Raw genomic sequence first — 144,179 nt, forward strand, 5'->3', positions numbered from 1 at the left:
AATAAAAGATGGTGGATTATGCTAATGTGTTTTTAGGTAATAGATGTACATCTTTACATATTGTGTCTTCCCTGTAAAACATTTTAAAAATCGGAAATGTTGACTGGATTCACAAGATCTGTGTCTTTCATTAGCTGTATTGGACTTTAATGTGTGAAAGTTAAATATTTTAAAAAAATATTTTTTTTGAATTTCGCGGCACTGGTTTTTCAGTGGGGGGGGGGGGGGGTGTGCCGCTAGCGCCACGCTGATCCTAGACAGGTTAAAATAGTGTCTGTGAGTATAACATAACTGATTTGGCAGGCGAAAACCTGAGAAAAATCCATTCAGGAAGTTTTTTTGGGGGGGGTTTTGTAGTTTTATATTCAATGCCATTACAGTATCCATTGACTTAGGACTCAAATTGCAGTTTCTATGTCTTCCACTAGATGTCAACAGTCTTTAGAAACTGTTTCAGGCTTGTATTCTGAAAAATTTGTAAGTAAGAGTAGTCTGAATGGACGGACCCTAAAGTGTCACAGAGCTTTTTCATGAGCGAGACTGAGAGAGTGCCTTTCTTGTAAACCTTTTAAATTGATGACATTATTGTCCGGTTGAAATATTATCGATTATTTAGGCTAAAAACAACCTGAGGATTGAATATAAACATCGGTTGGCATGTTTCTATGAACTTTACAGATACAATTTGGATTTTTTTGTCTGCCTGTTTTGTCTGCGTTTGAGCCTGTGGATTACTGAAGAAAACGCGCAAACAAAACTGAGGTTTTTGGATATAAAGAGACTTTATCGAACAAAAGGAACATTTATTGAGTAAATGAATGTCTGCTGAGTGCAAACATACGAAGATCATCAAAGGTAAGGGATTCATTTGATCTCTATTTCTGACTTGTGTAGCTGTTCTACTTGGCTGGTTACTGTTTGTAATGATTTGTCTAGTGGGCTATGTTCTCAAATAATCGTAAAGTATGCTTTCGCCGTAAATCGTAAGGTATGCTTTCGCCGCATTTTTTAAATCTGACACCGTGGTTGGATTCACAAGAAGTTAATCTTTAAACCTATGTAAAATATGTTTTGTTTTCTGAATTTTTATGAGTATTTCTGTATTTGAATTTGGCGCCCTGCAATTTCATTGGCTGTTGGCGAGGGGTTCCGCTAGCGGAGGAGGACATTGAGGACTCTCTGACATCACGGTGAAGAATCGCTACCCTCTACTACTCCTCTCCTCAGCTTTCGAACCTCTCCAGGAGGCAACCAACTATTCCAAGTTGGACCTTCGGAATGCCTACCACCTAGTTCGGCTATGTGAAGGAGACGAGTGGAAGACAGCCTTCATCACAGCTAGCGGACACTTTGAGTACCTGGTCATGCCGTTTGGACTCATCATCGCTCCCGCAGTGTTCCAGGCCCTGGTCAACGATGTGCTCCGTGACATGTTGAATAGATTTGTGTTTGTCTACTTTGACGACATCCTTGTTTTCTCCCGTTCTGCTCAAGAACAGTTGGCTGGCCCTCGCTACATGTTCGTCGTCAGACCCACTGGCTCCAGGTAATCTACAAGGCTATGCTAGGTAAAGCGCAGCCTTATCTCAGTTCACTGGTCACGATGGCAACACCCACCCGTAACACGCGCTCCAGCAGGTGTATCTCACTGATCATCCCTAAAGCCAAAACCTCATTTGGCCGCCTTTCCTTCCAGTTCTTTGCTGCCTGCGACTGGAACGAATTGCAAAAATCTCTGAGGTTGGAGACTTTTATCTCCCTCAACAACTTTAAACATCTGCTATCTGAGCAGCTAACCGATCGCTGCAGCTGTACATAGTCCATCGGTATATAGCCCACCCAATTTACCTACCTCATCCCCATACTGTTTTTATTTATTTACTTTTCTGCTCTTTTGCACAGCAGTATCTCTACTTGCACATGATCATCTGATGATTTATCACCCCAGTGTTAATCTGCTAAATTGTAATTATTATTATTAATAATTATTATTATTTATTGCCTACCTCCTCATGCCTTTTGCACACATTGTATATAGATTCTCTTTTTTTTCTTTTTCCCCCTACTATGTTATTGACTTGTTTATTGTTTACTCCATGTGTAACTCTGTGTTGTTGTCTGTTCACACTGCTATGCTTTATCTTGGCCAGGTCGCAGTTGCAAATGAGAACTTGTTCTCAACTAGCCTACCTGGTTAAATAAAGGTGAAATAAAAATAAAATAAAATAAAAAACACGTTCTCCATGTCCGACAAGTCCTTCAGTGCCTCCTAGAAAACCAATTGTTCGTGAAAGCTGAGAAGTGCGAATTCCACAGCTCCACTATCTCCTTTCTGGGATACGTCATCGCTGAAGGGAGTGTTCAGATGGATCCTGAAAAGGTGAGAGCGGTGGTGGATTGGCCCCAACCCACATCCAGAATGCAGCTAAACTGTTTCATGGGATTTGCTCATTTCTACCACGGCTTCATTCGGGGATACAGCACCCTGGCGGCTCCCCTCTCTGCACTCATTTCTCCCAAGGTGTTTTTGGACCTCAAGCGTCGGTTTACTACAGACCTCATCCTTATCATCAGGATCCGTCCCGTCAGTTCTTGGTAGAGGTCGACGCGTCTGACTTTGGAGTGGGGGATTTTCATCTGTGTTTTTCATAGCTGTCTATTTACCACCACAAACCGATGCTGGCACTAAGACCGCACTCAACGAGCTGTATAGGGCCGTAAGCAAATAAGAAAATGCTCATCCAGAGTCAGGGCTCTTGCTGGCCGTGGATTTGAGTGCAGGAAAATTTTCTGCAATCCATTTTCTTCTTTTTTTACCAGCATGTCACCGGTGCAACTAGAGAAATAAATATTCTAGAGTACCTTTACTCCACACACAGGCAAATCTGACCATAACTCTATTCTCCTGATTCCTGCATACAATATAAAACTCAAACAGGAAGTACCAGTGACACGCTCAATATGGAAGTGGTCCGATGAAGCGGAGGCTAAGCTACAGGACTGTTTTTCTAGCACAGACTGGAATACGTTCCAGGATTCATCTGATGGTATGAGAAGTTTACGTTGTCAGTGCATTGACAAAGTTGTCTCCATAGTGACCGTATGCACATATCCCGAACAGAAGCCATGGATTACAGGCAACATCCACACTGAGCTAAAGGCTAGAGCTGCCACTTTCAAGGCGTGGGACACTAATCCAGACGCTTATAAGAAATCCCGCTAAGCCCTCCAACGATCCATCAAACACGCAGAGCGTCAATACAGGACTAAGATGGAATCTTACTACACCGGCTCTGACGCTCGTCGGATGTGGCAGGGCTTGCAAACTATCACGGATTACAAAGGGAAGACGAGAGCTGCCCAGTGAGGCCAGCCTACCAGACAAGCTAAATGCCTTGTAAGCTCGCTTTGAGGCAAGCAACACTGAACCATGCGTGAGAGCACCAACTGTTCAGGACAACTGTACAATCACGCTCTCCATAGCCGATGTGAGTAAGACCTTTAAACAGGTTAACATTCACAAGGTTGCAGGGTCAGATGGATTACCAGGATGCGTACTCAAAGCAGGGTCAGACGGATTACCAGGATGCATCCTCCTCAGAGCATGTACTGACCAGCTGGCAAGTGTCTTCACTGACATTTTCAACCTCTCCCTGAACCATGTTGCAAGCAAACCACCATAGTCCCTGTGCCCAAGGACGCAAATGTAAATTGTCTGAATAACTACCGAACCATAGCACTCACATCTGTAGCCATGAACTGCTTAGAAAAGCTGGTCACGGATCACATCAACACCATCAGCCCAGAAACCCTGGTCCCAATCTAATTTGCAAATCGCTACAACAGATCCACAGATGACTTAATCTTTACTGCACTCCACGCTGCCCTTTTTCACCAGGATAATTGACTACAGCTCAGTGTTCAACACCATGGTGCCTGTAATGGAACACCTCCCTCTGCAACTGAATCCTAGACTTCCTGATGAGCTGCCCCCATTATAACATTTAAGGTCAGGGTGAGAACACGTGGTTTTCTTTTCACATGTGAAAGGTGGCTTTAAAACTTCTTATGGCTGCAGTCCCGTTAACGGGATCGATATGACAACAGCCAGTCGAAGTGCAGGGCGCCAAATTCAAAAAACAGAAATCTCATACTTAAAATTCCTCGGACATTCATGTGTCTTATATAATTTTAAAGGTAATCTTGTTGTTAATCCCACCAAAGTGTCCGATTTCAAATAGGCTTTTCAGCGAAAGCACTACAAACGATTATGTTAGGTCACCACAAAACCACAATAACCACAGCCATTTTTTCCAGCTAAAGATAGCTTTCACAAAAACCAGAATGGAGATAAAATTAATCACTAACCTTTGATTATTTTCATCAGATGACACTCATAGGACTTCATGTTACACAATACATGCATATTTTGTTTGATTAAGTTCATATTTATATCAAATAATCTGAGTTTACATTGAGGCGTTAGATTCACTAGTTGCAAAAACATCAAGTGACTTTGCATAGCCACATCGTTTCAACAGAAATACTCAACATAAATATAAATGATAATATAAGTAATACACATAGAATTATAGATATACCTCTCCTTAATGCAACCGCTGTGTCAGATTTCAAAAAAACTTTACGGAAATATAAACCATGCAATAATCTGAGATGGAGCTCAGATGATTAGCCAAATTAGCCACCATGTTGGACTCAACAGAAACCAGAAAATACATGATAAATGTTTCCTTACCTTTGATGAATTCATCAGATTGCAGTCCTAGGAATCCCAGGTCCACAATAAATGCTTGATTTGTTCGTTCATGTCCGTTATTTATGTCAAATTAGCTACTTTCGAATTGTTTACCAAATACCCTAACCAAAGTCTCAAAGCGCGACCACTATAAAGTGACGAAATGTCCAAACATTCCGTTACAGTCAGTAGAAACATGGCAAACGATGTACTGAATCAATCTTTAGAATGTTGTTAAAATACATCTTGAATAACGTTCCAACTGGAGAATTAAATCGACTTCAATTGAGAGATGGAACAGAGCTGCCCCTCACGTGAACGCGCGTGTTGAATGCATGGTCACCTCATGGCAATGATTACTAAATTCTGTCTCCTTCGACCCCCCTTTACATTAGAGTCATCAGACTTAGTTCTATTGACTGTTGACATCTAGTGGAAGCCGTAGGAAGTGAAAACTCATCCATATCTCTCTGTATTTTCAATAAGAGCTTGGTTGAAAATATGGCACCCCCAGAAAAAATCCAAACAGGAAGTGGAACTTCGTAAAAAGAGGAGGAAGGGAAGCGCTACTAAGGTACACTATAGTATATTTTGGTAGATAGAAGGTGCTCTTTGGTAAAAGGTGTAAATTGGTCATCAAAAAGAAAGGAGGACCAAGGCACTCTTCATAAATTAATTAAAATGCCTTTATTAGTATGGCATGTTCAATAGAAACAAAGTTGTTAAAAAACCGACGCGTTTCGGCTGCATGGCCTTCGTCAGGGAGGCCTCCCTGACGAAGGCCATGCAGCCGAAACGCGTCGGTTTTTTAACAACTTTGTTTCTATTGAACATGCCATACTAATAAAGGCATTTTAATTAATTTATGAAGAGTGCCTTGGTCCTCCTTTCTTTTTGAGGAAGTGGAACTTCTCAGGTTTTTGTCTGCCATATGAGTTCTATTAATCTCACAGACTTCAAACAGTTTTAGAAACTTTAGAGTGTTTTCTATCCAATACTAATAATAATATGCATATATTAGCAACTAAGACTGAGGAGCTGGCCGTTTACAATGGGCACCTTTCAACCAAGCTACTCGATAATGCCCCTTCGGCCATAAGAAGTTAACATGTGAACTCAAATTTTAATATATGTGAAAATATGGTTTCACATGTGAAATTTAAGCTCAACATGTGAAAACAGCTATTTCACAAGTTAAAAAATGTGATTTCTCATTTGAAAATGTTACCTGTTTTTTTTGCAAGGTCCTTTTCCCCAGCCACTACTATCATCAATCATGATATTGTGTCAACTGTCAATCATCTCTGAACGTTTAAAGCCTCTCATTTGTCATGTGTGACTTTGATTGTCCAGCTACGACTATTCGCAATTAGCCAAGCTTATTCACTCTGGTCTTTTCTCTCTCTCTCTATATCAGCTGAATGGGGAACACAGTGGTGGACATGGCTTCTGTAGAGCAGTGTCTACTGCTGCACAATGGAGCAGTAATTGGGTGATTATTCTGTCTGGTCACCATGCATCACTGCCCATATGACCTCACAGAAAACCATCATCAGCCAAGGGAAATGGGCTTCTCCTGCAATCAGCCAGGGCGGCAAACTGACTTCCCCAGCAACTCCCTAACAGCAGTATTAACTCATGACATGGTTTGCAGAGGAGGGAAGCTGCCATTAGCGATAGAGGGTAGTTGTGGATACTAGACTGTATTCCTGCTACACACAGACACGTGTGCATACAGAGGCCCGCCGTAAATACATCTCTTTCTCTTTATTCTATTCTATTTTTCCATCGCAAGTCCACTTCGCTATGCCTGCCCACACACAACATTCAATGGGGCATCATTTACCATTACGGCTTATAATCAATCAAGCATGTTTAGCAGGTTGCCTAGAGGGTACACGTGGATGGAGAAATAAGAAACAGTGAACAACAATATGACCAGGGAACAAATGGAAAAGGGTTTGTGTTCCATCAAGTGAAACCATCACAGCGTCACTAATTGGCTCTCACCCCTTATTGAGGTGAGAGCCAATAAGCACAATTAACAGACCACCTGCAGAGGCAGAACACTACTCAGCGTATCGTATCCAACCCTCCTATATACTGGAGCCAATCTACAACAGTTACCTTCACATTACTGAGACACACATCACTATAACCACACATAGCAGCTTTAGCTCTGTGGATACCTAGCAGTACAATACGATGGTTTCAATGATGTAACATTTCAAAAGAATCTACAAAACATAATTTTATCACTACATTTCTTGTCACAAACAAGCCATATATATTCTGATATGTAGCCCATAGGCCTGGCTCTTGTATGTTTTATATTAATACAAACACATAGCATTGAATGTATTGACTAGAGCACAGCTCAATGTGCGCTGCGACAAGTACAGTAAATGCATATACAGTATCATGAAATCAATGCATCACGGTCAATTCCAGAGACAGGTACGTATGCTATATGTTCTCCATCTGAGTGCTTTCAGACCTAAAAGCCATCTCTCTACCTGTTCATCCATGTTGATGACCTGAGGAGTTATGACCTCATCACCACATACTGTATGATTTCACACGTCTCAAGGAACCCTGCTTGATCGGCTCTCCATGAAGGCATGAAGGACACTAAAGGAGGGTGACTGTATTGTTGTAATGGCTCTGGTAAAACTATCCCATCAAAGGGAGAGGAACACTGCCGCTACCTCAGCCAATCTCAAATCTACTTCAAAATTGTACCTCCCTCACTCCCATTATTGTCTTTGGGGGACACAGTGGCAGAAGGTGAAGTGACACATGTTCCCCTCGCCAAGGACGAAGGGTCATCTGTGCTGGCCAGCACCAGTGGGACGGTGCCAGGGATGACAGCTCGTCGTCACATGTCCCGCATCACGCCGTGACAGTCTGAGACGACAGTCCCAATGAACTCAGGCCTGGGCGGCTAGCCGCCTAACAGCATTTCATGTCCGATTAGGTTAGGAGGTGCTGGCACTCATCCCCAGGGACGGCTCTGTCATAGGCAGCTCTGCCAGAGGAGAAGAAGGTTACCTGGGATGGAGCTCCTGTGGAGAGGGTGTTGGGGGGACGTGGAGTGGGCTCCAAAAGGGTTAAGTCATTCTGGCTATTCTAGTCTGCCACTTTTCAAAAAACCTCACTAGGCCCAAAATACTGCCATGTGTGGAATAGTGAAATTGAAAAATGTTTTTTGATGTTGAAACAAAATAGCTGAGACAATCGGGTGGGTTCACCATCTCTCACCTCTAAATACAGAACTGCATTTCAAATCTGCCTGGGAGTAGTCTAGTCAGTAGGGGTGATGGCTCCGAAAATGCTTTGATAAAAACGGAGAGAGTTGACCAGTGAGGCGTGTGATGCAAATTAAATTCCTCTAACAGAGAATCTGATTGAAGTCAGAGAGGAACTGGCCAAGCTGAACACAGTCAGATCCCACAAGCTCATCATCTCTGCCTCGGGCTCCTTGGCTTGCAACAAGATCACCCCCCCCCCCCCCCCCCCCCCCCCCCCGTTCTACCCGCATCGCAGACCCACAGATGTGGCAGCAGCCTCATTTAAATGCCTCGCTCGAACGTGGGCCGTGTCTCTCCAGCCACCAACTGTAATGGCGCGTGGCAGGCAACTTTCAGTCCTCCGAGACAGACTATTGTCTCCTGTTCCTGTTTCACTTGGGCTTTAGAGTGATACACAAACATGTCTGAACCTCCATGTTGCCGGCTTGGCCTTTCTCATTAGAGACATGCTGAGGGAAGGGAGCGCCTCTCTCTCTCTCTGAGACAGGGGAGTCTGGGGCATTTTTAGAAGCAGATGAGGCCCACAGAGTAGTGTCATGGCTGCCATGTCTGTCCACGGCTCTGCTAAATCACAGTAGTCATAGGCTCAGGATCAGCAGTGCTAATATTAGCTTCTGCTGCCAGACAGATGGAGGAAGGGAGGGAGGGACGGAGAGGGAGGCCCTGCACCCAATGTGACAGATAATGCCCGTCCGCAGCCCCTGAGGTACGTTAGCGATGCTTATTTAAACAGCCTGGCTGAATGTTGCTCTTTAAATGGAATGAAATAGTCCCATCAAGGGCCCCCACACTCCACTCCCCCAGTTATGGCTTTCCCATGGCTCAAAAGGCCTCCCGTTGCCGTGCTAGCCGAGTTGATTAACTGTAAGTGGAGCTGACTTGGCGGAGAAGACAGCGGCGGATAATATGATAGTGTTGGAGGTTGGGTGGAAGGATTGTGGGAGAAAACAAAATATGGGGGATCTACATAACCTTTCATTTCAACTCTTTTAACCAAAATGTGCCTTTGGAAAGGCAATACTCCGACTAGCCTGCTTAATATTCCCCTCACACCTTGATCCACATTGAACTATATATACTTCCTTGGAGAGGAACAGGTTATAATGGCCCTGCAGTAAGGAACAGGTTATAATGGCCCTGCAGTAAGGACCAGGTTATAATGGCCCTGCAGTAAGGACCAGGTTATAATGGCCCTGCAGTAAGGAGCAGGTTATAATGGCCCTGCAGTAAGGAACATGTTATAATGGCCCTGCAGTAAGGACCAGGTTATAATGGCCCTGCAGTAAGGACCAGGTTATAATGGCCCTGCAGTAAGGACCAGGTTATAATGGCCCTGCAGTAAGGACCAGGTTATAATGGCCCTGCTGTAAGGACCAGGTTATAATGGCCCTGCAGTAAGGAATATGTTATAATGGCCCTGCAGTAAGGCACAGGTTATAATGGCCCTGCAGTAAGAACCAGGTTATAATGGCCCTGCAGTAAGGAACAGGTTATGATGGCCCTGCAGTAAGGAACATGTAATAATGGCCCTGCAGTAAGGACCAGGTTATAATGGCCCTGCAGTAAGGACCAGGTTATAATGGCCCTGCAGTAAGGAACATGTTATAATGGCCCTGCAGTAAGGACCAGGTTATAATGGCCCTGCAGTAAGGACCAGGTTATAATGGCCCTGCAGTAAGGACCAGGTTATAATGGCCCTGCTGTAAGGACCAGGTTATAATGGCCCTGCAGTAAGGAACATTTTATAATGGCCCTGCAGTAAGGAACATGTTATAATGGCCCTGCAGTAAGGACCAGGTTATAATGGCCCTGCTGTAAGGACCAGGTTATAATGGCCCCGCAGTAAGGAACATGTTATAATGGCCCTGCAGTAAGGAACATGTTATAATGGCCCTGCAGTAAGGACCAGGTTATAATGGCCCTGCAGTAAGGACCAGGTTATAATGGCCCTGTGGTAAGGAATATGTTATAATGGCCCTGCAGTAAGGACCAGGTTATAATGGTCCTGCGGTAAGGAATATGTTATAGTGGCCCTGCAGTAAGGCACAGGTTATAATGGCCCTGCAGTAAGGAATAGGTTATAATGTCCCTGCAGTAAGGAACAGGTTATAATGGCCCTGCAGTAAGGACCAGGTTATAATGGCCCTGTAGTAAGGACCAGGTTATAATGGCCCTGCAGTAAGGACCAGGTTATAATGGCCCTGCAGTAAGGTGCATGTTATAATGGCCCTGCAGTAAGGAACAGGTTATAATGGCCCTGCAGTAAGGAATAGGTTATAATGTCCCTGCAGTAAGGAACAGGTTATAATGACCCTGCAGTAAGGACCAGGTTATAATGGCCCTGCAGTAAGGACCAGGTTATAATGGCCCTGCAGTAAGGTGCATGTTATAATGGCCCTGCAGTAAGGACCAGGTTATAATGGTCCTGCGGTAAGGCACAGGTTATAATGGTCCTGCAGTTAGGCACAGGTTATAATGGCCCTGCAGTAAGGACCAGGTTATAATGGCCCTGTAGTAAGGTGCATGTTATAATGGCCCTGCAGTAAGGACCAGGTTATAATGGCCCTGCAGTAAGGAACAGGTTATAATGGCCCTGCAGTAAGGACCAGGTTATAATGGCCCTGTAGTAAGGTGCATGTTATAATGGCCCTGCAGTAAGGAACAGGTTATAATGGTCCTGTAGTAAGGAACAGGTTATAATGGCCCTGCAGTAAGGACCAGGTTATAATGGCCCTGTAGTAAGGTGCATGTTGTAATGGCCCTGCAGTAAGGACCAGGTTATAATGGCCCTGCAGTAAGGAACAGGTTATAATGGTCCTGCAGTAAGGAACAGGTTATAATGGCCCTGAAGTAAGGACCAGGTTATAATGGCCCCGTAGTAAGGTGCATGTTATAATGGCCCTGCAGTAAGGACCAGGTTATAATGGCCCTGCAGTAAGGAACAGGTTATAATGGCCCTGCAGTAAGGAACAGGTTATAATGGTCCTGCAGTAAGGCACAGGTTATAATGGCCCTGCAGTAAGGACCAGGTTATAATGGCCCTGTAGTAAGGTGCATGTTATAATGGCCCTGCAGTAAGGACCAGGTTATAATGGCCCTGCAGTAAGGAACAGGTTATAATGGTCCTGCAGTAAGGAACAGGTTATAATGGCCCTGCAGTAAGTAATATGTTATAATGGCCCTGCAGTAAGGAACAGGTTATAATGACCCTGCAGTAAGGACCAGGTTATAATGGCCCTGCAGTAAGGACCAGGTTATAATGGCCCTGCAGTAAGGAATATGTTATAATGGCCCTGCAGTAAGGACCAGGTTATAATGGCCCTGCAGTAAGGACCAGGTTATAATGGCCCTGCAGTAAGGACCAGGTTATAATGGCCCTGCAGTAAGGAATATGTTATAATGGCCCTGCAGTAAGGACCAGGTTATAATGGCCCTGCAGTAAGGACCAGGTTATAATGGCCCTGCGGTAAGGACCAGGTTATAATGGCCCTGCGGTAAGGACCAGGTTATAATGGCCCTGTGGTAAGGAATATGTTATAATGGCCCTGCAGTAAGGAACAGGTTATAATGGCCCTGCGGTAAGGACCAGGTTATAATGGCCCTGTGATAAGGAATATGTTATAATGGCCCTGCAGTAAGGAACAGGTTATAATGGCCCTGCTGTAAGGACCAGGTTATAATGGCCCTGCTGTAAGGACCAGGTTATAATGGCCCTGCTGTAAGGACCAGGTTATAATTGCCCTGCAGTAAGGACCAGGTTATAATGGCCCTGCAGTAAGGACCAGGTTATAATGGCCCCGCAGTAAGGAATATGTTATAATGGCCCTGCAGTAAGGACCAGGTTATAATGGCCCTGCGGTAAGGACCAGGTTATAATGGCCCTGCAGTAAGGACCAGGTTATAATGGCCCTGCAGTAAGGACCAGGTTATAATGGCCCCGCAGTAAGGAATATGTTATAATGGCCCTGCGGTAAGGACCAGGTTATAATGGCCCTGCGGTAAGGACCAGGTTATAATGGCCCTGCAGTAAGGCACAGGTTATAATGGCCCTGCGGTAAGGACCAGGTTATAATGGCCCTGCAGTAAGGACCAGGTTATAATGGCCCTGCAGTAAGGAATATGTTATAATGGCCCTGCAGTAAGGACCAGGTTATAATGGCCCTGCGGTAAGGACCAGGTTACAATGGCCCCGCAGTAAGGAATATGTTATAATGGCCCTGCAGTAAGGAACAGGTTATAATGGCCCTGCAGTAAGGACCAGGTTATAATGGCCCTGCAGTAAGGACCAGGTTATAATGACCCTGCAGTAAGGACCAGGTTATAATGGCCCTGCAGTAAGGACCAGGTTATAATGGCCCTGAAGTAAGGACCAGGTTATAATGGCCCTGTGGTAAGGAATATGTTATAATGGCCCTGCATTAAGGACCAGGTTATACTGGCCCTGTGGTATGGAATATGTTATAATGGCCCTGCAGTAAGGTGCATGTTATAATGGCCCTGCAGTAAGGACCAGGTTATAATGACCCTGCCGTAAGGAACAGGTTATAATGGATCAGCAGTAAGGACCAGGTTATAATGACCCTGCAGTAAGGAACAGGTTATAATGGATCAGCAGTATACTGAAGATATCTGGGGCTCTCACTTTAGTCTTTGTTTTATAGTTTAAATTCGCAATGCAATATCTCTAAATTGGTATTGTGTCTCAAAAGACATTCATTGTATTAATGAAATTTGGCCAATGAATGTGTGTGTGAGAGAGAGTGTGTGTGTGTGTGTGTGTGTGTGTGTGTGTGTGTGTGTGTGTGTGTGTGTGTGTGTGTGTGTGTGTGTGTGTGTGTGTGTGTGTGTGTGTGTGTGTGTGTATTAACGTCAACCTCTGCCCACTCTCTCTCTCTCGTGAGAGTAATACCCCGTTAACACACGCATGTTACATATTTAAACCTTGTGCCTTTTGCCCAGTCTGTGTGTGTCCCCAAATCATGGGATATCTCAGAGTGACATGACTCTTTGCCAATAAAAGAGAGAGAGAAAGATAGAGAGAGAAGAAAGATAGAAAACAAAAGAGAGAGGAAGGGAAGACAGAGAAACACAGGGATAGAGAGAGTCGGATTGCACAGGGAGCAGCACAGCTCTGATTGGGTTATTAATGAAACACACCAATCTGCTTGCCCTCTTTACTCTCAGAACAACACAACACAGAGAGGAGGAAAACAGACAAGGTGATTATTCGTGTTCTGCCAGCTCCATGTGGTTTTCTTTCCCAGCTCACAGGGAGACAGCAGGAAGTACATTCTAATTTTCTCTCCCCCATTTGAGCAGCGAGATGGATATATCCATCCACTGACTGACAAGCAAGTGGATGTGTCAGTGAAAAACGAGCTCTCTACATTCAAATCTAAAACATGACTATTACTCCAATAGCGATCTGATTATGCACATCTCTTGTGCACATCTCTCATCTTTTCTGACATCTCAGACAAGACCTTACCAAGCGTCCAAATACAGCTGACTTGAAACAAACACATTACCCCTTTCTTGAAGTTCATTATCATGCTCCTCGATAGATTGATTGGTGCAATGTCCTATCTCTATAACGTAATGCTATAGGAATGCAGAGTTTTCTAAGCATGTTCTGCTCCTGTGGTTTACATTTAAATCTATCTCTGAGAGAGCGGGTGTGTCTGGGGATTTGGCAGTCCAGAACTGTCTCCAGACGGAGCAGGCTGATTGGTTACCCTGGCTGCAGCCAGCCCGGTGGAAGGCTTTGAGGAGGTAGACTAGAGCTGCCTTTGTGTACAGCCCCGTGGGCCTCACAGCCTGAGTGCCCTGGCCAAGTATAGAGACCACAATTCAGTGTGTGTGTCCACTGCCTGACCAAGGGAACAAACCACTGCAGGAACTCTGGGGCTCAGTGAAACTATTCCAAATGAAATCCTTGCATACTGAGAAGTATCAGTGCCTCTGGAAATATGTAACCTTGGTTCAGGTTAGACACAGTAACTGCTCCCAATGCTGTGTTCTGTCTACACCATGTCCATTTCACCAAAGTAGTTCCAAAAGCCTTCTAACTCCTTCATCACTAACCACATATTCAAGCTAATCAACTGCTGATCATGAAGGAAAATCAATCAAATATGTACATGTGATGTACAGTGGTGTATCCAAAACCCCAACCTGTGTGTTCAGTGTCATTAGGATGTAACTACAGTAGTATGTCCTTTGGCTAATCCTGCAGTAGCTGTATGCATGACTTCTCTGAGTGCCTCAATACAGCAGAAATTATTTTTCTCTATACTCCTCAGATACCGTAAATACGTTTTCTATCAAATGCATAACAAGCCGCAAAACCAATTCCCCTGGCTTTTCCAATTGTGCTAGCTTTGAAAAATCCACTTATCCTACAATAAATAACGCCACATATAATTCAACCATAAAACGGACATTTCAATTCACTCCCCGAAACCCAATTATTTTAAAAGTGTATTAATTATAACATTTATTTGATGGATTTTTAAATCTAACCAACAATCCACTCTGTTCTGACACCTTCTGTTGTTTGCTCCAAACTGTACAAACAAGGGGCATGTGTTGTTTTTGGGATCACTTCAATGTGATCTATGCTGTCTTTAATAATGCATAGTCTTGCAGTTTAAAAACACCTCACTCTACAAGGTAAAAGAGGCTATTTTCACCTATAAATCTTTTATATAGCCAAGCAGGTCAAAATGTTGCCTTTGTAAGGCTCAGCATGCCATAAACAAGATGTTTGTTTATTTTGGCACATGAGAAAAGGCTCACCTCTCTTCATGGCCCGGGGCCAATAGAAGAGCCATCTCTGATCAACATTGGGACATCAAGGTGGGAGTAGGGCAGCTGCCCAGTATACTTCAATAAACAGTAGACACACACGTAGAAGTTTGCCCTTGTTCCAACACAATGCACGTCTATTCAACCTCAGGGCACAACAAGAGATGCTTGTGTAGTTCTCACTGTCCTTTGTGATTGTGTAGCCTGACTCTGTGTGGTGTATGTTACGTTGGTTCTCTGTGTCTGCGACCGTCTGCAAGTCTGGCCCTTTGTGTGTGTGTAACGATCGTTGTTGGAAGGATGGTCGGGATCAAGATGCAGCGTGGGGTAGGTTAATCATTTTTATTTATGATAACCGGCACAAAACAAGAAAGAGTAACAAACAAAACGTACAGCTTTGTAGGGCTAAAAATCAACAATACAAAATCAAGATCCCACACACAAGAGGTGGAAAAGGCTGCCCAAATATGATCCCCAATCAGAGACAACAATAGACAGCTGCCTCTGATTGGGAACCGTACCAGGCCAACATAGAAAATAAAAAACTAGACTACCCCCCTAGTCACACCCTGACCTAACCAAAATAGAGAAATAAAAGGTTCTCTAAGGTCAGGGCGTGACTGTGTGTGTGTGTGTGTGTGTGTGTGTGTGTGTGTGTGTGTGTGTGTGTGTGTGTGTGTGTGTGTGTGTGTGTGTGTGTGTGTGTGTGTGTGTGTGTGTGTGTGGGTGGGTGTGTTTTTGTGGGTGTGTGTTGCACTGTGCCTGGTGACTTAATTCCAGGGCAGTGGCAATGCGAAGGGCGCAGGGCTGTCCTGACCTGTCACTTCTGATCAGGCCTGTGCCATTGAGATGGACAAGACGAGGGCAGTGTGTGAGCAGTGAGGAGACAGTCTAGCAGCCCTGGCATTGACGGACAGACATTCCCTGTCTGCCCCCTATTAGAGCCCTGTTGACATCATGGGGAGCCAAGCCTACCAGTGCTGCATAGCCTAGCCCACCAGTGCTGTGTCTGCCGTCACAGACACACAGGAACACAGCCACTGCTGCTGCCTGCCATCAATTGATACTGCTGTGGCCTTGATGCATTTACAAGTCATCATAGGCAGCCTTCAGCTACCATGTATAATGGAAAGCTGTACTCTCATTCTCTCCTCCTACTCACTCTCTATATTTTTCATCTTTCACACACACACACACACACACACACACACACACACACACACACACACACACACACACACACACACACACACACACACACACACACACACACACACACACACACACACACACACACACACACACACACACACACACACACACACCTACAGACCATTACAGTTACAAACAGCCATACTTGAAATGGATGCCCAGGAGTAAAAAAATAAAAGTACCATAAACTGAACATGAACTGAGAATAGCTCCAACCTTGATAAATGCAAAGCACATACATTATAAAGCCAGTGTTATATAATACATGGGCCCTCCCCGGGATTATTAGACATAAGGAAAACTGATTTTACACTGGGTGTCAGCAAGATTCCTTCTAGCCAAATCTCTCACTGCAGAAAAACCCTGAGCATCATCACTAGCAGTAATACACAGAGGACACAGTGCGGGAGAGGAGAGGAGGGGAGAAGGGTGGAGAGGAGATGTAGAGGAGAGGAGATGTAGATGTAGAGGAGATGTAGAGGAGAGAAGAAGGGTGGAGAGGAGATGTAGAGGAGAGGAGATGTAGAGGAGAGGAGATGTAGATGTAGATGAGATGTAGAGGAGATGTAGAAGAGAGGAGAAGGGTGGAGAGGAGATGTAGAGGAGAGGAGAGGAAATGTGGAGGATAAGTAGAGTAGAGGATATGTAGAAAAGAGGAGAGGAGATGGAGAGGAGAGGAGATGTAGAGGTGAGAATATGTAGAGAAGAGGAGAGGAGATGTAGAGGAGAGGACATGTAGAGGAGAGGAGATGTAGAGGAGAGGATATGTAGAGGAGAGGAGATGTAGAGGAGAGGAGATGTAGAGGAGAGGATATGTAGAGGAGAGGAGATTTAGAGGAGAGAATATGTAGAGGAGATAATATGTAGAGGAGATAATATGTAGAGGAGAGGAGATGTAGAGGAGAGGAGATGTAGAGGAGAGGATATGTAGAGGAGAGGAGATGTAGAGGAGAGGAGATGTAGAGGAGAAGATGTGTAGAGGAGAGGAGATGTAGAGGAGAGGACATGTAGAGGAGAGGAGATGTAGAGGAGAGGAGATGTAGAGGAGAGAATATGTAGAGAAGAGAATATGTAGAGGAGAGGACATGTAGAGGAGATGTAGAGGAGAGGACATGTAGAGGAGATGACATGTAGAGGAGATGTAGAGGAGATAAAATGTGGAGGAGAGAAGATGTAGAGGACATGTAGAGGAGAGGAGATGTAGATGTAGGGGAGATGTAGAGGAGAGGATATGTAGAGGAGAGGATATGTAGATGTAGAGGAGAGGACATGTAGAGGAGAGGAGAGGACATGTAGAGGAGAGGAGATGTAGAGGAGAGAATATGTAGAGGAGGGGACATGTAGAGGAGAGGACATGTAGAGGAGATGACATGTAGAGGAGATGTAGAGGAGATAAAATGTGGAGGAGAGAAGATGCAGAGGACATGTAGAGGAGAGGAGATGTAGATGTAGGGGAGATGTAGAGGAGAGGATATGTAGAGGAGAGGATATGTAGATGTAGAGGAGAGGACATGTAGAGGAGAGGAGAGGACATGTAGAGAAGAGGAGATGTAGGTATAGAGGAGAGGAGATGTAGAGGAGAGAAGATGTAGAGGAGAGAATTTGTAGAGGAGAGGACATGTAGAGGAGAGGACATGTAGAGGAGAGGAGATGTAGATGTAGAGGAGAGGACATGTAGAGGAGAGGAGATGTAGGTATAGAGGAGAGGAGATGTAGAGGAGAGGATATGTAGAGGAGAGGAGATTTAGAGTAGAGAATATGTAGAGGAGAGAATATGTAGAGGAGATAATATGTAGATGTAACGGATGTGAAATGGCTAGCTAGTTAGCGGGTACGCGCTAGTAGCATTTCAATCAGTTACGTCACTTGCTCTGAGACTTTAAGTAGGGTTGCCCCTTGCTTTGCAAGGGCCGCGGCTTTTGTGGAGCGATGGGTAACAACGCTTTGTGGGTGTCAGTTGTTGATGTGTGCAGAGGGTCCCTGGTTCGCGCCCGTGTCGGGGCGAGGGGACGGTTTAAAGTTATACTGTTACATTGATGCTGTTGACCCGGATCACTGGTTGCTGCGGGAAAAGGAGGAGGTTGAAAGGGGGGTGAGTGTAACGGATGTGAAATGGCTAGCTAGTTAGCGGGTACGCGCTAGTAGCATTTCAATCAGTTACGTCACTTGCTCTGAGACTTTAAGTAGGGTTGCCCCTTGCTTTGCAAGGGCCGCGGCTTTTGTGGAGCGATGGGTAACAACGCTTCGTGGGTGTCAGTTGTTGATGTGTGCAGAGGGTCCCTGGTTCGCGCCCGTGTCGGGGCGAGGGGACGGTTTAAAGTTATACTGTTACATAGAGGAGAGGAGATGTAGAGGAGAGGAGATGTAGAGGAGAGGATATGTAGAGGAGAGGAGATATAGAGGAGAGGAGATGTAGAGGAGAGGAGATGTAGAGGAGAGGAGATGTAGAGGAGAGGAGATGTAGAGGAGAGAATATGTAGAGGAGAGACTATGTAGAGGAGAGGAAATGGAGAGGAGATGTAGAGGAGAGGAGACGTAGAGGAGAGAAGCTGTAGAGGAGAGAATATGTAGAGGAGAGAATATGTAGAGGAGAGAATATGTAGAGGAGAGAATATGTAGAGGAGAGGAGAGGAGAGGAGACGTAGAGGAGAGGAGACGTAGAGGAGAGAAGATGTAGAGGAGAGGAGAGGAGAGGAGACGTAGAGGAGAGGAGACGTAGAGGAGAGGAGATGTAGATGTAGAGGAGAGAAGATTTATAGGAGAGGACATGTAGAGGAGATGACATGTAGATGAGATGTAGAGGAGATAAAATGTGGAGGAGAGAAGATGTAGAGGACATGTAGAGGAGAGGAGATGTAGATGTAGGGGAGATGTAGAGGAGAGGATATGTAGAGGAGAGGATATGTAGATGTAGAGGAGAGGACATGTAGAGGAGAGGAGAGGACATGTAGAGGAGAGGAGATGTAGGTATAGAGGAGAGGAGATGTAGAGGAGAGAAGATGTAGAGGAGAGAATTTGTAGAGGAGAGGACATGTAGAGGAGAGGACATGTAGAGGAGAGGAGATGATGTAGAAGAGTGGAGAGAAGATGTAGAGGAGAAGAGATACAGAGGAGAGGATATGTAGAGGAGAGGAGATGTAGCTGTAGTGGAGAGGAGATGTAGAGGAGAGGAGATGTAGGGGAGAGGAGATGTTGAGGAGAGGATATGTGTAGAAGAGGAGAGGAGAGGACATGTAGAGGAGAGGACATGCAGAGGAGAGGACATGCAGAGGAGAGGAGATGAAGAGGAGAGGAGATGAAGAGGAGAGATGTGGAGTAGAAGACATGTAGAGGAGATGTAGAGGAGAGGAGATGTAGAGGGATTCCACTGTTAGTTTAGGAAACTGGCAACAATCAAATATGTACCAAATGTAGAGGTTTTCCTATAAACTGCATGATCTAGTTGTGGACAGACCAGTAATGTTATGCTGCACTTAAATTATTTCCAAATGGTGAGCATCTCTGTGCTGTGTGGGAGAATGCAATTGGTTTCCAGTCACAATGAGAGGGATTCACAAAATGAAAAAAGGGTCACAACATAGACATTCCCATTCTCTCCTTCTCACTTCTGTAATCCAGCACGAGGGGAGCCAGGGGTGTGAAAGGTTCACCAACAACCCCCAGCCTGCTTAATTTACATAACAATGAAAGGAAATGACTAAATGAATACATCCATAGTAACAATGATGATGCCTTTTGAAGGAAAAGGTGAAACATTTACGCCGTGTGGCTAGTGTGTGTTTGTGTATGTGTGTGTGTTGTTATTTTAGCCTCTGTGAAGAAAGAAAATAAGACGGACAATTGTCTATAAGGAGCAGGTACAGTGGCCATCTCTAAAGAGGATACGTGGGAGAGAAAAGGACAAGGTAAGGGACAACGGTTAGTTGAGGTGGTGGGGTACTCTGTCTTATCAGTCAGACTTTAGAGCTAACTCCACCCACCCACCCTTCCCCCTTCAAACCTTCCTAACCATCAGAGGTAAACAGACTATCCCCAGAATCACCAGAAATGGCATTCACCAGGGACACTAGTAACAAACGGCCCCAATCTTCTCCACCATATCAGAGGCATTTTTATATTTTACAGTTTGAATCCCAAAGCCTCTGTGCAGCAGAACACTAACATGCTGACCAGACCGGACACGTCGCGTGCGCGAGCGTCGCAAAATACATTTAGAAATCCATGTTATTCAATTATTGCACCCACACTGCTCGCGCGCGCCAACGAGCATCTGCGATGCCAAGGGCTAAAATAGAAGTCATTCCTATTTCTGACACAGATCGCGCTGAAAGTCCTGCCTCTCCCATCTCCTCATTGGTTTATAGAAGCAGGTACCCACGTGCCATCTAAACTTTCATAGTATTACCACGACAACCGGCAACAAAGTTCGTCTTTCAATCACCCACGTGGGTATCACGTGCCATCTCCTCATTAGTTATACCCACGTGGGTGATTGAAAGACGAACTTTGCTGCCGGTTGTCGTGGTAATACCATAAAAGTTTAGATGCGATCACCATATAAGTTCAAAGATGAAAAAGCCTGGAAGGAGGAGAGATGACTGAAAAGACTCGGTTGGCCGTTTTATGTGTGGATTAATTGTCGGAGTAGAGGTCCTTGTGCATTTCAGGTAAAATAACAACTCAATGTTTATATCCCGGGACAAATTAGCTAGCAACAGCAAGCTAGCTAAATAGGACAAATTAGCTAGCAAGTGCATGCTAACTAGCTAAATTGCCATACATGTTTAATGCTTTTCGACCTGTCCCCAAATTAATGTCATTGGTTCAGAGTTTGTTTTTATATTTTAACCTGCGTGTCGTGATCGTGTTTGGTGTAGGGGGACAAAATAAATGTATGCACGATGGCGCACGATGGCGCACGCGCGCAGCCGGTCTGTGTTCCGTGTAAGGTTGATAATCTGTTGAAAAAAAACGAACAGATTCTGATATATTGTGTGTGTTCATGTGTGTGTGTGCATGTGGTTAGTGCTTGTTTGTTTTTGTTTAGGGACCCCAGTAACATCCTGTCAGTGCACGGGTCAGGATGACAAATCTATCCTCTCTATCTACAGCCATGCATCTCTCTGCTGTTCAGTCAGGGCCATGTTTTCAGTGCTGCTCTGACACCTGAGCAGCAAGAGCCTGTTAAACTGCCCTGGCCTCAAATGGAGTTCTCATTTTCAAGGGGAACGGCTCCATGGCATAATGTACTTTGTCTTGGGAATGACTTTTTCTGGGACGTGCTTGGCTCTCTCCGGGATGGACATGGCTGGCTGGCTCCAGGGGAGACAGACGGAGGCCAATGGCGAGGCTGACACATGTTCAGAGGCTGTGATGAGTCAATGACTGAGGCAGGCTCTGCGCAGCTCGGTCTGGAAGGCAGACGTTTTACACGTCCCCAACCTATTGTGTTTGTTTGTTTGTTTATAACTTATTTTTTAAATTTTTTGTACATAATGTTGCCGCTACCATCTCTTATGACCAAAAATAACTTCTAGACATCAGGACTGCAATTACTCACGCGGACTGGCAGAATCATTTTTCCTTTAACGAGTCTGACGAGCCCGACGCGAATGATGTAGTGCTTCCTCGGGAACAGGTCCTGATCCTCACGATTTGCATAAAGAGGAGGAAGAGAAAGAGCGGCCGAATTGCGGGCTGCCTTCTGAAAATTCGTAGGCGATTGAATAAACCCCCACTTCCCTCTTCTGCTAGCAAACGTGCAATCTTTGGAGAATAAAATCGACCAGCTATGTGGAAGATTAAACTACCAACGGGACATTAAAAACTTTAACATCTTATGCTTCACGGAGTCGTGGCTGAACGACGACACTATCAACATACAGCTGGCTGGTTATACGCTGCACCGGCACGATAGAACAGCAGTGTCTGGTAAGACAAGGGGCGGCACACTATGTATTTTTGTAAATAACAGCTGGTGCACGATATCTAAGGAAGTCTCGAGCTATTGTTCGCCTGAGGTAGAGTATCTCATGATAAACTGTAGACCACACTAGTTACCTAGAGAGTTTTCATCTGTATTTTTCGTAGCTGTTTACATACCACCACCGCTAGAGGCTGGCACTAAGACAGCATTGAATGAGCTGTATTCCGCCATAAGCAAACAAGAAAACGCTCACCCAGAGGCAGTGATCCTAGTATCCGGGGACTTTAATGCAGGGAAACAAATCCGTTTTACCAAATTTCTATCAGCATGTTAAATGTGCAACCAGAGAAAAAAAACTCTGGACCACCAAAACTCCACACACAGAGATGCATACAAATCTCTCCCTCGCCCTCCATTTGGCAAATCTGATCATAATTCTATCCTCCTGATTCCTGCTTAAAAGCAAAAATTAAAGTAGGAAGCACCAGTGACTAAATCAATAAAAGAAGTGGTCAGATTAAGCAGATTGTCACGATCGTTATAAGGAGTGGACCAAGATGCAGCGTGGTATGTTTCCATCCTTTATTTTGGAGGAGAAACTTAAAGAACAAAAACAATAAAGTGAATAAACGAAACGTGAAGCTACATGCAGTGCAGAAAGCAACTACACACAAACATAGTCATGATCCCACAAATCACAATGGGGAAAATGGCTACCTAAATATGATCCCCAATCAGAGACAACGATAAACAGCTGCCTCTGATTGGGAACCATAATCAGGCCAACATAGGTATATAATTCCCCTAGATAACCCACCCTTAATCACACCCCAACCTCACCAACATAGAGAATAAACAGCTCTCTATGGTCAGAGCGTGACACAGATGCTAAGCTACAGGACTATTTTGCTAGCATTGCCTGGAATATGTTCCGGGATTCCTCCGATGGCATTAAGGAGTACACCACATCAGCCATTGGCTTCATCAATATGTGCATCGATGACGTCGTCCCCAAAGTGACAGTACGTACATACCCCAACCAGAAGCCATGGATTACAGGCAGCATCCAAACTGAGCTAAAGGCTAGAGCTGCCACTTTCAAGTAGCAGTACTCTAACTCGAAAGCTTATAAGAAATCCCGCTATGCCCTCCATCAAACAGGCAAAGCGTCAATACAGGACTAAGATAAAATCGTAAAACACCAGCCGATGTGAGTAATACCTTTGAACAGGTCAACATTCACAAGGCCGCAGGGCCAGACGGATTACCAGGACGTGTACCGCAAGCATGTGCTGACCAACTGGCAAGTGTCTTCACTGATATTTTCAACCTCTCCCTGTCCGAGTCTGTAATACCAACATGTTTCAAGCAGACCACCATAGTGCCTGTGCCCAAGAACACTAAGGTAACCTGCCGAAATGACCACCGATCCGTAGAACTCACGTCTGGAGCCATGAAGTGTTTTGAAAGGCTGGTCATCAACACCATTATCCCAGGAACCCGTGACCCACTCCAATTTGCATACCGCACCAACAGATCCACAGATTATGTAATCTCTATTACACTCCACACTGCCCTTTCCCACCTAAACAAAAGGAACACCTATGCGAGATTGCTAATCATTGAATACAGCTCAGCATTCAACACCATTGTGCCCTCAAAGCTCACCAATAAGCTAAGGACCCTGGGAATAAACACCTCCCTCTGCAACTGGATCATGGACTTCCTGACGGGCCGCCCCAGGGGTAAAGGGTAGGTAACAACACATCTGCCACGCTGATCCTCAACACAGGGGCCTCACAGGGGTGCGTGCTCAGTTTCCTCCTGTACTCCCTGTTCACTCATGACTGCATGGCCAGGCACGACTCCAACACCATTACATTTGCCGATGACACAACAGTGGTAGGCCTGATCACCGACAACGATGAGACAGCCTATAGGGAGGAGGTCAGAAGAGGGCACGACAAAACCTTTTCCCCCTCAGGAGACTGAAAAGATTTGGCGTGGGTCCTCAGATCCTCAAAAGGTTCTACAGCTGCACCATCGAGAGCATCCTGACGGATTGCGTCACTGCCTGGTATGGCTACTGCTCGGCCTCCGACTGCAAGGCACTACAGAGAGTAATGCGAATGGCCCAGTACATCACTGGGGCCAAGCTTCTTGCCATCCAGGACCTCTATACCAGGCGGTGTCAGAGGAAGGCCCTAAAAATTGTCAAATACTCTAGCCACCCTAGTCATAGACCGTTCTCTCTGCTACCACACGGCAAGCGGTCCTGGAGTGCCAAGTCTAGGTCCATGAGGCTTCTAAACAGCTTCTACCCCAAAGCCATAAGACTCCTGAACAGCTAATCAAATGGCTACCCAGACTATTTGCCTCCCCCTCTTTACACCGCTGCTACTCTCTGTTGTTGTCATGTATGCATAGTCACTTCAATAACTCTTCCTACATATACATGTTACCTCAACTAACCAGTACCCCCCTGTATATAGTCTTGCTATTGTTGTTTTAATGCTGCTCTTTAATTACTTGTTACTTTTATGTATTATTCTTGCATTGTTTGTAATTTCTTGCATTTTTTTAAACTGCATTGTTGGTTGGGGGCTTGTAAGTAAGCATTTCATTGTAAGGTATGTATTCGGTGCATGTTACTAATAAAATGTGATTTGATTTTTTTATTTTATTTGATGGTTGGAGGGGACAGGACAGGGTGGGGTGGCTCCCCTGCATAGGTCCTGCTCTGCCCCGAAACCACCAAGCAGAGGTTACCCATACACCTTGCACCCCCTAGACTAGAGAGCTGTAATCATGAGAGCTGCAATCATGAGAGCTGTAATCATGAGAGCTGTAATCATGAGAGCTGTAATCATGAGAGCTGTAATCATGAGAGCTGTAATCATGAGAGCTGTAATCATGAGAGTTGTTATCATGAGAGCTGTAATCAAGCCCCACTACCAATCCCCTGCATCTCAGCACATTACGACTTTAAAAGAGCCGAAGGGATAATGTCAGGACCTCGGCACAACGCAGACTCAACCCTAGAGGGCAGGACACCTCACGCCCCAGTGTCTCACTTCTAAACCCTGGCCTGAGCACTATTGTGACTAGACCCGGCTTTTCTTTTTTCTCTCTCTTTTTTGGGGGTGGGGAGGAAGGTTTGGGAGGTAGATCAGCTTTAATAGATAGATTGTGGCTTCTATCAATGTAATTATCTGCATCATTTCCAATCCCCCATATATCTTTTTGGGGTAAATATATACAGTATATATTTTTTTTATGTATTTCCTTTCCTTCTTTATTATTTTTTCCTAAACCTACCGCCCCTCCCCTAATTGGAGTAAACTAATGGACAACAACATTTAGGCTTCTACTTCCAGCTTCTACTTCCACCTATAATTCCAGCTATATATATTTTATGGACACAGTCTTTTTTACATTAGTTATCTTGTGTTTTAGTTATTTTTAGTCCCACCCTTCAGCTCCCATCAATCCTTTCCCGGCTTAATAATTTAGCCTATGGATCAAGGCTCCAGTTCGTATGTATATTCATCTTTTGACTGGGAACATTTCTCCACACCTCTGCTGTAAATCTCTCCCTTCGCTGTCTCAACACACCTTCCACTTCAAACCCAGTGCCTATCTGAGTAAAGTAATGACTCCTCTTGAGGAATTAAAAAGGCATCATTAGCCAGCACCTGAAGGCCACATCTGATGTGCTGCTAGAAGAATGTGCTAGCTAACGCTGAGAGGGGGGAGAAAATCCAGCCACATTAGTTTTAACTGTGGCAACAGTATTTGTTGAATTGAACTTTGGTACCCCCATCTGTCACTTAAATAGCAATCCATCACCCATTCAATCCATGCATGTTACAGAGAAACAGGTGTAACAAGTGTTGAATTTCATGTTGTATAATTGAACAGTTCAAACGCCTGATATTAGTGTGCATTCCTTTTGTTGTTTTAAGTGCCCTTTTTAATGTCGCACACTTCCTTCTCCTTCCGCATTCTCCCTCATAAACATCCCCTGCCCCCCTTACCTCATCCCTTTCCACTGTACCCATGTGGAAGAGGTAGGTTAATGAAATATTGTCCCATGAAATCATAATGTTAAAACACTTAGAATAAGTTTATATGGTCACTGGCAGTGTTTAATAATGGTCTCCCACCAATATATTGTATTTCAGTCATTTATGAACTTTTATCTGTTGATTTGTGAATACTGTACATGCTGTCTACGTACTGTACTTTCTGATGTAGGCTACATGTTGTCATTGGGCTAGCATGGCTATTCATGTCCCCTTTCTTTGTTCATTCGTACTTTGCAGAGGAGTTAGGCATGTTAAGGCAGCACAGTATTTGTTCATGGAGGTGTTTCCTGTAGCCTACTGCACAACGCCAACAATACGATGCTACACAACATGTATAGATACTGGTGGTGTTATTCAAAGAAGAGACAGATACTGGACATACAGTAAATGTTGGGGCAAAATGCAAATAATAGCTATTTTAATGGACTGACAGCCTCAGATGAATTTCATTTACCTCAGCGTCATGAGGTACAGCGTCCCTCTCATGAGGGACATTTACATTAGAGCAGTACTGCAGTACCAGTCTTTCAATTCTTTCTATTAGAGGACCTGATCTGGAAAACCATCAAGTGAACGGTGGGAAACACGCCACTCATCTGTAAGTGAAGAAGACATAACGTTTTACCTTGACAGAAGACGAGTGAAGTCTGCCATCAACAAATAGGCTAAAGAGTAGGCCTATGTATAAAGATGAATAGAATATGTGTCTAATGGTTTTTCATTGAAATGCTAAAAAACATAGAGATATGTGTGGAGATAAAGTGCAGCTACAGGTGATCGAATTTACATCTTCCTATAACATTGAATCTCACCTAAATCTCACCTGGCTGTCACTATTCCCTGGGCTCAACAAAGTCCCCCAAGTAACCAACAACAACACAGCTGTAGTTTAAAGCAGGACTTTCATTCATACATGTTATTCATCAGAGACACAAGGAAAGCAGAGTATAACAGCCAAGAGTATAATGCCAGCTAGCCCAGGAGAAAGGAATAGGTGTGTCTGAGAGAGAGAGTGAGAAAGAGAGAGAGGAGAGCGATATAACGGCAGGGCAGATGAACCATGTTGGCACGCCTCCCTCTCTATGAATGCACAATGAGGCCGCTGGGCTTGTTAGCACTCGTCTGGGAAGCCAGGAGCAGGGGTGAGAGGCTATCTTGGCTAACCCCTCTGCAATTCTATTACACTTGTTTATAGCTCTTGGCAAATGCACGGTGCACCAAAGATACTGAGAGAAGGGTGGGATTAAAGGGGGACTGCTACGTAGCATCTCACAAGGAGACAGAGAGGGCACACAGGGAAAAGAGTAGAAAAGGAAAGACAGGGAGAAAAAGAAAACATGACCATTATATTGAGTGACCAAGAAGCTTGACACGGCATGACACCGATGTAATAAGCATAAGAGGGGAACGGCCAGCGATCGCAAGAGTTTCTTAGAACCTGTTAAACTGCACACTCATATACAAATCACACACAAGTACACCGGGTGGAGAGGACGACCCTTATGTTCGGCCTTCTTACTACAGTGATCTCGGGAGAGAGAGATGTGCAAAACACATGGTTGTGGTTCCATTTGTACCTGGCCTTAAAATAAACAAGGCTAGTCGGCGAGGAATGTAACCCATGGTGCAGAGTTAGCAGTGATCCATCAGACTGTGTCCTGTGTGTGTGACCTGCCCTGCTCGCTGCTTTCCCACACACACGCACACACACACACACACACACACACACACACACACACACACACACACACACACACACACACACACACACACACACACACACACACACACACACACACACACACACACACACACACACACACACACACACACACACACACACACACACACACACACACACACAGCATCAACCAAAAGCTAATTGACAAACAGAATAGGCTACAGTGTGATTGCAGGAAAGGCGTTTGGGTTTGTGTCCCTCTGTGGGTGTGTGGTGTGGGAGGTCTGGAGTAAAGAACAGGGTAGGCAGAGCACAGTAAACAGGTCATGACTGAGTGTGGCCAAGCGTATTGCAGCAGCCAGATGTGCCATCCCATCCTATCCCCCGGCAGGCGCCTGACAGAGAGCTGTCCCTGAGGTACAGAAACAAACAGACCAAACTGGGCCGGGAATCAAACCTCAGAATAATTTAAACTCCCATACATAAAAACAGACAGACCCAACATGACAGAGACTCAACACAACACATTAATACATGGGTCTGGGAAGAGGCTGTAGACACTGTGCAGCACAGCGTCTTCACAAACTGGTATGATATTACAGGAGATGATTGGTGCCTCCACAATAGAGTATAGACCCTTTACTCACATGCCTCTAATGTAGACATGCAGGTGAGTGATTGATTACCTTGATGTTTCTTATCTTTTTCATTGATCATCAACCAGTCATTTCATTGGGTCATCATGGAAATTAGACATTTGAAACCATAGAATGAATTCCTTTGTTTTTTAGTATATTACTTTAAAAAAAGTACACAATACAATACATGTACATTGAATGATTCAAAAGGAGTATTATATTCACAACCCTTTTTCATCAATAAATAACATGGGTTTGGAGACTGTGGTGCTACACATACTGTGTCCCACTGCTTCTCCAAAATAGCACATTATTTTATCAATGACTTCCAAGAGATTTGTGAATTAATGTATCCTGTTATACTAAATGATGAATCTTTGTACAAGCGTATCATAAGCCTATTATTGTTGCCTATGACTATATCCGCTGTTTTGTATTGATATTTTAACAACATTCTCAAATGTCCTTTTTTTTGTGAACTTCTGATGCTTCTCTCAAGCCACCATTTTGCTATTGACTGACAAAGAGAAGAAAAAGCAACCCACATCACAACTACACCACAGTGCCACACAGTGGAGAAGAGAGGAACAACAAATCCCTCTGTAAATAAAATCAATTAATGACTGTTAGATTATGCCACAGAGTGATTTTTATGGGCATGTCCTTTTCCTGTTAAAGTTTGATCACTCTCCAAAGGGAGTCATGATTAGTTCAATCTAAGTGGTACTTTATACTTTAGAACACTCACAAATCATTCTGCTCAGCCGTCCAAGTAACTGTCCAGTGTTTCCAGATTTATGAAATATGACCTACAATTAATTTCCAATATGAGTGAAATTGTTTTTCATCCAAAAAAAGCTTATTAAGCATTTTAAAAAGCAACTTTTCTGTGTTGGAATGGTGTGGGCGTATCCCAACAACAGAATGGTGTTGGTATACACCGGTTATGCGAGTAGACCGCTGATTGGCCAGCTCATCCTCTCTGAGGAAGTAGCAAGCATTTTCCAAACAGTCTGTTTGACGAGATACACGTTTGAGGTTTTTGATGTGTTTTTACTCCAATTTATGCTTTTGCCACAAATACGAGCATAGAATGAGTCAACAACATTATTTGGGTGTGAGTTAACAGAATGTTAACTTTTAAAAGTGAGATATTTACTGGACAGATACTTTAACATGGAGAAGGAGGATAGACTACCTTCATTGATCCTCTGTGTTCACATCTCTCAGGTTTATTAGGAAGAATAAATCCTGTGCACGCGTCCTGAGCAGAGCCAGCCAGGGGGCTGTGGGGTAGACAGCAGCCAAGGAAGGAACTGTAATAAAAAGATCCTTGAAGTATCATATTAGTAGACTATGAGTGAGGTAAACAGAGGCAGTCAAGACACCCCACCCAGACCCAGATCCGTTATAGGTCTACAGTACATTACCAGGCTGATTTCCCCTGGACCAACGGCCGCTCAGCACGTCTTTGTGTGTGCCCCTCAAGAAAAATATTGTGTTCTATAAAACTTCTCCATAAACGGCCAGGCACAATAAATCCACGGTAGAAATATTAAGTGGAAGCAATATTTCTCTGGACTCGCTCCAGATTCATAGTAAAACTCAATAGTCGGGATGACCTTAACGTTAAAATATATATTATAGTAGGAAATAATGGCATTTCTTTCCAATGAAGGCATCCCTGAGAGGGAACAGTTTTCAACCCACTTGAATTCCACTGGTGACAAATCCATTAAAATAGACTATGAATACACTTGCAATAGATATGGTCACTGTTCATAACAAATGCAATTATGTAAAAAAAATTATACACTGCTCAAAAAAATAAAAGGAACACTTAAACAACACAATGTAACTCCTAGTCAATCACACTTCTGTGAAATCAAACTGTCCACTTAGGAAGCAACACTGATTGACAATAAATTTCACATGCTGTTGTGCAAATGGAATAGACAAAAGGTAGAAATTATAGGCAATTAGCAAGACACCCCCAATAAAGGAGTGGTTCTGCAGGTGGTGACCACAGACCACTTCTCAGTTCCTATGCTTCCTGGCTGATGTTTTGGTCACTTTTGAATGCTGGCGGTGCTTTCACTCTAGTGGTAGCATGAGACGGAGTCTACAACCCACACAAGTGGCTCAGGTAGTGCAGCTCATCCAGGATGGCACATCAATGCGAGCTGTGGCAAGAAGGTTTGCTGTGTCTGTCAGCGTAGTGTCCAGAGCATGGAGGTGCTACCAGGAGACAGGCCAGTACATCAGGAGATGTGGAGGAGGCCGTTAATGACACCCTTGATAAGGAAGAGCAATAATGACTGTATAAAATACATATAGTACAAATACTGAGTTATAGTGAGCTCCAAAAGTATGTGTCCCAAAACTTTTGGAGCTCACTGTTGCTCGGAATTTGATGTCAATTAAATGTCTATTCCACTTTGGCTTAACGTAATTTCATTGAAATGACATGGAAACAACGTTGATTCAACCAGTGTGTGCCGAGAGGGGAGCTTGGCTCTTGGCAGCAAGTGGATCTTCCAGTAAGATAATAACCACAAGCAAACATCAACATGGTTAATAGGCCCACAAAAATCGACATTTTGCAATGGTCATCTCAGTCTCCGGGTTTGAAACCCATTGAAACCTGTGGTTTGAATTGAAGCGGGCAGCCCATAAGCACAGACCGTAGGATATAAAGGATCTGGAAAGATTCTGTATGGAGGAATGGTCTAAGATCCCTCCCGATGTGTTTTCCAATTTCATAAAACATTTTAGAAAAAGGCTCAGTGCTGTTACCCTTACGCAAGGTGAGGTATTCAAAACAATTTTGACCCCTACCTGTTTAAGAAAATAAAAAAAATTGCTTTCCCTTAATCAAGGATGTCAATAATTTAAATGCTTACATTTTAGTAATTTAGCAGACGCTCTTATGCAGGGCGATTTACAGTTAGTGCATTCATCTACAGATAGCTAAGTGGGACTACCACATCATTCATCTACAGATATCTAGGTGGGACTACCACATCATTCATCTACAGATATCTAGGTGGGACTACCACAACATTCATCTACAGATAGCTAGGTGGGACTACCACATCATTCATCTACAGATATCTAGGTGGGACTACCACATCATTCATCTACAGATATCTAGGTGGGACTACCACATCATTCATCTACAGATAGCTAGGTGGGACTACCACATCATTCATCTACAGATAGCTAGGTGGGACTACCACATCATTCATCTACAGATAGCTAGGTGGGACTACCACATCATTCATCTACAGATATCTAGGTGGGACTACCACATCATTCATCTACAGATAGCTAGGTGGGACTACCACATCATTCATCTACAGATAGCTAGGTGGGACTACCACATCATTCATCTACAGATATCTAGGTGGGACTACCACATCATTCATCTACAGATATCTAGGTGGGACTACCACATCATTCATCTACAGATACCTAGGTGGGACTAACACATCATTCATCTACAGATAGCTAGGTGGGACTACCACATCATTCACCTACAGATATCTAGGTGGGACTACCACATCATTCATCTACAGATACCTAGGTGGGACTACCACATCATTCATCTACAGATACCTAGGTGGGACTACCACATCATTCATCTACAGATACGTAGGTGGGACAATTACATATCACAGGCATAGAAAGTACACTTTTCCTCAACAAAGTAACTATCAGTAGAGTCAGAGCTAGAAAGGGGGAGGGGGGGGGCGGAGGGGGGGTCAAGTGCAAGTGCTGGTTCAGGTTTTTTTTGTGTGTGAGGGGGGGGGGGGCTGTCAAGGTGAGGAGGAGAATTATTTAAGATACTGTTTGAAGAGGTAGGGTTTCAGATGTTTTCGGAAGATGTCCTAGCTTCAGGGGGAAGCTGGTTCCAGGGTGGGGTGTAGGTTTTGAGCATAGCCTGCAGGTACGGAGAAGTGCCTGGATTAGGACCTGCGCCGCTTCCTGTGTGAGGTAGGGTCGTACTCTACGGATGCTGTAGAGCATGAACCAGCAGGAGTGAGTCAATGCTTTGATAGCCATATGTAAATTAAGAATAGATCTAAGAGATATAGCGTTATAGGAACACAGAGATGTATTTCAATATGGTATAGTATTTATCACGGATGTTTTCAAAATGAGAAAAGAACATGTAAACCTGATGTTTTATTAATCAAAGCAAATGTACAAAGGGAATACATGTTCTACTGTAGAATCCTCCCAATTAGCACTTCAAATAAGTGGTACACTGTCTGTGATCCTGGCAGTCCAAACCACACTGGTCCTCACTGCAGACTCATCTGGACCTCGATTTCCAGCACATCTCCCTTAACAATTATGCAAAAGAATGCCAAGGCCTCTTAGCACACTTACCCACAAAACCCCACAGGAAACCTACATTCACTACCTGCTGACAACTGCCGCTAAAACATGCCATTGTTGCTTTGCTAAAAGACACACAACGTGCTTTTGTTACAGATTTCACATTAAGATAATTGCCTCTGGAGGGGTTAGATAGATGCTATGATCAAAACATCCTAATGAGGAGAGTAGGGAGAGGGAAGGTAATGCAGTCCCTCCCTGATGAGGTCATAACAATCCCAACCTGCTTTATGTGTTAATGATGCAACAGCCAGCAATTTCTGGACACTCGTTCCCTAGTGAAGGGTCGGCTGTCTGTGAGCGGAGGAAGAGTCCATCCTGAGAAAAGAGAGTTAGAGCGATACATAGAGGGGAAAGAGAGAGGGGAGAGAGGATCCAGGCAGAGGAGACTGTAGCTACCTAGCTAGTGCTGTGCCTTTAAAAAGCCAGGCCCCTCCTCCCTCCACACAGTCAGAGCGTAGAAGCAAAGCAAGTTGTGCTGGCAGGAGCCTGAGCCTCGCGATAAACCCTGGCATCAGCCTGCCTTCATCCGGCAGTCAGCGAGGACACTTAAGGGCGCAGGGGCAGAGAGACAGGACGGAGAGAGAGTGAGACAGACAGAGAGAGAGAGAGAGACAGAGTGGTGTCAGGAGCAGCCTCCAGAGGGCTCTGACTGGGCTCCAGAGGGCTCTCCACAGCTCTGTATGCAGTAGCTCTTTCTGCTGTTTCCCGACGCCGGCAGGGTTCATGAGGATGGCGGGTGGCTTCTTCTTTCTCACAGCATCGTCACTAGAGCAACGGTAGCATCAGCATCTACAGCAGCAACAGCTTCAGCCTCAGCATCATCAGTAGCAGCAGCAGCCGGATCTAGACTCTGCTGCTGGTCCCTATTCTTCAGCCGCCTCCTCTCTCTGGTGTCTAAGAGTGCTGCTGTTAAGGCCGTTCCGCCCACCTCCACTCCTGCCTCCTCCTCCATCCTGCCTCCTCCTCCATCCCGCCTCCTCCTCCACATCTCCATCCTCAACATGCTCTCCTTTATTCCTTCCATTGAGCCACGGCACTGAATTAATTCTTCACCCTCTGACTGGAGCTGCTTTCTCTAGGATGACAGTAAGTGATGTAGGGAGAGAGGGAGGTACAAAGAGAACAAGTCGGGGAGTATAATATGGGTGTGTGCGAGCATGTGAGTGTGTGGCTGAAAGAGAGAGAGAGGAGGGTGTCAGTGTGTGTTTTGACAGAGAGATTGAGACTGCAAGAGAACTAGCAGGATGTGTGTGGCTTGGATGATCCTCCAGTGCATTTAATCAGTCAATATCACAGAGGAGCATAGACTGTAAGCCCTGGACACAGCTACAGCTGCTGATGTACAGAGAAGGTAAATGTGTGTGTGTCTGTGTGTTGGTGTTAATGAGAGGAAGGTGGGAGAGTCCTGCTGAGACTAGATATGCATTTTCACAGCAGTTAAAAAAATTCCAGCACCGCAGTTAATTCCTGTCTATCTCCCTGCCTCCCTCTCCCTCTCTCTCCCTCTATTCCTTGCTCTATTGCTGTTGTATTCTATTTGCAGTGCTGCTGAGCCTTGGAGAGGAGAAAAGAGAGAGAGGAAGAAAAAAACAACTGCTTTCCTTCCCGTCTCTCCAGGTGTCATGTGTGATTGGCCAGCTTGCCCTCTGGCAGTAGCATCAGCCTGGATTCAGTGTGTGTCTCGCCCCCCTGCCTGTGCCTGGGCTCCGGCTGTCCCCGGGGATGCGCTACTGGGATTTACCTCTTACTGCTGGATGGAGATGGCGCAGGGCTTTCTGCCTTTTTGAAAACTGTTCACCAAAGGAGAAATACACAGATAAAAAGAAGGAGGAGATATAATGAATCAATCAGCAGCACAACCAGGCAGACTGCTGGTCTCCCTTAGCAACAACTCAGGGAGCGAAAGAGAGAAGTGAATCGTCTCTTCCTATCTTCTCTGGTGTCTGGTTTCTGGGCGCACCCCTGCAGACCAGAGAGGACCAACAGTCAGATCTGAAAGGGCAAGATAAGGGACACTGCATGGGCACGAAGGACACGCAAGTCACCCTAACGCCAGGGGAAGGACCCTCCTCTTCCTCCTTCTCTGGTTCATCACCATGTTGGTTTGTCATTCTTCCCCTGCACGTTCTATTCATTAGTCACATTTTACTCGCTAAGATGTCCGTTTATCCTCATTCCTGCCACCTGGACTAAGCCCTGCCACTGAAGAACAGATTGGACATTCTTCACACACACACACACACACACACACACACACACACACACACACACACACACACACACACACACACACACACACACACACACACACACACACACACACACACACACACACACACACACACACACACACACACACACACACACACACACACACACACACACACACACACACAGAGAGACACTCACCCCTCCTCCTACCTTCCTTCCTCCTCTCTTTGATGAGAAATGAACAACACATGTCGGTCATCATCTGAACATAAAATGGATGGGTGCAGAAGTTGCTTTTGATGTGGGCTATTTCTTTATTCCATCAAGATTAGTTTGTTCTCCCGTCACTTCTAAGAGAAAGGGAACACTGCATGGCGGAGGACACAGGAGGAATATCTCTTGTTTTCAAAAGGATTTCTTCTCCTCTCTCCCTCAAAAAGACAGATGCCAAACTGAGGGAGTATATTTAGAAGGTAAAGCTTGTCCCTACTTCCTACCAATAATGTAGACCAATATCATTAAAAAAAATGAGCAACTGCTGGGAGTTCTACTTTTCTATGCTTGGATATTCTGATCTACAGGGGAGGCTGAACATGAACCCCTTGTTCAGCTTGACAACCTGGGATGCACTCTTTTACAGTAACCTGGCTGACACCAAGTCACTGCATCGTACCCGCTAAATAAGATTGTAAAGGAAGGTGAGTGGGAGGGGAAAATAGCAACTTCCTCTTACAGACGATCTAAATAAATATCCTCCTCAGAGACCGATGCAAAAGTATACACTGACACATGAGATGAGTAGGCTCTCTGGCTCAACACTATTATATAAGGTGTTTTCACACACACCATCTTAGCTCCTGTTATTTTCTTCTTCCTCCTGTTCCGTGGATCTAACTTGAGTTTTTTCATGTTTCTTTTGGCTTCATTTTTGGTACTATCCATCCTGGAGCCATGGATGGCGGAGGGTAACGCCAGGGGGTTGAGCGCTCAGGCCAGACAAGGTCTTTTGGCTGTCCAGGGGCTTTTAAGATGTTGAGGTCTCCCTGCGTGGCCGGGGCCCCTGTTCGGATCAGTAGCAATGAGGCTCCTCGCAGCCATAGACATGGACCCCGACTCGGCTCCCCCCCGCCCCTGCCATCAGCCCGCCGGCCCCTGGCCCCAAGTCGCCCTGTGAAGGATGTCCCTCAGCAGAGCTCCGGCCCGGGACACCTCTGAGACCCCCAGCCAGACCCCCAGAGAACGCATCCGCAGCCACATGAAGATGGTGATCAACCAGCTGGACGGCATTCTCAAAGAGCTCAAGGATGTGGCCAAGGAACTCCGGGAGGTGAGGCACTATAGCGGGCAGCATGCGCCACTGTCTCACCTTACTGGGGGGCTGCAGGGGGGGGGGTTGGTAGATGGGGGAGATGATTGCATTGAGTGAAGTGTATAGAATGCATTTCACGGAATAGAGATGCTTTTAATTAGGATTTGAAGATGACATCACTTTGGTGCAGGTGCAGGTGGCAGGAGAACATCAGTTTCTGCTTCTGTAATTAGAAATACCATCTTCCTTTTGGCATTCAAGGGCTAATTCCGATATCATCGAGTACACAACAATAAGTGTCGTTCAGATGTATTCAGCGTCCTGTGAAACCTTCTTTAAATAGTGGCTGTAGAAGAAGCAGGGCAGAGCCAGGAATCTGGGCTGAAACAGAAACACAGGGGAAAGAAGAGGTGTGCTTAGGTAAGACACAGGACTTGGCACTGCACTAGTTACATAACCATTTTGTTATCAGCTGGATTTCTACTGTATTTTCACAACTGCCATGGTAACGCGATGAAAAGATCAGAGTGTGTGTCTGCATCAAAAAGGGATGAACAAACAGGAAGAATATGTGTGTGGATCATATAGTGTGTGACAGTGTGTGGGTCTTTATGGAATGTCTACTGTACTTTTGAAAAATGCATTGATATTAGAATGCAGGATAGATGTGTGTGTATTTTTGTGGGTGTCCATGTGTATGTACCTGTAAATGCAAAGCTATACTGCCCATCACTGGTACAGTAGGTTCAATAGGTTCTTGTAAATCTCGTTAAAAAGGAAAAAGAGCGAAGGGTTCTTCTTTAAACCCTCGTCCAGAGGATGTCCTCCCCCCTCTCCCTCTCTCCCTCCTTTCACTCTGTCTCTCCCTCTCCCTCCCCATATCTCTCTTTCTCTCTCAGAGTAAATAGTGGCTCTCTGACACATCCCCACTCCAACCCCACCCTATCTGTTATTACCTGCCTCCCAACCTCCATCTGATCAGGGGGCCAGGAGTGTGGGGCTGGGGGCACGCCCAGTGCTCTGGAGACCCAGGGGAGGACAGAGTCCGACCAGACCAGGGGGAGGGTGGGAGGGCGAGGGGTCATAACTCACTCCATCACCACCACCTTCCCCTGACTCCCCCAGTCTTTTGCCCACTCCCTCCTTTATGTACTCACATGGGGAGAGGTGCAAGGGCACGGCTCACATCGCTCCACACCGCTCACTCACAGCTCACGCATCCCTCTGAGTCCAAAAAAACCCACCGGTGGATCTAGTGATTGATGATTATGGGACGCCTGCAAGTGGAATAATGCTGGCTGGAGCTATTTATAAACAAAAACACTAGCTACCTCTGTCTAGCTCTGCCAGCACCAACATATACAGTATTACGGTTCTTATTTCAGAGCCCCAAAAAGGATTCGATACAGCAACCGATGTATCATCCGTTCTGAAGGGAACACAAATAGAAATATTGAAATTGGTAGCGAGAGATTGTGTTAGCCACAACAGCAGTAGTGGCAGTAGTATCAATATTTTGCAATTTGCTAATTTATTCCATTGTGGACTGTATTAAAAGCAAAACGTTAAAAAAGTGAAAAAATGCATTAGTACTCAATGTACCGGCAGATGCATGGCTGCCTAATGTTCCGGAAAATCTCTCATTCTTGGCCACATGAAATGAATAACATAATAGATAACATCTGTCACATAAATAAATTATGAATTACTGGCTCTGTTAATAAAAACAGATAAATAACTCAATAACGGGAGTGAGTGAATGTGGTGAGTGAATGTGGTGAGTGAATGTGGTGAGTGATTGTGGTGAGTGAATGTGGTGAGTGAACGTGGTGAGTGAACGTGGTGAGTGAATGTGGTGAGTGAATGTGGTGAGGGAAAGTGGTGAGTGAACGTGGTGAGTGATGGTGGTGAGTGAACGTGGTGACTGAATGTGGTGAGTGAATGTGGTGAGTGAACGTGGTGAGTGAACGTGGTGAGTGAATGTGGTGAGTGAACATGGTGAGTGAACGTGGTGAGTGAACGTGGTGAGTGAACGTGGTGAGTGAACGTGGTGAGTGAACGTGGTGAGTGAACGTGGTGAGTGAATGTGGTGAGTGAATGTAGTGATTGAACGTGGTGAGTGAACGTGGTGAGTGAACGTGGTGAGTGAACGTGGTGAGTGAATGTGGTGAGTGAGTATGTGAGTGAATGTGGTGAGTGAACGTGGTGAGTGAACGTGGTGAGTGAACGTGGTGAGTGAACGTGGTGAGTGAATGTGGTGAGTGAGTATGTGAGTGAATGTGGTGAGTGAACGTGGTGAGTGAACGTGGTGAGTGAATGTGGTGAGTGAATGTGGTGAGTGAATGTGGTGAGTGAATGTGGTGAGTGAACGTGGTGAGTGAATGTGGTGAGTGAACGTGGTGAGTGAATGTGGTGAGTGAATGTGGTGAGTGAATATGTGAACTGAACTGGACTGACTGGGTGGTGGATCACCACTCCATGTTGGAGGACAGTGTTTGGAGAAGCCTGATGGCGTATGGCGATCCGGAGGCAGCAGAGATAAATATAGGATTATCTCTAGAGGTCCGTAGGGAGCTGGCCTGATTTCAGAGCTCTCAGGGTTAAAGACAAGCAGAGCTCACGTCAGTCCACATACTGTACCAACAGCTCATAAATGACTGTCTCCACAGCCAGGCCTGAACCCTGGTTATACAGGACCAGGACAGTACATGGCCCTGGGCCCAGCCCTGCATTCAGTATGTGGGTTATCTCAGACATGCTCCATGGCCACAGCAGAGTTTAGGAGAAGGGGGTTAAAAGATAGTCACCATGGCAGAGCCAACAGAGTGTTTTTTTGGAAGTGGATCTAAAACTGGCAATTATAATATAGCTAGACCCACAGCCTTGCCTCATCTCATTTCAGCTATTGGTCTGTGCTGGAGGTGTGAAGACAGGAGAGGAGATGGAGGCATGATATAACAACGTTACATACTATACATAAAACGAAACCAAGCCGTAGAGAAGAAGTCAGCATAACAACTGTCAGTTTAGAAGGCAGCGCAATCACATAGAGAGATGCCATTGATCTTATTTACATCCCAAAGAGAAATGTATTACAGCAGCTATATACTCGCCGCGCTTCAAGATATGATGTTTCCAGCATTACCATTCAATTGTGTCACATTTGTGAATCCCATTATGCAATTTCACAGAAAGAATTAAACAGAATCTAAATGAAGACTCCAAAATGAAATACACTGATAAAATAATCTCCACACATAAACAGCAATAGCAGCTGTAGAGGAATGTTTTAATTCGTGTATCATGTCAACATTACCCTTACAATTTCTGACAGCCAAAAATGGAACCAAATGAAAATCACAGCATCCTCTGCAGCATGAAATATATTTTTTGTTAAAACTGAATCCAAATGAATAAAAAGCTATTTAAAATAGCTGAGGAATAGCAAATGTAAGAAAACATCCATATTGGGTATTAGAGAGATATAAGACTGGTAAATTGAAAGCATTAAATGAGGCGGTAAGGACAGAACAATTGGAGAGTGGAGGGGAAGAGCAGGCACGCTGCAATACAGAGAGAGACGAGTGGTAGGGACGTCTTTAGATGGAACCAAAAGGGAATAGGGAACTGTTATTATGTGGAACTAGTCATTATGTAGAATCATACGAAGAGCAGAGGATGGAAGATTTCCATGCTCAGTGAGAGGAAAATGCAAATAGGGTGGCCATGAAAACCAGTAGCAAGAATTAAGGTAGCTAATGAGAGGAGGGAAGAAAGAAAGACGTAGAGCAATTATCATTATCAACTCAGAGTCTGGCTGCCCAATCACTGATCTGGGAGAGCAGGACAGCCGTCTCTATCAGTGATAAGCAGAGGGTCCATGGTAGGGTAGCTAGCTCGCCTCACAGCAGATCCACTTCATAAGTGTGGCTGTGGAGATTGGCTGTTACTGTGCAGTTCCAGTTTGTTCTAGAGACAGGGCATGATTGCATCAGCAGCATCACTATCCATCTTCTCCCCCAAGCTGTGTCTGTTTCTCTAACAAATGGACAGTTAAGCTTGCAATAATGGACCATGCAAGGGTCTGAATATTAATACTGCATTATACAGGCTTGTGAAAGAAGCTACCAATTCTCACTGTGGCTCAATGACCTGCAAGCAACTAGGGCCCCCTCTGTTTTTTTATCTAACTAGGCAAATCAGTTAAGAACAAATTCTTATTTACAATGACAGCCTAGGAACAGTGGGTTAACTGCCTTGTTCAGGGGCAGAATGACAGATTTTTACCTTGTCAGCTCGGGATTCAATCTAGCAACAATCAAGGGATCATTGCAAAAATGAAAATGGACAAAGGCAATGCCATGTAAATGACCTGATTAGAAAGCAGAAAGCAGCACTTTATGTTTTGTGGCGTACTATAAACGGTGCATTGTTTGTGCCCAGTGTGATGTGGTGGGAGGAATATAAAATATAAACAGCTGGCTGAAGATCAGTCAGAGAGGCACTGGGCCTCCGTCCTGATCCAGTTTGGACCGGGCACCAGCACCACGGTGGGGGACGGCAAGGGAGTCGGCACACTCAGCTAACCGCCACAGAGCTCAGCACCGCTCAAATCTGGTCAGAACACAGAGGTAGCCACAGGAAGCCCTAAATCCAAATCAAAGGCTGCTGTTTCTGCAGTGGACGTTTATCCTCTCCTCTGTTTGCTCTCTGTTCCCCCGCCGACAGTGCCCCGTGGCAGGCCAGCCAGGGACGAGGCCACCTGACAGCTGTAGTGTTAAAGGGTGGACACTAGGTGTGCAGTCACAGTGACACTCATTGCCTAGCAGCACAATTATGACAATTGCAACCCAACCTCTTAGGTCTGAAAAAAAGATGATCAGTGTGAGAACAGGTGCCTTAATTGGAAAGGTCTTTGTTGAATCAAAAAAAAAATCTACAGAGTATGTGTTAAAAAGATGCCCCTGTGGCCACAAACTAATCATGTGTTAGCGCTGCAGGTGGTGATGCTGGTTTCCTTTAGTTTACCTGAGCCCACTTATCACAAATTACAATCAGTCTCTGTGCCCTGGTGGACCGTTTCCCAGAAAGCAACTGTTTCCATTTCCCTGCCAGTTTCCTAGGTTGACTGCCCAGTCTACTGTGGCCTCTCCAGTGAGGGTGCCCCAGCCCAGCATGCTGGGGTAGCGACTAGCAAGGCAATTTACTGAAGATTAAGGGCAGGATTTGGCCAAGCTGAGGGGCTGGAGAAACGCTCACCAGCTGCCCTGCAAGCACATGGAGTTTACTGGGCTATGCTGAAGGCTTACCGTCACCTCTGAGAGGGGATAGGATCACTAAACCTGCCACAACTGGGCCAAAGGGTTTCCTATAGCATCACGTCCAACCAGAGATAGAACAGAAGTGAAGCAATACTATGTCAATTTGTTCCACCTTGTCTGACCTCCTTTGTGTGCTGAAATTAAATTTTCCAATTAAACTTGGTGATATTATGCCTCCAGCAACGTTCCTTAAATTCTACACATGAACAATACGACAGGGCCACAGTATCATCTGTACTGACTTCAGTCAGCAACCCCCCCCCCCATCTCCATACCTGTGTTCCTCAGTCAGTGTCATGTGACCCGAACGTGATCTTTGGATGACCTCATTGACCAGTATCCAGGCTAGTTCCTCCTCAGAATTACCCATAACGCTCCTATAATAAAACAGAGAGACACCTTAGCAGTGGGACAGAAAGAGTTAAAGCTTTAGTGGCTTCTAACCTTGAGAGGGAGCTGTGGAGAGGAGAGAGAAAAGAAAACTGCACCAGGCTGGCATACCGTTCCCCTGAGCCTCTTTTACCATACACCGCTGTGGAGCTACAGCTACTTTAAGATGCAGGGCCAGTGTGTTGACCAGCCCAGCATGCCTGTACAACCCAGTGGATTAGAGGACCCTTTGAGCTCTCCTTTTCTGTGGACCCTGCACTCAGCATAGATGATAATGAAAGTTCCTGGTTAGAGCTCAGGCGAGGTACAAAATTGGCCCTCATATCAAAGCAGTCATCATATCAAATCAACCTGGTAAGCCACATATCTTTTCTACAACGCCAGCTATCTGTGACTAGACACCATTACATTAGGTAGAGGATTGAGGGGGCTTGCTATGCATCTTTGTACATAATGTGAAGCTGCAACCCTTCCCCTTCCTCCAGGGGAGGATAAAGGAGAGAGAGAGGGGAGGGAGAGCGCGAGAGAGAGAATGATGGGGGGATGGTTCCTCCTGCTGTACAGGCTGGCGACAGACCGGTTGAAACAGCTTATATCAATTTTAGCAATTGTGCGTGTGGGCGTTTTTAGGATTGTTTTTGGCCTATCTTTGAGCTGTGAATAAAACCAGTGGGCTGTAGTTAATGGTGTGAAAAAATGGCATCCATTGACGTGCACAAGCAGGCCCCCGGAATAGAATAGCTACATTACTTGATTGTCTCTGAGCATACTGTACTCACACTGACAAAATCATTTTCATTGGACTTCCAGTGAAATGTCTGTAAGGTTGAATGTCACTGCACTGAAAGGGCACAAATACCAAAGAAGAAATTGGAGACATGTAGGTTATGAATGTGTCTAAAAGTTTGAATAGCAACCAAAATTAATACAGTAGGTGACCTACTTGTCAAAAGACCAATTTTTTCTCTCCATCGGCTGTACGAGGGAAACGCTCAGGGCAGCTAGATCACTATTACATTATGGTTCGTTGTGACAGACTGAGGAACCTACAGTATTCACGTGGTTTTGGCCAAAATATTTATAACCGCTCTGCAATGATTGGGTAACATGAATCGACCCAGTTTAGAATGAGCCTATAATGTGATTGTTCTGAGAAGCCCAACGTACGTATCAAAAGCTTTAACAGCAGGCAACCAACCATCTGCAGCCTCAAACCTTTAAAAACCTTTCAATCAGGCATTTGATTCATTTGATCAATTCTGGCAATTCTGCAGTTTGCCTATCTGACCGGGCATGCATTGTATGGTTATTTTCCGGTTTTATGAATGTTTTTGATGATTCACACTGGAGTGCCCTTTAAGTGAGACATTCCACTCCATTCATATCCTCTGATTTGGCGCCGAACTCAGATTGCAAATGTGCAAGTGTTTTCAAGCATAGTCCTTTTACTAAAACCTTTGTAGACTAATATGCATTGCAGTTGTTAGAGGTTGTAAAATATGTTTTAGAAGTTAACTTACATTGTGTCGCCAACCTATTACCCTAATCCTAACCCTAAACTAACCTAACCTAAAATAACCTAACCCTTACCTTAACCCTTACCTTAACCATTTAAAATTTTAACTTCAATAGAGTGACATCAGAGTTTGATGTTCCAAGTACTCCGGATAGAACTAATACCAGAAGGTGTTATCAAGCAGCAATTACCCTGCAGGTGTGCACAGTCACAATCACACCCACATACTGTATACAGCAGGTTTTAATTGATAAAATACCTGTTTAGGCCTTTTAACATGTTCAGGTGCTCATTTTCAACCGCCTAGATTTGATGTAAAAAATTTGAGGTCGGAAATCGAATTTGCATAATACAAAAATTCCTATCAAAATCCATCAGTTTAAGATAGAGATATCTTTTTCACATGGGCTGCGTCTCAATCCACCATATCCGCCAATGTCGGCCTTCTGCTTCTGTGGTGGAAGATGGCAGAGCTACAGTGGTGTTTGTCAGACCATGAGACATCAAGAAAATCGGTCTTCTCATAAAATCATTTGCAGAGTCCGAACAGTTTGGGCTTGAAAGTTAAGACTCTCACAAACGTGATGATATTCTCCGTTTTGCTATATGACCCCCACGAGCTTCACGGGACTCATCTGAAGTTGGTACTGCCGATGTGCCAACTTCTGTCTGTAGAGTCCGGCTACAAATTAATGTGACCCCACCATCGGAAGTTGAGCCCATTACAAACATGCACTCACTCGAAAAATTGGATGAATTGGATAGGGCATTTCCACATCAAAGGTGAATGGGTCATTCCACGATTAAAACAATATACACAAATCTGGAGCTTTTTTATGTCTCTCAGATATAGAACAGACACTTTAAATCATACTCACATTTTTGTTTGCTTTGTTATTTTTTTGTTGGGGGTGTTACAGGTACACTATTCATGTCAATTTACACACTGTATATCATTGGTACCCATAGGCTGACACTTTAAAAAATAGAAAAGTAAGAAATACAAACAGAAAAATGATATTATTGATCACACTGGAGTTTGTACTAATACAATTTTATGTGAAGAAGAATAAACAAAAAGAGGTGGGCTTACACCCCCAACTCCCCATCCCATCCCCCCCAGTCCAACCCCCCCCCCCCCCGACTAAATATCATGTATGAATGTGATGTTTGAAGCTTTTCTATGGTCTAATAGTAGTAAGGCCATACTCAATGTTTCGTCAAGGCTTAGAATTTTTTCTGCCTCATCTACAGGTGGTCAACCTAATTTGAAGGCACAATGCCTTAGCTTCAGTGAAAGGGCAGTTTTGTTTATCTGTTTGTTATTAAGTCTACGTCTATGTTAGTGTCTTGTACTGTACATATTTTTGGACCCAGCTTTATTCACCTTCACCTGTAAATATACAGTCAGGTTCATAATTATTTTCACCCTTGTTAAAGATGAGCAAATAAGACTGTGTAAAATAAATAATACAAATACTGAGCTGTGTTGTACGCTCCAAAACATTTGTGAATGCTATTATTTTATGTTAATACAATTGCTCAGATAAAATTATTTATTTCAGAAGCAATAAAAAAAAATATTGCCTCCCCTTTCTTCAATAGTCTAGCAGCCTCCCCCTTGCGAGGACAAGGACACTGAGCCTTTTTCTAAAATGTTTTATGAGATTGGATAATTCATTGGGAGGGATCTTAGACCATTACTCCATACAGAATCTTTCCAGATATTTGATATCCTTCATCTGTTCTTATGGGCTGCTCTCTTCAAATCAAACAACTGATTTTCTATTGAAAATCAGTGGTTTGAATTGAAGAGAGCAAAATGTTGATTTTGTGGTCAATTAACCATTTCTTTGTAATTTTGATTAATGCTTAGGGTTATTGTCTTGCTGGAAGATCCACTTGGGGCCAAGTGTCGGTTTTTGGCTAAAATGTCCTGGTAAAGTTCATGATGCCGTTGACCTTAACTCCATTGGTCCCTTTTTGAATAAAACAAAAAATGTTTGAGCATGTACATGTATTTTTTTGCTCATCTTTATCAATAATAATTATGGACCTGACTGTATACCACCATTTTGCACCTGAATCTTAACGCTTCACACCCTCCTGACAACACCATATGGTCCACTATTCTACAATGTTTCAGTAACATTTTAGTAGGCCAACAATACTGTTGTACCTTCTTATAATGTCTATGAACAAGATAATGCAGCGTTCACAACATCTCGTAATTTTGTAAATACCAGCATACGATTGGGAAAAATCCACTTGAATGCCCCTCCAACTGGTGATTATTAGTAACCTCTGACGTCATTTGTCAGTAAGACAGCAAGCATGGCAGCATCTTCAGCAGTTTTTGTTGATAGTAAGAACAAACTACAAATTGTTCATGCAAAATTGATTCCGTTCATCTTCCTATTGATTTAGAAAGTGAAAGCAGCTTTTTATGGGCAAAAAATATCAAACAATCACAAGCCTTTCAATGACCTCCGTGTTTGACGGCATGTGAATACACCCAACTTGTAAATACGACTTCACAACTGTTATTTATCAGTTGGTTATGAAGGCAGTATTATTCCCAGAATCCCAGACTAAAATGTCATTCATTACCTGTTCCTGAGTAGCCTGTGTGCATATGTCATCTAAATAGGGTCTTAGAAGGCAGGGGTGAGTTTCCCAAGACCTCTGAAGCACTAACATCATCTGAAATCCATTGGTAGGCAATGGATGAACAATGATCTTAGTGCACACACATTTTGAGAAACCCACCTCAGATCAGTTGATAGAGATTGGGTGTACAATTGGTGACTGATTGCAGGAGCATGGGCCTGGAACTTCAGCCAGACATTTCCTTCCACCCAGAGAGAGGGATCCAAGCCCCCTCTCTCTCGGACTATTTATGTGCTGCTGTAACCTTGTGGTAGCAGTCACACTCCACCTGCCACCTGGCGCCGCATGGATGACTGCCACCACTGTCATTGTCAATAGTGTTCAGATGCAGGCGTCAGCTGCAGGCGGGCAGGCAGGCGACCAGGCGGGTGGTGGGGAGGGAGATGAAAGATGCACAGATAGACGAGGGGACAGATTAATTATTCAGGAACACAGGTAAGAGCAGACAGCGGGGAAAGGATGTGTCAACAAACTGTTTTGATGATTCATATTTTTGTCATTTGACAGTGGTGGTGAGGGTATGAAAGGGCATTAGGGTTTTGTGTGTACTCAGTCACCCTCTAACAGTCACCTGCTAACCTCCACCTTCATTGAACCTAGACTCACCCCAACCCACAACAGGGCCACGAGCACAGCCTTCATACCAAGTCCCTCTCTGCCTATACTCTTACATCTGCAGGCTGGAAGTGAATATTTAGTTATATTGTCTCTGTGTTGTTAATAGTCTAGGGTGAGTTGAGCTTACTTCCAGGTGACATGGCAGAATTTATGCAGGATCTCTAGGGGGTGCACACACACCCCCTTCTAAAGTGACATCCCTATTTGTATGTAAAGTTACAGAGGTTGACAAGAGACTGACAAAAAAAGCAGCTCCACTATGCTCATTTCAACTATGACTCACGTCTCCCTTGCCTTGCTCCTAATTCTGGTGCAGAGATTATTCAGTGGAAATTATATAGATAGCTGATGGAGAAATTGCAAGAACGACTTAATGTGTTCTGATTTTGGGAACAAATAATAATTTGCTCACTTTGCAGCTGTGTCAGCAAGTAAAGCGGATGTACAGTAATATTTTTAGCGCGCCAACCGTTTCCCATTCTTCCTGTACTATCACTGATCATGTTCTTACATTTAAAATATCCATCCGTGGCATTAGGTTTCCTGAGTGTTTAATCAATACAGTGGGAGTAGAGAGGGATATGGATGGATGTAGAAGCACACCGTGGCGAGGGTGAGGGATGATGGAGTTTAGGGGTATCATGACTACAATGACCCTCACAGAGCTAAAGCTACTCCCCCGTCACATAAATCTAAGCCCCTGACCCAGAGCTTTCACTTGATTATTCATTCTGTGTGCTCTTGCCACTTGCCAAAAGGCAAACTACATGACTCATTGGCAGAGCATTTAAAGTCTAGCTGTCCTTGTTTGGCTGAGAGCTGCTGCAGTTGACGTGGGATGAAATAAAGGAACGAGGGATGGGGGTTGGGGCGGGCCACAGCGGTGCAATGGAGATCTCCACTGTGCTAATTAAGGTCATGGGTTGAATTATAACCTACGGAATCAGCTGTTACTGTTGGCAGAGCAGAAAGTCCAGGGTGATGAAGTGCTTTGCCCAACGTCAAGATTTTTTGTGTTGACCTGTTGTTGTTCGGGGGTCGGTTTGTATCGGCATTAAAAACAAAGAGCAGGCTACAGGGGACAATGGCACAGCATCAGATCTCCTGCAACCTACAGTAGCTGCTGGACGAATCTGCAAGTGTGCAGACAGTATACATGTGTATGTTGCAGAAAACTGTGAAATACAGAGAAAGGACAAGATAATGTGTGTGTGTGTGTGTGTGTGTGTGTGTGTGTGTGTGTGTGTGTGTGTGTGTGTGTGTGTGTGTGTGTGTGTGTGTGTGTGTGTGTGTGTGTGTGTGTGTGTGTGTGTGTGTGTGTGTGTGTGTGTGTGTGTGTGTGTGTGAAAGAGAGAGGAGCTTATCTCTGGCTACAGGCAGCAGTTACTCCCAGAACCATGCCTGGGACCAGGAGGGAGGGTCAGCATGTTTCAGTCTACAGTTCTATGGATGTGAGTCAGTGGCAGATGCATGACAATAAAAACTGGACCTGACTATTAAGCACCAGTCATTCCTGCATCCACACTGGGTATTCACAGCAGTCGCTGCCTTCCTGATACAGGATTTAGTAGACAAAAATAATCTCACTGTTGATGTGGACAAAACTAAGGTCTTTATGAATGTATGAATGTACTCACATATTTGAAACTGCAAAAGCATGATTGTTTTTCATGTTAAGTAGAGCTATTCAAGTATTGAGTGCAGATATACTTTTGTATGCCTTTACAGGCATACTTTACATTCAATTTTACAGAGCACCAAATCCATATCCACCCATCCATTTAGTCTCAACCTCACTTGTGTGTGGCATGGTTGACTATACAAAAATAGCATAACACTGTCCTTTCCCATCTGCTATGGACCATAGGGAAAGCAGGTTCATTTGTGTGTGAGGAGACAATGGAGTGGGGACATAAATGTGAGTTACCCGATCAACAATCAAAAACAATCTCCATCTGCGTTCGTAGTCGTGCTAATCAGGTAAATCCAGACGTGGTCATGAAGTGCAGGTTAGTTTGGGTTGTTGACTTGTCCTGCATGCTCAACTCATGGAGCATTATGCATTCAGTGCCCACATCCTCCAATTAATTAAAGCGTTCCTTAACAAGCCTTGATGTAAGCAGCAATGCTATCTTTTCTCAATTGCTATGTAAATTACAGCCTCATCTTTCTACTTATCATACCATGTTGGTAAGATCAAGGAGAGATTTCTTGGGAGCTCAGTCCCGCAGAGTGATGAACGAACAGCAAAGCTGCCATTTTGGCCTTGCATTTTGGTCTTGCATTCATCCAAAAAAGGCAAAAGGATGCCATCTGTAAAGTGCATCAACTATTTTCAATGCTCTTTCTTTGAATTGAATCAAGTTATTAGGTAAGGAAGAGTTGTAGAGGGAGTTAAAATGACATATCCTTTTTAAGAATTGTGGTGCAGTGCAGAGCAGTATTTGGGGTATTTTTATTTAGGCGTTGGTCTTTGGTTAGGGCTTAGAAGAAAATGGTGTGTGAAGAACAATAGACAGTGGTGCTGATGTAGGGCTGATGTAAATCTGCACAATGGGAAAAACACAACGTGAGAGACAGTCAGGAGTGTTGTCTGTTATAAAAGCTTGTTTGACAGTGCTTTACCTTGACACCAACAGGAGACACTGTGCCCTTTGCACGTACGCTAGCTGTAAATGTCTCTGTAAATGTCTCACACACTCCTTTCCAGCAACACTAATTGATGCCTGTGGCAAAAGGAATCTGCAGCATTGTAGGCTATGACACCTTTGCAGATAGTTTTCACTGGCACGCAAAGACGCATGCATCTGTGGGAAATTCACACACCGTCAAAAACTTACCCCCACTGCCTGGACCAGTGGCAGACAACTGGACCAGGGTGACACCATTACTTACTCTGACTGCTAATTGTTGGGACATAACTTTGCCTCCTTTCAAACATGTCCTGAGCCCGAAATGTGCAGAAAAGATGGCAGAGAGACTATGGCAGGAAGTGTCTTAAGACTCTCTAAAGCTCAGCCCAGCTCAACGCAAACTGTTCTGACCCCAAATTCTGCAGAACAAATGGCAGAGAGACTATGGCAGACATGCTCTCAGACTTGTTAAAGTGAAGGGCATATCTCTGGATGATTGACTAGATGACATACGGTCTCACTCTGGCCTCTCCTAGCTGCAGGAGGGAGGGATGAAGGGGACGTGTGGGGCCTTCCCTTCCCAGGGCTCCTGAGGTTAAGAGCTCTGGGTTCTGGTTTGAAGAGTGGAGCAGAGCTCTGGAGACATGGTGTCTAGTTAGAACGAGGCCTAGTGTGGCGACACAGAGTATCTAGTTACCCAGCTAGCACATTTGGTTTTTGGAAGTTGTGGGAATGTACGTTTTGGTTTCCTATTGGTTCTGGGAACAAAGCCATAAGTTACCTGATGGTTCAAACAGAACGTTTTTTAAACGTTCTGAGAACGGAAGTGAAAATTTGGTCTGTTCTGGGAATGTACATTTTTAGGTTGCAGGGAGGGTCTGAGAACATTTGTCTGTGGTTCCCTGAAAGACTTCCTGCAAGGATTTATTAACTTTATGAGAACAGAAATTATAGGTTATTTTACGGTAATTACATAACGTTCTGAACATGTTTCAATAAGAATTTATAAAACTGTTCATTTTAGTCTATTCAAACAGACCCTATTTCAAAGGAAACAAGCACTCATTGAGATCAGGTGTGGCCAGTTAGTTGATGTGGCCAACACACCTGAACAAACTTAACATGATAGAGGATGGAGAGAGTTTTGTTGATGCTGAGAATGGAATGTAGATGTTTTTAAATACCATTCTTACAAAGTTATTTAGGCGCGTTAACACTGCACATTAGCACAGGGCTAAGAGCCTCCTTAGCCCTGGACTAAGGGAGATTTTAGCCCAGGGATAAGCAAGTGTTCGCATTTACACATTCTAAAGTGGGATAGCACCAACCTTAGCTCAGAGCTAGCGGGCCCTGCTCCGGAGGAGGGTTAGCACCGGATTTTCGGGGTTAGCCCCAGAAACACAGTGCCAAAATAGCCAGTGGTAAACAAGGTCAAGAACAATACCTAGATAGCTCACTGTCCAATCACAAAAGCTGTACTGTCACTTATTAGACATATATTCGTGATGCCTGTAATGCGTTTTGATAAATAAATTCATACTATTTCTTCCATCTGAGGACAAAAACTAAAACTTTCATCTGTACAAAAAGATTGGTTGCTATGCCTAACAAAAATGGTTGCTATGCAGACCGGCTAATGCCTACTCACTTAGCCAACTAAAGCTACAAACTCTACAGCTGAAAGGACAGCAAAACCAAATTTTTTGTCTTTTGTCATAGCTTCTATTGACATTCAATTGGATATATCCATGATAATAATATTGTTGCATGTTTTCACCTGGATCATACATGTTAATGTCTCATTCATGCACAGCATTTTCTGTACGAGATTGAATTTTAAAAGTGAAGCATTGTTTCCCGAGGTTTATACAAACCATCACTGTTGGAAATAAAATGCTAAGCTAGAAGCAAGAAGAAACAATGTGCTAAATTGCTTATAACATTGGCCGCGTGGCAGAGATAGAATGTTTGTCGCATGTTGTGTTTGTCCGTTAGCCCAGGGCTTTGGAATACAACGGTCAATCCTTAACCCAGGGTTAACAAATACTTGTGTGAACACAGGAAAAGCTAGTCTAGCCCAGGGCTAAGAACAATGCAGTGTTATTAAAATACCTTTTGTAAAAAGACCCCTGTAAAAAGGCCCCTGTAGATATAAAAAAATGTGTATTTACAAATGATTTGATTAAACATTTAATTTGACCTTACTGCTATTTGCCCATAGAAACACATTGAATAAGGTTGCATGCAAAACAACCAAAGGACAACCAAGCTCTCACCAAGCTCTAAGAAACATATGGTTCTCAGAATGTTATGTGCTAGCTGGGTAGAATGGGGCCTAGTGTGGAGACAGAGTATCTGGTTAGAACTAGGCCTAGTGTGGAGACACAAAGTATATGGTTCGAACAATGCCTAGTCTGGAGACAGATTAGCTGGTTAGAATTAGGCCTAGTGTGGAGACAGACTATCTGGTTAGAACAAGGAGACACAGAGCATCTAGTTAGAACAAAGCCTAGTGTGGAGACAGAGTATCGTATCTGGTTAGAACAAGGCCTTACTGTAGCTACTGTTGGTCAGGCAATTAGATAGACACTGTGCAAAACACTACCTCACGCTGTTCTCAACCCATTGCTGCATGCCTGCCTGCCTCAGAACAATAAATATGTAAGACTTAAAGCTGAAATGTAGTGAGGGACTAAATAAACCATCCAAATGCCGAACTATTGTCATACCCATACCTGTTGCTGCAGAGCCACTCTTTCATGACAAAACTGGCCTAATGGCTTATAACGTACAACACGGGATGTCTGTAACTTGAGTGTCCCTGAGTCTCTATCCAAAATCCCTCTGCATGCCAATCTTTCATATTCAGCTTGACTTTTTAATGACTCAATGGCTCTCAGCAAGCTTGTTTTATTCTGATGGTGTACTAGCTCTGAACTAACCTGTGGAATAGTCATAGCTTTATGGGTGATGCATTTAGAACCAATCTAAACATAGAAAAAAAGGTTAACAAGATCAATATACCCTACTTTTCTATTCACAAAGATGTTATTTTTTTTATCTGGGAGGCTAGTTCGGGCAGAATATTCTTTATTGATCTCTGACTCCAGTACACCACAGAGTATCCTTGAGGAATAACAAACTTAGTTGGATAGCCAAAAGTTACATTCAACCCTTAACTTTGCACACTGCCTAATAGTTTAACAACCATGTTGGAAACAGTAGTGGATCTTTGAATTGCAAATCAAGACCAGACAGCATCCACCCCGCTGTGTGAAGCTGTTAAAAACAAGCAATACAACTTCACACAGACCACAGCCAGTATTTAACACTACAATAAACCCAGCTAGCACATTTGGTTCCTTGGAGGTTGTGGGAACATACGTTTTGGGTTTCCCATCGGTTCTGGGAACGAAGCTATATGTTTCTTGACCGGTAAAATGTAATGTTTTTTTTTAACGTTCTGAGAACGAAAGTGAAAATTTTGCCTGTTCTGGGAAGGTTCATTTTTAGGTTGCAGGGAGGTCTTACTCTGGGAGGTGGAAATTATAGGTTATGTTGAGTTTTTTTAATAACTTCCTTAAAACATCCACTGAATGTTTCAATAAGACATTTAATAAAACTTTTTTGAACTCCAAACTCCAAAAGCACAGAGAGGACATATGTAAATGAATGTCCTCAGGCATTAATTATGAAAAAACATTTTTTTTTTGTGTGACATGGCATCAGTGAGATTCAAAACTATAATCTTCTGTTTCTATCCACGGAAACAGTCCACTGTGCCACCAGGATGGAGTTAGCATGCCATGTTTTTTATGCATACAAAGCTGTTCAATTTTGCCTATTTAAACAGAATCCATTGCAATTTATTTATTTATTTATTTTACCGTTATTTTACCAGGTAAGTTGACTGAGAACACGTTCTCATTTGCAGCAACGACCTGGGGAATAGTTACAGGGGAGAGGAGGGGGATGAATGAGCCGATTGTAAACTGGGGATTATTAGGTGACCATGATGGTTTGAGGGCCAGATTGGGAATTTAGCCAGGAGACCGGGGTTAACGCCCCTACTCTTACGATAAGTGCCATGGGATCTTTAATGACCTCAGAGAGTCAGGACACCCGTTTAACGTCCCATCCGAAAGACGGCACCCTGCACAGGGCAGTGTCCCCAATCAAGGAAACAAGCACTCCTTAACATCAAGTGTGGTCAATTAGATAGAACACACTTTACAAAATAGAGGACAGAGAGAATTATTAAATGTGCTGCAAATGTTCCAAAGCCAAGCAACTATCCTGCACCATTCCCAGAAAGTTGTGGGAAGGTTGTATTCTTTTCATGATCAGTAAACATCAATTGATCATGTACTTTCAGATACGTGAGGAAATCATTTTTATTAAAAATAAAAAACTGAAATATCACATTTACATAAATATTCAGACCCTTTGCTATGAGACTCAAAATTGAGCTCAGGTGCATCTTGTTTCCATTGATCATCCTTGAGATGTTTCTACAACTTGATTGGAGTCCACCTGTGGGAGATTCAAATGATTGGACATGATTTGGAAAGGCACACACCTGTCTATATAAGGTCCCACAGTTGACAGTGCATGTCAGAGCAAAAACCAAGCCATTAAGTCAAAGGAATTGTCCGTAGAGCTCCGAGACAGGATTGTGTCGAGGAAGGTCGAGGAAGGTCTGGGGAAGGTCACCAAAAAAATTCTGCAGCATTGAAGGCCCCCAAGAACAGAGTGGCCTCCATCATTCTTAAATGGAAGAAGTTTGGAACCACCAAGACTCTTTCTAGATCTGGCCGCCCGGCCAAACTGAGCAATCGGGGGAGAAGAGCCTTGGTCAGGGAGGTGACCAAGAACCCGATGGTAGCTCTGACAATGCTCTAGAGTTCCTCTGTGGAGATGGGAGAACCTTCCAGAAGGGCAACAATCTCTGCAGCACTCCACCAATCAGGCCTTTATGTTAGTGTGGCCAGATGAAAGACACTCCTCAGTAAATGGCACATGACAGCCTGCTTGGAGTTTGCCAAAAAGGCATCTAAAGACTCTCAGACCATAAGAAACAAGATACTCTGGTCTGATGAAACCAAGATTCAACTCTTTGGCCTGAATGCCAAGCGTCATCTTCTGGAGAAAACCTGGCACCATCTCTACGGTGAAGCATGGTGGTAGCTGGATCATGCTGTGGGGGTGTTTTTCAGCGGAGACTAGTCAGGATTGAGGCATAGATGAATGCAGAAAAGTACAGAGAGATCCTTGATGAAAAAAGAATTTAAGCATTTTTCGAATAAGGCTGTAACCTAATAAAATTTGTCTGAATCCTTTTCGATGTGCACTGTATATCTCAATATTGGCCACCATTAATTGGATATTTGATTGATATATGAACTGTACCTGACAAGTATGAGTAGTTTAGGTTAATTTCCCATCCTTTTTGGGCTCTACCTGACAAGCAGCTGAAGGCCGCATTTGCCGATGTACTGTTAGCTGATAATGTTTTCTTTGCAAACTACCGGTAAAAACTTTGTACAGTTAGCTAAATGTAACAGATGTGAAATGGCTATCTAGTTAGCGGTGGTGCGCGCTAATAGCCTTTCAATCGGTGACGTCACTTTCTCTGAGACCTTGAAGTAGTGGTTCCCTGTGGCTTTTGTGGTGCGAATGGTAACGATGCTTCGTGGGTGACTGTTGTTGATGTGTGCAAAGGGTCCCTGGTTCGCGGCCGGGTCGGGTCGGGTCGAGGGGACGGACTAAAGTTAAACTGTTACATAAACATAGTGTTAAGTAGACCTAATGTACTTTTTCTCCAACCAATTTAGACCTACCTAGCGAAGTTAGCGAACATGATCACCTTCCCCCCAAAAATGTAAGAGTCTTTAGTCACTGTTGCTGCTGACAGACATGATAGGCTATATTGATTGATAGACCATGTCACATTGGCTAGCTAGCTAATAACAGATCACGTCAATGTCGATAGTTAACAAGCTAACTTTCAAGGGATAAACTAGAGAGCTATATCCAAATATTGTTTGATTTCTTTACCAATGGTGATGACAGTAGTCTGACTGACAACTTTACCAGGATGAGGACTAACCGATGTCAAGCTCTTTCTAAAAGTCTAATCTCTGATGAAGCAGTCTAAATGACACATGTTGTTTTCTTAGCTAGCTACTAGCTACAGTACATGCCAAATGGATAGCCTACGCTCACGTATCTGAAAATACATGATCAATTGATATTTACTAATTGTGAAAAGAATGCAATTACTTCCTGTATAATCGGAATTGTGTAGTTCTGAGTATGTTCTTCAAGATGTGATGATATTAAAAACAAATAGTTTTAACATTTATATAACAATCCCTTGAAAATGGCACGTTTTTATCCCAGCTGGGGGTTTTCTTGTCCACCAGCAGCCAAATCAAACGCTCGGCACTGTATTGTGAGGTTTTATTGATAAAGACCTATCCAAACAGCTTCAAAATTGGGATTTTGTTCTGTTTATGTCACAACGCAAATATTTCTCTTTCCTTCTTTGACTTGGTTTGAATTGACAAACAAACCAACAGCCAACAGATGTCAGAGCAGTCATGAGCCAGAGGACAGAGTGGGGACACTGCCCCAGGCAACGTCTCTGGAAGGGGCATTAAGCCATTAAGCCAGCTTTAAAAGGGCAATCTGCAATTGCTATCTATTTTTGACTTATAAATTAATTATATTTACCCATTGATTTTTGAATAATATTACTTATACAGTAAATGACACATGAGCTTAGTTCAACTGTTGTTCCCCATCAGAACCCAAAATATAATCTTGCTTTACTGAGGACAGAGCGATGATGGACGACATCTTCCGCTTCCTGGTCATGTATTACAAATCCCAGATAGACAGGCTGCCTGCTTGCCATCCTCTCCTTGCTCTCCACAGCCCTCTGACTGCTAGCAGCAAAGTTTGTTCTCCTTTCTGTTGTTGTTGTTTACTCTCTCGGAACCATTACCAAGTCGCCTCGAAGTGTATGATTAACCAAGTGTTTGTTCTAGACTGAAGGGCACGATTTGATGCACATCCCAGTAGTTTATAAGGACCATGTTGAATCAATCAAGAGGCTTCTGCACCCGATGTGAGAGTCCTTTACGTAATCTCATTGTTCCCTGGGTGTGGAGTCTATTTTACCTCACTGATTAAAGTGCTACTTATTGTCATAGTGAACTAGAGGGAGAAGTGTCCTTCACAAGGAGGATGGCCTGAGATGGGCCTGTGTCCCCACCCCAGCAGCCTAGCAGTAGGGAGACTGTTCTAGTGTTCTAGTGTCTGTGTGTGAGTGTGGGCTTCCAGCCCCCTGCCGGCAGCATTGAGGCACGTCATTAGGAGGGTCTAATCAAGGCCAGACACAGCAGCACAGAACAGTCACGGTCCTCTCTGTCTAAGTGCCAAGCTAGCTAGCTGCCCGCCAGAGGCATGAAACAAAAACATGATCCACCAGCAGGTAGGCCCACTTTAGGGTCCAGTCTGCACAGCCTCCCCCTTCTCCATCAGGGCCAGGCTGGATGGTGAGGCTGGTTCTCTGTTTCTTTTGGCTATATTTAGACTAGTCTGCTTCTCTGCAGATATAGTGCTAATCAGGCCACTGCAACACCAGAGAGAAAGAGGAGAGAGGGAGAGAGAAGAGATGGAGAGAGGAGAGAGGAGAGAGAGAGAGAGAGAGAGAGAGAGAGAGTTTTGAGTTTTTATAAAACCTTTATTTTCTACTCAATTGTTAACATCAATAATGACACACTGCCTTTTCAGAAATGAAACAATAAAAGTAATTCCTACACAAAATAAATAAAAATACAAAAGAACATATACAATCAACTTATTTCCTCAGCAAAAAATAATTTCCCCTCCTCTACAAAACAAAGCGCTCCTTCATATGTCCACTTCTCCTCAAACACAGGGAGATCTTTTACAGCTGAGAAGAACTCAAAATCCACTTTTATTCTTGCTTTCACTAATCCTTTAAAAACACATCTTATATCCTTCTCATATCCCGTGTCTATTTTATGTTTCCTACTCAAAAAAATTGACATCTTAGCTTGTCCCAAAATAAAATTTAACATTTGACATTTTCTTTTCTGTTGCTTACTATATTGAAACCCCAAAATAAAAACATTGTTATTAAAAATCTCACCTACAGCTCTAAACAATGATTCCAGTATTTCCAATAAAGGTTTTATCCTCTCACACTCCATAAAACAGTGAAAAATGGTTTCTCTTATATTACAAAAAGGACATCCATCTCTAACATCTGAATTAATTACAGATACAAAAGCATTAACTGCAATAATGCCATGTAACACCCTCCATTGCATATCACCAGTACCCTTTTGTAACGGTGGTTTGTACAGTGCTCTCCATGCTGGCTTTACCTTGTCATCAATTCCCAATTTTACCCTCCATGGAGTGTCTTTTCTATTTTTCAATTTCTCTTTGTTTAACACCTTAACACCCCCCCTATACAAATCCTTCCCATTCACCTCATCCAAACCCACCTCCTCCAATCCTCTCAAATCCAACAATATGCCCTTTCTCTCTGACTCTGTGATATTTGGTGTAATCCCTAATCTTGGAAATGAGACGTCTTCATCTTGTTCCTTCTTCTTGTGGCTATTAAGCATTCCCCACTCTTCCGCTGACAGAGCTTTCCTGCAGCTTCCCAGCATTTGTCCAACAATCCTTTCCGACCTCACCCCCAAATGTTCAGCCAACCGTCTTCCATCCATTAAGTCGGGCCCAGCCATTGCCATTAACTGTCTTAAGGTGATTATTTTTCCCTTCACCAGAATCTTGGAGAAATGTGGAACAGCTGCAGTTGTACAATCCAGTCTTGCCCCAAACACCAGAGGTTCCTCCAACAGCCAATGCACTGACTCCGCTGAAGTTCGTCTGGACACCTTCATTATGCTCCACACTCTGAGCAGACCTCTGTAAAATGGAGGTACTCCCTCCCTAGAAATCTGGCTACTATCAACCAGAAATAAAGCCTTCTTTAAACCTAATCCTCCAACCCTCTGTAACACAAGGCCTGCTACCCCCCTCCACACCACATTTTCCCGTCCATAAAGCAACCTTTGAATAAACTGAAAACGGAAAGCAGCAGCCCTACTAGCAAGATGTACCAGACCTTGTCCCCCCTCCTCTTTTGACAAATACAAAACACTTTGTGGAACCCAGTGATATTTATCCCAAAAAAAATCCACCATAATTGCCTGTATCTTAGCCAGAAGACCAGATGGTGGTTCTAAAACTGCCAACCGATGCCATAGTGCAGAGGCAATCACATTGTTAACTATAATAGTTCGCCCCCTATATGACATTCGAGATAACAACCAACGCCATCTCCTCATCCTCCCTTCCACCATTTCAACCACCCCAATCCAATTTCTTTCCATAATCCCCTCATCTCCTAAGTACACTCCAAGATACTTAAACCCTCCCTTACACCATTCCAATCCCCCCGGCAAAGCCATGATCCCTCCAGACCATTCTCCAATCTGTAAAGCACAACTCTTTTCCCAATTTATGTTTGCCGAGGATATTCCCCTAAACCGATCAACCATTAGACTCAAACTATCCACCTCCGCTTGATTTTTCACTAAAACAACTACATCATCAGCGTAGGCTGAAAGACGAATAGGAGGAATATCCTTGGAAAGGTACACCCCTTCAATGCGACTTCTAATGCTATTTAGTAGTGGCTCTATAGCAATGGCATACAGCATCCCTGATAAAGAACATCCCTGCCTAATACCTCTACACACTTTAAAAGGAGCACTCAAACCACCGTTAACTTTCAATACACTTTCAATGTCACCATATATCACCTTTATCATGTCAATAAAACCAGAGCTGAACCCAAACGCCTCAAGCGTATGCCATAAATATTGATGTTCAACTCGGTCAAATGCCTTTTCCTGATCAATTGAAATTAGACCTGCATCCAACCCAATAGCCCTAGAGATGTCCAAAAAGTCACGAATCAGAGAAATGTTATCCCCTATCTGCCTGCCAGGAACACAGTAGGACTGGTCCGTATGTATGATCTGCCCCATCACCTCCCTCAGCCTGTTGGACAAAGCCTTGGACAGGATCTTATAATCAGTGCACAATAAAGCCACCGGCCTCCAGTTTTTCACCTCCCTAGGGTCTCCCTTTTTGGGCAGTAAGGTGAGGACAGCCCTTCTGCAGCTTAATGGTAGTAACCCTCCGGTTAAACTATCATTAACCACTGCCAGCCAATCTTCTCCCAACATAGTCCAAAAAGACTTAAAAAAGTCAACGGGAAGCCCATCAAAGCTTGGTGCCCTTCCATTTTCCATGCCTTGTAATGCAGAGTATAACTCCTGCAAAGACAATGGTTGCTCAAGCTCAACCTGAGCTTCTGCATCCACCTTTGGGAGCCCATCAAGGAACTGCTGTGTCACTGTTTTATCCTCTTTGTACTCACACTTGTAGAGCTCAGCATAGAACTCTACTGCCCTCTTTCTAATTTCACTAGGGCTAGTGAGCTCTTGTCCAACAGCTGATTTGAGACAATGAATAATTTTTCTTTGTCCATTCTTTTTCTCTAAACCAAAGAAAAATTTGGATGAGGCATCCATTTCAGATATTCCCTGAAACTTACTTCTCACCAATGCCCCCTGTGCTCTGATACCCAGCAGGTCTGCCAATTCAACTTTTTTTTTCTTGAGTGCCTGCGTATGGCCTCGATCTCCTGTGGTCTCAACCAACGTCATGAGTTCCACTATTTCAAACTCTAGGGCTTTCATTGATCTGATGATATCCTTGGTGACATTCCTCGTGTATTGATTACAAAATTGTTGAATCTGGATTTTCCCTATATCCCACCACTGTTGAATGGATACAAAACTGTCCTTTTGAGACCTCCACCTCTCCCAGAAAAAACAAAAACATTTCCTGAAGTGAGCATCACTCAATAAAGTTATATTAAAATGCCAATATGCGCTTTTGGGTTTTACATCATTAATGAACACCACCTCTGTTATTAAACAATGATCAGAAAATCCCACTGGGGTTATCACACTTGATTTACAGACCTGAGATTGATGCTCAAAACAATAAAACCTATCTAACCTTGCCATAGAGATGATGTTCTCTCTCACATGCGCCCAGGTGTACTGCCTTGTGCCTCCATTTTGACTCCGCCAAATATCACACAATTCATGTGTTGCAATGAGGCGTTTTAAAAAGGTCCTTGAGGCTATATGAGGTTCTTGGTGATTTCTATCTAAATCACTGACTGTGCAGTTAAAATCCCCAGCAATAAATAAATAATCTTCATTGTTACATTTCTCAATGGTATTTGATAATGTCTCTAAAAAACATACCCTCTCAACTCCCACCACTGGGGCATAGACATTTATCAGACACATAGTGATGTTTTCATACCTTGCTCTAACTTTTAATAACCTCCCCTCAACTACCTCTTCAACCTCATAAGACAAAGGCAAAAATCCCCTTGAGAACAATATAGCCACACCCCCACTTTTAGAATTTTTATGACTACACACCACTGTCCCCCCCCACTCCTTTTTCCACATAACTTCATTTTCCAAATTACTATGTGTTTCTTGTAGAAAAATTATGTCACTTCCCTTTCCACTAATTAACTCATACACCATGGCTCTTTTTTTACCATCTCTTCCCCCATTTACGTTTAAAGAAGAAATCTTAAAACTGCTCATGGATGAAATAAAAATACAGAAGATGATACAGCCACCCCATCTCTTTACAGAGTTAAAACTGAAACTAAACTCTTTCATTTTCTTTCGAATTTACATCACTTATCACTCTCGTGACCACTTTCTTGAGTCTAGCAATTTCAGGGCTTTTCAACCCTCCTCCTGTAATTTTTGACATCAGAAACTTTGCTGATTCAATAAACAATTCACTTTCAGGGAAAAAATCATTGACATTGTAATCCTGCATATATTTCTTCCCTTTTGTCACCTTCAGAAATTGACGTATCTTCTCAATTCCATATCTCCCTTCCACCCCATTTATCTCGCTATACTGTTGTGACGCGTCAGATGACTCACCCTCGCTGTCCTCCCCAGATGAAAAATCCCCCATCTCTACCACTTGTTCATCTTCAACTGACTTATCACTCTCTACCTTTCTCTTAGAACTAGACCCTTCACCCCCCCTTACATTCTTCCTTTTACTCCTCGGTATTTTGAACACATCTGCTTCTTTATCCATAATTTCGACCTCCTCTTGCCCTCCAATTTCATTCTCCAGCACCACCTCAGCGACTGCAGTCGCAATCTCACCACCTGTTTCCCCTCCCTCTTTTTTCTGATCTACCACAATTTCCACCTTATCCACAATGCCTTCTTCTCCCACTTTTCCAACCACATCTGCCCACCTTCTCCCTTCCCCTGCACCCTTAGCATTTTCATCCCTTCGCGGTGGTGCGTTATTTGCACCAGCACTATAACTACTACCTGTCTCAGCGCGCTCATTCTCGGGACAACTGCGCACCAAATGACCCTCTCTTCCACAACCAAAACATTTCATTGATTCAGTCGAAGCGTAAAATACGTAATCAAATCCATCAATCTTAAAACTGAACGCTAAATTCAGTTCATCTACGTCCTTTTTTAATATCATGTGCACTTGCCTCCTATGAGACACGACATGTTTCAGCAACGGAGATTTGCATCCAAAAAGAACCTTCTTTATTGTAGATACAATTTGACCATGACGCTCTAACTCTCGCTGCAACACTTCATCTTTAACAAAAGGTGGCACATTAGAAAGTATCACTTTTTTCGCCGGATTCATAAGCGGAAACACCTGCGTCTGTGTCTCCCGTAACACAACACCCGTCTCAACTATTTTATTCACCTTTTCAATAGAATCTAAGAAGATCACTACGGCGCTATTCATCCTTGAGGCTGATTTTATGCTATCATACCCAATGATAGCACCGACAGCAAGACTACATTCTTCTACTGAACACCCGGTCTCGGCTAGAATCTTCACGCCATGCCTCCTACTAAGTCTTTCAAACTCTACACATCCGCGAGTGGCCATTAGAAACCAGCCCCACCCGCTGGTTGTGCCCTCGCGAAAAAACCCACAAACAACCTCAAACAATCCCACCACCCTTATACGTGCTTAATGATAGTTAACCAATATACCCTAAAAACAACTAAACTAATCACTATATATATATATACATACCAAAACCCAATAGAGTGAAAAGAATTTCCATTCGCTCTCACAAACACTCCTGCTTGAGGACTCACTCCCAGCATGCACTCCGAAGAGAGAGAGAGAGAGAGAGAGAGAGAGAGAAAAAAGAATTACTGGCCATCTCTCTCTGATATGTTATTCTGCCGTTTCTCACACGTGTATTTGAGATATAATTGATATCTAATGCAGTACTGCTCTTCATATATAATGCTATGAAGGAAAACAATATGGATGCAGTGATATCACAGACAAGGAGCATAAAGTATAGAGCATGAAACAATTATTCAATATGCATACCAATGATATCACTTAAAGCGATGGCCTCGGAACAGGATGGATCTATAACATTATCTATAATGAATAATACGAGCCTCCTCTGCAAGCATTGCCTATTATTTATTATCACACTGTCATCATTACTCTCCATTATGTATTAGAGTGAGTAAATACTTTAATAACACGTCAAATGGATAATTCATGGTATCTTGAGCAGCTTGCAGGGGGAATGTGAACTCAAACGGCAGGCAAGGTGAAATGGGTTGCATCTTCAGGGCCTGGCTCTCCTGCCTTCTGACCACCGTTGAACAGGGATAACACAGCTTCTCTCTCAGTTTACAGTGCTGGCCAACTCTCTCTCTTCTTCATTCTCTCCCCCCTCTCCCTCTCTCCCTCTCTCTCTCACCATCTCCCTATCTCTATCCCTATCTTCTTTAATCTATAACCCTCTCTCCCTCTCCCTCTCCCTCTCCCTCTCCCTCTCCCTCTCACTCTCACTCTCCCTCTCACTCTCCCTCTCTCTCAAAATGAGTCCAGATGCCAAATGAAAGCACTAGGCAAAGCAGTGCTGAATTAAGAACGAGGCTGCATTAGGGATATTCTGAGTGAATTTTTAGGGCAACTTACGCATTTTATCATGTCATTCCAGGTCATAGTTTATTATTACAGAGGAGAATGTCTCCTGGTTCCAGTGAAGAAGAAGGCTTTGTGCTGGAGTGAGAGGTGCAGTGTATTAGTGACAGGATGTGTTGTTGGCGATTGTACATCTTCCCCTGCCTGCCAGCCAGGGGGATTCAGACGTATGGTAGGCAGGTAGAAGGAGTTATTGTAAGAGAGCACAGTCCCAGCCTCTTCCACTGTCTCACAGTCCTTGAATTCCCCTGACTCCATTTAATAAACAGGCACTCTCCTCCGGAGTCAGCAGAGATGCTCCCTCCCTACATTTCAACACTACCATTACACTGGCCATGGGGAGAGGAGGGTTAGAGAAAGGATGAGAGAGGAAGCTAAAGATGGAGAGGGACAGAGGGACACAGGGAGAGAAAGAGAGCGAGAGAGAGCAAGGGGAGTGTCAGGGTGCTTCATCATCCCCAGTGACAAGCGTAGCACACGGAGAGGGAAGCGGAGCACATGTCCATGTGCAATCTGCACCCTCATACAGCAAGCAGCAGGCTGCCAGGTTGCCAGCGGTCACCTCGCTCCACTCAGACGTCTGGCCAAGACCATCTATCCTGTCCTCTATCCCACCAACAGCAACAGCTGCTGGCCCACATCCAGGGGAGGCTACGGCGCTTTTAATTGCGTTTGTGTTCTGGAGGGGCTCTTTCGATTACATTTACATTTTGATCATGAGTGAAGAGCCTCATCTCCAGAGAGAGGGGAAGCTCCAGAGTTATTGTTGATAGATAACAACCACTGTAACCTTGGTGGTAAAAAGCCCACCATTGTTAAATTATCATAATTCTAAGTGAAAGCAACAATGCAAAACATAAATGGATTGCCTTTTGGAGGTATCGTCAAAAACTAAGTAATATATATTATGTCATCCACTTTCTAATTGAATATCTTATCCTCCCCACACTCCTTCCTCTCGCTCCCAGCCCCTCGCAGGATCTTGGCGATGGTGCAAAATGTATCAACCTCTGCATAATACAACAAAAATTATTTCTTTGTTGCCTGCTGTTCCAGAGAGGATGGAAATGCTCATTGCTCTCCTCCTGAACACAGAATAATCATCTAGGATTTATGCCCCCAGCTTGTATCAAACTAATTGTGCGTAGAGAGGGGAGGGTCAAGCCAATATCTCATAGAAATGGATTTCACCTTGTCATCATAAAATCGCATTAAAATAAAAATTGTCTCACTCTGTTTTTTTCTCTCACTTCCTCTCAGCAGATAGTCCACAGTGAAATAAAATGTGAAAGAAATGCAGAAATATAGTGTGGGTGAACAGTACATTGACTTATCAACCTGAGTTCCACAGCATAGCTGTACATGGGAAATTATCACATGTTATTGATGTGGACAGTGTTCAGAACACAGTGCAGTAGATGGGTAATGATGACGTCATTGATGTGGACAGTGTTCAGAACACAGTGCAGTAGATGGGTAATGATCACGTCATTGATGTGGACAGTGTTCAGAACACAGTGCAGTAGATGGGTAATGATCACGTCATTGATGTGGACAGTGTTCAGAACACAGTGCAGTAGATGGGTAATGATCACGTCATTGATGTGGACAGTGTTCAGAACACAGTGCAGTAGATGGGTAATTGTGCAATTGTGTAAGTCGGCCATACTGTTATTTCGGAATTGATGTGCACCTGCAGCATTGACCTGATGTTTTCTGCAGGGCTCAATAATAAGAACTGAAATCCTCTACAGAAGAATGCTTTGCATTGCCTACATGTAGGTGTAATGATCTACCATATACAGAGCTATCATGTTTCCCCATGTTTTCCCTGACAAAAGATTCAGCAAATAATGTAGGAGCAATGTCAATCAAGTCAACCTGCCTATTAATGCGTTGCCTTCACCCTATTTTACATGGGAAAAACCCTGTTGCTTTTCTTTACACAGCTTTCTCAGTTGTCGAATATCTTTTTAACTTTGCGGTATTGGCTATTCCCTTTGTGGAATTGTAGGTACCTCAGTTGAAACGCACAACCTTCCCTGAGTGTCATATCAAAAAAGCTCGGCAATTACCTTTGTGTTTTCCCAAAATAGGACTTTTGCCCGATGTTCCTGCATTGTTAATCTGCTTCGGTTCTGTTGGTTTTTAAGTGCAAATGAATCCACCACAAACTGAAATTCCATGAGTGTTCCTGCTGCCTTTTTGCAGATATTTTTCCGCTGAGCTCCCCAGACAGGCAGTATGTGTGTACAGTGTGTGATGTGTACAGCGATGTAGTGTACAGTATGTGAGTGAGAGTTTCTTAGTGTGTGTTTGCGTGTGTGTGTTTGCGTGTCTATGGCTTGGGAGTCACCTCCGTGGGGACGGGGGATGGTATGTCACATAGACTACTGTACCATTAGTTTGAGGGCTGTATTGACGGTTACTGTACAGATGTCCTTGTGCTACAGAACAACAAACACACAGACATATCTGCACAATTGAACTGTAGAGAGAACCACATGCTCCACACTTGATTTCAGGTTGATGCATCTTTTCAATAGCCTACATAGTCATTTCTTTATGCGAGGCCTTGCATCTCCAGGTGGGGGCATAATTTCAACATGTTGGAGGATATACGGTAGAACGCCAATACATTCCCTTAGTTCTATTGCGGAACTGAAATATGCCACACTCTACTGTTCTGCAGTTTTACTCTAGTGAGCAGAGACATTTATCTCTAAATCAATAACTTGTTGGTTTGACATTACACAAATTAAGTCTATACTAAGTGAGCTCTCCAGCAGGTGAATATGAGTCACTGGGTGTTAAAGGAGAGCCAGCTTACACAGTTGCTAGGACTTTGAGGAGTCAGTACAGTTGAGTGGTGGATCACAGTTAGTCTCTGGAGAATCTGCCCGAGCCTGTCCAAAGCAGCTCCGTAGAACTCAGTTCAGCTCAGAGGAAGATCAGACAGTATGTTCAAGCTGTTCAATTCTGCTTTCTGTCTCTTAACACAATGCAGCATGACCATCCAACACACACCAGCAATATAGTGCCATGCAGTTGTTGCACACGCGCGCACACACACACACACAGACACACACACACACTTTAGACAGAGACATAGCCACCATGGCAGCGCCCCATAATGATAACAATGACAATGTCAACATGAGGAGGAAGTGGCGTGGAAATAAAGAGAGGAAATAGATGAGGCACGCTAGATTCATAGAGCCACGCAACGGGAAGAAGGGTTGACAGTAAAACCCTGTAAATCCTATGGGTTTTCCCGACATGGAGGGAGAATGGAACTGACAACGGCTTCAGGGGCCAGAGCTCCATGGAGTGAATACCAGAGCGGAGGAGAGAGAGAAAATAAATAAAGAATGTGTCACCTAGTGGGAGGAGGCAGGGAGCGGAGGCAGAAGCTGTCAGAACTCTGCTGCTGTCTGCAGATTAGATCTGGGGCTATTTAAAGAGGGAGAGCACGCCAAGCCCCCCTGTATGCCAAACACCGACGACCACTGTCGACACACACACACACACACACACACCGCAACCCCTTCCTACATCATGACATCATCAGCAGCCATCAGCTTTTGATTGAAAAACACGAGGCATAAATGACTGGAAGGGAAGTGAGGGGGAATAATTCCACCACGGGTATGAGTAACCTGATCACATTGCATGGCATGATGCATCAATGTCTGCTGTGTACAGTCAGTGGATAAAAGCCAAGGTCAAACATGTGGGTTTGGCTGGTGACTAAGATGAACCAGAGCAGAGCAGAGCAGAACTGCACATGTGCATTTTCAATAGGCAGGACAAAAGGGTTTTGTTGACTTATTAATAAAACCATAGGCCTTTGATGTTACAGATGGAATATACTGACACTAGAATAATCTCTAGCTACCTCACACCAGGATTAGACCAGGGGTAGCCAAGCAGCCAGGCAGGAAGGCAGTGAGGGAGGCAGGCAGGTGGGCAGACAGGAAGGGAGGCAGATAAACAAGCATACAAGCAGGCAGGCAGGCAGGCAGGCAAGCAGGCAGGCAGGCAGGCAGGCAGGCAGGCAGGCAGGCAGGCAGGCAGGCAGGCAGGCAGAGAGACAGGCTGTCTGGCCCATACTGTATATAAAAGGTATCCATGTTGTGTGTGTTCATGACAGTGCATGTGTGTGTTTATATGTGCGAGAAAAAGAGAGCAAGTTGATTGATGATTGTGATGTGTGCCTGCCAGAGTGAGAGAGTGCCTGGGTGTATGGTGTGCGTACATGCGTGCGTGTGTGTGTGCACCCTCTCCTTCCTCATCCCGCAGTAGATTGATTAGATAGAATGCTGTCAGCGAGGTCCCGCTGAGCGGTTGGCCACATCACTCTGGGTAGTGGCTGGCTTTCTCTGCTTGGGCAAAGCTGCCCATCCACACTCAACCCCTTTCCTAGACGAAACTAGGCTGGTGTAGCGTATTGAACATCCCATGGTGCCATTCCAAACTGCAGGGCTTCAATTACCCTGTGATTCCCTCTCGCTTCCCTCTCCTCCCTTCCCACTGGCTGGGACTCACTCTCTGGATACAGACAGACTGTCTCATGCCCATCCAATCAGTAATCTCTCCATCCAGCCCCAGATTGCCCTCTCCAGTAGCTGTCTTCAATCAGAGACAAGGCTACCAGGTTACAAGAGCTCCACACACTAAGAGGAGTCAAAACAACTGGCCGACTGCAGAACCATGCAGAATTGGGGAGGTGTGGCATGGACATTCCATTGGTTATCCATGCAGCCTTTTCAAATATTTCTAGAAATATTCTGCAGAGCAGTGTATGATAAGTGAGTGAGGAGGTTGCATCGGTGTTTCCTTAGAGAAAGGTAGGCATTGCTTCATCTGGACTGGTAGTGGAGCAGCACGGGTTTGGAGAGAGGCGTTTTCATTGGCAGGCTGAGGACAGGCCAGGTTCAGGGAGAAAGGAAAGATGATAAAGAGAGAACTTCATCAGAAAGAATGTGAGGAAGGCTCATCCCTAGAGTGCCTCACACATACGTCCAACACGCAGATGACATGATGAAGTCTCGTAGCTAGCTAGCTTCTACCTGCTAATTAGCTGCAGGCTCGGCTTCACACTTTTCCCCGCGCCAACGCTGACTTTTTTGAAAAGCTGAATACGCTTTTACATGGAACAATACATCTCCATTCTTCATTCCTTCCAATATGGGTCAGAAGCACGGCAACAATAGCCCCACTGTTCATGGACTGTACTGGCAATTTAAAGAGAAAGAAAGAGAAAAGACAGAGTGAGAGAGAAGAGACAGAAAATGACTCCTGTCTTTTCTCCCCCTACAGAACTGTATGTTGCTTATCTCTCTCTGTTAATTGCCCACTTTAAATACATTCCTACAGAATACACATACAGGCTAAGGGCGGAGGACTTCATGCCGTGTTTTTTCTCCTTATCTGTAATGAGGGGAGAGAAACATACAATGTAGCAGGCTTAAGACAGAGATTCTGATACATGCACACAAGGTTGCCCCATTATCAGATGATGTGTGTATGTGTTTTAGCCTGCTAGCTAGACTACTTTACTCACCATAGAGGCAGGGTTGCCTGGTCCACTCTGTCATATCAGACCAGAGTTATTGATGTGCACTGGAGAAGAAGTCAATGTGCTGGTGTCCTTCCCACACACTCTGGCAAGCAGACATCACAACCACTTCCCCCTCCCCCTTCACCCCTCTATTCTATTATAACTCCATGCCAACCGCTGCAACCTGTAATTACCAAGGGACACAGACATGTGCATGCGCACGCACACACACACACACACACACACACACACACACACACACACACACACACACACACACACACACACACACACACACTCACACTCACACTCACACTCACACTCACACTCACACTCACACTCACACTCACACTCACACTCACACTCACACTCACACTCACACTCACACTCACACTCACACTCACACTCACACTCACACACAAAACATACACATACACACTGAACAAAGCAAATCAGGAGGATTGTTGGGAGAAAAATGCCAAAAGGGAGCTTTGTAATTAAGATGTTTTCTCTGTGAATGAGCATGTATATATCCTCAAAAGATTTCAAGTCTGCAAGCGATTCATATGTATCAGGTCATAGCATCCGCATTTTTCAACACGTAATTAAAGGAGTATGACTGGATCCATACACATTGACTGAGGACTCCCGCCAGGAGAGGTCTCCAGTAAAAGACGTACAAAGCAGGGGGGAGAAAACGGCCCACACTGGAGCCCTGTGCCAGCACACCTGGGCATCACTAAACGACTCATTCTCACATTGGAAGGCTAACGTTTTACATCCAGCAAATATTTGTTGAAATAAGTGTTTTTTTCTTGTTCCAAGTGTAAAACCTTGGCTACAGAGAGAGACACAAAAAGAATGGGAAAACATTTGAATGTTACCACAAACTGAAATAGAAATCTGGTTCTGACTGGCTGTGATGATATCAGCTACTGTAGTGGTGGTACTCAAATTCACATCTGACTTTCCATCTCCTTCAATGCAGTTCATGATGTTTTGACTCCGCAACTAAAGTAATGCTGTTGTCAAGCAAGAATGCAACTCTTGGAATTCTCAGCGTAGCTCGTATTTCAAAACATATTTCAAATGTCACAGACAACATAAATGACTATATTGAGTGCATCACGCATCATGAATCTCGAGTTTAATTTTAAACCCAGACACAATAAATTCACCCTCTGTAGGTTGGCATACAATTAAATAAATGTCGCTATAATTATTTGGAGTAATACAGCCTATTTTGACCCATTTTTTTGTATTGTCAAAATGAGGCTCTTTTGTTATTTCCTTGATGGCAAAGGTTATCTAGTTCTAAAACATAATCCCTAATAACCTAGCTAAACCCCCTGGAGATGACACATTGAGTGCATATTGATATTTCTGACATCCCACTGATGGCTTACACAACTGCTTTCATTGTGACACCACACCTGCAGTGCCAACCTTTTTGATTATGCATAAAGCAAGAGCAGCCTTGTTGTTCTGATGCTGAGAGTCATCAATCTATCTCAATGTTCATTTGTCTGCAATACCTCCTTTGGGAGAGGTTCCTGAGAACACATGAGAACATTCAGAAAGGACCAGGTAGGTTGTTGATTGGCTGACAGGTCCTCTACCTCCCCAAGGAGTTGATTGAAGAAGAGTTGTCTAAAGCTGGTAATGGCGTACAGTGCTGTATTGGAAATCGTCTGTTTGCGTGTTTCACCTGACATGTTAAAATTGATCGTCATGAAGTTTCAGTGTTCAAATGAGATTCTACCTACGTACAGTATGTGGCTATAGGATTTCATTTACTCCAGGCGCAGTGTGTGGTATGAGTGGGGAGTGACAGGCTCCCTGTATAGTAGAAATCAGTTATTGTGTGGAGGTGAGACAGGTATGTGGTGGCCAGATGGTGCCTCGCGGGGGACGGCAGGATGTCTCCTACTGATTTTGTTTGCAAATAGCCCTCTGTAAAATTTACCGCTTCTCCCCTCCAGCGTAACCCTGTATTATAGGAAGGGAGAGTTTAAGGAACTGCCATGTCTGATAAAAGTGTTGCAGCTTCAAATACATCCTACCGCTTGTAGGAGAGAGAGGGTGAAGGAGACGCAATGTGACAGGTTTTGTCACTAGTTGAGAAGAACGCCCTACAGATTGTCATATATAGGAATGGCGGAAAGCTGGAAGCAAAGACAAATTGTTTAGTCATTCCAATATATCAATTTTCTACTTCACGATGGAGGAGTGCACCAGGTAGCCGGTAGTTAGAGCGTTTGGCCAGTAACCGAAAGGTTGCTGGATCGAATCCATGTGCTGACAAGGTAAAAATCTGTAATTCTGCCCCTGAGCCAGGCAGTAAACCCACTGTTCCCTGGGTGCCGTGGATGTTGATGAAGGCAGCCCCCTGCACCTCTCTGATTCAAAGGGGTTGGGTTAAATGTGGAAGAAACATTTCAGTTGAAGGCATTCAGTAGTACAACTGACTAGGTATCCCCTTTTCCATCCAGCAAAGCTCTGAATTCCCTATGCAGAGTACCCATCATGCCTCATTTTCTGGTTTCATGACCTCTTGGACATCCTGTTGTCTATACTTTGTTGAGTGTTCAAATCTGCCTATAAATCTATAAGCAATAAGTAAACTGCTGTCCATGCAGAGACACTCATGTTCATAGGCTGGTAAAGAACTCTCTGAAATGAGGGAAAAAGGCACCGAGGCATTGTAAATATAAGCGGATTTGCCTAGATGGAAACTCATATCTGATTAGTATGGGAACCATGCCATGCTAGTCTGACTGGTGACATATCATTGATTGTAGGATGTTCTTGTAAGTGTTGCCGTGGAAATGACTACAGAGACCTATACTCGACTGAACACAACAAAGACAAACAAGAAGGAATAGAAATGGATTCGCCACAGACATGTAGTAGTGCACAGGGAAACAAAAAATAAATTGCATAAATAGTATTTCTCTGGGCTTCAATATTTCTACTTCGGTATGGTTGAGAAGGCTACATTTGTTGGGTAATGATATATGGGGTTCACACAATAAAATAAAATGGGGCCGCACTCCCGTTAAGATAAGTGTAGCGGGCCAAAGAAACCTGGAAATGCCAGTAGCATATTGATCGTGTGCCCTGTATTTAGAGGAAAGTGCATACTGCTTTTCTTTCTCCTGGGCATGTCTCCTAGAGCCCCTGTGCCCCCAGAACAATGAGAACACACACAGACCAGGGTCTCATTGAGGAATAGGGTTAGGGCCGCTCAATGTATGGATCAGATGTTACTTATGGTGACACTGTTGTACTGTAAACAGAAACGATCATGTAAAAATAGTGTCCAATACCCACCACCACAGACACTCAAACACCTTTTCGTGGACACGCACACAAACCACACAGGCACTCTCTCTCATCCAAATACTTCATTAAACTGAGCTGGTTTTGAGATAGGCTTGATTGGGGGAATTCTCTGCTCACTGGGTTGTTGCTTTCAGTGAAACTTCCGCTCTCTCTGTCAGCGAGGTTGGAAGATTTACCTTTGGATTGGGCTGAGCTTCTTCCTGTGGCACGACGTCCTCTCTACCAACAACACCCTGCCCTATCCCTATGTCGACTATGTCCCTACACTCCCCCCTCCCTAGTCCAACACACCCCAAACTATCACTGACAGCCAGGCCTTTACTGTCCCTCCCACAGAAAGAGAGTGTCTAGGATGTGTCTGCCTGGTACAGTAGAAACTGCTCGGCAACCAAGTCATTAAAAGGGTCAGCTTGGCCTGGCTGCTTCTCACAGCACACTCATTTCCTATGCTGCTCCCAGCGTGACCTGATGCCACACGAGCTGCCTGGTGCTTAATCCAAGTGCTATCTCTGGGAAGCAGACAGAGTGAGAAGCCCCGTAGCGTGGCGCTTCCATCTATTTCAGGTCATTACAAGCACTGGGGCTCCTCAAAGATAGAACCAATGAAGGAGAACCTCCATAAATGTCCAGCATGCATTGCTACACAGCCGTGCCTTGGTCAGTGGAACACACCCCTACTCTGTGGTACTATTAAAAGCACGCTCTGTTCCTCCACAGTGTTTCACTATTTACGCCTTACATCTCTGGTTCCTACAATATCCCACTATGTTTATACAGAAACATTCCAATTAGTTACAGTATATACCAAACAGCAGGTGGAGGGAGTCAGTCAGCCAAAATAATGACCGGGATTGAGCTATTGAGAGCAGTGGAGTAAAAAGAGTGGTTGATGTGATATATCAGCCCTTCAGGACTGCACTCTGGCTGCAGTCGGAATCCTAAACTTGGTTCTGTCCTGTCCTGATTGATGTCCTTTATGCAGTGAGATTGTGATGCTGCTTTTGATTAGCGAGTTGTCAAGGAGTGTCACCGGCTCTGCTCTCATCCTCATCACGGCGACCGTGTTGTTTGTGAATGTGCACAGCCTCTTTAAGGCTTCCATAAAGATGAGTGTTTTGGAGGGAAAGATTAAAAAGTGTAATGAGGGAGGGAGGGAGGGATGCACGTGAACTACCAGGCTTATAGTCCTCTCTCATGACAGGATAATTACAGCTTGCAGGGAGCACTTCAAAGACATCGTTTATCCCGCTGGTGCCGACACCAAGTGACATCACGGTCTCACCAATCAGGTTGACCTAAATCAGGCAGGTCCTTCTAACATGGCTGTTGTGACTTCTTCCTCCCTTATCAAACCTCACACTTTGCAGGGTCAATTATGGCATTTTGCTGACAGAAAACTTTACCAGAGAAAAGTGAATATTTTGATTGAATAGATTGTGAGTAAGGTGCCCTTTAGGAGTTTTTTAACGAAATTCAGAACTATTTATGTTTCAGAAGCATGGCAATGGCAGCGACCTGCAATTTTCATTGGACAATAAAAAGCATTTTTTCAAGGGAATTCAGTAAACATGTCCTTTCAGAGTGGAGCTAGGATGATGAATTAGTTTCAGTGGGATGTGGTAAACAGTATCTCAGAGATACTCCAACAACAGGACGCTCTGCTATCCTTGTCTTGAGGAGAGCTAAATTAAGTGGAAACAGGCATGGGGCACTGGGTGAGGAGGAGCTGGGAAGCAGCGGGAGCTAAATACATTAAAACTATATTTGCAAACGTTTCACTTCAGAGCCAGCATGCTAGGCCATTTTGGTAATTGCTGAGGCTTTCTAATTGGCATGAACTGCTTCCCAACACTAGAAGTGCTGCACAAGGACAGGCTGGGAATCCATTGTGACATGTTGAGAATAAAATGACATTGAGATGCTTTAATTACGCTATTGAACACATTTCACATTTTCGCTCTGGAAAATAAAATCGATGCCAGACGCTTGATGTAGCATAATTAACGAGTTAGCGCTGCAAACTTTTCGAAGTAAACTTGAAAAATGACAGGGGAAAATACTGAGAGAGAGACACAGGAACAGATGGAGGGTCACATAAAGTTGTGTAATGGTTTCAAATCAGTCTGCATCACAGAGGAAGGATTCACTGATACATTATGTGTGTCTGTTTCATGAAAACTCAGAGATGGTTATTACATTTAATGAGTTTTGCATGCTGCATTGATTGAATAGCAGCAATTGTAATACAGTAGTTGCAATAAAACTGGAACTTGAAGTAGTTGTAGTAGTAGTAGTAGTAGTAATAGTAGTATAAGTAGTAGTAGTAGTAGTAGTAGTAGAATTAGTTGTAAAAGTAGTAGTATAGGTAGTAGTAGTAGTAGTAGTAGTAGTAGAAGTAGTAGAAGTAGTAGTAGTAGTAGTACTAGTAGTAGTGGGAGTAGTGGTAGTAGTAGTAGTAGTAGTAATAGTTGTATAAGTAGTAGTAGTAGCAGTAATATTAGTAGAAGTAGTAGAAGTAGTAGTCGTAGTAGTAGAAGTAGTAGTAGTAGTAGTAGCAGAAGTAGTAGTAGTAGTAGTAGTAATATTAGTAGAAGTAGTAGAAGTAGTAGAAGTAGTAGTAGTAGTTGTAGTAGTTGTAGTAGTAGTAGATTATAGAAGTGGTAGTATAGTGGTAAATTAATAGAGGAATGATACCAGTGGTTGAAAACAATGGCAGTACTGTAGCTGGCAGCCACTATTCTGTTTTCCAGACTGACCTCCTTAAGTCATTCTACACTGCTACTACCAACAATCATGCAAAATGGTCTGTAGACATTACGTTGGAATTATTCATATTGATTTATGAAGTGAATTACAAAACGTACATGTATTCACAGTACTTGCAAGAGATGAGGGATTTCCTCCGTTTACTAGACAGACAGCTAGCTGGAATGTTTTCCTACATTAAAACCACCAATGCATACCGAAGCAAACGTACCTCATTAAACATCTGTTTAAACATCAATGGAGTGATAAGAGCAGGCGGTAAATATCAGCCTACTCGTCAACAGGCAATTCAAACACTCATTATCACATTTGCTGGTTTTGACCTCAACAGCGTGGTCATGTTGCTACTTCAAATACAATGACCGGAACAACAAGACAAACTGTATAAAAGGAGCACAACTACGAGACAGGACATTACACACAGACAGGTAGTAGTAATAAAGCTTCAACACCCCTCATATATAATTGGCTATATTACCATTTCATGTAGCGGGGAGCGTTAGGAAAGCAGGGAGGGGTTGAAATGAGCAATCTGCAGTAGCCACATCCATTTTTTGTCTTAGAAATCAATGATGTAGACATTGATTCTTGAAGAATATAACTTATAAATGCCTCATGAACTTAGTTCCTGTCACACCCAGTTAAAACCCCAAATGTAAGTTTGTTTTACTCAAATGTTTGTAAACATTGTAAATGTAAACAAACACTGCATAGATTCAAAACATGGCTAAAACTATAATTTTGATATCATGGCTGGTTCGTCCTTGCTTCCATAGTTCTGTCTATAAATCCCTCCGCTTTTTACCAAAACAGAAGTGAGTTGTCCACTTTATTCATTGTTTCAACTGAAGATTGGCCCTTTATTAGAGGACACTACTGAATCTAATTCAGAGATCACCGCTGCACTGTCTCAGACAGCTCTCTGCAGAACAGAGCAGAGCTAAGGCTTTAACAGAGAATCACAGCATCAACCATCACTCCATGTTCCAATACTTCCCTCCTGGTTCCCCCTCCTCACTGTAAGGCTCTGTCACAGTGTCACGATCGTGTGGAGGATTGACGGACCAAAACGCAGCTTTAGGAAAATAAGCCATCTCCTTTTTATTAACGAAGAAGGCAAACGAAACAAAAACACTTAAACACTAAACAAAACAAGAAAACGATCGTGAAGCTAAACAACGATGTGCACACACTGGCTACAAACGTATCACATAGACAACTCTAGACACATGTACTCAACACAAACCCATATACTACACCCAACAACCCCTTTACCATAGAAACACCCAAAACCAACAAAACACAAACATTCCCCATGTCACACCCTGACCTAACTAAAATAATAAAGAAAACAAAGAATACTAAGGCCAGGGCGTGACATAACCCCCCCCTTAAGGTGCGAACTCCGGGCGCACCATTACACAGTCTAGGGGAGGGTCTGGGTGGGCTTCCATCCACGGTGGCGGCTCCGGCTCTGGTTGTGGTCCCCACGTCACCACAGTCCCTAACCGCCTCCTTAGCTTCCTCCAAATGACCCCCCTCCACATTAACCCCACTGCATTAAGGGGCAGTTCCGGACTAAGGGGCAGCTCCGGACTAAGGGGCAGTACCAGGGTAAGGGGCAGTACCAGGGTAAGGGGCAGTACCAGGGTCAGGGGCAGCTCCGAACTAAGGGGCAGTACCAGGGTAAGGGACAGCACCAGGATAAGGGACAGCACCAGGATAAGGGACAGCACCAGGATAAGGGACAGCACCAGGATAAGGGACAGCACCAGGATAAGGGGCAGCTCCGGACTGATGAACGGCAGCTCCGGACTGAGGGACTGCAGCTCCGGACCGAGGGACGGCCCATGGCTGGCTGACGGATCTGGCTGCTCATGGCTAGCTGACGGATCTGGCTGCTCATGGCTAGCTGACGGATCTGGCTGCTCATGGCTAGCTGACGGATCTGGCTGCTCATGGCTAGCTGACGGATCTGGCTGCTCATGGCTAGCTGACGGATCTGGCTGCTCATGGCTAGCTGACGGATCTGGCTGCTCATGGCTAGCTGACGGATCTGGCTGCTCATGGCTGGCTGACGGATCTGGCTGCTCATGGCTGGCTGACGGATCTGGCTGCTCATGGCTGGCTGACGGATCTGGCTGCTCATGGCTGCCTGACGGATCTGGCTGCTCATGGCTGGCTGACGGATCTGGCTGCTCATGGCTGGCTGACGGATCTGGCTGCTCATGGCTGGCTGACGGATCTGGCTGCTCATGGCTGGCTGACGGATCTGGCTGCTCATGGCTAGCTGACGGATCTGGCTGCTCATGGCTAGCTGACGGATCTGGCTGCTCATGGCTAGCTGACTGCTCTGGCAGATCCTGTCTGGTTGGCGGCTCTGGCAGATCCTGTCTGGTTGGCGGCTCTGGCAGATCCTGTCTGGTTGGCGGCTCTGGCAGATCCTGTCTGGTTGGCGGCTCTGGCAGATCCTGTCTGGTTGGCGGCTCTGGCAGATCCTGTCTGGCGGGCGGCTCTAGCGGCTCCTGTCTGGCGGGCGGCTCTAGCGGCTCCTGTCTGGCGGACGGCTCTGTAGGCTCATGGCAGACGGGCGGCTTTGCAGGCTCATGGCAGACGGATGGCTCAGACGGCACTGGGGAGACGGATGGCTCAGATGGCGCTGGGGAGACGGATGGCTCAGATGGCGCTGGGGAGACGGATGGCTCAGATGGCGCTTGGCAGACGGGCAGTTCAGGCATCGCTGTGCAGACGGCAGACTCCTGCCGGCTGAGGCGCACTGTAGGCCTGGTGCGTGGTGCCGGGACTGGTGGCACCGGGCTGGGGACACGCATCTCAGGGCTAGTGCGGGGAGCAGCAACAGGACGCACAGGACTCTGAGGACACACAGGAGGCTTGGTGCGTGGTTTAGGCACTGGTGGTAAAGGGCTGGAGACACGCACCATATAGCTAGTGCGTGGAGGAGGCACTGGTGGTACTGGGTTGGGGCGGGGAGGTGGCGCCGGAAATACCGGACCGTGCAGGCGTACTGGCTCCCTTGAGCGCCGAGCCTGCCCAACCTTACCTGGTTGTATGCTCCCCGTCGCCTGACCAGTGCGGGGAGGTGGAATAACCCGCACCGGCCTATGTAGGCGAACCGGGGACACCATGCGTAAGGCTGGTGCCATGTACGCCGGCCCGAGGAGACGCACTGGTGACCAGATGCGTTGGGCCGGCTTCATGACATACGGCTCAACGCTCAGTCTAGCCCGGCCGATACGTGGAGCTGAAATGTACCGAACCGGGCTATGCACGCGTACAGGAGACACCGTGCGCTCTACTGCGTAACACGGTGTCTGCCCGTACTCTCGCTCTCCACGGTAAGTACAGGGAGTAGGCGCAGGTTTCCTACCTGACTTCGCCACACTCCCTTTAAGGCCCCCCCCAAGAAATTTTTGGGTTGTACTCACGGGCTTCCAGCCTTGTCTCCGTGCTGCCTCCTCATATCGCCTCCTCTCGGCTTTAGCTGCCTCCAGCTCTTCACGAGGAAGGCGATATTCTCCCGGTTGTGCCCATGGCCCCTTACCATCCAGTATCTCCTCCCATGTCCACGAATCCTGTGTAGGTGGGTCCTGTTGCCGCTTTCCATGCCGCTTGGTCCTGTATTGGTGAGTAGTTCTGTCACGATCGTGTGGAGGATTGACGGACCAAAACGCAGCTTTAGGAAAATAAGCCATCTCCTTTTTATTAACGAAGAAGGCAAACGAAACAAAAACACTTAAACACTAAACAAAACAAGAAAACGATCGTGAAGCTAAACAACGATGTGCACACACTGGCTACAAACGTATCACATAGACAACTCTAGACACATGTACTCAACACAAACCCATATACTACACCCAACAACCCCTTTACCATAGAAACACCCAAAACCAACAAAACACAAACATTCCCCATGTCACACCCTGACCTAACTAAAATAATAAAGAAAACAAAGAATACTAAGGCCAGGGCGTGACACACAGGCTGTGCTCCAAGCGCCCTTCTTCAGCCTGACCATCAATTACCCAGCAGGCCAATCATGGCAGATGGAGTGTTGGGGTGGTAAACCTCAGCTGACATCCACACAGCCTCTCTCACAAAGCCACCTTTGAGCACTCTAAAATGACGAGGCTCAGTTTGGAGTACTTGGCCCAATTATGATCATGTGCTTCGAGCCGAACTGGGATTGTTTTGAGTCATTCACAGCCACAGTCCGCGACAATCATACCTGCACAGACAATGGATAAATTGAGAGTGTAGATGTATCTCCCAAAATAAGAAAGAAAACAACTCTATCTTCACTGTAGTCATTATGTTGTTACTGAAACAGTAATAAGTGGACTGGATAGGTCACTGTAGCTACAATTGCAGTTGAGCTACAAAGGACCAAATAACAATTCCATAGAAAAGGGCGAGGGGTGGATGGAAATCAGTGGCCTTGCACCCTGAGGTCCAACAATTGTACCACAAGGTTGCCTGTTATATTCTACTTGTCAGCATTTGTAAATATGAAAAGTGTTGAGCTCTATTCAAAAGGAAAAGTGTTCTTTTACAAGTGCATTTACTCCTAAATCACGTCAGGTGTTAAGGCAAACAATGTTTCAAAGCCGATTCTGTGTCGTAGTCCAGCTGCAATCTGCTGTGACATCATGAGCTATGGAACCCAACAAAAGGATGTGATTTTACTCTAAAGCTTGTAATTACTGTTGCTGGTCTTCATTGTGCTCTCTCCATTCCAAACACAGTGTGTCCCTCGCTAATGACTTGTTCCTGATGTGTTCATTCATCCTTTACGCTTAGGCAATCTGTTTACCCAATAATTCACTCCATAGCTCACTCATCCCACATCTTTTCTTTCTTCCTGGAAGAAAATACTGAGATTACTGCTCATTGTTGCTGTATTGAGCCCATCTATGACCTAGAAATGTTTAGCAGACCCTTCAAGCTCAGACTGTTATCAAGCTAAATTAGCCTACATGCTGGAGGCTGATGACGGTGTAACAGTGCCTGGGAGAGAGGGCTCACGGTGGGTGAATCCTAGGGAGAACATCTCATGATAGGATGTGAGCTAGGTCACCATGGAGATGGAGATGAAAACATAATTCGTAACATTTTCAAGTATCTTATCTTAGTGGATGTGTCAGTCAAAAAGGCTTTGGTTGGTAGTCAGTGTTTGCCATTATTTTGTACTCAAATCCATTTTATTTTTTACAAAAGGGATTTATTTAACATATGACTGGAAATGATATGCCTCTGTTATTGGGTGCTTTATTAATTGATATCCAATTAAGGCAGTTAAATTAGGTCAGCGTCAGGCGTTCAGGCGGACTCGTGAAATGATTCTGACAGACCATACTTTTCTAAACACATTGATTCAATTAAATCCTTTTTTTTCAGGATGAGTAATCAACTAAACAAAGCCATTCCATTCCCTCTGGGTGTGAGAATCATCCCGCATTAGTTTAAAGTCTGCAAATCATTCAACAGACAGGTTGGTTTACCCATTCAGCTCGCTGCTTAGTGCCCCCACAGAGGATCTGCTCCCACAGGGCTGACTGTCAATAGAGGAAAACATAGCCCTGGTACTGAAGCTCCTGTGGCATACAAAGCTGCTCAGCCAGGCCTGGCACACCCACACAGAAACCTATGCACGCCATACACAAACCTGGCAATCTGTTTACCCAAAGCCCTATACAGATACACACGTCACATGCCTGCATTAGATATACTACAAAGAAACAGAATGATTGAAATCAGGAAAATGAGGGTGGGCTGTTCCAAGACTGGTTCAAATGCAGATGGTTGAATTCACTACCACAATATGGCCTATGATAAGAACAGAACGCTTTGGGTTTGTAAATAATACAAATCGGTACGTTTTGGACAAATATTGCATGATAACACCCTCCATCGCTCCTCTGTTGTATGATGTACTGTAGCCTCCCTATAGTCCCTGTGAGACCTGATAAAATGGTTTCCTCCATCTGTGAACAGTTGTTGGTGGGCACTGCAAGGCTTTGTTCTTTTTCTATTTTCTAAATAGACACTCTACATATTTTTGTAAGATTCAGTCCTGTCGCGATGTGTCCGAGATTATGAAGCTCTTTGATGCCAAATGGCTGTGTTTGCACCCGAAATCACCTGAGCAATCAGTTAGCACATCAGCTGAATGATACTGGGGTTTTAATCAGGGTATTTGTGTAGTCAGGTCTTTGGGACTGTTAATTTCTCCTTTAAAGTCATTGCGCTGAAAGAATTAATTAGGGTTTTAATCCCTCATGCAGACAGGGGATTGCTTTTCTGATACTGCTCATTTGATGTCACAATGAGCAGTTGAAAGAACAGAGGCAAATAGCAAATAGCAGAATTAGGTGGGAAAAAATGATCATTTACAGCATATCTCAAGGTACAGCTAACACTTTTTCAGCTCTTCAACAACAATGTTGTTCCAATTCCATATGCACATGTTCTGAGAAACACTAGTCTTAATTGTGGAACGGTTTGGGGAAATGTATCACTTACAAACTACATGAATGCTGAGCATTTTTCCATTTTACAATAGATTGCTTATGAGAGCACGATGTGTTGATTAAGGTGCTCAAATGTCAAGTCTTTGAGGCTCGAATTTTATGTGCCATCAGCAAATCAACAAAATCAATGGTGTTGTGGGCTCAAGTGCTTTCTATTCATGAGACCATAAACACTCATACAGCATGGGTGGTGCTGATGAGGAGTATTGAGGTTGATTTTGCCAAGCCAGGTTGATAAACTACCCTGCTAGTTTGACTCCCTGTACAGAGGGTGAAAGTCAAGCTTCATTACGGTTGATTTAGTGTGAAGTACATTTTCTTCATACTAGTAGAATGTAGAGGTCTCTTATATCGAATCATCATAGTGTGGCATGCACAGTGGGGTCTGACATTTTTGACACCCTTAAACCTGTCTAGGATCAGCGTGGCGCTAGCGGCACACCCCCCCCCCCCCCCACTGAAAAACCAGTGCCGCGAAATTCAAAAAAAATATTTTTTTAAAATATTTAACTTTCACACATTAAAGTCCAATACAGCTAATGAAAGACACAGATCTTATGAATCCAGTCAACATTTCCGATTTTTAAAATGTTTTACAGGGAAGACACAATATGTAAAGATGTACATCTATTACCTAAAAACACATTAGCATATTCCACCATCTTTTATTTGTCCACCAACACCAGTAGCCATCACCAATTCGGCTAAACTAAGATATTTATAGCCCCTAACCAACAAAAAAACTCATTAGATGACAGTCTGATAACATATTTATGGTATGGGATAGGTTTTGTTAGAAAAAAGTGCATATTTCAGGTAGACTTCATAGTTTACAATTGCACCCACCATCACAAATGGACTAGAATAATTACAATGAGCAACGTGTTTACCTAACTACTAATCATCAAACATTTCGTAAAAATACACAGCATACACGAATCGAAAGACACAGATCCTGTGAATACAGACAATATTTCAGATTTTCTAAGTGTCTTACAGCGAAAACACAATAAATCGTTATATTAGCTTAGCACATAGCAATTAGCAGCCCAGCATTGATTCTAGCCAAAGTGAGCGATAAAAGTCAACATCGCCAAAAGATATTAATTTTTTCACTAACCTTCTCAGAATTCTTCCGATGACACTCCTGTAACATCACATTACAACATGCATATACAGTTTGATCGAAAATGTTTATATTTAGCCACCAAAATCATGGTTAGACAATGTGAAATGTAGACAAGCTGGTAAAGAAAACGTCCTTGCGCCACTTAGACAGTGATCTACTCTTATACATAAATACTCATAAACGTGACTAAAAAATATAGGGTGGACAGGGATTGATAGACAATTTAATTCTTAATACAATTGCGTTATTACATTTTTTAATTTATCCTTACTTTTCAATACAGTTTGCGCCAAGCGAAGCTACGTCAAAAAACATGGCGTCCTAAGCCACTAAAATGTTTCGACAGAAACACGATTTATCATAATAAAAATGTCCTACCTTGAGCTGTTCTTCCATCAGTATCTTGGGCAAAGGATCCTTTCTTGGGAGAAATCGTCTTTTGGTGGAAAGCTGTCCTCTTGCCATGTGGAAATGTCAACTACGTTCGGGATGAACTGAAAAGCGCACCCAACTTTTCACATCGTTGCAAAAATAAATGTCCCAAAATCGCACTAAACGGATATAAATTGCTATAAAACGCTTTAAATTAACTACTTTGTGATGTTTGTAACTCCTATAACGAGTGAAAAGATGACCGGAGAAATATAACAGGCTAAACTAACGCTTGGAACAGGAGAGGGTCGGTGTCTTCCACGCGCGTTACGCAGCAAGAAAAGACTTGCTAGCTAAAGGTTTTTTTCATTTGTAGGGCCTGTGAACGAGCAATCGAGCCCGTTGGAATCGTCATCACGTAAAGGCATCCAGGGGAAGACGTAAGAAGTGTCCGTATAGTCATAGCAACGACAGAGCCCTTTTAAATGACTTCAGAAAAGTGGCCAACGTTTCTCAAATCTGACTCCATGTCAGGGAAATTGCTGTAGAATGGGCTCTGTTCCACTTAGAGACAAAATTTCAACTCCTATAGAAACTATAGACTGTTTTCTATCCAATAATAATAATAATATGCATATTGTACGATCAAGGATTTTGTGGGAAGCCGTTTAAAAAATTAGCCACATTAGCATAAATAGTCTAAACAGCGCCCCCATCCCCATTAATAAAGAGCAAAAATTACTGTAAAAAATAAATAATTCAAATACTGAACTACATTGTAGGCAAACGCTTAAAAAAACAAGGGATCATTTTCTTTCTCAAAAAAGGTAGGGGTCAAAATAATTGACATCCTTGTTTTTAATACCTTTTAATTCCTCACCTTGCGAGGTTAACGGCATTGAGCCTTTAAAAAAAAAAATGTGAGAACACATTGGAAGGGTTCTTAGACCATTCCTCCATCGGAGATCTTTGATATACTTCATCTGCGCTTATGGACTGCCCTCTTAAATTCAAACCATAGGTTTTCAATGGGTTTCAAGTCGGGAGACTGAGATGACCATTGCAAAATGCTGATTTTGTGGCCAATTAACATTTTTTTTGTGGATTTCGATGTGTGTTTGAGGTTATTGTCTTAATGAAAGATCTACTTGTGGCCAAGTTTCAGCCTCCTGGTAGCCTCCTGGTACTGAATAAAGTTCATGATGCTGTTGACCTTAACAATGGCCCTTGGACCAGTGGCAGCAAATAGCCCCATAACATCAAAGATCCACCACCATATTTTATAGTAGGTATGGGGTTCTTTTCTGCTTATACGTTATCATTTTGACACCAAACCCACCACTGGTGTGAGATGCCAAAGAGCTCTAGTTTCATGTCATCTGACCAAAGTTCCAATCCAGGTGCCAATGCCGTTTAGCAAACTCCAGGCGTTCACATTTGTTGGATGTAAAAATGAGCTCTTTGGCCACGCACATCAGTGGTGGGTTTGGTGTCAAAACAAGAATATATGAGCAGAAAAGAACCCCATACCTGCTGTAAAATATGGTGTTAGATCAAATCAAAATCAAATCAAAGTTTATTGGTTGCGGACACAGTTTTATAGTTGTTATCGCAGTTGCAGCGCAAGGATTACTGTGTTTCTAGATCCAGCAATGCATCAATACCTAGCAATACAATAACAATACACACCTAATCCCAATGTATACATTTTTTTAAAGAACAATAAATGAAGACATCAGAATGAGCAATAGCAAAACGTGCAATGTCAGAGTCCGGAATATACATAAACATGTCCATGTAAGTATGTGAATGGTGTGTATAGACAGCATAGACCGGATGTGATTTGAAAAGGAGTGTACAGTAGTAGTTACAGTTGAAGTCATACGTTTACAGACACTTAGGTGGGAGTCACTAAAACTCATTTTCAACCACTCCACAAACGTCTTGTCAACAAACTATAGTTTTGGCAAGTAGGTTAGGACATCTACTTTGTGCATGACACAAGTAACTTTCCAACAATTGTCTACAGACAGATTATTTAACTTAAAATTCTCTGTATCACAATTACAGTGGGTCAGAAGTTTAGATACACTAAGTTGACAATGCCTTTAAACAACTCGGAAAATTCCAGAAAATGATGTCATGGCTTCAGAAGCTTCTGATAGGCGAATTGACATCATTTGAGTTAATTGGAGGTGTACCTGTGGATGTATTTCAAGGCTACATTCAAACTCAGTGCCTCTGCTTGACATCATGGCAAAATCAAAAGACATCAGCCAAATCAGCCAAGAAATCAGCCCCAAAAAAATTGTAGACCTCCACAAGTCTGGTTCATCCTTGGGAGCAATTTCCAAATGCCCGAAGGTACCACGTTCATCTGTACAAACAATAGTACGCAAGTATAAACACCATGGGACCACGCAGCCGTTATACCGCTCAGGAAGGAGTCTCCTAGAGATGAATGTACTTTGGTGCGAAAAGTGCAAATCAATCCCAGGACAACAGCAAAGGACCTTGTGAAGATGCTGGAGGAAACAGGTACAAAAGTATCTATATCCACAGTAAAACAAGTTCTATATCGACATAACCTGAAAAGCCGCCCAGCAAGGAAGAAGCCACTGCTCCAAAACCACCATAAAAAAGCCAGACTACGGTTTGCAACTGCACATGGGCACAAAGATTGTACTTTTTGGAGAAATGTCCTCTGGTCTGATGAAACAAAAATAGAACCGTTTGGCCATAATGACAATCATTATGTTTGGAGGAAAAAGGGGGAGGCTTGCAAGCCGAAGAACACCATCCCAACCGTCAAGCACCGAGGTGGCAGAATCATGTTGTGGGGATGCTATGCTGCAGGAGGGACTGGTGCACTTCACATAATAGATGGCATCATGAGGGAGGACAAGTATGTGGATGTATTGAAGCAACTTCTCAAGACATCAGTCAGGAAGTTAAAGCTTGGTCGCAAATGGGTCTTCCAAATGGACAATGACCCCAAGCATAATTTCCAAATTTGTGGCAAAATGGCTTATGGACAACAAAGTCAAGGTATTGGAGTGGCCATCACAAAGTTTTCACCTCAATCCTATAGAACATTTGTGTGCAGAACTGAAAAAGCGTGTGCGAGATAGGAGGACTACAAACCGGATTCAGTTATACCAGCTCTAACAGGAGTAATGGGCCAAAATTCACCCAACTTATTGTGGGAAGCTTGTGGATGGCTACCTGAACCATTTGACCCAAGTTAAACAATTTAAAGGCAATGCTACCAAATACTAGTGGAGTCTATGTACACTTCTGACCCACTCGGAATGTGATGAAATAAATGAAAGCTGAAATAAATCATTCTCTCTACAATTATTCTGACATTTCACATTCTTAAAATAAAGTGGTGATCCTAACTGACCTAAGAAAGGGAATTCTTACTAGGATTAAATGTCAGGAATTGTGAAAAACAGAGTTTAAATGTATTTGGCTAAAGTGTATGTAAACTTCCGACTTCAACTGTATATAGTATGAGCCATGACTAGAATGCAGTATAAAGTGGGTAAAACAGTATGTAAGCATTATTAGAGTGACCATTGTTCAATGATTTTATGTACATAGGGCAGCAGTCTCTAAGGTGCAGGGTATAGTACCAGGTGGTTCAGGGCAGATCTTTGATGTTATGCCACTGTTCCTGGGGCCATTGTTAAGGTCAACGGCATCATGAACTTTACCCAGTACAGGACATTTTATAAAAAGACCTGGTTGCCTGTGCCAGGAGACTGTATCTTGGCCACAAGTAGATCTTCCAGCAAGACAATAACCCTAAGCACACGAAAAAAAATTATAATAATTGGTGAATTGGCCACAAAATCAACATTGCTATGGCCATCTCAGTCTCCAGACCATTTAAAATCTATGGTTTGAATTGAAGAGGGCAGTCCTTAGGTGCAGACGAAATATATAAAGAGTCTGGAAGGATTCTGTATGGTGGAATGGTGTAGGATCCCTCCCACTGCGCTCACAAACTCATAAAACATTTTAGAAAAAGGCTCAATGCTGTTATCCTCGCAAGGTGAGGTATCGAAGGTATTGAAAACAGGGTTGTCAATCATTTTTATCCATACCTTTTTGAGATTTATTTTATGACTTTCTAAACAAAATCTCTTTCTCTGAGCATTTCTAGTAAAATACTAGAAATGACAATACAATATAGCTCAGTATTTGAAGTATTGATTTTAAACATGTAATTTTTGCTCATCTTTATCAAGGGTTTCAATCATTTCAGACCCCGCTGTATGTCTTCATAGTGGACATTATTGTAAAGTAGTGTTTAAAAACATGTCTACAACCTCAAATCATCTGTTCCCTCCCCTCTCTGGCCTCCCTCCTTGCTGTCTCAGGTGGTGTGTGAAAGCATCCTCATGTATAGTTAACAGCATATTAAGTCAAGAACATAATGTATAATGATGTAAACCATATCTTCTAAATGTCTGTTCTACCCGCTCTCTACTCTTCTAGGTGGTGGGTCAGATCGACAAGCTGACGTCAGACTTTGACTTTGACCTGGAGCCAGATGACTGGACAGTGGCCACAGCGAGTAGCACGTCTAGCAGCGAGAGGGGCCTGGGAGAGGCCTTCAGGCTGGACTTCCTCAACCCTGACGTGCTCCCAGACAGCTGGGAGTTCTGCAGCTATCTGGAGGCCTCCGTCGCTGCAGCAAACGCCGCCCACAAAGCAGCGCCAACGGTGCAGCCCAAGGATGCAGGGCTGGAGCCGGGGGCGGGGGCGGAATGTGGGTGCATCCCCACCCAGACCCAGACCCCGCCACCCACAACCGCCTCAGCCTACTCCCAAATGAATGGGGGGCTGCCCATCCCTAACGGACCTCTCATAGTCACCCCAGACTCATCCAGCGCCAGCGAAGAGGCTTCCAGCTCCACACACAGCCACAAGACCTCCCGCACGTCCGGCACCAGAGATAGAGTCCGCTTCAGTGACAAGATCCTATACCACGCGTTGTGCTGTGATGATGACGAGGAGGATGAAGAGGAGAGAGATGAGGAGAAGGGCGGCTGTGCGACCCCAGACACTGACGACAGTGAGCCCAGTTCTAGTCAAGCCGGCTCGCCCACACCACCGCTCTCCTCCTCAGAGCACTCCGTCCTCCATAACTGTCTGGACCCTTCTTATGTCTCGTTACCAGTGAACGTGGCAGCGGGGACTCATACGCTGCCTAGAAAAGGTCTTCTCAATCCCGCAAGCTGCCGAAAAAAACTGCTACGGAACAGCAGCACACAGACTGTTTCAGATAAAAGCACCCAAACTGTACTGCCCTATATTCCAGCCAAACAGAAAACAAAGGACCACTGAGAAACATTAACTTTACAACAACAGAACTAATGAAAAAGGACTGTGTACTATTTAATATTAAATGCATAGATCATAGATTAATACACAACTAAATAAATACATATTAATTACTAAATAAATACATGATATGGGAAATTACTCACCTACCTAAAGTCATTATGAGGCTCAGGGAAATAAAGGATAAAGGCAGTTCCTTAAGGCAGTAAAAGAGAGAAAAGGGATATTGACGGACCAAAAGGCTAGTGCCTGCTAATGTTAAGAAATGGACCGGATGGATTCCTTATTTATAATCATTTGCAACACTTATTGAGATGACTGAAGCAATCACTTTTCTAGGAAGTTGAAATTGTTCTGAAATCGGAAAGTAAGTGTGAAGAGGTAATTTCCCTCCTCGTACACCAGTATAAATCACAAGAAAATATATTGCTTGTTCTTTAAGATGTGGTTAAAAAATACTGCACATTCTGTAAACTGAGAATCTGTATAAACATTGTCTTTTTCATCTTCCAATTATTTCAAATGTCAATGGGGTTCCTGGTGTAACAACAGGGAGTGTATCTAGATGCACAAGTCAAGCCTTCTTCTCTCTTTGATGTCATAATAAGTGAGTCAAGGCCCAGAAAAACATGGTTTGACCTGGCCTTGATTTTATTAATCATTTCAATAATTTATCTCTTGGTCTGCTGCTGAAACTGTAGTTGTGGAAAGCAAGAAGAAAAACAGGTATTTTTGTGAGATTCTGTACTCCAACTCCACATTGTGACATTTCCACTTGATCTATCCGTTCCTCTCTGCAAGGGAGCAATGTTGTTAGGGGTGACGACTTGAATAGAAGTGCACAAAGCCAAGATGCAAAAGGTTATGTCTCTCCATTCTGAATCCCAGTAGGGATTTGGACTCAATAGAGTAGCATTTTATTCACAGGGATTATGCCAAAAGCAGTGCTGATCAATAAGGCTGATTGAGAGAGTGCTGTGAGAGGTCTCTCTGCTGAGCAGGCAGACCCTGCTCCTGGGGGCCCACAACAAAAACTCACAGTTAGACCTCCATCTATTTCCTCTGCTATTAGTGGCAGACATGGACAGACGCAGCCTTCAAGAAAGAGATTGGCATTTAAGAAATGTGTGCCAGGATGTGAAAGAGTGGGTGGCAGACAGAGAGAATAGAGAGCGATGGAGAGAGGGGGGTGGGGGGGGGGGAGTTGGGAGAGTGAACACATTGGAGAATGCAGGAGAGGGTAAAGGGCTGACCTCACAAAGAAAATGTGCTGCTAGATTGTTGTTAATCAACCCTCGGAACACAATCATTTCCCCTCTAATCACCAGGTGCTGACTCATGTCTCTGAGGATGGCCAGAGAGAACTCTCAGAGATAGATCTATTACTGTACATAGGCCCCCAACTGCCCTGAGCCCCAGGTTATAGTACAGAAGAGATCAGGGTTGGACTCTTTACACTGCATATATTTATCACATATTTTAAACCTCAATATCTTTTTGTAAAGGGATTTTGTTAAAATGCACATAATGAACACATCTATAATGTTTTCCTACTAAAGAAAGGCAGATTATTGATCTGTAGGCTGGAGTAAAGGAAGCATAGCCTGAGGCAAACCAAATACTTTGCTCGGTGAAGCAAAGTATCTAGACTGGTCCCCTGCTAGGTGAAACATGGTCATGCCTCTAGTCTCAGTGCTGTGCTGGTGAACAAGTGAAAGTTGAACTTTAGTTTGTAACACCTAACAGACTGTGAGTAATGCAGTGTAATAATCAAAGATAAGGGAAACAATGTCATGCTATTTTAAAATGCTAACCCATTATAATAGACTCTGACAAAAAGTCAATTAAAAGAAGTATGCATTAATTCATTATATGGCATACAATCGCCCTCCCTGTATTTGGTGAATCAGCTGAGAATACCTTGAGTGACTGCAAGTTAAGGTCAAAAATGATAATTTGCATAATGCAATGCAAAAATATTTATCAGTTAGTCTGAGTCCAGCAAGAATGCATAGGTATTTAGTCCAAGCTCACACACGTACAGAGATTTTGGTTGTGGCTTTTGACTGAGAAAATTAGAGGTGCATACAGTAGTAGGCCTATGTCTTTACTCTAAACCCAATATCAGCTGATAAGCCCTGCACTAAAGGAAGGTGATAACCACAGCATAGAGTATAAACACAGCAGTTTCTCTCATTGGGAAACCTCTCCTTTAGGTCGGGATACATTTCAAACCCACTTGGCAACAGGCATAGACATCTTGGTGATGAGTGAGAAATGAAATTAGCCTCTTTAAACGGTGAAACGATCATTTCAAATGTGGTACCGAGACAAAACAGAGAGGATGGAATCATGTATAAATTATCTAAGCAGCAGGGACCTACTTGTCTTGTGGCACACTTTCACATTCTCATTCCGTCTTGCTCTGTTAATCCAGGAAACAGCCTGTGTCTGTCTATGAGAAAGATGCATTGAACAGAGATCAATGGATGACTCCCGCAGCAGTGGCTGCCATTTCCCTGCTAGACGGAACACCAACAGGTCATCACACGCATTAGCATAAACAAACAAAGCTGGAGCGGTACTCAGAAAAAGCATCAATCAGTCCAAAACAAACTAAGCCCTTATTGTGATGCCTATACAGCCCCGGGACATTTCATTTATAGGGAGGGAATTTGAACTTTTAGTCTTTTTTAAATCATATCCATGATGAAATCACCCTGGCTGCAAGTATATAGCTGTTTGGCACTGGAGCGGAATACATTATCATTGAGGGTGAATGCTAGTTATTTGGACAAAACATTAGGAATGTTTCTCTTGCCAGTAGGCTCATTATTTATTTGTAATAGGGCATTTCATCGTCCCTGGCCCTCTGTTGGACAAACTGGGGAGGCATCCAAAGGTTAAAGAATGTAAGCACACTGATGCCAATGCTGACTGGACAAGCAGGTGAGGTTGTTTTGTGGTGAGGCTTAATGAATGTGAGGAATTATGGCAATACTATGTGTGTGTGTGTGTGTGTGTGTGTGTGTGTGTGTGTGTGTGTGTGTGTGTGTGTGTGTGTGTGTGTGTGTGTGTGTGTGTGTGTGTGTGTGTGTGTGTGTGTGTGTGTGTGTGTGTGTGTGTGTGTGTGTGTGTGTGTGTGTGTGTGTGTGTATGCGCGAGTCATAGGACTTGAATTGACATCACCAACAGATCAATCTTAGAGCTGGGCAGCACCCTGATCAATGCTCTAATCATTGTCCAGAGGGCACTGTTTCTGTTTCAATGATCACCACAAGCTCACAAATTAGCACTAATGTAAGACAAATCTACTCCATGTATCACAATGCAAATAGGTGACGTGACCATTTTAAGACAATCTGAATAGGATGTGATACTGTAGATCTTAATATTACAGTATCAACAGGTACCGTGTGTATTATACATGTGTCAATTGGAAAGGTGTTTTTTTCATATTCCAACACGCCCTGAGACACCCTCAAAACGTGGGGTCACAGCCAGCCATTACCAACAGTAACCCTGGAGCAATTAGGGTTGAGTACGGCATATCGACAGAGTTTTCACCGTGTCAGCTTGGAGATTCAAACTAGCAACCTCTTGGTTACTGGCCCAATGCTCTAACCGCTTGGCTAACTTGCCACCCTAGTGAAAATACACACACGCAGGTATCTCTCTCTCTCACACACACGCGCACGCACACACGCACATACACACACACACACACACACACGCACGCACGCACGCACGCACGCACGCACACACACACACACACACACACACACACACACACACACACACACACACACACACACACACACACACACACACACACACACACACACACACACACACACACACACACACACACACACACACATTCTCTCTCTTTAAAGGTCCCTTGAAGAAGATGGATGACAGATCTATGTTTTCTTTGCTGATTGGTGAGGGTCCATGAAGTGAAGAGCTCAGTCATACTGATTACTATAGATTGGCTAATGGCTGGGGATACTGAGGGTCGATTTGTTTAATTTTTGTGTCATAACTTTCCTGCTGCTTCCAGAACAAACTATGTATGTTCCCTCCTCCCTCCATCCTCCTCTGCCGCCCACCCATTCCAATTTGTAACATCTTTGAATTTGGCACTCAGTCACCGCACGACTCACATCTACCCTCCTCACCGAGAGAAGACAATAATTGAGACTGCAATGTTGGTCTAACAAGAACAAAGACATTGCAATGTGTCAGCGAGCAGCCATCAAATTCAGAGCCCCTTAACTATGTCCAATTCATATATTATTGTATGATATTGTCTACAGTTTGGAAGAAAAGCCTTGGAAAGAGGGAAAGCTTTCAACTTAAGACCTCTTACTATCAGACAGCTGCCCGTGTGGCAGGTAATTTTCCAATATAAAGTGGCCTAGGTCCGTATCTGGAAAATACTACATACTGATCGGATAAGGGCAGCAGCAGCGCATTAAATTGATCCAAGGAAGGGTCTTTGGATTGATAAACACGGGCACAGGGTTGGCATATAGAGAGTCCATATAGGGGAGCAACTAGGAGGTGGGCATGTGTCTGACAGGCACAATGGGGCACTGGATCCATACATGGAGAGCTCCCTCCAACCAGCCCAGTCAGAGCTTATATGTGGAGGGGGAGCTGGACAAGGCCACGGGCTCTCGGAGTGATTAATGAACAGCCATGGATCAGCCACAGATAAGATTAGACCTTCACAGGTAATGAAGGACATGGGGCGGGGCTGTGGTGGTAGTGGTGTTGGCGATGGGGGAGAGATTACAATTCTACTAAATTAACACACAATAATTAAAACCCTGCCCATGAAAAAATATAAAGATTTAAATTGTGACTTATGCAGAACAAACAACAAAATTGAAAAATAAGTGAAGAAGGCTACTAAGTGTCATTTCAGCTCAGTGGTGGAATGGCAGAACAACAGTTGGCATTGGGGAGTGGAGAGACAGACCTCCAAAAAACAAGGTTCCCCAACCATGCTTCTCTCAGCCTCATCACTACAGTATGTTGGACCCAGAACCTAAAACCCATCCAACAGAACTCATTCAGATGAACTGCATCAGTAGAGCAGTAGAGCCACAAAACAAAGGACCGAACAAATACACCTCAGAAACTGAACTATGTAGGTGTTACAGTATAACCAGCCATAAAATAATGCAATATACAGTATGTCACAACAGGTATACATATATGTGTCAGGACAGTGTTGTGACCATATTATGACAGGTTATGACAAGTTATGTCAGCTGTTATGACATATTATGACATGGATATGACCGTGTCATAACATGTTATGACGCTAGGTGTCAAGTAAAGTTTTACCCCAAAATCAACTGAGTACTGTATAATACCCAATGAAATGGGCTCAAAGCAATCACAATATGCAATGAATTTCTACTAGGCACTGACTTCAGTTTCTTTCTGAATAGTTCATCTGAACGTAATCAATTGATAGTCATGAATACATTTACTGTACCGGTATAATTTATTTCTTGTTTGAAAGTTACTGAGACCTCCTCTGACTGACGATTCCAAAAAATCACATGCAGTGCATTTACGATTCAGGATAAGCAAGTAAGAGAGAAAAGCGAGGAGTCATTTGCAGAAGAGAGAGAAGAGAGAGAAATATGATTGCTACTGATGAAACCCCAGTATCTGTTTAAATGATCCAGCCATACAGATGTATACACGCTATATATTGCAGGAAATTGCTCAGAAATCAGGCATAATGTTATATTCAGCAGTCGGGCGACAGTTTCATGATGACATCATGAAAAAACAGTACAACTGCAACAAAGAACAGACACACAGTCCCAATGGAACGTCCTTGACTTTAAATAACATAGGAGATGGATGAGAAATAGATGACACTCAAACAACTATATGGTGGTCTGGTAATGTGTTCCAGTAACTTCCTGTATTAGGCCTGAATGAGAAAGAGTGGAACCTGGATGACCTAAATACACAGTCAATTTCACTAACAGAAAACCACTACTAAATTAATTTTCAATAGGCCCATGGGAATAGATGACTCCAGAATATAAATGCCCAGACCAGCTAAGTGCAGCAGCAGCTATAGTAAGTGCAGGTAGGCAACTCTAATTCTGACAAAGCACTGTAGAATTCTAAGAAGACGCAGGCAGCAGTTCTTTCCTGGGAGCTCTGCTTTGGCAGACTGTCAGCATTTTCATGGCATTTACAGGTAAAGGCCAGGAGGGCAGAGCGTTGCTGACAGTTTAGTAAAACCAGCAAACAAGAGTTAAATGATGATGAAGACAGATGCTATGTACAAGGCACTCCCCAAGTGGCCCTTATGTTCACCTTCAAGGAGAGGGCTTTCCCCATCTCTTACTTAAATGTTTTCCTGTACACCCCTCTCTATAGCACATCATTTATTTTCCTGCCTCCTCTAACTTTAATGTGTCCTCCATTCCAGTTCTGGAGGCCATCATTGAGGTCTTCATCAAACATAAAGTGATCGACAGGGGGCCAAGGACAGGTAAAAGTCACTCAAACAGGGCTAGGACAGAGGAGGAGAGAAGGAGAGAGAAAGAAGGGTGATGGTATAGCTGAGTATTCTGCAATAGCAGATGTTACAGGGAGATGAATGATTGTTGTATGGATTAGCCTCGCCCTTCATTGATACACACAGAGACAAGTCTGGGCTCCAATGAGAATCTCCCTGAAATATCCAATGATTGCAATAATTACTGCCAACCTGGGGGGCCACTAGTAGGGCCCCCTTCCATTCTATTCACCTCTTCTGCTCTTTTCCTATCTAATTAATGCAGTTCTGCATTGGTGTAATTTGGTGGTTTTAGCCATTTCTAATGGATTCAGGGAGTGAAGCAGGTCACCAGCCTGACAGGGGTTCCTGTGTGTTGTGTTGTCGCTGCTGTGCATCGCCAATACATCAGAGCAGTGATCATTCTCAAATGAGAGCAATTAGTCAAATGTCAGGTTCCGGCTCGCACTCTCTGGGTGGCTTGCTGACAAAGTCGCTCAGAGGTATGTCTAAAAATGAATGGCTGTGGGATTTCATTAAGTCATCTTGCTTCAATAGAATGGGATGAAAAAATAAATAAATAATGTATACTAAGTTTCTTTCATAATTAGCCACTGAGCACCGGTGAAATTTGAACACTCAGAAGCATTGACCTATCCTGAGTCTGCAGCCAGACAATACGGATACAGCCATATACCTGTCTAGTTCAGGGTAGTAGTGACATGCTAATAGTATCATAAAATACACTATAAAATGCCCCTGATTTTAATACGATCAACATGGTCTCCACTCCCAGCACTGTACTATGGTGCTTTAGCCTGAATGTCACCTTAGGGAAAGGCCTTCAGAGAGCAGCTGTAAGTTATGGCGTATTGGCACCTTTTCAAAAGTGTGTTCTAGTGAATTGGTCAATCAATGCTCTCTTTTGCTTGTGTCCTCGCTCAGTGCGGCGCCCCAGCATCAGTCTCAGCCTGAGCCTGATGCACCTATAAAACCTATCAAACACAGCAGTTCAATTGCTCTGTGGGTCTGGGTAGGCCTGGTGTTTGGCATCAAGCCCTCTGCCACCCTCAGTGTTAGGCCGGGGGGTTTAAGAGCATGTCAGGTGTAAATCTCCAGGCTGACTGATCTCCCATGTCTCCAGCTAGGATTTACCAGCTGCACAGAGAGAGGCAGTGAGAGGCCAAACTCACTAGATGCCAAGCAACACGGAGCAATTAGATCAATTATTGTTTTACGTGCAATAGACACTTAACAGTCAAGCATTGATCATTCAAACAAGACTTACAATCCTTCAAATTCTTCATAAGTCCGTCTATAGTGGTTTTAAAACCGAGGCAAAGTGTTTTTGACACAGTGGAACATTCACTTTGGGTAATGGTTTACTGTGCCATTGAAAGCTTTATTCCTCTGTGAATGTGTCACAAAACTGTCACTGGCAATTTGTGGAAGAAAAGGGAATATTTAAGGCAGAGTCTACAACATATACACATAAAGTATGAAGAAAAACCAAAGGCGAGCTGTCAGAGTGTGAGGCTGAAGAAACTGCAAGGTCAACAACAACACCACAAGAACAAAAACAGAGCTTGCACTAAAATTCTCCTAAAGTGCTTCACTGCAAGGATAAAGACAATAGACTAACATCAAATCACAAAACGAATGAAAGACTGGCAACACTTTTACGCAGAGTAAAATTTTATTAGCCTTTTAGCAAGAAGTTCTGAGTTTGAGCGATGACAAATACCCAATTTAAATCAACTGGCACAAGGGCTGTCCAGACCCTGTCCTTTTTTGTGTCTCCCCAGCTAGCACGTTTGGCTCCTTGGAGGTTGTGGGAATATACGTTTTTGGTTTCCCATTGGTTCTGGGAACGAGGCCATATGTTTCCTGACCGGTAAAGCGTAACGTTTTTTAAACATTCTGAGAACGGGAGTGAAAATTTCAGAGTTTTTAGGTTGCAGGGAGGTTTTGAGAACATTTTACTATGGTTCCCTGAAAGTTTTCCTGGGAGGTTTTATTAACATTCTGAGAATGGAAATTCTAAGTTATTTGAAGGTAATAACCTCCTGGGAACATGTCTCAATAAGACTGCTAGCTTAGGTTAACTGTTTTGCACTGCAAGCACAGATAGGACACAGAGAAATTAGTTTGAATAGGCATTAATCATGCAAGCAGATTTCTTTTTAAAGCATCAGTGAGATTTGAACCTGTGATTTTCTAGTCCCTACTCATGTAATTAGACCACTGCGCCACAAGGCATGGCCCAGCATTGCAGATTTTTTAAAACTCATACAAAGCGGTTCATTTAGGTCCATTCAAACAGACCCAATTTCAATGAAGACAAGCACTCATTAAGATCACACTTAACAAGATAGAGGATAGAGAGAGTTTTGTTGATGCTAATTTTTAAATACCATTCTTTGAACTATCTTTGAATGTTACTTTTTCTTGTGGTTTTTATGTAAAGTTTTCTTAATGTTTTGAGAATATGACTTTAAATAGATCAGATACCCACTCCCTCATGATCAGATACCCACTCCTTCATGATCAGATACCCACTCCCTTATGATCAGATACACACTCCTTCATGATCAGATACCCACTCCCTCATGATCAGATACCCACTCCTTCATGATCAGATACCAACTCCCTTATGATCAGATACCCACTCCCTTATGATCAGATACCCACTCCCTCATGATCAGATACCCACTCCCTCATGATCAGATACCCACTCCCTCATGATCAGATACCCACTCCCTCATGATCAGATACCCACTCCCTCATGATCATGATCAGATACCCACTCCCTCATGATCAGATACCCACTCCCTCATGATCAGATACCCACTCCCTCATGATCAGATACCCACTCATTCATGATCAGATACCCACTCCCTCATGATCAGATACCCACTCCCTCATGATCAGATACCCATTCCTTCCCGATCAGATACCCACTCCCTCATGATCAGAAACCCACTCCCTCATGATCAGATACCCATTCCTTCCTGATCAGATACCCACTCCCTCATGATCAGATACCCACTCCTTCATGATCAGATACCCACTCCCTCATGATCAGATACCCACTCCCTCATGATCAGATACCCACTCCTTCATGATCAGATACCCACTCCCTTATGATCAGATACCCACTCCCTCATGATCAGATACCCACTCCCTCATGATCAGATACCCACTCCCTCATGATCAGATACCCACTCCCTCATGATCAGATACCCACTCCCTCATGATCAGATACCCACTCCCTCATGATCAGATACCCACTCCCTCATGATCAGATACCCACTCCCTCATGATCAGATACCCACTCCTTCATGATCAGATACCCACTCCCTCATGATCAGATACCCACTCCCTCATGATCAGATACCCACTCCCTCATGATCAGATACCCACTCCTTCCTGATCAGATACCCACTCCCTCATGATCAGATACCCACTCCCTCATGATCAGATACCCACTCCCTCATGATCAGATACCCACTCCTTCCTGATCAGATACCCACTCCCTCATGATCAGACACCCACTCCCTCATAGTGAAACCTGAAGAAAACATTATGCTGAAGTTCTAAAATTCCCACAGAAGAACATTGTTTCTTAACGTTCTGAGAACATGACTTTAACGCTCCTGTTGTGTTCGTTTCATGTTAATTAATACTGTGTACCCGGTACAAAATTACCACCCCATTATAGCTGATTAGAAATCCATAATAATACATATATTATCACCTAATGTTGTGTTAGATATTTTTATAAACTTACGTTCTTGTGAACACAACAATTTTGAACTTCTATTTGCTTTTTATGGCCTGTAGGCCTCTTTGACCTAAGCTCATACAACTCGTTTTTGAGTAACAAAGCACAATGTATGGATTATTTTGACTATAACAAATACTCAGATGAAACATATTGTGCTATTTATCACAGACTACTTTGTGTCAAAGTTTAACAAGGACATTTGTTTTGAAACCATAAAAAAAAAAAAAAATGGCACAAAATAACATCTGTTGTGTTCCCGGTCAAAACTGACCGGTATGATTTTATTAGTTAAGAAAGGACAGGCCCAAAACTACACATGGAAACTTTACATTATTACAAAATGAATGTCTGAACACATTAAATAACAACAGAAACAATAACAGTATTACCAACAATAACAAAAACATTAAAATCTTCACAATCTGTCAATCAATGGTGGTTACATTTTGTGTGTTCTCATGCACATGTTGGACAATACGTGGTGGTTGTTGCATGTGCACTACATTTACGGCACATGATGCTCGTTTTGACATCTCTTGGTGCACACAGACTGCACCTCTTCCTTTTTTCTCTTCTGTCTCTGGCGGCCGTAGATCTTGCTTCTGGCCCTTGTATATCTCTCACCAATCCAGTAGAGGATGGTGTTGGAGGAAAGTGTTAGTGCCTTTGAATGAGGGGTGCCACCATGGCTTTCCCCAACTCTTCTAGGAATAGTCTCCTTGTAACATTCGTCCTGGAAAGAAGGTGACCAAAACGCAGCGGGGTAAGTGTTCATTATAATTTAATAAATAACCTGAACACTGAAAAAACAAAAACAACAAAGAGAGTGAACGAAACGAAACAGTTCTGTCTGGTGCAACAACACAAGACAGAAAACAACTACCCACAACACACAGGTGGAAAAAGGCTACCTAAGTATGGTTCTCAATCAGAGACAACGATAGACAGCTGCCTCTGATTGAGAACCACACTCGGCCAAACACACAGAAAAGAAAACATAGAACACCAGACATAGAATGCCCACCCCAACTCACGCCCTGACCAAACCAAAATAGAGACATAAAAGGATCTCTAAGGTCAGGGCTTGACAGTACCCCCCCAAAGGTGCGGACTCCGGCTGCAAAACCTAAACCTATAGGGGAGGGTCTGGGTGGGCATCTATCCGGGGTGGCGGCTCAGGCGCGGGACGTGGACCCCGCTCCACCTTAGTCTTGGCCCACTTAGGTGGCGCCTCTGGAGCGGGGACCCTTGTAGCCGACCCCGGACTGGGGACCCTTGCAGTGGGCCCCGGACAGGAGGGCGACTCTGGCAGCTCCGGACCGGAGGGAGACTCTGGCAGCTCCGGACAGGAGGGAGACTCTGGCAGCTCCGGAATGGGGATCGACGCTGGAGGCTCCTGACTGGGGATCGTCGCTAGAGGCTCTGGACTGGGGATCGTCTCTGGAGGCTCCGGACTGAAGGGCATCACTGGAGTGGAGAGACACACAGGAGGCTTCGTGCCATGGATCATCACCGGAGGCTTCTTACCATGGATCATCACTGGAGGCTTCGTGCCATGGATCATCGCTGGAGGCTTTGTGCCATGAATCATCACTGGAGGCTTCGTGCCATGGATCATCACTGGAGGCTTCATGCCATGAATCATCACCGGAGGCTTCGTGCCATAGATCATCACTGGAGGCTTCTTACCATGGATCATCACTGGAGGCTTCGTGCCATGGATCATCACTGGAGGCTTTGTGCCATGGATCATCACTGGAGGCTTCATGCCTTGGATCATCACTGGAGGCTTCGTGCCATGGATCATCACTGGAGGCTTCTTGCCATGGATCATCACTGGAGGCTTCTTGCCATGGATCATCACTGGAGGCTTTTCTCTGGGAGAAGGCACAGGACTCACCAGGCTGGGGAGACATGCAGGAGGGTTAGGGCTTAGCACAGGCACAGGCCTCTTCCTTGGCCGAGGCACCGGAGACACTGGGCCGTGGAGGCGCACTGGCGGTCTCGAGCACAGAGCTAGCACAACTCGTCCTGGCTGGATCCCCCCTGTAGCCCGGCAAGTGCGCGGAGCTGGAACAGGCCGCACAGGGCTGTGCTGGTGAACTGGGGACACCGTGCGTAGGGCAGGCGCAGGATAACCCGGGCCGAGGAGACACACTGGAGGCCTGGAGAGCAGGCCTGGCACACTCCGTCCTGGCTCCATGCCCACCCTAGCCCGGGAGATGCGAGGAGCTGGGATATAGCGCACCGGGCTAAGAACGTACTGGAGACACCGTGCGCTCCACCGCATAACACGGTGCCTGACCAGTACGACGCTCGCCACGGTAAGCACGGGGAGTTGGCTCAGGTCTCCTACCTGACTCCGCCAATCTTCTCCAGTTCCCCCCCCCAAAAAAATGTTCTGGGGCTGCCTCGTGCACGCGTCCTCGAGCCAACTCCTCGTAGCATCGCCGCTCCGCTTTAGCTGCCTCCAGCTCCTCTTTAGGACGGCGATACTCTCCCGGCTGTGCCCAGGGTCCCTTGCCGTCCAAGATTTCCTCACATGTCCAGGAGTCCATTCCATAATTTATTAAATTAATATGAACACTTACCCCGCTGCGTTTTGGTCACCTTCTTTCCAGGACGATCGTTACACTCCTCTTGAAGAATTTCCCCTGCTTCCAGCCTGAAATCACCTCCATCCACACCACAAACGCCTTGTAGGCCGACACATCTAGGATGTTGAAGAACACCACCATGTGCCAACGTGCCGCCATCCTCTTACAAGAGAATGTGCCAGTAACCTGCAAAAGTGCAACAATCAGTAAATAAAATAATGAGTACATACAAGTGATACTTCATGGCTTGCATAGTAACGTGAAAAATTGCATCAAAGCGTTGTTTTAATGTATCACATCTGAAACATATTTACATATTCAAATGAATAGAATTGCCTCCATATTGTTCACAAATTCAATAAGCATTTCACCAAACAACAACATGTCTTATTTTTATGATGCAGATAAAATAATCTGGTAATAGAAAAAAAAGTACACATACCTCATCAAGGTTGTCAACTCCCCCTTTGTTCCTGTTGTAATCCAGGACAGCGTTGGGTTTCCTGTCCACCCTGATATTCACAGCGACATCCCTGTGCAGAGTTGTCATCAGGAGCACATTCTTCTTTTTCTTCGGGCAGTAGGACACAGGTGTGTGTGTGTATCGGTGAAGGCAGATTTAGAGGAAAAACAATCCCTGTCCTTGGTAGTTAAGAAAGCAGTAGGCAACTCAGGCTTGTTCCTTCTGACAGTCCCCACCATGGTCATTTCTTTTGGAGCAGCTCCTGACCAAGAGCATATGAGGTAAAAAAAAAAAATCACATGTTATGTTGTGCCCCTGGAGACCTGCAGTCATTTGTAGGACCACCCGCTGCCCCTGGTTCCTTTCAGGAACACCGTCAGAAGATTTCCTGGTGTAAACCTGCATGTTCCAGGCATAACTTGTCCTGGCATCACATGCTGCCCATATCTTAATTCCATATTTAGATGGTTTGCTTGGCATGTACTGTTTGAATGGACAGTGTCCCCTAAAAGCGATCAGACGCTCATCCACTGCGATATCTGGACTTGGGTTATAGATGAGTGGCAGGCGTTCCACCCACTTGTGCCAAACCTCTCTGATCGCTGCCAGCTTGTCTTGTTGACACGGGCCTGGTCTTGTATCACGGTTGTTGAAGCGAATCATTCGTGACAACACATGAAATGTCTGGAGTGACATAGTGGCACGAACAATTGCCCTACCAGACTCTGCATCCCATAAACAGGTGGTAGATTTCTTTCTGGATCTTTACACACCAGCCAAAATCAAGAGACCCACGTATGCTTGGACGTCTGTCCGGTCTACCGCCTTCCAGTTGTCTTTGTAAACGCGTCTCCCCTCCAAGTTCGTCATGTTTATCACTATAGTTTCGATTGACTCTGTCAGCAACAGTTTGAAGCAGGATTTCATGTCATCACCCCCGGATATGGCGTATCTCGTTGGCCCTGGGGTCATCCTGATAACATTTTCAGCCGACAGCCGACCTCTCCTCTTAGGTGGGGATGAAGACCAGGACAAATTCACATTCTTTGACCAGAATGTAACAACAACCTCAGCAGGGCCCTCTTCCTCCTCCCTGGAATGTAATAACAACCTCAACAGGGCCGTCTTCCTCATCACTGGATTGTTCCCAGTCAGTTGTCTCTTGGTCTGGATCATATTCTGTGTTGTCTTCAACTTCTGACACTTCCTCCTCTAATGCATCTTCATTGTCAGTTTCCTGGCCTCTCCTCCTCACCAGTGTCATGATCAAAGATATGATCAAGAGCCTCACATACAGTATATCGTTTGGTCATTGTGCTGCCACAGAATGAATTGTGAGCAAGGCCTCAAAAAAGCTTTATATACCAGAGCTGCGAGAAAAGTTCTAAATATCATTGAAACAGTGTGAAACAGTGTGTGTGTGTGTGTGTGTGTGTGTGTGTGTGTGTGTGTGTGTGTGTGTGTGTGTGTGTGTGTGTGTGTGTGTGTGTGTGTGTGTGTGTGTGTGTGTGTGTGTGTGTGTGTGTGTGTGTGTGTGTGTACACCACAGGTGTACCAAAGTTAAATAAAACACCCAAATGTTATGAAAATCATGAAAATGTATTTTGTGTGTTCAAAGTCAGGGAACCTTATGACAATCATATTAAATTAACTACATTTTTCAAAGAGAGAACTTGTAAATCGGTCCAATTCGACCGTAACACAACAGGATAGAACCATGAGGAAACCTGTAGAAAACGTTATGCTGAAGTACTGAAATACCCACCAAGAAAAGTATGGTTCTTAGAATGTTATGCGCTAGCTGGGTCTTATTCATAAGGTTCTCACAATGATGTTCTGACCTGGGTTTAATGCCAAATCTGTTTCCTCAAAATACTCATATACTCTACAATATATCTTAGCCTAGCTGTCCAGTGTTCCCTTTATAATGCTGTAAAATGCTCTTCTAAGTAGTCACTGTTCATTTCAGTCTCTTTGAAGCAGTTCTGTGTGTCATGTTCTCTTTTCTCTCATATCAAAATGTATGGATTATGATTATAGGGAACAGGAACAGGAACTGGATAGTAATATATCCTACATCCCTCTCTACCACTTTCATTTTCTGCTTCCGCTACCTTTTTAGTGTCAGTGGCTCATGTACTTATTGCCCTCATTCATCCCCTCACTCTGACTGGACTGGTGAATTGAGTGGAGATCCATTCTCAGACCATTACCAGCTATTTCCCCAAGGTCCGGTCTGAGGAGCCCCATCACACAATGTTTTTAGAGAGTGTAGAGAAAGGTACTTGGCAGGCTAGAAGAATACATTTCTGCTTAATTAATCCCATTCCTTACTTTAGGTATTAAAAGCCAATGGTCTGTTTAACAACTTTCTGCGACACTAAACGGGCAATTAGTCACAGCCTAATAATTTTTCATACATTTTATGGATATGTCCAGGGCGGAGGGTGCTCCCTGGAGGGGCATCTCACTACTGACCATCTGACTTTTGTCCCCCCACACTGCAAGATTAAGTCATTTCCTCTATGCTTCTTGACCCCACTCCTCAGCAACTTTATCATTAATCGTGTCATGCTCCATGATCAGATACCCACTCCCTGATAGCCCTCTCCTCTCAGCCTCCCAGCCTAGGCTAGCTGCCTGAATTTGATAGCATGGTGGGGAGACAAATGTACTGCCTATTTCAGAGATGGGATGTGGCGGGAACCATCCTCCTATCCTCCTTTCCAACGCTTTTGAAAAAGGCAAGAGGAGATCGACGGAGGCCCGGGCGTAATCAGCTGTGGCACATTGATAAGCACTCTGTGCCAGCTGTTCCAGCTAGGCAGACATTCCATTCCTGGAGAGTAGTGTTATGCAGCGAGCTTTTCTGACATTCATTCAAATGGCAGGGAAATTAAGACCACTTAAATGGAGAGGGCCGCCCACTGCCCAGGTGTAAATATGATTTTGATAACGCTGTCTGTCCTCCGAACAAGCACAGCTGTTCATCTACACCGCCAGCATTGTGACTCCACACAGGGCCAGGGTCAGGTTGTTCCTCAGAGAACAACGGTCACAACATTAATAAAAGAATGAGCCTTATCTCTCTCTCTCTCTCTGATAATATGTTTTAACACCCACAGAACCACAGGCTATGAAATCTAAATGAAATCAACTAAACACAATTGCAAGTCTTTGTAGACCGGTTCCAAAATCCATCTGAAAATGTAAATCTGCTAAGCATTATATATTCGTAGCCTCCATGCAAAACATCATTAATGCCCTTTTATCATAAAGCGTTTCTTTCTCCTCTCTCTCCTTTTTTTAATCTGATATTCCCAATGTTTGCCGAATGGAGTTTTAGACAAGACATATTTTTCGTCCTTCTCAAAGCCATTATCAGTTTGGAAGGGTTTGTGTGACTCACAGCACATCCATTTCCAACCTCCAGCCAATCTGGAGTGGTGTCATCAGTGGAAGTTGATGTAATAGCTTGGGCGGACGCCCCATTTCATCTGTAACCAGCACTTAGTTTCCAAGGGTCAGCAAACACAGGTCTCCATGTAAAATCTTCATGAGCTATTCACTGTCAATAAACAAACTGCGCAAAATCATCTAAATCAGTCCATGTCATTATGCTAACTATTGCAAAATCAACATATCAATCAGCTTTGAACAAGCAGGAAAGCACCAGGCTCTGGCCTGGGCTACTAACCCTTCAAATGCTGAGGTCACCTCTGGGTGGAATGTACAGCTAAGGTATCATATGTCAGCCCCAGCGGCCCCCAAGCGCCTGTCACTGTGGGGAACTTCATTTCACCATGACATCATGAGTGAGAGAGGCAGCCGCAGTGGAATAGATCATTTCTTACGGTGGGTCGTCTGTTGCACAATTCATCTCTGGTAACGTCAGTTAGCGAGCATTTCAATCTGTTTTTATCCCTTCATGTAGTACATGTACGGTACGTTAGTAGAGTATGGACAGTCATGTCAGGTGATACAAAGATACTTAAAGGGATCGAGAAGGCAATATACTGTGATGACTGACACCAACGTATGACACGCGTACAGAGCCTCCAGAAAGTGTTCAAACCCCTTGACTTATCCAACAATTTGTTATGTTACAGCCTGAATTCAAAATGAATGAAATAGATGTTTCGACTGTTGTGGAAATCTTATCCAAAGAGTAGGCAAAGACTATGAGTATAATAGTAAACCTTTAATCTAGTAATTGCTAGGGAGGTCTGTCTCTGGGAGTAGCCAGGGAAGAACTCAGAGTACAGATAGTGGTTCCACAACAGTTTTATTTATGCAAGCAACAGTTACAGAAAACAATGGTCTTGTGTTTAGGGTGCAGACAGATATCAGACATAGGAGTCTATGAGATGCAGTTCATGCAAGGACAGAATACAACATTCAAGAGTTCCAATTTAGCTTACCTCCCAAATTCTGCCACCACAATTCCCCCTTTGATACTATGGAAACCAATCACCATACATGATATATCTGAGCTGTTGTCAGACAGAACTTAAAACCCTCTGGTTTCTGGGAAATTGGCATTTTTACACAAAAAGGGGTAATCTTAATGGAACTCCTGAAGGATAACTTAATAATAATAATCTGGGAAAGAAGGAGGGGTGTAGGGATCGGGCACTATCGTCTCCCATAGGGCAATCTGCATCCCCAATGAAGGGGGAGGCAGTGGTGAGATCAGTCAGGTTATTTAAGTTCACCACTGTCATGACCGTCTGGTGGGAAGGAGATATCGCTGTTTGACACAATCTCCTCACCAAGGCCGTCAGGCATGAGAACAGACAGAAGGACAGCAAAAGGAATCCAACCAGCACCAGGAGACACTGCAACACGAGAGTTCCAAAGATCCCCATGCTAGTTTTTACCCATGCAAACAGGTCCCAGCCTCATTCTTGATCTCTCTTTGCAACAGTAGCAACTTCCTTTCTGATAGTAGCAACTGCCTCAGCCACCGTAGTGGAGGGGTCACGGATGTAAGTACGGCATTCTTGACCCACCATCGCACAAGTCCCTGCTTTAGATGCTAAGAGAATATCTAGAGCCATTCTGTTTTGTAACACCATAGTATGTATAGCTACTAATGCAGCAGTCAGCTCCTCTATATCTTTAGCAGTAGCATTACCCATCCTTTCTACTTCTCTAGCCAGTTCTTGAATGGAGTCAAGCACATGCCATAATCGGGAATTATTGCAGAAAAGAAAAATAAAACGTTTTACAGGACCAGCTACAATGGTCCTCCTGTACAAGTGGAAGAAAGGATGATTTGGGTGTTCTGGGGTAGCACGTACAGCAGGAACAACATAGGCCGCATAGCATGATCCTGACCAGGTTGTAGGCAGATAATAATAAGCTTTCCCCCCACACACATAGTTCCATTTACAGAAAAAGTAGGTTTAGCATACACATTGGTATTCTTGAGCATATAATGTATTCCCAATGACATGATAGGGTGGAACAGCAAGGGTAGGGTAAGATTAAGATTAATGTAGACGGAAAGATTATACTTATGGAGCGGTTCCATTTGCTATATAACTCAAATAACCTGGGGGTGAATAGGCCATGAAGATTCATTGTTTAGGCAGGGAGGTGTGATTGGTCAATCAAATCTTCTCATGTAAAACACCTCATTTTCTACCCAACCAAGCACTCGGTCTGTAAATTTACCTGCCTTGATCCACATCAATATTTCATCATAATTAAGGGGTATTGCGAGCAGTGGTATAGTCTTGGCACTATTTGATAATAACCCACAAACCCAACAATCTGATACATATTGTAGTACAGAGACATTGCTAGCTAATTGTAAGAAAGTGTTTGACCCAGGGAAACCACCATAATGTTCAGGTCACTTTCGTCTGCTTCTGGGCTTCTCCATGTGGTAGCCGGGACTTACTGGAGCGGGGAGGTCGGGGAGAGGTTACTAGCACGTTCACCTGCCTCTGGCTCGACGTTTGCTACCACCCAGAGGATACTCACAGTGGCTGCGGGCACCAGGGTGAGCAAAGTACCCCTACTTGGATGCAGGAGCAACATCTTCTTTCGGCTCTGCTACAGTGGTTCTTCCTTTAAAAGCTTTGAGCTTATGCTGCAACCATTTGTGGTAGATAGTGGCAGATTGTGGTAATTGCGTCATTCTGGCAACAATGGCTGACACTTAAATAACGTGAATTCTGCGACACCCGGCAAGCTGTGCTGCAGTACGCCATAACTTTTAAAGGAAGAACCACTGTTCCTGCTTACAATGGGAGGTGTGGTTGCAGGTGTCTTTTCCTAAGCACTTTTCCGCCGTTGGGGTGGTGAGGACGATCTGATGTGGTCATTTCCACCTGGGTTTTAGGGGTTCTTTAACTTTTTTTGTGCCTCTGGACCATTACTCAATCTCTAGGCTGGAGATTGTGATGGGAACTGTTGTGCGGGGGAGTTTGGGAAGCAGAGACCTGTGAGTGAACAGCTCGGATCCAGTTAGTTAGAGCTATACAGTACTTCATCATAGTGTCATCTGGCAAATGCAGGTCTGGGATAGCACATGGAGGGGATGCTGGGGTTCTTATAGGCCTTGCCAGATATCAGGCGTCGGAGTCTATGAAATGCAGTTCATGCAAGGACAGAATACTTTGAAGAGTTCCAACTTAGCTTACCTCCAGATTCTGCCACCACATCACCCATCTACACACAATACCCCATAATGACAAAGGGAAACATGTTTTTAAACATTTTTGCTAATTTATTGAAAATGAAATACAGAAATATCTAATTTACATAAGTATTCACATCCCTGAGTCAATAAATGTTAGAATCACCTTTGACAGCAATTACAACTGTGACTCTTTCTGGGTAAGTCTCTGAGAGCTTTGCACACCTGGATTGTACAATATTTGCACATCATTCTTTAAAAAATTCTTCAAGCTCTGTCAAGTTGGTTGTTGATTATTTCGAGACAGCGATTTTCAAGTCTTGCCACTGATTTTCAAGCCAATTTAATTCCAAACTGTAACTAGGTCACTCGGGAACATTCAAGGTTGTCTTGGTAAGCAAATCCAGCAGTGGAGGCTGCTGAGGGGAGAACGGCTAATAATAATGGCCAGAACGGAGCAAATGGAATGATATCAAACACGTGGAAACCATGTATTTGATACCATTCTGCCTATTCCACTCCAGTCATTACCACAAGCCTATCCTCCCCAGTTAAGGTGCCACCAATCTCCTGTGCATTCCAGTGTATATTTGGCCTTGTGTTTTCGATATTGTCCTGCTGAAAGGGGTATTTGTATCCCAGTGTCTATTGGAAAACAAAGAAAAGCTCCCTAGTTCTTGCCGATGATAAGCATATCCATAACATGATGCAGCCACCACCATGCTTGAAAATATGAAGAGTGGTACTCAGTGATGTGCTGTGTTGGATTTTGTGTATTCAAAACATTAAGTTTTTCTTATTTTTTTTAAGTTTTACTTTATTGCCTTTTTTCAAACAGGATGCATGCTTTGGAATATATTCTGTACAGACTTTCTTCTTTTCACTCTGCTATTTAGGTTAGCATTGTGGAGAAACTGCAATACGTACAATGTCAGTTTTCTCGTATCACAGCCATAAAACTCAATAACAGTTGTAAAGTCACCATTGGCCTCATGGTGAAATCCCTGAGCGGTTTCCTTCCTTTCTGGCAACTGAGTTAGAACAGACGCCTGTATCTTTGGATGGTGTATCAATACACCCAGTCAATACAAAGTGTAATTAATAACTTCACCATGCTCAAAGGGATATTCAATCTCATTTTTTTTTATTTTGACCCATCTACCAAATGGGTGCCCTTCTTTGTGAGGACTTGGAAAACCTCCCTTGTCTTTGTGGTTGAATCTGTGTTTGAAATGCACTGCTCGACTGAGGGACCTTACAGAAATTGTATATGTGGGGTACACAGATGAGGTAGTCATTACATTTTTTTACTCCTGGCCTCCTGAGTGGTGCAGCCGTCTAAGGTACTGCATCGTAGCGCTAGAGGCGTTACTACACAACCGGCCGTGGCTGATAATCCCATAGGATGGCGCATAATTGGCCCAGCGTCATCCGGGTTAGAGGAGGGTTTGGCCGGTGGGGCTTTACTTGGCTCATCACGTTCTAGCGACTCCTTGTGGTGGGCCAGCATGCTGACTCCAGTTGCCAGTTGGATGATGTTTCCTCCAACACATTGATGTGGCTGGTTTCCGGGTTAAGCTGGCAGGTGTTAAATAGAGCGGTTAGGCGGGTCATGTTTTGGAGGATGCATGACTCCACCTTCGCCTCTCCCGAGCGTGTTGGTGAGTTGCAGCAATGAGATAAGATCAAAAATAAAACTATTTATAATTATTATAATAATTTTAAATAAAACTATTTTTACTCCTGAACTTATTTGGGTATAACATAACAGAGGGGTTGAATACTGATTGACTCAAGACATTTCAGCTTTTCATTTTTTATAAATTTGTAAACATTTCTAAAAACAGAATTCCACTTTGACATTATGGGGTATTGTATGCAGGCCAGTGACACAAAATCTCAATTGAATCCATTTTAAATTCAGGCTATAACACAACAAAATGGGGAAAAGGCAAGGGGTGTGAATACTTTCTGAAGGCACTGTATGTGTCCATCACTCTGACTGTATAATTGACCCTTTAACATCCAGTACTATCTGGGGTTACCAAAACACAGAGCCCTGTTAGCCACCACTATTACCCTACGTGTGTGTTGCTACACCATTGCTTTGTGATGGAAGGTCACATTGAGGTCGAGGCTGTGTCAAAGCCACTCTCTCATCTCAAGATGGGAGAGAAAAGGAGAGGGTAGCGAGAGAGTACAAGAGGAGAAGGAAGAAGCAATAATGATGAGGAGAAGGAGTAGTCATTGTTATACTGCCCTCTGATTGGGCCAGAGTTCAGTAAGAGAGAAATCACACACCTCCTCGACACAGTAGTAACCCTAGCAGAGCATTGTAATGGTTTACATGAACAGGCTGCTATAAATCCTTCAAATTAGACTATGTTATGAAGAAGAAATGTAGAGATGATACATGGACCTCCAGTAGCGCACATTCCGGTTGCGTTAGAAATAGCTCCATTCCACATTGATCCTCAGATTTTACACATCAAACACCAACCATTTACTTCATACATCCTGCCATTTTAAAAGTATTATACTCTAATACCAGCTCCAGCCCCTCTCTGGCAGGAAGAAAGCATAATATGCAAGTGTGAGTTTCACACCATTCAGCTCTCCCTCTCAGAGTGGCTGCCTTACAGCAATCCCACACCCGAGGTGCTGGCATAGTCCTGATGCTGAAGATTAGGAGTCATCATTGGCCAGCCTGTTAATGTGAATGTTATTTATCCACAGTATTTATAGCGCACATTCCATCATCTCTGTGACGCACAGAGCGGAGAGAGAGAGCCCCCACACTCTGAAAGGCTATGTGCGTGGCTTCCTCCAGCAGCCAGAAGTCATGCTCCCAGCATCATCACACGAGTGGGATTAGGAGTGAGTTTTAGTGGAATGATACATATTCTAATCACCAGCCTCTCCCTGCAACATGGTGCAGATCACTTTCTGGGGTCCTAAGCCTGCAATCAAGCGAATACCACAATGGTACACCATTTTCCTGCCCATTCAACCGAACGGATAAAGAGAATGGTTAGACAATAATATTTAATGAAGTAACAAGGGCACATTCTGTGCACTGACTGTACTTGCTCTGAGATTCTGGAATTCTAATTTACACTTCTGGAAGGATAATCTTTGTTTTTTTGGCTCCCAGATGAACTTGTTTGATCACAGCAGAGAATGAAGGCACGTTTTATTAATGGCTCTGAAACATTATCGTAGCCTCAGCCAGCCTGTTTGTTGCCCTACATGTTGTTTCTGCGTTGTTACTAATCCTCTTGCCTTAATTAACGGAACAAAAAAATCTTAATGGTTCCTTCTTATCTTTATTATCGTGTCATAAATCCCTTTAGCAGCTGAGAAGCTTGCATAATCCCACGGAAATGGCTTGTGATTGTACATGTCATAATTATTTTATTTTTCACTGGCAAAAATAAGCAAATAATTAAATATGCTGAGAGAATTAGATGTGTTGCATGTGTTTTTAGGGGTAAGAAAATAACAATGGAATGACACAGTGAATAATATCTGCCTGTTATCCTCTGCCTGAGGCTGGTGACATGATTCTGTGTGTTTATGAACACATCTGACAATTGTTCCAACAAATTACCTCCATAGAGTAATAACTGCACAGGGAGCAGCCATGACGGCCATAAGTTGACATACAGCACTGTATGTATAGGTCATGCTCAGATAATCTCCTATTGGCTGTCAGACTCCATCAGTAATGAACATGGTTCCACTTGTGTGGAAAGCCAATAGCACCAGTAGAAAAGGCTTTGGTTAAGTCAGTGGAAATCATGACAATACTCAGTATGAATCCATTATCCAAAGTAAACTGAAATAAATGCATTAATAATGAATGCATACATGAATGATTCAATAGAAAACCAGTCAGTTTATAGTAGTGTCAGTATTTCATATGCAGGACAACATTGCTTTGAGCAAAAAGACACACAAAAAAGTCAAAAAATATTCAAATAGGCTAACAAAAGCAGTGCAAGGAAGTCATTGTCAAAGTCCCACAAACCAGGCCATTGGCTACTTTGCTGAATGTGTACCAAATGCTTAAACCTTTGAGGATTTCTTCGTATTCATAAAGAAATCCATTTCCTTTCTTTGTGTTTTGCAGTCTGCATTTACTGTATAGCTCTACTAGAAAAGGACAATGTGGTTCATTTCCATGTGTTTGTCATTCACTGTATCTCTCGGGGCTGTGCGATATAGAAGTGATCTCTTTATGCTGTATACAGCAGCTGCACCATGACCCAACTCAACTCTCTGTTATAAGGCCATGACCCAGCAGTATATTGAACTGCATTCGATAAAGTTGTGTGTAAGCAATATGCGTGTAAGTGGTTGGGGTGGAGGGCTGGTGGGGGATCACATAGCTTTGTACATGCATATGCTGTATATCACAGGCTTTACATCCCAATTGTAATTTCACACCAGCTCTATTCATCAGGCATGGTGATGCATCATGGGATTTTCAGTATCAGCACGGTCTACAGAGCAGTAAATCAGATGGGCAGAGAGAGAGAGAGAGCGAGAGAGCGAGAGAGAGCGAGAGAGAGCGAGAGAGAGAGACAGAGAGAGAGAGCGAGAGAGCGAGAGAGCGAGAGAGCGAGAGAGCGAGAGAGCGAGAGAGCGAGAGAGAGAGAGAGAGAGAGAGAGAGAGAGAGAGCGAGAGAGCGAGAGAGCGAGAGAGCGAGAGAGAGAGGTGCACACCGCGCTGGCGCTGTCAGGAGCAGCGGCAGACGTTAAGTTGAGAGCGAGGAAGCGATTATAATTGATTAAACGCTGCCTTGTCATTTAATTCTTTAGCGCATACTAATGGTATTCATTTACAAAGAGTGCACTTCATAATAGAGTTGGAATGCTCTAAAAACGTCTCTGAGACAAAGGAAGCAGCGACTGAGGAGGAGGTGCTTCTGCTGCAGCTGATGTGTGTTTGTGCAACTGAGGCAGGACGGGATATGATATAAGAGCCTTTTTCCCCATTACAACCCATCACAGTATAAATTATATTTGATTAGATCGCATGGCACAATGAGCTGTTAGCATGCGAAACCACATTCCATTTTCCCGTCTCCGTATACTGGGTAAATATCATTGGGTCCTGAAGCTCCATCCATTCACACTGCTCTGTTGTGAATTCTATATACTCGATTCAGAATAGCTCGTCAGGAATAAACACAAACGTCAATCTCAGTGACATGAGGCTCTTCATTATAATAGTTTTCTGAGAAAGAGACTATTTCTGATTGGATTCAAATCCCCAAATGTAAAGCAAAATAAGATGAGGTATTTGACGTACATTTGGCGTGACATGTAATTTTTATGCCGTTCCACATTTGTGTCTTTACTACCTGATTTAATGATGTAATACTGTAGGGGTACAGCTCTCCAATGTTCTCACATTTCACTCTATATTTCACTCTTTATAACTGAGTTATGGGTCGTAACTGAGTTACGAGGCTTTACAGTAAATATTGGGTTGAGTGTTAGAAACATGATAGCTAGCTTTGATTGTGTTTCCAGACATCCCGTGTGTTGGTGGAGATGTTTGTGATTCTATATCAGAGTTGTCAGTCCCTGTGGAATAGACTGGGATGCTTAGAAGACTAGTAATCCACTTCGTCTTTCTTAAATTACTCTGGTGATACACTTTACCACAGATAATGGCTGACTACAGACATCTAACACTAAATCCCGACCTGCTACTCTGAAAGCCCTGTATCCAGTTCCTTTGATTTCTACTCTGTCATCACTTTTCTCCTCTGGCTACTTTGATGGGTATAAAATATTCAAAAGACAGGTCCTTGCAAAAAACAGCATTGATCGTGTCTTACAAGATGATATATGACTTGGTTTGATGCTTTATTCATTGCTAAACACAGGTCTGCACTGAGCCATTCTCCTTATTGGTATATCCAATCTGAGCTCCGAAATCCCACTGGGACACTGGCCATGTACACTACACAGGAAATATGATACATTAAAACAAGCAGGGGTGCAACTTTTGTATTTTTTTATTATTCTTTTTTTTCAGTCGGATAAACACTCCAAACAGCCAACCTGACCGCTAGGTGACGTCCGCATGGTCCTAAAGCACACCGTTGCCTCGTTTTTGCAACACATTCCAATGAGAAAACTGTCCGTCCCCGTCCCCGTCCCCCAATCCCCAGTGAAAGTTGCACCCCTGAAAACAAGTACACTCAAATATTCAGGTCTTCTACTGAGGACTACATTATTCCCTTATTGTATTGTTGGCTTGCTTCATTTAACTTTTACTTATGCACCATTGAGTGGAATTAGCTTGCTTTTATCCAAAGCAACATTATCAATTTTCTGTGAGAGCCAGTGGCCAGGAAGTCGATACAAGGTATTGCATTACATGCTGGCATTGATGAGGTGAACAGTCTGAGCGGGATCCTATGGGCTGAAATGCTGCATACCTCCGAGACCTGGACTGGAGTGTGCACTGTGCAGTATTATATGGGCAAGGAAGGATTGGTGAAATAACCGCACTACTCCATGGAATGGAACTGGAGGATGGAGCACAGATCACATGGATACGCCACTTTAGAACTTCCATTTCAGTGCATGAGAGCACTCTGTTTTATCAGTTCTATCATTCTACTGATTCTATCCTACTCTTGCTACAACCCTCATATTTCTTCTCATGTTATGTCTGAAGCACCACGATTGCATCCTCCCGATCCAACCCCAGTGCTTAATTAAAATCGTAATTATTCTATTGACCCTGCAGCTGGTGATCAGTGAATAACCAAGCAGCGCATCTTTCTCCCAGTTAAAATGAAATATGAAGAGGAGGTTTTATTAAAAGCTGTGATGGTAAATTATACAACCGATGTCAACCCAAATCTCCATTAGTTAGACTACTGCATTATGCTAATTAGAACAAGTGCAAAGTACACATCTTATTAGACAAACACAAGGTGCATGTGCAGATGTATAGCACAGACAGCACAGTGTGAGAGGAGAACGTTGAGAAAGGTAATGTTGCTAAGTAAATACACATGCTTAGGAGCAGTAATGAAATTACAGACACGAGGACTATTTCTGGCCCTGCTCCAATGAAAGCAGAGAAAAATGAGCCCATGCATGCTGTCCCACATGCTTCACCCTCTGGTGGAGACGGATGGATGGCGAGAGGGAGAGCAACACTAACAGCTCATGGCAGTGCTCAAAGCACGCCACACCAGGGAGAGACGGGTTAGCACAAATTCTATTTAGCGTTTTTAGACCGAATCACACCAACCCGCCACTCTCCCCAATCTCTGTTCCGCATTTCTAGTTATTGGGTTATGGGAGTGGTAATTCATAATATAAAAATATCAATTTATCTTTTTAATCAAACCTTATTTTAAATTAAATTGGATCGAAAAATCTGATTATAGGAGCAAAGGGTCCTTTATGCTCTAAAAAAGGGACTAGAGTTTGCTCAGCTCTGTTCACTTCACAGTATAAAATACTACTCATATCAGCTTCCTGTGCTTGATACATGTGGGAGGCTGAGATACAAGGTGGACAGGTGATATCTGGGCCGAGAGAGACTTCTATCACATAGACATAAATAAATAATCCACACATGAATCCCACACCCACCCACGTTTACTGTACATTCTGTCCTGTTCACGTCAGATCACCTGGACGAGCAGAGGTTGATACATACTGTTCCTACTGTTCCCAGGTGACATCAGTATTTGTGAAGTGACAGTCACATGATGAAGCCCAGATGTTTCAGATACAGTAGAACACACTTCAACACAACACAGCCTGGGAGGACAACACCCTGATCTCCTGACAACAGGCTACTCATTATCCCAATCTGATTGGCCAACGTTCTGACACCAAGGTCCAATAAGCCTTTGAATTCTCGCCGATCCATCTGTAGTAATTGCTCCAAGCGGCAGTAAGAGAGAAGAAATTAGCAGAATTACTCATATTGTGTAAAGAAATCAAACAGACAGTGTTGCAGAGTTGAAGCGCTGTCATTTCTTGACTTGCTGAACTCTTCCTCCGACTCATCAAGGGATTGCCTCTAACTTGGATGGGTTTTCAATGAAACACTTGTAATTGTTTTGTTCGCGGGACATAGCTATGTGATCATCTGTAAATCTTTAAAAGGGTTACATTCCGGGCATGAGACTGAACAGCAGAATAAAGAAATACATTTCACTGAGGTCAAAAGCTGAAAATAAGGGTCTGATGCACTGCCTTTGGGGAAATGTATGACACAATTACTTTAAAAGGCACATGCTGCCTTCTTACCAGAACATCTCTCTGTGATTTTTCACACACTCCCCTCAGATATCCCCTTTACCCTCTCCATTACTTGGGACTTTGATGTTTGGCAGATGATGTTTGGCAGATGTTTGGAATTGATGTTTGGCAGATAAGCACAGTTGCTCAACTTCACAAGGCTGCCCATCCATGTCCCCTACCTTGGACGTCAGTCATGATGTCGCCTAGCTGCACCTCACTGAGTGACAACAGATGGAAACAAATCTAAATGGCGGGAAATAAAGGAAATGTATTAAAGTATTGTGGGCAGACAGGACTGGGACTGAACCAGACCATACAGTATGTTCTGGCGGGAGGGATACGTAACATATGTGATGCTATTTCAGGGTGTTCCAGAAGGGTGCTTGTGTCATGACCCACGTTGCCCAATACCTTGCAAACAGCCTGGAATCATCCCAGAGCCTTGACAGTGTGTGTCTGACTGGGGACCCGACTGCCACCATCACCTCCCTGGCACAATGACAGACTCAAAGTTCATTTCTGTTAGCAAAAATTCCATTTCACAAAGACACCTTGCAAATTAATTTGTCTGTATTCTAGCATGTACCTTCATCATCTGGCTATTTGTGCATGCAATGAGAAATGTATTCATATCCAATGGAGGAAACAGATTCAGCTAACAGGAAAACAACAAAACGGCTTGCACTCTTGATCTTTCTTAACTCCAGTAGAATCCAATAACTACTCCCTTACTCTACGTACCAGTTTAACGCAAAGGCAGGCACAGAGCTGGTTAATCTGAACACATCCCTCAATTGTTCTATCGTTTTGTCTTGAGACTGAAGGCTTTTTGGCCATGGAGTGAGGAAAGCCTCGGGTTGACTCCTGAATCTATATTATAGGCTCCTGGTTCTGTGAAGAAGGGTAGGTTGGAGAGAGAGATTGGTAGTGCTCATTATAATAATTGATTGGAGATATATATAGCTCTTTTCCAAGATGATCAAAGTGCTTTACAGTACATTGTATAAGGGAAACTCACCTTTCACATGTACAAGGTATGCGGGAACAAATCAAATCAAATTGTATTTGTCACATGTGCCAAATACAACATGTGTAGTTGACCTTACCGTGAAATGCTGCTTACTTACAAGCCCTTAAGAACAAATTCTTATTTACAATGACAGCCTACTGGGGAACAGTGGGTTAACTGCCTTGTTCAGGGGCAGAACGACAGATTTTTACCTTGTCAACTCGGTGATTCAATCCAGCAACCTTTCCGTTACTGGCCCAGCGCTCTAACCACTAGGCTACTTGCCGCCCCAGGGGAAGGTGAGAATGGTGTATTCATTGTTATTGCCTCTGGACTAAATGTTCAATTAACAGTGAAATGGAAATTGATACCCTATCAAATTCAATAAACTTTGGGCTAGATTACTCCTTAAGTGTTCCTTTGACTGTTATTAATGGGCTTATCCAGATTTCTTAATCAGAACAGCATTAAATATGTTGACTGTGCTGCAAGGAAAAGAGCTGGAGCATAACATTATTTCACAACACACTGGTCCGTCCACACAAAACAACAAAGATGTTTTTGAAGGTTGTAAATGTTTGCTTTTTTTACCTAGTCTTTTGACACCTTGCAACGGCTTTGTCAGTGTTCAAACCACAATGTCAATTTAAAGAATGTACTGTGTCATGAAGTGGCCCTTTGTCACGCCCTGGCCTTAGTATTCTTTGTTTTTCTTTATTATTTTAGTTAGGTCAGGGTGTGACATGGGGAATGTTTATGTTTTGTTAGTTTTGGGTGTTTATATGGTAAAGGGGTTATGGGGTGTAGTATGTGGGTTTGTGTTGAGTGTAGATGTCTAGCGTTGTCTATGTATGTTTAGTTGTCTAGGAGAGTCTATGGTTACCTGAATGAGTTCCCAATTAGAGACAGCTGATTTCGGTTGTCTCTGATTGGGAGCCTTATTTAGGGTAGCCATAGGCTCTCATTGGTTGTGAGTAATTGTCTATGTAGAACGTTTGTAGCCTGTATGTATGTGCACAACGTTTGTAGCTTCACGGTCGTTTTGTTGTTTTGTTAAAGTGTTTTGTGTCGTGTTCATCTTCGTGTTGTTTAATAAAAGAAGATGGCTTATTTTCCAACTGCTGCATTTTGGTCCGTCAATCCGCCACACGATCGTGACAGAATTACTCACCATAGGACCAAGCGGCATGGAAGGCGGCAACAGGACCTACCTACACAGGATTTCTGGAGATGGGAGGACGAATTGGAAGGAAAGGGACCTTGGGCTCAACCTGGAGAATATCGCCTCCCTCGTGAAGAGCTGGAGGCAGCGAAAGCCGAGAGGAGGCGATATGAGGAGGCAGCAAGGAAGCAAGGCTGGAGACCCGTGAGTAATACCCAAAAATGTCTTGGGGAGGGGCTCATGGGGAATGTGGCGAGTCCAGATGGGAGAACTGCGTCAACTTCCCGTGCTTCCCGTGCTTCCTCTAAGAGGGAACCTGAGCCAGTCGGGCTGAGATTGGAGGGGAGCAATGGGAATGATGCAGAGACGGTTAAGGATTTATTGGGGAGGTTGGAAGAGAGTGAAATGAGGGAGCTGCTGTGTTGGTGCGTGAGGCACAAGATCCACCCGACAGAGCGTGTGCGGGATGTGAGGTTACCTGAGTCAGCTCTACATGCTCGTCCTGATGTGCGTGCTAACCGTCTGGAAAGGACAGTCCCACGAACCAGGCCTCCTGTACGCCTCCCTAGTCCTGCACCTCCTATATTAGCCCTATGTACTAACTCTCCTGTGACGGTCCCCAGCCCAGTACAACCAGTGCCTCCTCCACGCACTAGCCTTATGGTGCGTGTCTCCAGCCCTTTACCACCAGTGCCTAAATTACGCACCAAGCCTCCTGTGTATACCCAGAGTCCTGTGCGTCCTGTTGCTGCTCCCTGCATTAGCCCTGAGATGCGTGTCCCCAGTCCGGTACCACCAGTTCCGGCCCCACGCACTAGGCCTAATGTGCGTCCCCAGGGTCCAGTATGCCCTGTTCCTGCTACCCGCACTAGCCCTGAGATGCGTGTTCCCAGCCCGGTACCACCAGTTCCGGCACCACGCACTAGGCCTAATGTGCGCTCCCAGGGTCCAGTATGCCCTGTTCCTTCTCCCCGCACTAGCCCTGAGATGCGTGTCCCCAGCCCGGTGCCACCAGTCCCGGCACCACGCACCAGGCCTACAGTGCGCCTCAGCCGGCAGGAGTCTGCCGTCTGCACGGCGATGACTGAACTGCCCGTCTCCCCAGCGCCATCTGAGCCATCCGTCTCCCCAGCGCCATCTGAGCCATCCGTCTCCCCAGCGCCATCTGAGCCATCCGTCTCCCCAGCGCCATCTGAGCCATCCGTCTGCCATGAGCCTGCAAAGCCGCCCGTCTGCCATGAGCCTGCAAAGCCGCCCGTCTGCCATGAGCCTACTGAGCCGCCCGCCAGACAGGAGCCGCTAGAGCCGCCAGCCAGACAGGAGCCGCTAGAGCCGTCCGTCAGACAGGATCCGCCAGAGCCGCCAACCAGACAGGATCTGCCAGAGCCGCCAACCAGACAGGATCTGCCAGAGCCGCCAACCAGACAGGATCTGCCAGAGCCGCCAACCAGACAGGAGCAGCCAGATCAGTCAGCCAGCCATGAGCAGCCAGATCCGTCAGCCAGCCATGAGCAGCCAGATCCGTCAGCCAGCCATGAGCAGCCAGATCCGTCAGCCAGCCATGAGCAGCCAGATCCGTCAGCCAGCCATGAGCAGCCAGATCCGTCAGCTAGCCATGAGCAGCCAGATCCGTCAGCTAGCCATGAGCAGCCAGATCCGTCAGCTAGCCATGAGCAGCCAGATCCGTCAGCTAGCCATGAGCAGCCAGATCCGTCAGCTAGCCATGAGCAGCCAGATCCGTCAGCCAGCCATGAGCAGCCAGATCCGTCAGCCAGCCATGAGCAGCCAGATCCGTCAGCCAGCCATGAGCAGCCAGATCAGTCAGCCAGCCATGAGCAGCCAGATCAGTCAGCCAGCCATGAGCAGCCAGATCAGTCAGCCAGCCATGAGCAGCCAGATCAGTCAGCCAGCCATGAGCAGCCAGATCAGTCAGCCAGCCATGAGCAGCCAGATCCGTTAGCCAGCCATGAGCAGCCAGATCTGTCAGCCAGCCATGGGCCGTCCCTCAGTCCGGAGCTGCAGTCCCTCAGTCCGGAGCTGCAGTCCCTCAGTCCGGAGCTGCCATTCCTCAGTCCGGAGCTGCCATTCCTCAGTCCGGAGCTGCCATTCCTCAGTCCGGAGCTGCCATTCCTCAGTCCGGAGCTGCCCCTTACCCTGGTGCTGCCCCTTACCCTGGTGCTGCCCCTTACCCTGGTACTGCCCCTTACCCTGGTACTGCCCCTTACCCTGGTACTGCCCCTTACCCTGGTACTGCCCCTGACCCTGGTACTGCCCCTTACCCTGGTACTGGCCCTTAGTCCGGAGCTGTCCCTTAATGCAATGGGATTAATGTGGAGAGGGGTCATTTTGAAGAAGCTAAGGAGGTGGTTAGGGACTGTGGTGAAGTGGGGACCACGACCAGAGCCGGAGCCGCCACCGTGGAGGGAAGCCCACCCAGACCCTCCCCTAGACTGTGTATGGTGCGCCCGGAGTTCGCGCCTCAAGGGGGGGGTTATGTCACGCCCTGGCCTTAGTATTCTTTGTTTTTCTTTATTATTTTAGTTAGGTCAGGGTGTGACATGGGGAATGTTTATGTTTTGTTAGTTTTGGGTGTTTATATGGTAAAGGGGTTATGGGGTGTAGTATGTGGGTTTGTGTTGAGTGTAGATGTCTAGCGTTGTCTATGTATGTTTAGTTGTCTAGGAGAGTCTATGGTTACCTGAATGAGTTCCCAATTAGAGACAGCTGATTTCGGTTGTCTCTGATTGGGAGCCTTATTTAGGGTAGCCATAGGCTCTCATTGGTTGTGAGTAATTGTCTATGTAGAACGTTTGTAGCCTGTATGTATGTGCACAACGTTTGTAGCTTCACGGTCGTTTTGTTGTTTTGTTAAAGTGTTTTGTGTCGTGTTCATCTTCGTGTTGTTTAATAAAAGAAGATGGCTTATTTTCCAACTGCTGCATTTTGGTCCGTCAATCCGCCACACGATCGTGACACCCTTTCGGGGTGAAGATCGTTGATTCCCTCCCCTCTCTCACTCTCTCTCCTGAAGCCAGGTTTTGTTATCTCAGGTCATAAATTCCTGGCAGAGACTCTCTCCCCTGGTCATGCAGAAAGAAAGGGAGAGAGCACAGAGAGAGAACAAAGGACTTCACTTGGCCAAACTCCTAAATCCCCCAAATTGGGAGAAAACAATATATCTACTTTTGAGAATGTGGTAAGGGTCCGTGGACACTTAAGGGACAGTTATGACGAGTGTGTTTCACTTGGTGATCTCATGAAAGACAGGAAACACGCATAACTGTATAACCTGTTGTCATGACGTTGCCCTCTTTAGGGTACAGCGAGCACCATCCCCCGCTCTCTGCTCCTTCAACCAGGCTGCTGTGGTCAGTGAGGTCGTAAATTCCTAGGGAAGACCCTGCCTCATGGCCACACAGTATAGAGATAGAGTGAAGTTTCATAGAGAACAAAGGAATTTCTTCCACCTCACAGAACTTGAGGTCCGAACAACGTTTATGTTCCGGAGAAGGTATAATAGATCGGTGAAGAATCCAGCTATGAACTGGTCCGTTTGTTACAACTTGGGGAAGCTCATGGGAGATGGTGCGGCCACATTACCATAACGCTGTTAATATAATAGCCTCAGATATGAGGTTTACATCTAATTGTTGTATAAGATGAATGAGTGAGTATGATACTGTTTGTAAAATTGTGTAATGTGATTTTGGACTGTTTAACCTCTTGACGCTAGGGGTCAGACTGTCAAAATATTGTCTGTGAGTATAACAAAACGGATTCTGCAGGCGAAAACCTGAGAAAATCTAACCCGGAAGTGATTTCTTTTTTAAAAATCTGTGTTTCCTGGCCCGTCTTTCTTCCATTTAAAGGGGTATCAACCAGATTCCTTTTCCAATGGCTTCCTCAGGCTGTCACCAGGTTTTAGACATAGTTTCAGGCTTTTATTTTGAAAAATGAGTGAGATATTTCAAAACTAGTCAGGTGTCCTCTGATTAGTTCCTGCGCGCGAGAGGGGTAGCTCTCCATTTTCTTTCTCTCTTTTATTGAATAGGTTACGGTCCGGTTGAAATATTATCGATTATGTTTGTTAAAAACAACCTGAGGATTGATTATAAAAATCTTTTGACATGTTTCTACGAACATTACGGATACTTTTTGGACTTTTCGTCGAACGGAACGAGGCTTTGGTTTTCTGAACATAACGCGCAACCCAAATGGCGTTTTTTTGTTATAAAAGTAATATTTATCGAACAAAAAGAACATTTGTTGTGTAACTGGGAGTCTCGTGAGTGTGCAAACATCTGAAGATTATCAAAGGTAAGCGATTAATTGTATTGCTTTTCTGACTTTCGTGACCATGCTAATTTGGGGCTAGCTGTTGTAGCATTGATTGATACTCACAAAAGCTTGGATTGCTTTCGCTGCAAAGCATATTTTCAAAATATTTCACTTGTGATTGCATGATTATAAATATTTTTAGTAATAATTTGCGCCCTGCAATTCAGCGGTTGTTTAGGAAAAGGATCCCGCTAAAGGTGAGTGCAAACATCCGAAGACTGCATTAGATACAAATAGAGCCATGTGGTGTGTGTGTTGCTCATTTAGTTGTCCCGGTGTCGCGTATAAGATGACGTCAGAGTTTCTTATGAGTTGTTAAATTCCAGATTTAGTCCGTTATACCAAACTGTACTAATTCTGTAGGTCAATATTCATTTCTAGAGCAAGGGCATCGATCCAGTAATGTTAGAAATTTGATGATAGATCTGTTCGGTGACCAAGCCAAAGTGTTATCTGTCTGCTTATAGCGTTGAGCCAGCGTGGGTAGGCCAAAGGCGTATCTGTTTTTATGTACAGCGCTAGAAAAGAGTATGCCGAATGGGTTCATGTGAGACGTCACTAGTAAACCCCCTTTCCATGTTGTATGGAATCCTTTGTGCTGTGGGAACAGTATAATAATAGCTAGCTGGCACGAGATGCTACAGCTAACAAAGGAATAGCAGCCATTTTGTTTTCCTATGTCACTGCTAAACTCTTCCGTCTTGGGCCATTGTTCCTCCATTGTACTTCCTTTCGAGTTCAGCTTTGTGCGATCAGTGACCTATAGTGGTGAACCGCAAGTAATATATTAAAAAATATATATTCTATTTGAAAGCAAAACGTGTGCTCATACGGTGTAACTACGGACAAACTTATGATAATCCTGCCAATCTCAATTGACTGGGTAATTGTCTCATTCAATGGAATAAGTTAAATTGTCGAACATACCTTTTCAGGTTCTTCCAATTAAATGAGATATTTCAACTTTCCAATATGGACCTAGATAAGAACTTCTCAGGTTAATTAAAGTTTGCACAACTGAAGCACAGGCAGGACATGGTAGACATAAAGGGACAGGTGGAGAGAACCGGGAAACACAGAAAAGGGAAAAATTCTGCTAGCTATTGAACTGCGTATAAAAACGGAACATTTAAATGTTATTACAAAAACCTATGACGACGAACGAGCACAAACTCTTCAACAAAATCGTCTTCTACAGGAACAACTCGATTTAGCCAAAACTAAATACGATGATATCCACGCAAAACTAGATAAATCTTACAAGTTATCCACAAACAGGAGCATTCAACTTGATAACTTGCATGCAGTTTTGTTCAACGTTACTCAAAATAACACTGATCTACTCAAAATGCTGCAGACGAAAGACAATCTTTTTAATGAACACAATGACTAAGTTGGATGACAAATCAGCAGAACTCATTGAAGTCGCTGACCAAATGAATTATGAAAGCTCATGTGATGAAGATGGAAATATTGATTTCTAAGCAAAGGGAGGAAATCTCATCACTGAATCTCTCGCTCCGTACATAAGACCTCTATCTGCAAACAATGACAGATAAGTTTGAGACTGAAAGGAGCAAGTGCGACACTCACATTTCCAATAACGGTACTCTAAGCGCTCAAGTGGACTCTGCAATGCAGCAGAATACCACCCTTAGGTACAATCTGGTGGAATTCCAGAACAGTCATGCGCTATAGAGTGACTACCCAACCAAGCAACCGGAGTACGGTACTCAAAGGAGTGAGACGATAGGTTTCAGACTTTGCCTCCCTCACCTGTCCCTCAGTCTTCTCCTCTTGGCCGTTGGGCACTGAGTAATATGGCGCCTCTTCGCCATATATGGCGCCTCTTATCCTCTTGGCCTTTTGGCCCCAATTTTCCCACAGGATGAAGCCAACCCTCTCCTCCCGCTTGGCGTGGAACACCTTGACAAACTCTATAATTTTCCCACCTTTGACCCCGTTCCAGGTCAGCCAAACGATACTGAACGTTCCTAGCTGACATAGGGGCCTCATTGGCTGGCTACCCGAACGCTACGGGTTCTGCCAGGGTTTACCTGTTGAAGTGAACGTCGAATAGACACGTGACGAGGTTCATTCGTCTACAACAGCAACACGTTCTTAACGACTACACTAAACTTGCCACAGCTTTGAAATTAGAATTCAGTGGTTCTGCGACTCACAAACACAATCACTCACTGGCTAACACTGTCAAACAAGCTCGGAATGACCACCCACAAGCTTACTATCATAAACTTTGTTCAGCTTACTTTGGCTTCTCACTGAAACAGGAATGGAAGAGCTGTTACCATTCAAACAAATGTTTCTGTTGAACATGTATCCCACCTTCATTACCTACTTGGGCCCTACAGCCCATGTTGACTTGACTATCTTACAAATCAGAGCGCTAGCAAGCCCAGCTTTTGAGGCATCAAAAGCTCGCAACGCTAAGAGCCCTGACCACTCGGCTTTGAAGTTTGACCAGGAGCACTCACTCCAGTCAGAGGGTGCATTATCAGGTATTGGAGCGTTGAGAGATGACGCACAAGAACGGTTTCTACCACGAAACCACGAATCCAATAACCTCCACCATCTAAATAACTAAAGTATGTCGCCATCGAAACGACTACCGTTACAATCGACCTGTTTGCTACGTTCCTGCACCCAAACCCACGCAAAGTGTCAGAGAACAAGGGTAATGAAGGGTTAAAGGACGATCAAAACTTAGACTAATGTTCTCTAGAAGTTCCACTACGTGAAGAACTAAAGCGAAAACTATTTGAGAAAAGGGTAAAAGATAAGTCACAAGGACTATACAGGGAATTACCGGACACCAAGTTTGCAGGAATTAACACCATTAGCAAGGATGTTAAAATTCAAATTCCTCCCCCTCTCACTCGATACCCTATCAAGGGCCCGGTTGATCAAGAAACAAGACCACAGGCTTTGTCTATAGACTCTGATACAAAGGTTGCAAAGAAAAATGTCAAAAGCTTTGTTAAAGCCAAGCCCACTCAAAATCCGAAAAGTCGATCTTCTTTCACCCTGAACAGAAATGGCACATGACGTCGTTGCGAACGACCACTCCACTTTGTGGGGAATATGTAGAGTAAATGCGAATCTAAACAGCCATACCTGGAAACAGTCCTGGAGGACTGCTTAACTTGTCATGCACTAATTGATTCGGCGTGACAATATTGCTCATCTCTCAAACATTGTTTGTTGATCTCAAAAGGGCTTTGAAGTCAACTTAACGTTGGTTAACCTGTTAGGGGGGCAGCCCGACACCGGTACACTTATGACAACATCCAGCTCAAAGTGCACGGCGCGAAATTCAAAATCATTTTTTTTTTTATATTTAACTTTCACACATTAACAAGTCCAAGACACCAGATGAAAGGTGCACATCTTGTGAATCAAGCCAACATGTCCGATTTTTAAAATGTTTTACAGGGAAGACAAAATATGTAAATCTATTAGCTAACCACGTTAGCAAAAGACACAACTTTTTCTAACTCCATCAGTTTCTTACTCCATCAGGTGCTATCACAAATTCGACCAAATAAAGATATAAATAGCCACTAACCAAGAAACAAATTCATCAGATGACAGTCTGATAACATATTTATTGTATAGCATATGTTTTGTTCGAAAAATTTGCATATTTCATGTATAAACCATAGTTTACATTTCAGCTACAATCCGAAATTGCACCGAAAGCAGCCATAATATATACAGACACCAACGTCAAATAGCTAATTACTCATCATAAAACATTTCTGAAAAATACATAGTATTTGCAGCAATTGAAAGACAGGCATCTTGTGATTCCAAACAATATTTCCGATTTATTAAATGTTTTACAGCGAAAACAAAATGTATCGCTATATTAGCGTAGCTACAATAGACAGAAATAATTGGGCGCCCACGGCCAGTTCACATGCACGACAGATATATGAAATAACATCATAAAATGGGTCTTACTTTTGCTGATCTTCCATCAGAATGTTGAAGAACGTGTCCTCTGTCCAGATGAGTCGTTGTTTCGATTCAGAATGGCAAATTTCCCTCTTCAATTAGCATTGGCACTAGCCGAGTGGCATACATTTCTCCAACGTAAACAGTCAGAGGACAGAACACGGCAAACTCCCGAATAAAGTTTCAATAATCTGATTAAACTATATTAAAAAAACATACATTACGATGATATGGTCACATGTATCAAAAACAATTCGAGCCGGAGACGTTAGCCGTTCGTTACCAAGGCAAAACAGAAGTCCATCCCACTTCCTCCAGAGTACCGGAAGTGGACTGTCAGGTCAAAGAAATAGGTTTTTTTCCACCACAGAACAAGATGAGCAGAAAAATGTATTCTCTGACATCCTCTTTACACCAATAGGAAGGCGTATAGTGTCAGCAGACTCCTAAGTGTTAACTTCTTATGGCTGCAGGGGGCGTTATTGAGTAGCCAGCTAAATCGTGCCCATTTCAAACGGCCTCGTACTCAATTCTTGCTCGTACAATATGCATATTATTATTATTATTGGATAGAAAACACTCTAGTTTCTATAGCCGTTGGAATTATGTCTCTGAGTGGAACAGAACTCCTTCTACAGCACTTTTCCTGACATGGAGTGAGATTTCAGAAATCTTGGCCCCTGATCTGGGGTCAGTTTTAAGGTCCCTGTAAATGCTATGAGGATACAAACACTGCTTACGTCTTCCCCTGGATGTCAGTACGTGGTGACGCTTTGAATGGAGTCGATTGCGCAATCAGGGCCTGTATAAAAGAGCACAAGGTGGAAGTAGCTTCCTTTTCTTCCTGCGCCTGATGGACGTCGGACTGGCTCTCTTTCCAAGCTGTTTAGCCAGTAATATTTCTCCGGTCATGTTTTTACTCGTTATAGGTGTTAAAAACATCATAAGGTAGCTAATTTAAACTGTTTTATAGCAATTTATATCCGTTTAGTGCGATTTTGAGGCATTCCTTTGTCATGCACTTTGAACCGCTGGGCACGTTTCCAGTACATGCCGAACGTTAGTGGCCATTTCGACAGGGCAAGAGGACACCTTTCGACCAAAAGACGATTAGACCGGAGAAAGGATTCATTGCCCAAGATTCTGATGGAAGATCAGCTCATAGTAAGAACTATTTATGATGATAAATCATTGTTCTGTAGAAAAATGTTAAACGCATATTCCGCCATTTTTTTTGTTGTAGCTTCACTTGGCCAACCCTGTATTGCACAGTAAGGATAATTTTAGAAATGTAATTCAGCGATTGCATTAAGAACTAATTTGTCTTTCGATTCCTGTCAACCCTGTATTTTTTTAGTCAAGTTTATGATTAGTTATCGATTAGACTAGATCACTCTCAAAGATGGCGCCCGACATTTTCAGACCAGTTTGGCTACTATTCTCATTGTATAACCACGATTTTTGTGGCTAAATATGGCCATTTTCGAACAAACTCTATATGTATGTTGTAATATGATGTTACAGGAGTGTCATCGGAAGAATTCTGAGAAGGTTAGTGAAAAAATTTATATATTTTGGCGATGATAACGATATCGCTCTCTTTAGCTTGAATCAATGCTCGGGTAACGTTTGCATATGTGGTATGCTAATATAACGATTTATTGTGTTTTCGCTGTAAAACACTTAGAAAATCTGAAATGTTGTCTGAATTCACAAGATCTGTGTCTTTCCATTGCTATGCGCTGTGTATTTTTAAGAAATGTTTTATGATGAGTAAATTGGTAATACACGTTGCTCTCTGTAGTAATTCTAGTCGCTTTGGTGAGATTTGTGATGGTGGCTGCAATGGCAAACTATGATTTATACCTGAAATATGCAAATTTTTCTAAAAAAAAAACTATGCTATACAATAAATATGTTATCAGACTGTCATCTGATGAGTTTTTTTCTTGGTTAGTGGCTATCAATATCTTTATTTGGTCGAATTGGTGATAGCTACTGGTGGAGGGAAATGGTGGACTAAGAAAAATGGTGTCTTTTGCTAACGTGGTTAGCTAATAGATTTACATATTTTGTCTTCCCTGTAAAACATTTTAAAAATCGGACATGTTGGCTTGATTCACAAGATGTGTACCTTTCATTTGCTGTATTGGACTTGTTAATGTGTGAAAGTTAAATATTTAAAAAAAAATAGATTTTGAATTTCGCGCCCTGCACTTTGAGCTGGATGTTGTCATAAGTGTACCGATGTCGGGACAGCCCGCCTAACAGGATAAGACCATGTATAGGCATCAAGTTGAAAAGAGCATCGATTTCTGACATTTTACTTCCTGGTTAGGAAAAGTGCTGCAGAAGGACTTCTGTTTCACTCAGAGAAATAATTACAACTCTTTTAGAAACTAGAAAGTGTTTTCTATCCAAAAAGAATAATAATATTCATATTGTACGAGCAAGATTTGAGTAGGAGGCCGTTTGAAATGGGCACGATTTCACTGGCTACTCAACACTTTGCCTTGCAGCCATAAGAAGTTAAAAGTGGAACGATGCAACACTACACTTCGAGAGGTCACTCAGACTACCTCGCCTCTCACATTGAGAGTCATGCTGAAACTACACTTCCAGGACGTATCGCTCACTCGCTTACCAGCCTCGAATCTGAACCCCTGCTACATGGAGCAGACTTGATAGATCGGTTACTCCCGCTGATGGATTGGAAAACCAACCATGTATGGTCACAGGCCACAGTACCATCTCCACTGATCACACTGTCTTCCCCTGAAGCTAGGTGCAATGCAGTCATTCACGAGGGGTATCTGTTGAAAGCACGCCTTGGGAAAAATACGTTTAGAAACCTCTGGGTGCAGAATCCGATCCAAGGCGATATTACAATATGTCGACAAATTCCATCAGCAAACCTGATTGACCCTTATTTTCATGATTTCGAGCCAGCAGTCTCTGTGAATGAAGAACTTCCCTCTTCAATGAAGTTGTGCAATACTGTAGTTGAGATTAACTTTTCTTCCGCAAGCACTGTGGCCGTCTCAGCGAGAAAAACATTGATGTGCAGAGTGTACTCTGCTTCAGATGATACAGTGGCTTGCGAAAGTATTCACCCCCTTGGTATTTTTCCTATTTTGTCACCTTACAACCTGGAATTAAAATAGATTTTTGGGGGGTTTGTATCATTTGATTTACACATGCCTACCATTTTGAAAATGCTAAATATTTTTTCTTGTGAAACAAACAAGAAATAATACAAAAAAATCGTGCATATCTATTCACCCCCGCAAAGTCAATACTTTGTAGAGCCACCTTTTTTTGTAGCAATTACAGCTACAAGTCTCTTGGGTATGTCTCTATAAGCTTGGCACATCTAACCACTGGGATTTTTGCCCATTCTTCAAGGCAAAACTGCTCCAGCTCCTTTAAGTTGGATGGGTTCCGCTGGTGTACAGCAATCTTTAAGTCATACCACAGATTCTCAATTGGATTGAGGCCTGGGCTTTGACTAGGCCATTCCAAGAAATGTAAATGTTTCCCCTTAAACCACTTGAGTGTTGCTTTAGCAGTATTCTTAGGGTCATTGTCCTGCTGGAAGGTGAACCTCCGTCCCAGTCTCAAATCTCTGGAAGACTGAAACAGGTTTCCCTCAAGAATTTCCCTGTATTTAGTGCCATCCATCATTCCTTCAATTCTGACCAGTTTCCCAGTCCATGCCGATGGAAAAACATCCCCACAGCATGATGCTGCCACCCCCATGCTTCAGTGTGGGGATGGTGTTCTCAGGGGGGATGAGAGGTGTTGGGTTTGCGCCAGACATAGCATTTTCCTTGATGGACAAAAAGCTCAATTTTGACCAGAGTACCTTCTTCCATATGTTTGGGGAGTCTCCCACATGCCTTTTGGCAAACACAATGTGTTTGCTTATTTTTTTCTTTAAGCAATTTTCAGACCACTGTGGTAAACCGTGGGGTGTTGGGTTGAGCGTGCAGAGATTGATACAGAGACAGGGAGGTTTTAGTCCGCAAAAACAACTTTACCATGACAGAAAATAAACATAACAAAGAAAATCACTTAGGTTTGGCGCGGTCCTTATCCTCTACTTTTGCTTGGTGTCGGTCTCTCACAGTGCTCCTTTTATTTGGCCTCCACGGCTGGTTGGCACTTTCCCCTATTTACCTCCACTTGAAGCTGTCCGTGTCGGGGTGCCCAGCTCCCGTATTCCCAGCAGAGGGAGCCAACGTCACCTCACGTGCCTCCCCTCTATTACCATCCCCCAGGGTAGACCTCCTGGGATACCACACCACTCTTCCGTAAAGCCCAGCTCTGTGGAGCTTTGCAGCTCCTTCAGGGTTATCTTTGGTCTCTGAGATCATGATTAAACTTAAAGTTGCCCTTTTTTCTTTAATGTGGTTTATTTGATGATATCTGACCCCAATGGATGCTCCCCATGATACTGTATGATTATAGCTCATTGATGCTAAAAACGTATAAGGAATGGGATAGCACAACATTATAGTAATTAGTGTAAAATAAATTAATGTTCCTCTAAACACATCCAGAGTTACTGGCAACATTGCAAAGCTAACTGCAACACCTATGTGCCCAGTCTAATTGTTTTCAAGTTTTGAATGAATTCATAGAGCAGTAATTGTCATTGATTTAATGCTTGGGAACCAAAAAAGCGTATGATGAGAATTCAGATAAGCAATGGCTTTGATTGAATCCCAGGGTGAAACTATATGCTGCCAGAGAGAGAGAGAGATTTAGGTTGGAGTCATTAAAACTCGTTTTTCAACCACTCCAAAAATGTCTTGTTAACAACCTATAGTTTTGGCAAGTTGGTTAGGACATCTACTTTGTACATGACACAAGTCATTTTTCCAACAATTGTTCACAGACAGATTACTTCACTTATAATTCACTGTATCACAATTCCAGTGGGTCAGAAGTTTACATACACTAAGTTGACTGTGACTTTAAACAGCTTGGAAAATTCCAGAAAATGATGCCATGACATCATTTGATGTCATGGCCTCGTTGCTTGACATCATGGGAAAATCAAAAGAAATCAGCCAAGACATCAGAAAAAAATGTGTTTGCCACAATGACCATCGTTATGTTTGGAGGAAAAAGGGGGATGCTTGCAAGCTGAAGAACACCATCCCAATTGTGAAGCACAGGGGTGGCAGCATCATGTTGTGGGGGTGCATTGATGCAGGAGAGACTGGTGCACTTCAAAATTGATGGCATCATGAGGGAGGACAATTATGTGGATATAATGAAGCAACATCTCAAGACATCATTCAGGAAGTTAAAGCTTGGTTGCAAATGGGTCTTCCAAATGGACAATGACCCCAAGCATACTTCCAACGTTGTGGCAGAATGGCTTAAGGACAGCAAAGTCAAGGTGTTGGAGTGGCCATCACAAAGCCCTGACCTCAATCCTATAGAACATTTGTGGGTAGAACTGAAAAAGCGTGTGCGAGCAAGGAGACCAACAAACCTGACTCAGTTACACCAGCTCTGTCAGGAGGAATGGGCCAAAATTCACCCAACTTATTGTGGGAAGCTTGTGGAAGGCTACTCGAAACGTTTGACCCAAGTTAAACAATTTAATAGCAATACTACAAAATACTAATTGAGTGTATGTCAATTTCTGACCCACTGGGAATGTGATGAAAGAAATAAAAGCTGAAATAAATAATTCTCAGCACTTATTCTGACATTTCACATTCTTAAAATAAAGTGGTGATCCTAACTGACCTAAGACAGGGAATGTTTACTAGGATTAAATGTCAGGAATTGTGAAAAACTGAGTTTAAATGTATTTGGCTAAGGTGTATGTAAACTTCCGACTAAACTGTATGTATATCTTGATTACTAAACATTTCCTATGCCTGGCCTGTTGTTTAGTAACACAGAGTTTGATATTGCTGAGATAGAAACATGTGATCGACATAATTGCGATGTCAGAGAGCGAATTTTGTTCGACATACAGTGACTTGTAAAAGTATTCATCCCCCTTGGTGTTTTTCCATTTTTTTTGCATTACAACCTGTAATTTAAGTTGATTTTTATTTGGATTTCGTGTAATGGACATACACAAAATATTCCAAATTGGTGAAGTTTTTCAAAAATGTTTTATTGAAAAGTGGTGCATATGTATTTACCCCTTTTGCTTTGAAGCCCCTAAATAAGATCTAGTGCAACCAATTACCTTCAGAAGTCACATAATTAGTTAAATAAAGTCCACCTGTGTGCAATCTAAGTGTTACATGATCTCAGTATATCTACACCTGTTCTGAAAGGCCCCAGAGTCTGCAACACCACTAAGCAAGGGGCACCACCAAGCAAGCGACACCATGAATACCAAACAGGTCAGGGACAAAGTTGTGAAGTACAGATCAGGGTTGAGTTATAAAAAATATCAGAAACGTTGAACATCCCATGGAGCACCATTAAATCCATTATTAAGAAATGGAAAGAATATAGCATCACAACGAACCTGCCAAGAGAGGGCTGCCCACAAACTCATGGACCAGGCAAGGAGGGCATTAATCAGAGAGGCAACAAAGAGACTAAAGATAACCCTGAAGGAGCTGCAAAGCTCAACAGTGGAGATCGGAGTATCTGTGTCATGTTTTGTCTTTGATCTTCATGTCTTGTCCCTGTGCTTCCCTCTGCTGGTCTTATTAGGTTCTTTCCCTCTTTCTATTCCTCTCTCTCCTCCTCCCTTTTTCCCTCTCCCGCTCTCTCTCTATCGTTCCGTTCTTACTCCCAGCTGGTTCTCATTCTCCTAACGACCTTATTTACTCTTTCACACCTGTCCCCTATTTTGCCCTCTGATTTGAGTCCCTATTTCTCCCTCTGTTTTCTGCTTCTGTCTTTGTCGGATTCTTGTTTGAGGTTAGCTGCTCTGTGTCCTTGTTCCGCTCTGTTGTGTTTTTTGCATTTGTCAGATGCTGCGTGAGAGCAGGTGTCTATGTCAGCTACGGTCTGTGCCTTCCTGAAGCGACCTGCAGTCTGTGGTCGCGTCTCCAGTCGTTCCTCTCTACTGACAAGAGGTTTTCAGTTTCCTGTTTTGGATTACCTTTGGATTATATCCAGGAACATCATTGTTTGTTTAAGACTGGAATAAAGACTCTGTTACTATTACGTCGCTTTTGGGTCCTCCTTCATCAGCATAACAGAAGAATCCGACCAAGAATGGACCCAGCGACTATGGATTCTCTCAACACTACCGTCAAGTTCCAGGGAGCAATGCTCGGCAGACACGAGCAGGAATTGTCTGCTGCTCGTCATGCCGTTGAGACCCTGGCCGCTCAGGTCTCCGATCTCTCAGGACAGTTTCAGAGTCTTCGTCTCGTACCACAAGCTACTTCCTGGTCTTCCGAGTCTCCGGAACCCAGGGTTAATAATCCACCATGTTACTCTGGACAGCCCACTGAGTGTCGCTCCTTTCTCACCCAGTGTGATATTGTGTTCTCTCTCCAGCCCAACACTTACTCTGGAGAGAGAGCTCGGATCGCTTACGTCATATCACTCCTTACTGGGCGGGCTCGGGAGTGGGGCACAGCTATCTGGGAGGCAAGGGCTGAGTGTTCTGACGTTTATCAGAACTTTAAGGAGGAGATGATACGGGTCTTTGATCGTTCAGTTTTTGGGAAGGAGGCTTCCAGGGGTCTGGCTTCCCTATGTCAAGGTGATCGATCCATAACGGATTACTCTATAGAGTTTCGTACTCTTGCTGCATCCAGTGACTGGAACGAGCCGGCGTTGCTCGCTCGTTTTCTGGAGGGACTCCACGCTGAGGTTAAGGATGAGATTCTCTCCCGGGAGGTTCCTTCCAGCGTGGACTCGTTGATTGCACTCGCCATCCGCATAGAACGACGGGTAGATCTTCGTCACCGAGCTCGTGGTAGAGAGCTCGCGTTAGCGGGGCTTCCCTTCTCCGCATCTCGACCATCTCCTTCCATCGGCTCGGAGACTGAGCCCATGCAGCTGGGAGGTGTTCACATCTCGACTAAGGAGAGGGAACGGAGAATCACCAACCGCCTTTGCTTCTATTGCGGTTCTGCTGGACATTTTGTCATGTCATGTCCAGTTAAAGGCCAGAGCTCATCAGTAAGCGGAGGGCTACTGGTGAGCGCTACTACTCAGGTCTCTCCATCAAGATCCTGTACTACCTTGTCGGTCCATCTACGCTGGACCGGGTCGGCTGCTTCCTGCAGTGCCTTGATAGACTCTGGGGCTGAGGGTTGTTTTATGGACGAAGCATGGGCTCGGAAACATGACATTCCTCTCAGAGAGTTAGGGAGGATCACACCCATGTTCGCCTTAGATGGTAGTCCTCTCCCCAGTATCAGATATGAGACACTACCTTTAACCCTCACAGTATCTGGTAACCACAGTGAGACCATTTCTTTTTTGATTTTTTGTTCACCTGTTACACCTGTTGTTTTGGGTCATCCCTGGCTAGTATGTCATAATCCTTCTATTAATTGGTCTAGTAATTCTATCCTTTCCTGGAACGTTTCTTGTCATGTGAAGTGTTTAATGTCTGCTATCCCTCCTGTTTCTTCTGTCCCCTCTACTCAGGAGGAGCCTGGTGATGTGACAGGAGTGCCGGAGGAATATCATGATCTACGCACGGTTTTCAGTCGGTCCAGAGCCAACTCTCTTCCTCCTCACCGGTCGTATGATTGTTGTATGGATCTCCATCCGGGGACCACTTCTCCTCGGGGTAGATTATTCTCTCTGTCGGCTCCCGAACGTAAGGCTCTCGATGATTATCTGTCTGCTGAAGGCATTCAGATGGATCCCGCTAAGGTCCAGGATGTCAGCGATTGGCCTGTTCCTAAGTCACGTGTCGAGTTACAGCGCTTTCTCGGTTTCGCTAATTTCTATCGGCGTTTCATTCGTAATTTCGGTCAAGTGGCTGCCCCTCTCACAGCCCTGACTTCTGTCAAGTCTTGCTTTAAGTGGTCTGGTTCCGCCCAGGGAGCTTTTGATCTCCTCAAGAAGCGTTTTACATCCGCTCCTATCCTTGTTACTCCTGACGTCACTAAACAATTCATTGTCAAGGTTGACGCTTCAGAGGTGGGAGCCATTCCGTCCCAGCGCTTCCAGTCTGACGATAAGGTCCATCCTTGCGCTTACTTTTCTCATCGATTGTCGCCATCGGAACCCGAGGGGATTCTCCCTGAAGGGCGTGTTGTCGGGTTGACTGTCTGGGGAATTGAGAGACAGGTAAAGCAAGCACTCACTCACACTGCGTCGCCGCGCGCTTGTCCTAGTAACCTTCTGTTCGTTCCTGTCTCTATTCGTCTGGCTGTTCTTCAGTGGGCTCATTCTGCCAAGTTAGCTGGTCACCCCGGCGTTCGGGGTACGCTTGCTTCTATTCGCCAGCGGTTTTGGTGGCCTACTCAGGAGCGGGACACGCGCCGTTTCGTGGCTGCTTGTTCGGACTGCGCGCAGACTAAGTCAGGTAACTCTCCTCCTGCCGGTCGTCTTAGACCGCTTCCCATTCCTTCTCGACCATGTTCTCAGATCGCCTTAGACTTTATTACCGGTCTGCCTTCGTCTGCGGGGAGGACTGTGAGAGCCGCAAATAAACGTAGGATTAAGAGTCCTAGGTATTGTCGCGGTCAGAGAGTGTGGCTTTCCACTCGTAACCTTTCCCTTACGACAGCTTCTCGCAAGTTGACTCCGCGGTTCATTGGTCCGTTCCGTGTCTCTCAGGTCGTTAATCCTGTCGCTGTGCGACTGCTTCTTCCGCGACATCTTCGTCGCATCCACCCTGTCTTCCATGTCTCTTGTGTCAAGCCTTTTCTTCGCGCCCCCGTTCGTCTTCCCTCCCCCCCTCCCGTCCTTGTCGAGGGCGCACCTATTTTCAAGGAACGAAAGATCATGGACATGCGTTCTCAGGGACGTGGTCAACAGTACTTTGTGGATGGGGAGGGTTTCGGTCCTGAGGAGAGGAGTTGGGTTCCATCTCGGGACGTGCTGGACCGTTCGTTGATTGATGATTTCCTTCGTCGCCGCCAGGGTTCCTCCTCGAGTGCGCCAGGAGGCGCTTGGTGAGTGGGGGGGTACTGTCATGTTTTGTCTTTGATCTTCATGTCTTGTCCCTGTGCTTCCCTCTGCTGGTCTTATTAGGTTCTTTCCCTCTTTCTATTCCTCTCTCTCCTCCTCCCTTTTTCCCTCTCCCGCTCTCTCTCTATCGTTCCGTTCTTACTCCCAGCTGGTTCTCATTCTCCTAACGACCTTATTTACTCTTTCACACCTGTCCCCTATTTTGCCCTCTGATTTGAGTCCCTATTTCTCCCTCTGTTTTCTGCTTCTGTCTTTGTCGGATTCTTGTTTGAGGTTAGCTGCTCTGTGTCCTTGTTCCGCTCTGTTGTGTTTTTTGCATTTGTCAGATGCTGCGTGTGAGCAGGTGTCTATGTCAGCTACGGTCTGTGCCTTCCTGAAGCGACCTGCAGTCTGTGGTCGCGTCTCCAGTCGTTCCTCTCTACTGACAAGAGGTTTTCAGTTTCCTGTTTTGGATTACCTTTGGATTATATCCAGGAACATCATTGTTTGTTTAAGACTGGAATAAAGACTCTGTTACTATTACGTCGCTTTTGGGTCCTCCTTCATCAGCATAACAATCTGACCATAGGACCACTTTAAACTGTACACTCCACAGAGCTGGGCTTTATGGAAGAGTGGCCAGAAAAATGCCATTGCTTAAGGAAAAAAATAACCTCCTACGACGGTCCACAGTCCGGAACCTCCTACGACGGTCCACAGTCCGGAACCTCCAGCGACGGTCCACAGTTTTTCGGTCGGAGTCCGCACCTTTGAGGGGGTACTATCACGCCCTGACCATAGAGAGCTTTTTATTCTCTATGTTGGTTAGGTCGATGTGTGACTATCGTGGGTCATCCAGGTGACTATATATCTATGTTGGCCTGGTATGGTTCTCAATCAGAGGCAGCTGTTTATCGTTGTCTCTGATTGGGGATCATATTTAGGCAGCCATTTCCACATTGTGCTTTGTGGGATCTTGTCTAAGTATAGTTGCCTGCGAGCACTACTGTGAGCTTCACGTTTCGTTGTACTCTTTATTGTTTTTTCTTTGAGTTTCTCTTACAAATAAAGAGGATGGAAACATACCATGCTGCATCTTGGTCCACTCCTTATAACGATCGTGACATGACTCCCCAAACACATGGAAGAAGGTACTCTGGTCAGATGAGACTAAAATGTAGCTTTTTGTCCATCGGAAAACGCTATGTCTGGCGCAAACCTACACCTCTCATCACCCCGAGAACAATCATCCCCACAGTGAACTATGGTGGTGGCATCATCATGGGAAACTGGGAAACTGGTCAGAATTGAAGGAATGATGGATGGCACTAAATACAGGGAAATTCTTGAGGGAAACCTGTTTCAGTCTTCCAGAGATTTGAGACTGGGACGGAGGTTCACCTTCCAGCAGGACAATGACCCTAAGAATACTGCTAAAGCAACACTCAAGTGGTTTAAGGGGAAACATTTACATTTCTTGGAATGGCCTAGTCAAAGCCCGGACCTCAATCCAATTGAGAATCTGTGGTATGACTTAAAGATTGCTGTACACCAGCGGATCCCATCCAACTTGAAGGAGCTGGAGCAGTTTTGCCTTCAAGAATGGGCAAAAATCCCAGTGGCTAGATGTGCCAAGCTTATAGAGACATACCCCAAAAGACTTGCAGCTGTAATTGCTGCAAAAAAGGTGGCTCTACAAAGTATTGACTTTGCGGGGTGAATAGTTATGCACACTCAAGTTTTCTGTTTTTATGTCTTATTTCTTGTTTGTTTCACAATAAAAAATATTTAGCATCTTCAAAGTGGTACAGTAGGCATGTTGTGTAAATCAAATGATACAACCCCCCCCCCCCCCCCAAAAAAAATCTATTTTAAATCCAGGTTCAAAGGCAGCAAAATAGGAAAAACACCAAGGGGGTTGAATACTTTCGCAAGCCACTGCAACATATTCATATCTAAACATTCCAAAACGTTGCATCCTGTTGACCATTCCTCTGGTTTTGTAGAAGATGGTTGAATTTGCTTGTTTGCTCTTACTCAAACTGCTGCACCTTTTGATTAGATTGACTAGGGAACTGCTTTTGCAAGACAGATTGCCAGACAGAGATCAATTCATTCCTATGTTAGATTGTGCACACTTAGATTTTCAAAAAATAATTAAGATTGTATTCTAGCTAGCTTGTAGTTTATAGATATTTTGTAAGAATGTTGATACATTCATTCTAATTTAATGAATCACTCTAACCAGAACCAGACTCTATTTATAAGGTAATTACCCAATCTCTTTAAATAAAATTAACATTAATTTAGAGTATCTGCAGTGAATGTTAAGTGATTAATTGTATAATTTATTTCAACAACTGTTTTCTTCATATTCGATAAGCAATAGACTAATTAATCAAGTGATTTGTGTCCTCTTCATACAATGTACTTTGAGAAAAGCAAACTTATTTTTTGCCTCAGATACATTGTTTGACAATGCACTGGGAGAAAATGCTGTGAGTGATAATAGAATTTTCTTTCAGGGGCAAAGAAAACAAAGCATTTAATTTGATTTGTAAAGATAAGTTTTGCTATGGAAAAAATAAATAAACATACAATTATTTCAATTACTGAATATTTAACTTAGCATCAGCAATCACTGCATTTCTTCCATCATTTGAATTGGCGTTTATTATTGAGCAAACTAATCAGAGTGGAATAAAACCCAATTCATTAAATGGAAACTATAATCTCAATGTCCTGTTGCGAAGAAGCTGAGCAGTATGCATAGTCTTCACTCTAACTAGAAAAGTGGGAAAAAGTAATTGAGGCTCAGCACACGCATATCATTAGGAGATGTGCAATGTTGTTTTATGTTGATTTGTGAATATTTAATGTTTCCCTATTTGTTTGAGTATTGTGCTATGCATGTGGAGTGTCTGTGTGTCTTAAAGCTCCCCTGGATTCAGTCTTAATGGATCCCGATTTATTCCTTCTCTTCCAATATTCAAATCACCCCTGATTTGCCATAAAATATGAGGGAAAAGAGAATAGAGAATGTGGCAGATGGAGTTTTAGTGTGAAAAATAAATAGTCGTGAGGTGCAGAGTGTTGCTTGATGCTTTTATAAGTTAACAAATATTTAATGCATCCTACTGAGGAGAGAGACCATACATAATGCATGTCTCATAACTAGTTTGTTGAGCTGTTTGGATTGTTGTTAGAAATACAGTATTTGTTCCTCTGAGATTTGAGGTGATAAGCCCACTGGTATGGATGCTGTTTGAAAATGTTAAATGTGTCATGTTCGAGTCATCAAACATGACATGGTGTCACGTTCTGACCATAATTCTTGTGTGTTGTGCTTGTTTTAGTGTTGGTCAGGACGTGAGCTGGGTGGGCATTCTATGTTGTGTGTCTAGTTTGTCTTTCTGTGTTCAGCCTAATATGGTTCTCAATAGGAGGCAGCTGTCAATCGTTGTCCCTGATTGAGAATCATATATAGGTGGATTGTTTTGTGTTGGGATTTTGTGGGTGGTTGTTTCCTGTCTCTGTGTTTTGTCTGCACCAGATAGGGCTGTTTCAGGTTTGCCACATTTTGTTTTTTTGTAGTGTTGTAAGTGTTCACAGTTCGTTTTATTAAATATGTTGAGCACTGGCTACGCTGCGTGTTGGTCCGATCCCTGTTTCACCCCCTCTTCTAGTGAAGAGAGGGAAGGCTACCGTTACACATGGGGAGCGTGGAAATGACATATGGTGTGGTTGGTAAAATATTTCAAACAAATAACTTTTTTTATTCTTGTTTTTTTTATTCGATTTTAAAGCATATTGTACAATCTTCCTGCAGTGAAGCGGCTCAACATTTACATTACATTCAGCCATCTAGCAGACACTCCCATCTAGAGCGACTCACAAGAGCAACCAGGGTCAAGTGCTCTCTCCAAGGGCACGAGGACAGTTCCCCCAGCCAGCCGAAATGGGGACCCGAACCAGCGACCTCTCGGCCACCGGCCCAAACCGCCAGGCCACCAACCATCCAAGATCCCCCCACAGTTCCCCTCGAGAGCTGACCCTCAACCATCAAAGACCCCCCCACAGTCCCCCTGAAACCCCCCCCAAAACACCTGTCCCCCTCCAACCCAACCAAAATCACCACCGACCCAATGCACCAACAACCAACAAAAAAAAACAAAAAAAGGGAAACAACAACAGAAACAACAATGCAAAAACAAATTACATCAAGGACAACAAAAATCCAAACAGCAAGACCAAATGTATGCGTTTGTATACATGTGTGGCACTGTTTACTGTGTGTGTGTGTGTGTGTGTGTGTGTGTGTGTGTGTGTCTGTGTGTGTGCACTTGTGTGCATTTTACAGATGTTAGCATCTGATTTCGCATATTGAAGTGTCCAACAATAAGAAAGTTGCGATGACTAGACTTTTTGTCATTGTCTGGAATTCATAGATATTGTTACAAGTGACATGTTATTACAACCGTACTACAGTAAATTATAATTTTACAACGGTTAAGACCATCTTATTGTAAAGTGTTACCAAAATGACTACCAGTAACCCCTCTCCGCTATGCTAACTCTTTGTTGAATATGCTAAGACACCAGTTTAGACTACAGCAAACAGGAGTCTGGTCAGTCAGTATACTTACTTTGTTGTTTTAGTTGGCTTAGGGAGTACACCATGACTGACGCAACTCCTGTCATGCTGAAGGTTACCCATCAACCCCTTCTTCAAAGCCATGGAATGAGTCTCCCTCTCCATCACTATCCCTTTCTCTCTCTATGAACTTGATCTGCTACTGGTGCGTAAGCCCCAGCATCCCAGCAGAAGACACAAAGACAGAAGGTACTGCTGCATCATAAGAAGGAAGCCTTCTACTTGACATTGACATACAGTACCTTCGTGTTATTATATGCAAATAGTCCAGGATGAAGACAGGGGCTGTCTGATGTGCAAATTATGATTTTAGGCCACTGCAAGTATGTATGCTGCTCCTTTATACCTTTCCTGTTAATTGCTTTCCCTGTGGAGGAGAGAAACTTTATTAGAGGAGAGAGAAACACGAACACAAAGAGTAAAGGATACACGGGACTGCTGGAGGACACACTAAGTGCCTCCCACATTAGCCAAGGCTAAATAACATTAGAAGCTATGCTTTCAGAAGTGGTGTTACTCACTCGTGCCCAGCAGTGGCAGAGTAATCCAGTGTGACTGACCCTCAAATAGGGCACTCATGTGAGAGAGAAAGCAATAGAGCTGCAAAGTGGCAAGGATTAGAAAAAAGGACAAAAGTTCTCCATGTCAAGGTAATGACTGCTCTAAAGCAGGGGTTCCCAAACTTTTTCACTCAGGATCCCTTCCAGCATTGGGGAACATGTTCATGACACAAACTGTTCACACCCCTGTTGTTGGCAGACATAACATTTTGCAGGTTTTAAAGCCTATTTCCTGCAATTCTACACATTTTGTCATGGGGTGCAGAGAAAATGTTGTCGTTTTACAGCTCATTTTCTTGCAATTCTATACATTTTGCCATGTCTAATGTGTATTCATGTGATATCTGAGTGACTGGTATAAAGAACCGTAGCTTAAAAATGCTAGCTGACATAGGCTAGTTGATCTGGACATTTCTGACACGTTATAAATAGCCCTCTAAGGTATGCAATGACTGACAGGACAAGAGGACAACTGATGATGCACTACCCAATTTCAAAATTGCACCTTGTGCATTCTACTACTACAACTTTCCCACAGCTTGGGAACCACTGCTCAACAGTAGGATGATCATGGCTGCAATGCTGTGAAAAAGCCTTCCCCAATGACTAGAATGATGTATGGGAGAAAAAAGTGAGTTGACGTCACTGTACTCAGGGCAACCTGAGATGTGGGAGGTGGCATGGCAATTCACTGTTAGTCATTCCTTAAATGTCCTCCTGTTGCTCCGCCCTCAACTTCCGGACTAGTCTCCGTGCTGTTTGTTGCTACTTGGCTATTTGCCAAACTTTTCGGTTTTTACTTTTAATACTTAGTTTTTTTCCTTGCTAAATTTTTTCATTCAACTTTTTCACCCCGGACGCTTTATCTGGACGTGGTTGTACGGGACCCCCACCAGCCGAAAAAGTAGTAACATTAACACTATGCCATCTAATTTCAGTCGCTGTACTCATAATATACAGGAGAACTACTTCCTTATGGTGAGGATAGCCGTGTTGCAAGCACAGCTTCAGATGCGATCGTTAGGCAAGTTAAATTTAAGTTTAGGAAAGGATGAAACAGCGTCCGGCTGCGGGGACTGTGCGTGGGGATTTATACTACTATCTGTACTTACTGGTGGCACAGAAAGTAGTATAACCTGTTGAGGATGGGGGCGCTGTTGAGACTATTTATGCTAATTGGGTAATTTTTTAAACGGCTTCCCACAAAATCCTTGATCGTACAATATGCATATTATTATTATTATTATTGGATAGAAAACAGTCTATAGTTTCTATAGGAGTTGAAATTTTGTCTCTAAGTGGAACAGAGCCCATTC

The 144,179-nt window shown here is 44.0% G+C and overlaps 1 protein-coding gene across 4 annotated transcripts; it reads left to right on the forward strand.

Moving 5' to 3' along the window:
* Positions 1-33,257: 33,257 nt before the first annotated feature.
* LOC129834420 (inhibitory synaptic factor 1-like) lies at positions 33,258-89,272 on the forward strand. Of its 4 annotated transcripts, none has more exons than XM_055899384.1 (4): positions 33,258-33,912; positions 34,370-35,735; positions 35,987-36,364; positions 87,908-89,272. In XM_055899384.1, exons 3-4 carry the CDS (start codon positions 36,215-36,217, stop codon positions 88,757-88,759), a joined length of 1,002 nt encoding a protein of 333 aa, XP_055755359.1. In that variant the 5' UTR covers positions 33,258-33,912; positions 34,370-35,735; positions 35,987-36,214; the 3' UTR covers positions 88,760-89,272. The 4 variants fall into 4 exon arrangements, with proteins under 4 accessions (XP_055755359.1, XP_055755361.1, XP_055755360.1 ...); XM_055899386.1 differs by having other exon boundaries at positions 34,370-35,510; positions 35,619-36,364; XM_055899385.1 differs by having other exon boundaries at positions 34,444-36,364.
* Positions 89,273-144,179: the final 54,907 nt, after the last annotated feature.

The sequence above is a fragment of the Salvelinus fontinalis genome, chromosome 35 (assembly GCF_029448725.1).
Source record: "Salvelinus fontinalis isolate EN_2023a chromosome 35, ASM2944872v1, whole genome shotgun sequence".
Classification (NCBI taxonomy): domain Eukaryota; kingdom Metazoa; phylum Chordata; class Actinopteri; order Salmoniformes; family Salmonidae; genus Salvelinus; species Salvelinus fontinalis.

Excerpts from the sequence above, each read along its gene's own strand:
- LOC129834420 (XM_055899384.1), top strand. The coding sequence starts at position 36,215 with ATGTCCCTCAGCAGAGCTCCGGCCCGGGACACCTCTGAGACCCCCAGC. Across the intron at positions 36,365-87,907 it reads TGGCCAAGGAACTCCGGGAG|GTGGTGGGTCAGATCGACAA; the intron begins GTGAGGCACTAT and ends CTACTCTTCTAG.